This window comes from Hyla sarda, chromosome 1 (genome assembly GCF_029499605.1).
Source record: "Hyla sarda isolate aHylSar1 chromosome 1, aHylSar1.hap1, whole genome shotgun sequence".
NCBI classification, from domain to species: domain Eukaryota; kingdom Metazoa; phylum Chordata; class Amphibia; order Anura; family Hylidae; genus Hyla; species Hyla sarda.
Window position 1 is genome coordinate 432,661,285 of NC_079189.1, and position 121,896 is coordinate 432,783,180.

The 121,896-nt window shown below is 43.8% G+C and overlaps 2 protein-coding genes across 4 annotated transcripts; one reads left to right on the forward strand and one right to left on the reverse strand.

The window, feature by feature from the left end:
* The first annotated feature begins 45,918 nt into the window (after positions 1 to 45,918).
* HNF1A (HNF1 homeobox A) lies at positions 45,919 to 95,032 on the forward strand. Of its 2 annotated transcripts, none has more exons than XM_056530520.1 (9): positions 45,919 to 45,960; positions 75,872 to 76,071; positions 78,007 to 78,193; positions 78,813 to 79,021; positions 79,101 to 79,412; positions 90,178 to 90,366; positions 90,870 to 90,988; positions 91,171 to 91,303; positions 94,898 to 95,032. In XM_056530520.1, exons 1-9 carry the CDS (start codon positions 45,941 to 45,943, stop codon positions 95,023 to 95,025), a joined length of 1,497 nt encoding a protein of 498 aa, XP_056386495.1. In that variant the 5' UTR covers positions 45,919 to 45,940; the 3' UTR covers positions 95,026 to 95,032. The 2 variants fall into 2 exon arrangements, with proteins under 2 accessions (XP_056386495.1, XP_056386489.1); XM_056530514.1 differs by lacking the exon at positions 45,919 to 45,960 and adding an exon at positions 61,475 to 62,579.
* A 2-nt stretch (positions 95,033 to 95,034) lies between these two features.
* Positions 95,035 to 121,409, reverse strand: C1H12orf43 (chromosome 1 C12orf43 homolog). Of its 2 annotated transcripts, none has more exons than XM_056530584.1 (6): positions 120,620 to 120,831; positions 116,628 to 116,691; positions 116,454 to 116,552; positions 116,302 to 116,372; positions 114,583 to 114,673; positions 95,035 to 95,850 (listed from the first exon to the last, which is right to left on the reverse strand). In XM_056530584.1, exons 1-6 carry the CDS (start codon positions 120,717 to 120,719, stop codon positions 95,370 to 95,372), a joined length of 906 nt encoding a protein of 301 aa, XP_056386559.1. In that variant the 5' UTR covers positions 120,720 to 120,831; the 3' UTR covers positions 95,035 to 95,369. The 2 variants fall into 2 exon arrangements, with proteins under 2 accessions (XP_056386559.1, XP_056386550.1); XM_056530575.1 differs by lacking the exon at positions 120,620 to 120,831 and adding an exon at positions 120,892 to 121,409 and having other exon boundaries at positions 95,370 to 95,850.
* Positions 121,410 to 121,896: the final 487 nt, after the last annotated feature.

Here is a 121,896-nt window from a genome sequence, read left to right on the forward strand (position 1 = left end):
GGTGGGTACCTGGTAATAATTGGGGGTAAGCGCTAGCTCTTTTTGTGGCTAATCAAAAAACACAGAATTTATCCGTTCGGCACTGCGGCTATTCCCCTGCTGGGGATGTCGGGACCAGGGCTCTGTACTTTGGTTCTTGCTAGTGGTGTACTGGTGGTGCTCAGGCAATAGATATGTACAGCAGGTTCCCATTGATAAGTAAGAAGAACATTTAAAAGCCGGTCACTCACCAGTTAATTCTTACTTCAGGCTTTATTTCATGTCGGTAGTTATACTCACATACATGGGGGACACAAAGCCCTGGCTTAGTGATGGAACTTCATCTGTAAGACAGCTTCCTCTACTAAGCCTGTAAAGTAAGTTTTATTTAAAAAAAAACAACAACCCGTTAAAAAAAATAAAAAAAATAAAACACTCATCCACAAGCCCTCATTAGCCATTTTATTGCAAACAAAAAAAGGTCATCACTGTAGTCTAACAGATCCAAAGTAGTCCTCTGTATACACAAATTTGAAACGAGAAGAAAAGAAAAACACAAAAAATGAGTTAGTACATTTAGGGGGCGAACTCCCATCATAAAGCAGTGTGCTTCCAAACAGATAGTCTTCAGCTGTTGCTAAACTACAACCCCCATCATTCCCAAACAGCCTTGGGTTGTCTGGGAATGATGAGAGTTGTAGTTTAGCAACAGCGAGCCTTCAGTTTAGCCACAGCTGGAAGCTTGCTGGTGCTAAACTACAATCCCCATCATTCCCAGAATGCCTTTGGAGTTGTAGCTGAGTAACAGTGGGGGCTCACTAACAGCTAACTCTTTCCTTCTTGGGCTGGCACATTGCACTCAGCCCAGCAAGATTTTACTGGAAACCAGCGATCTATACAGATCCTTGGTTTACACAACTGCTGACATGTCAGTCAGACATGTCAAAAGTTGTTGATCGCATCAGGTCTTATTCTAGAGAAATGTTGCAATCGTAAGTTATATACTGGGGAAGCGGGCGGCATTGCACTCAGCTCCCTGGAACGCTGGCTTAAAGAAGGGAATATAAAAGCACAGCACTGTAACTTCATATTTCCTGCCGGGAGCTATGATTGGTATTCACCGACTGACCAATCATGGCTCCCAGCGGGGAATATAAAATCATGCTTTCCAAAGGCAGTTTTGTAAACCAGGTCTGGGTTGACGTAGATTTGCGGTGTTTTGGAGGGGCTTGCGACTTTTCGAGCGACATTCACACTTGATAAATTCGTAACTACTTCAAAGCAAAAACTAAAATTGCCTTTGAAAAGTTGGCACCAAAATGTAAACCAATAAAAGGGTCTAAATAGAATGATAGATCTCCCCCATAGTCTTTACCTTTAACATGCTTGGCTATCATTTTTTTCTAATCTCCTAAGACAACTCTCTTCTTGGCTTTCAGTGGTCCATGTTCAATGTGATACACACCATGATAACAAACAGCGCAGTAACTACTTTTCACTCTATAAATAGGCGACTGACTGATTACAAGTTTGGAGACACCTGTGATGCTTATTGCAGGACACACCTTAGTTTAACATGTCCATATTGTCGAAATATTTTCTACAGTACCGCACCATCATTTTTGTCTAGGCCAGTTTCAGTATTTTTTTTCTTCAAAATGGTTCTGTTGAACCACAGTTGAAAGCAATGACTGGTTTTTATCAGCAATATTTCAGTCAGTTTCAAGTTATTTCCAGGAGCATTGCTGGTTTTTCTGTTTTTAACCAAAGGGTACCAACAATTTTGTCCACGTCTGTCTACATATATATATATATATATATATATATATATATATATATATATTAGAGATGAGCGAACTTACAGTAAATTAGATTCGTCACAAACTTCTCGGCTCGGCAGTTGATGACTTATCCTGCATAAATGAGTTCAGCTTTCAGGTGCTCCGGTGGACTGGAAAAGGTGGATACATTCCTAGGAAAGAGTCTCCTAGGACTGTATCCACCTTTTCCAGCCCATGGGAGCACCTGAAAGCTGAATTCATTAATGCAGGAAAAGTCATCAACTGCCAAGCCGAGAAGTTTGTGACGAATCGAATTTACTGTAAGTTCGGTCATCTCTAATATAAGCCCTACCCCGAAAATAAAAAACCTAGACAAATCCAGCCTGCAAATATTAAAAAACAAACTTTAACTTACCTTCGTCCTCCGTTCCCCCGTTGCTAAGGAACCGGCCTCACTGTTCTCCGCTGCTCTTGCTGCTTCCTGGTTTTGGGACGTCTCAGAGCCTTCAGCCTATCACTGGCCGCAGCGATGTCCCGCCTCTGCCTATGATAGGCTGAGCCCACTGTCATGTAAGAAGCCGGCCTGCTCCTTACATGACAGTGGGCTCAGCCTATCATCGGCAGAGGTGGGACAGCTCTGCGGCCGGTGATAGGCTGAAGGCTCTGAGACGTCCCAACACCGGGAAGCAGCAAGAACAGCTGAGGGACCATGAGGCCGGTTCCTTAGCAACGGGGGAACGGAGGACGAAGGCAACTTAAAGTTTGTTTTTTAATATTTGCAGTCCGGGCACAGGAATACAAAGTACAGCGCAGTGGCTGATAATTATTTGGCAGGGGGGGGAGAGAAGCAGCGCTCGCGGGTGACATATGGTACGATTAGTCCCCCAATGTGGGGTGCAGCGCTGGGCTGATAAACCGGCGGGGGGGGGAGACGTTGGGGGGGGCAATGTATTTTGTTCAATGTACATACCGTAAAAAAAAAAAAAAGCCCTACCCCAAAAATAAGCCCTAGTGTGTTTTTTGTGACTAAAATTTATATAAGACCCGGTCTTATTTTCGGAGAAACACGGTATATATATATATATATATATATATATATATATATATATATATATATATATATATAGCAACAGAATGCAGCAGCACACTGCCAGCACAAGGATATAGGTGCAACATGAATATGCAGTTAAAACATGGAGAGCTATACAGCTATGGTGTAATAGATGCAAATGTGAAACTATGAAATAGTGAGGCACTTAGCTCGCAAATTTGTCTCCGCCGGCGGTCAAATAGCTTGGACCGTCCCACCGCGATAAGGTAGCCTCCTGGGACGGACCCTACACTGTGAATATGCCTCTGTGTGAACAGTTCAGTAAGCATGGCAGGATCTGGAACATCCAAGCCACCTTATATACACCTGATAGAGGTGGGTGGGGTGCAAGGCCAACATGGAGGTAGCCACTCCCCCGTATGTGCAATACAGACAAAGAATAAGTCAGCACCTATATCCTTGTGCTGGCAGTGTGCTGCTGCATTCTTCTGTTGCTGTATATCTAGCCTAGTAGCGTGCACCTGTAGGCCAGGTCCATATAATAGTTTGGTATCAACTAAAGTGCTGGCTGACTTATTCTTTGTCTGTATTGCACATACGGGGGAGTGGCTACCTCCATGTTGGCCTTGCACCCCACCCACCTCTATCAGGTGTATATAAGGTGGCTTGGATGTTCCAGATCCTGCCATGCTTACTGAACTGTTCACACAGAGGCATATTCACAGTGTAGGGTCCGTCCCAGGAGGCTACCTTATCGCGGTGGGACGGTCCAAGCTATTTGACCGCCGGCGGAGACAAATTTGCGAGCTAAGTGCCTCACTATTTCATAGTTTCACATTTGCATCTATTACACCATAGCTGTATAGCTCTCCATGTTTTAACTGCATATTCATGTTGCACCTATATCCTTGTGCTGGCAGTGTGCTGCTGCATTGTTCTGTTGCTGTATATCTAGCCTAGTAGCGTGCACCTGGTCAGGTCCATATAATAGTTTGGTATCAACTAAAGTGCTGGCTGACTTATTCTTTGTCTATATATATATATATATATATATATATATATATATATATATATATACACACACACTAAGAAAATACCCAGATAGAAATGTCAGATTGCTGCAAAGCCCATAACAAAATTACATTAACTAAAAAAAGATAATAATAATAATAATTATATATATATATATATATATATATATATATATATATATCAAGGCAATATAACTTAGCAGTAGATTATAATAGGAAATGACACTAACTGGCTACAGCATGAATATAGAGTGCACTTAAAGTCCAACAACATACCAGAGTCAGACGTCTGTGCTGCAAATAGATAACCACAACTTCCACCCCAAATCCCAACATGAGTTTCACCCCATGGCTCCTTCAACACACAATAGTCCCCAGGGCAATCCGGGATTTGATAATTTCATAAACACAATTACCCCAGAACACAATGTCAGGGGTACAGAACTCCCTTGTAGGAGATAGTCCTCAGGGGTCCAATGTCAGGTGTACAGAACTCCCTTTTAGGAGAGGGCTATCTCCTAAAAGGGATTTCTGTACCCCTGACATTGTGCTCTGGGGTAATTGTGTTAATGGCTCCTTCAAGGGACTTTTGCCTGCTTCAAAACTCAGCATGTAGTTATGTTTTTGGCAGATATGTAAATTAGTACAATGTGGTCAGATTAGACATCGGGTCTTGCCACAGAAGGGAATTAAACTGCTTCACTGGCTGCCCTTTAAAAAACTCTCAGTGGCTTCTTTGGGTAGTGTACCTCTTGGTGAGAGATTGTTGACCACTAGACATGTTTCTACGATGCATTCAACGAAATGTTACCCAGTTCACAGACATTGAGAGGGGGGCCTAATTAGAAGAGAAGTAGGATGGTTGATTTAATAAATTGTCCATCTAGACCAGTGGTTCTTAACCTTGTTGGAGGTACTGAACCCCACCAGTTTCATTTGCGCATTCACCGAACCCCTCTTAATTGGAAAAATAAAATATGATTTTTTCAAATTCAAAACATAGAAGGTATATATTTAAGCATATATTTATACATAGGTGCAAAAAATTAGCAAAACCATGAAAACATGATTTTCACACAAAAACATAATGAATATTTACTGCAAATCAGCGTGACTTCTGCTGTTGTCTTTCAGAGACCAGTTCAGAAATGCGTGGCTTTACGTTGACAAGTGCCACTCTCATGTCATTTTCGCAACAATGGCAGTGTTCCCCAACATTAGGCAGGCAGTGTTCCCCCACATTAGGCAGGCAGTGTTCCCCCACATTAGGCAGGCAGTGTTCCCCCACATTAGGCAGGCAGTGTTCCCCCACATTAGGCAGGCAGTGTTCCCCCACATTAGGCAGGCAGTGTTCCCCCACATTAGGCAGACAGTGTTCCCCCCACATTAGGCAGGCAGTGTTCCCCCCACATTAGGCAGGCAGTGTTCCCCCCACATTAGGCAGGCAGTGTTCCCCCCACATTAGGCAGGCAGTGTTCCCCCCACATTAGGCAGGCAGTGTTCCCCCCACATTAGGCAGGCAGTGTTCCCCCCACATAAGGCAGGCAGTGTTCCCCCCACATAAGGCAGGCAGTGTTCCCCCACATAAGGCAGGCAGTGTTCCCCCACATAAGGCAGGCAGTGTTCCCCCACATTAGGCAGGCAGTGTTCCCACACATTAGGCAGGCAGTGTTCCCCCACATTATGTAGGCCAGTGGTCTTCAACCTGTGGACCTCCAGATGTTGCAAAACTACAACTCCCAGCATGCTGGGTGTTGTAGTTTTGCAACATCTGGAGGTCCACAGTTTGAAGACCACTGATGTAGGCAGTGTTCCCCACAGACATACAGCCTCCAGCCATATACAGTGTATGGCTGGAGGGTGTATGCCTGTGTACTGGCCACTTCAGTGCTCCGACCACCGCTCCGGCTATAGCAGTAGGTCTCGAGACCGGTGGGCGGAGCACCGAAGATGACGTGCCGCTGGTCACTTACCAAGCTGCCCAGCGTGTGTCTTCCTCCTTTTCTATCCTCCGGTCCTCGGCGCCTTCGTTTCCATTGGCGCACGCACGGGACGTCAGTGACGTCCCGGCGTGCGCTATGTCCCGGCGGCCCTGCATTTTTAAACTTAATGCGGGGCCGCAGGGAGTTAATAGTGATGGGGGGAATTGCCCCGTCGCTACAGGACGGGCAAACACCAGCTCTGCTCGGGGCCCCGGGCCAGCTCGGGGCCATAAGCAATTGCTTGGTTTGCCTGTCCTGTTGCGACGTCCCCCGCTGAGCTCCCGGGACTGACTCACCGTACCCCTGGGGTTTGATCGAACCCAGGTTAAGAACCACTGATCTAGACCAAGCTGTTAGTAGAACCAGTGGGTACTCACATATGGTGAAATGGCCGAGCCAGACCACTAGTAGAGAGGATTATTTGATGAGCAAGTATGAGCAGCTCCAACAGTTCCTACACAGATGGCACCATCCATACACATCCATCTCTAGCCAAACCGTTTCCAGGTGCTTATCAGAAGGTGCCCATTACGTGCGCTGCCATCAGCCAGCCACTGTCACCTTTGTTTGTAGTGGTGTCATGAACAAAACCCTGAACTGCTGCAGACTTAAACCATGTCCTCTGTGGCAACAAATCCAGGTTGTGTTTGGCATCTGACCATGTTTGAATATGGTGCCCTTGTGGTTAGTGCTTTAATCCTGCCTCAACTGAGGGTGTGATCATTTGTTGGTCACCCTTAATAGTAAGGGAAATGAGGCATGCTAGTAGGTTAAGCATATGTGTAAGACATCCTGCAGCCAAATGTGTTGCCACTCATGGCAAAGTTTCCAACTATCAACTTTGATACATTGATCTATTGCTTCCCAGCACAGTTTTAAAGGAAAACGGTCACCAGTTCACCTGCACTATAACCCGATACAACGGGTTTTAGTGCGGATGAACAAGAGACCGATGCGGGGTCTCGGACTGCTATACCTACCTGCAGTCCGGAGCCCTGATCCCCCGAATGTCTCCCTCTTCCAGCACTGACTTGCGCTTTGGGGCAGGCCCGCTGGCTGGATTTAAATATTCATAAGTGCTGGTCACGTGAGCGCATGTGCCTACTGAGCGCTCACATGACCAGCGCTTATGTATAGTTAAATCCAGCCGGCGGGCCCACCCCAAAGCGCAAGTCAGCACTGGAAGAGGGGTACATTCGGGGGATCGGGGCTCCGGACTTCAGGTAGGTATAGCATTCTGAGACTCAGCATTGGTTTCATGTTCACTTGCACTATAACCTCGTGCATCGGGTTATAGTGCGGGTGAACTGGTGACCATTTCCCTTTAACAACTAACATCATGTAGTTAGCATACATTTTTATAAAACTGTATAAGCTCACTTTACACTTTTTCCCCTCCTGATTCATGTAGATCCCTAATTTAAATTTTACATATATCAAATGTTTACTGTTTGGATCCATAATTTTAGTAGTTGTTTTTTTTATTGTTAAAGCCGCTACATAGGAATGCTATCATGTTTTACTATACACAAAGTGTAAATAAAAACAAGTTAATCTTGCCATATTACATACCTATATTTAAAAGGGTTATCAAGGAATTGAAAAACAGAGCTTTTTTCTTTCACAAACCTCTCCCCGTCTGTCTCCAGTTTGGGTGTGGTTCTGCAGCTCAGTTCCATTGAAGTGAAAGGAGCCAAGTTGAAATACCACACCCAACCTGCAGATAGACAGGGAGCTGTTCTTGAAATAAATGAGCTCTGTTTCTTGATTCCTGGATAACTTTAAATCCCTTTAATTTATTTAGTACATTGTAAAAAGTTAAAATGGGCTCTTTTACATATTGGCCAAACGTTATTTTGTAATATATGTAAAATTTCTGACAAAATGTCTAATATCCAAACTTGGAAAAAAGTTTTTGCAAATACTTTATCACAAAGTTGTAACATCCTGTTAGGCTATATCTGTCAGTATGTAAAAAAAAAGCCTGGTCAGAAAGGGACTCTATGACATTGCATTTAGATTTGCTGTAGAAATTGTTAATCTTGTAAAGTAAACAACTTTGAGAAGAACAAAAAGTCTCTCTGGAAGGACATGGCACATAGGTGCAAGAATGTGTGGGCGGGATGTGACCAAGCTCAAAATGTTTGGGAGGTTATATCTGCATCAATCGATGCATCATTACTGTATTCTTGGATGTAGTAATTACCATAGATTGACAGTATTGCTCAGAATTCTATATTATAGAGTAACAAGTTTGAATAGGCTGGGTTCATAGTTTGCAAGATATTGTAGACATTTAATTGGTTACATTTTAATGCTTGCAAAATTAGCTACTGTATATCTATCATTTTATTTTAAGTGGCAGATACTTTCCTGTAAACATTTGTCTTAATAAAAGAATTGATTTATCAAATGAATATTTTTTTCTTCCCTTGTACTATTAATCAGGCCAATTTTCACTATAGGACCAGAGCGTTTTTTGTACATCTGACCACTTTCACTTTAAGCATTAATTACTCTGGGATGCTTTTACCTTTCATTCTGATTCCGAGATTGTTTTTTTTCGGGACATATTTTACTTTATGTTAGTGGTAACATTTTGTCGATACTTGCATCATTTCTTGGTGAAAAAATTCCAAAATTTGATGAAAAAATAGCATTTTTCTAACTTTGAAGCTCTCTGCTTGTAAGGAAAATAGACATTCCAAATAAATTATATTTTGATTCACAAATACAATATGTCTACTTTATGATTGCATCATAAAGTTGACATGTTTTTACTTTTGGAAGACATCAGAGGGCTTCAAAGTTCAGCAGCAATTTTCCAATTTTTCACAACATTTTCTAAATCGGAATTTTTCATGGACCAGTTCAGGTATGAAGTGGATTTGAAGGGCCTTCCTATTAGAAATACCCCACAAATTACCCCATTATAAAAACTGCATCCCTCAAAGTATTCAAAATGACATTCAGTAAGTGTGTTAACCCTTTAGGTGTTTCACAGAATTAACAGCAAAATAAAGGAGAAAATTCAAAATCTTCATTTTTACACTCGCATGTTCTTGTAGACCCAGTTTTTGAATTTTTACAAGAGGTACTACACCCCTAAAGGCATGTAACAAGGGGTCCAGTGAGCCTTAACACCCCACAGGTGTTTGATGACTTTTCGTTAAAGTCGGATGTGTAAATGAAAAAAAAAAAAATTTCACAAAAATGCTGTGTTTTCCCCAAATTTTACATTTTTACAAGGGGTAATAGCAGAAAATGACCACCAAAATTTGTAACCCCATTTCTTCTGAGTATGGAAATACCCCATGTGTGGACGTCAAGAAGAGGAGGAGCGCCATTGAGCTTTTGGAAAGGGAATTTGTTTGGAATGGAAGTCAGGGGCCCCCCCGTGGTGCCAGAACAGTGGACCCCCCCCCCCCCACATGTGACCCCATTTTGGAAACTACACGCCTCACAGAATTTAATAAGGAGTGCAGTGAGTATTTACACTCCCCTGGCGTTTGACAGATCTTTGGAACAGTGGGCTGAGCAAATGAAAAAAGGAGATTTTTATGCTTACCGTAAAATCTCTTTCTCGAAGGATCCATTGGGGGACACAGACTATGGGTATATGCTGCTGTCTCTAGGAGGTTCGACACTATGGCAACAAGAAAAGTCGGCTCCTCCCAGCAGGGTATACCCGGCCACAGGCACCTGAGGTAATCAGTTTTAGTCCCAGAGCAATAGTCCCCCAATGGATCCTTCGAGAAAGAGATTTTACGGTAAGCATAAAAATCTGCCTTTCTCTATCGGCTCCATTGGGGGACACAGACTATGGGACGTACCAAAGCCGTCCCTTGGGTGGGCAAGGAAATCAGTCAGGTGGACGGCTGGACCACCGCCGCTTGCAACACCTTACGGCCCAGACAAGCATCAGCTGATGCAAAGGTATGAATCTGGTAGAACCTTGCGAAAGTGTGCAAAGACGACCTGTGGCCGCTTTACAAATCTGCGAGGCCGAAGCCTTGTTGCGGAGGGCCCAGGATTCCCTGACAGAATGGGTGGAATGAGCCAAAACCCTGAGGGATGGGATCTCCCCCTGCAGCGTTAAGCTTCCGAAATAGCAGATTGGATCCATCGAGAAATGGTGGCCTTGGAAGCAGGTTGTCCTTTACGACAACCTTCCGGAAGAACAAAAAAGTAGTCACACTGCCGAAAGGAAGAAGTGACTGAGAGATAGGTCCGAACAGCCCTCACCACATCAAGTTTGTGGAGCAAACGCTCCCTGGGATGAGAAGGGGCTGGACAAAAGGACGGTAGGACGATGTCCTCATTGAGATTAAAGGCGGAAAGCACCTTAGGTAAGAAGGACGGATCTGGACGGAAAACAACTTGTCCTGGTGTACAAGAGAGCGGTAGGAGAGAGCTGCCAGCACTGACACCCTCCTAATAGAGGTAATAGCAATAAGGAAGCCACCTTCCAGGAAAGGAGGCAAAGGGGAATGTCCCTGAGAGGTTTAAAAGGAGCGCCTTCCAGGGCACCTAAGACCAAGTTAAAGTCCCAAGGGGGAGAAGGAGACCGATAAGGAGGGGTAGCGTGTGCCACTCCCTGAAGAAGGTCTGGACATGAGAATTGGACACCAGAGGACGTTGAAAAAGAATGGAAAGGGCCGAAACTTGACCCTTAAGGGAGCTGAGAGCCAACCCTTGTTCCAGCCCCGACTGCAAAGAGGAAAGGAGTCGGGGAAAGGAAAACACGACCGGAGAAAAAGGCAGAGTTTCACACCAACGAAAATAAAACCGCCAGGTACGGTGGTAAATTTTTCGCAGAGGAGGGCTTGCAAGCCCTGAGCATGGTGCGAATCACTTGGGAAGAGAAACCTCGGGTCCTTAGAACCGCAGTCTCAATGCTGTGCCGTCAAAAGCAGAGACGGTAAATTGGGGACGCACAGGGGACCTTGAGATAGGAGGTCTGGATGAGGGGGAAGGCGCAGCGGTACGTCATTCAGGAGCCTGACCGTGTCGACATACCACACCCTCCGGGGCCAGTCTGCTGTTCATTTCCTCAGGACCTTGGGAATGAGAGGAAGGAGAGGAAACAGATAAGGTAGGACAAAGCCCGACCTAGAGATCACCAGGGCGTCTATGACCAGAGCCAAGGGGTCCCGGTCTTGACACAAAAAGCGGAACTTTTTGGTTGTGGCGGGACGTGCAGAGGTCCACATCTGGAGTGCCCCAGAGGTTGCAGATCTCTGCAAACACCTCTGGATGCAGGGACCACTAGCCTGGGTCGGCTGAGGATGGCTGAGAAAGTCCACTTCCCAGTCGAGTACGCCCGGAATGAGAATCGCTGAGATGGCCGGAACCCTGAGTTCCGTCCAAAGGAGAATTTCCCAATGAAGCAAGCAAAGATAGAATTGCCCTAGTTCCAACATGTTGATGGGGAGAAGGGCTTCTCGGGGTGACCAAAGGCCCTTGACCGTCCGGTCCTTAAAAACACCTCCCTAGCCCGACAGACTGCCATCAGTCATGACGACCTGCCACTGCAGAGTCCCCCAAGTTCTAATAAATAAAGAGACCCCATTGCAATAAAAGGGAGGGAAAACAAGTCCCTCCTGCCAGGCCCCCAATACTCGTGTATAAAGAGTGGGCCAAAACTGGGGAACTCCAGAGGCTGAAAGTCCGCTACCTGTAAGAAAAGGAGGAATTATACTCACCTTCAGTCAGAAGAACTTACCTCATGGAGTCTTCAGTCATGAAGTCTTCAGTCAGCATTTTGTCACCTGCATCATGCCAGGCTTGAAAAGCGAGACAAGCAGGGAAAGATGGGGGACCCGGACCCATGAGGTACAACCCCAGACGCTGAGCGTTGGCGAGAGGGGGTTAACAGTACATCCAAGATGCCTTCCACCTCTCGCAATGGGTAAACAGTGAACGCTAAGTTCCTGAGTCTCCACCTGAAAACAGGAAAGAAAAAGGAATAAAAAAGCTAACACATTCCCTAACTAGGAAAATAAAAAATGTGAGACCTGGTCTGGAGAGAACTCCAGACTGTGTCTACCTCCTTAGACACTGTTACGCCTAGCGCTCCGGGTCCCCGCTCCTCCCCGGAGCGCTTACGGCGTCTCTCTCTCCGCAGCGCCCCGGTCGGTCCTGCTGACCGGGAGCGCTGCACTGTCATGGCCGTCGGGGATGCGATTCGCACAGCGGGACGCGCCCGCTCGCGAATCGCATCCCAGGTCACTTACCCGTTCCCGTCCCCTGCTGTCATGTGCTGGCGCGCGCGGCTCCGCTCTCTAGGGCGCGCGCGCGCCAGCTCCCTGAGACTTAAAGGGCCAGTGCACCAATGATTGGTGCCTGGCCCAATTAGCTTAATTGGCTTCCACCTGCTCCCAGACTATATCTGATCTCTGCCCCTGCACTCCCCTGCCGGATCTTGTTGCCTTAGAGCCTTGTGAAAGCGTTACTGTGTTTGTCCATACTGTGTACTTGACCTCCTGCTATTACCTTATTGACTACGATCCTTGCTGCCTGCCCCGACCTTCTGCTACGTCCGACCTTGCTTCTGTCTACTCCCTTGTACCGCGCCTATCTTCAGCAGTCAGAGAGGTTGAGCCGTTGCTAGTGGATACGACCTGGTCACTACCGCCGCAGCAAGACCATCCCGCTTTGCGGCGGGCTCTGGTGAACACCAGTAGTGACTTAGAACCGGTCCACTAGCACGGTCCACGCCAATCCCTCTCTGGCACAGAGGATCCACCTCCTGCCAGCCGGCATCGTGACAGTAGATCCGGCCATGGATCCCGCTGAGGTTCCCCTGCCTTATATCTCTGATCTCACCACGGTGGTCGCCCAGCAATCCCAACAGATCGCCCATCTAACCCACCAGCTGTCGGAAGTGTCCACCATGGTGCAGCAACTTCAGTCGCAACTTCTGCCTCTGCTACAGCAGCAACCATCTCCTCCGCCAGCTCCTGCACCCCTTCCGCAGCGAGTGGCCACTCCTAGCCTCCGCTTGTCCTTGCCGGACAAATTTAATGGGGACTCTAAGTTTTGCCGTGGCTTTCTTTCGCAATGTTCCCTGCACTTGGAGATGATGTCGGACCAGTTTCCTACTGAAAGGTCTAAGGTGGCTTTCGTAGTCAGCCTTCTGTCTGGAAAAGCCCTGTCATGGGCCACACCGCTCTGGGACCGCAATGACCCCGTCACTGCCTCTGTACACTCCTTCTTCTCGGAAATTCTAAGTGTCTTTGAGGAACCTGCCCGAGCCTCTTCTGCTGAGACTGCCCTGCTGAACCTGGTCCAGGGTAATTCTTTCGTTGGCGAGTACGCCATACAATTCCGTACTCTTGCTTCTGAACTATCCTGGAATAATGAGGCCCTCTGCGCGACCTTTAAAAAAGGCCTATCCAGCAACATTAAAGATGTTCTGGCCGCACGAGAAACTCCTGCTAACCTGCATGAACTCATTCATCTAGCCACTCGCATTGACATGCGTTTTTCTGAGAGGCATCAAGAGCTCCGCCAGGAAAAAGACTTAGATCTCTGGACACCTCTCCCACAGTCTCCATTGCAATCTGCGCCTAGGCCTCCCGCCGAGGAGGCCATGCAAGTGGATCGGTCTCGCCTGACCCTGGAAGAGAGGAATCGCCGTAGGGAAGAGAATCTTTGTCTGTACTGTGCCAGTACCGAACATTTTTTGGTGGATTGCCCTATCCGTCCTCCACGTCTGGGAAACGCACGTTCGCACCCAGCTCTCGTGGGTGTGGCGTCTCTTGATGCTAAGTCGGCTTCTCCACGTCTCACGGTGCCTGTACGGATTTCTCCTTCAGCCAACTCTTCCCTCTCAGCCGTGGCCTGCCTGGACTCTGGTGCCTCTGGGAATTTTATTCGGGAGTCCTTGGTGAATAAATTCCGCATCCCGGTGACCCGTCTCGTCAAGCCACTCCACATTTCCGCGGTCAACGGAGTCAGGTTGGATTGCACCGTGCGTTACCGCACGGAGCCCCTCCTAATGTGCATCGGACCTCATCACGAAAAAATTGAGTTTTTGGTCCTCTCCAATTGCACTTCCGAAATTCTCCTTGGACTACCCTGGCTTCAACACCATTCCCCAACCCTGGATTGGTCCACAGGGTAGATCAAGAGCTGGGGTACCTCTTGTTTCAAGGACTGCCTTAAACCGGTTCCCAGTACTCCCTGCCGTGACCCTGTGTGTTCCCCTGTATCCGGTCTCCCTAAAGTCTTTATGGACTCTGCCTGCCATAAGAAGTGCCTCTCCCCCCCTCCCAGTCCAGTCAGGCAAGCCTCGGTGCCTCCTTATGGTCCCCGTCCTGGTGTCACACTGCCCCGTGCCAGGCCTCGCCCTCTGCCCTCCCTCCCCATTCCCACTCCTGCTGTACTGCCTGCCGTTGAGGAATCCCTCCATTCTTTCCCGGTGTCCTCATCCCAGGGGAGGCAGTTACCGGACAAAGAGAAGGGGAGACCTAAGGGGGGGGGTACTGTTACGCCTAGCGCTCCGGGTCCCCGCTCCTCCCCGGAGCGCTTACGGCGTCTCTCTCTCCGCAGCGCCCCGGTCGGTCCTGCTGACCGGGAGCGCTGCACTGTCATGGCCGTCGGGGATGCGATTCGCACAGCGGGACGCGCCCGCTCGCGAATCGCATCCCAGGTCACTTACCCGTTCCCGTCCCCTGCTGTCATGTGCTGGCGCGCGCGGCTCCGCTCTCTAGGGCGCGCGCGCGCCAGCTCCCTGAGACTTAAAGGGCCAGTGCACCAATGATTGGTGCCTGGCCCAATTAGCTTAATTGGCTTCCACCTGCTCCCAGACTATATCTGATCTCTGCCCCTGCACTCCCCTGCCGGATCTTGTTGCCTTAGAGCCTTGTGAAAGCGTTACTGTGTTTGTCCATACTGTGTACTTGACCTCCTGCTATTACCTTATTGACTACGATCCTTGCTGCCTGCCCCGACCTTCTGCTTCGTCCGACCTTGCTTCTGTCTACTCCCTTGTACCGTGCCTATCTTCAGCAGTCAGAGAGGTTGAGCCGTTGCTAGTGGATACGACCTGGTCACTACCGCCGCAGCAAGACCATCCCGCTTTGCGGCGGGCTCTGGTGAACACCAGTAGTGACTTAGAACCGGTCCACTAGCACGGTCCACGCCAATCCCTCTCTGGCACAGAGGATCCACCTCCTGCCAGCCGGCATCGTGACAGACACTAAGCAAAAACTGATTACCTCAGGTGCCTGTGGGCAGGTATACCCTGCTGGGAGGAGCTGACTTTTCTTGTTGCCATAGTGTCGAACCTCCTAGAGACAGCAGCATATACCCATAGTCTGTGTCCCCCAATGGAGCCGATAGAGAAATTAAATTTTTCATTTTCATGGGCCACTGTTCCAAAAATCTGTCAGACACCTGTGGGGCGTAAATGCTCACTGTACCCCTTATTACATTACGTGAGGGGTGTAGTTTCCAAAATGGGGTCACATGTGGGAGGGGTCCATTGTTTTGGCACTATGGGGGCTTTGTAAACGCACGTGGCCTTTAACCCCTTAAGGACCAAGGACGTACCGGTACGTCCTTGGTCCTGCTCTTCTGATATAACGCGGGGTTACACAGTAACCCCGCGTCATATCACGGCGGGCCCGGCGTCATAGTGAAGCCGGGACCCGCCTCTAATAGCGCGCAGCGCCGATCACGGCGCCGCACGCTATTAATCCTTTAGCCGCGGGCTCAGAGCTGAGCCGCGCGGCTAAAAGTGAAAGTGAAAGTTCCCGGCTAGCTCAGTCGGGCTGTTCGGGATAGCCACGGCTAATCGCGGCATCCCGAACAGCTGACAGGACAGCGGGAGGGCCCCTTCCTGCCTCCTCGCTGTCCGATCGCCGAATGACTGCTCAGTGCCTGAGATCAAGGCATGAGCAGTCATGCGGCAGAATCGTCGATCACTGGTTTCCTATGAGAAACCAGTGATCAATGATGAAGATCAGTGTGTGCAGTGTTATAGGTCCCTATGGGACCTATAACACTGCACAAAAAAAGTGGAAAAAAAAAGTGAATAAAGATCATTTAACTCCTCCCCTATTAAAAGTTTGAATCACCCCCCTTTTCCAATAAAAAAAAAACAGTGTAAATAAAAATAGAAATAAACATATATGGTATCACCGCGTGCGGAAATGTCTGAATTATAAAAATATATCATTAATTAAACCGCTCGGTCAATGGCGTGCGCGCAAAAAAATTCCAAAGTCCAAAATAGTGCATTTTTGGTCACTTTTTATATCATTTAAAAATGAATAAAAAGCGATCAATAAGTCCTATCAATGCAAAAATGGTACTGTTAAAAACTTCAGATCACGGCACAAAAAATGAGCCCTCATACCGCCACATACACGGAAAAATAAAAAAGTTATAGGGGTCAGAAGATGACAATTTTAAACGTATTAATTTTCCTGCATGTAGTTATGATTTTTTCCAGAAGTCCGACAAAATCAAACCTGTAGGGTATTATTTTAATCGTATGGACCTACAGAATAGATATCAGGTGTCATTTTTACCGAAAAATGTACTACGTAGAAACTGAAGCCCCCAAAAGTTACAAAACAGCGTTTTTTTTTCAATTTTGTCGCACAATGATTTTTTTCCCCGCTTCACCGTAGATTTTTGGGCAAAATGACTGACGTCATTACAAAGTAGAATTGGTGGCGCAAAAAATAAGCCATCATATGGATTTTTAGGTGCAAATTTGAAAGAGTTATGATTTTTTAAAGGCAAAGAGCAAAAAACAAAAATGCAAAAACGAAAAAACCTCCGGTCCTTAAGGGGTTAATTCCGGACAAATTTTCTCTTCAAAATCCCAATGGCGCTCCTTCTCTTTGTAGTGTAGTGCGCCAGCAAAGCACTTTACATCCACATATGGGGTATGTTCTTACTCAGAAGAAATGGGGTTACAAATTTTGGTGGGCTTTTTTCCAATTTACCCATGTGAAAATGAAAAATTTATGGTAACACCAGCATTTTAGGGAAATTTTGTATTTTTTATTTTCCCATCCAACTTTAATGAAAATGTGTGAAACACCTGTGGGGTGTTATAGTTCACTATACCCCTTGTTACTTTCCATGAGGGGTGTAGTTTCCAAAATGGGGTCACATCTGGGTATTTATTTTTTGGCGTTTATTTCCGAACTGCTGTAAAATCAGCCACCCCTGTGCAAATCACTAATTTAGACCTCAAATTTATATGGTGCGCTCTGACTCCTGAGCCTTGTTATGCGCCCGCAGAGCATTTTACGCCCACATATGGGGTATTTCTGTATTCAGGGGAAATTGTGTTACAAATTTTGGGGGTCTTTTTTTCCTTTTACCTCTTGTGAAAATAAAAAGTAAAGGGCAACACCAGCATGTTAGTGTACATTTGTTTTTTACACTAACAGGCTGGTGTAGACCCCAACTTTTCCTTTTCATAAGGGGTAAAAAGGAGAAAAAGCCCCCCAAAATTTGTAGTGCAGTTTCTCCCGAGTACAGAAATACCCCATATGTGGCACTAAACTGTTTCCTTGAAACACGACAGGGCTCCGAAGTGAGAGAGCGCCAGGCGCATTTGAGGACTAAATTAGGGATTGCATAGGGGTGGACATAGGTGTATTCTACACCAGTGATTCCCAAACAGGGGGCCTCCAGCTGTTGCTAAACTCCCAGCATGCCTGGACAGTCAGTGGCTGTCCGGAAATGCTGGGAGTTGTTGTTTTGCAACAGCTGGAGGCTTCGTTTTGGAAACATTGCTGTACAATACGTTTTTCATTTTTATTAGGGGGGGGGCAGTGTAAGGGGTGTATATATAGTGTTTTACCCTTTATTATGTGTTAGTGTAGTGTAGTGCTTTTAGGGTACATTCACACTGGCGGAGGTTTACAGTGAGTTTACCGCTAGGAGTTTGCGCTGCGGTGAAAAATTTTCCGCAGCTCATACTTGAAGCAGGAAACTTACTGTAAACCTGCCCGTGTGAATGTACCCTGTACATTCACATGGGGGGGCAAACCTCCAGCTGTTTCAAAACTACAACTCCCAGCATGTACTGACAGACCGTGCATGCTGGGAGTTGTACTTTTGCAACAGCTGGAGGCACACTGGTTAGAAAACCTTCAGTTAGGTTCTGTTACCTAACTCAGTATTTTCCAACCAGTGTGCCTCCAGCTGTTGCAAAACTACAACTCCCAGCATGTACTGATCGCCGAAGTGCATGCTGGGAGATGTAGTTATGCAACAGCTGGAGGTATGCAACTACAACTCCCAGTATGGTGAGACAGCTGTTTGCTGTTTGGGCATGCTGGGATTTGCAGTTTTGCAACATCTGGAGGGCTACAGTTTAGAAACCACTGCACAGTGATCTTCAAACTGTGACCCTCCAGATGTTGCAAAACTACAAAGCCCAGCATGCCCAGACAGCAAACTGCTATGTGAGCATGCTGGCAGTTATCGTTTTGCAAGATTTAGAGGGCCACAGTTCACTGCACAGTGATATACAAACTGTAACCCTCCAGCTGTTGCAAAACTACAAATCCCAGCACGACAGCTTGTCTGGGCATGCTGGGAGTTGTAGTTTTGCAACATCTGGAGGGCAACAGTGTAGAGACCACTGTATAGTGGTCTCAGACTGTAGCCCTCTAGATGTTGCTTGGCAACTTACCGGCTTCCGTCGGATCCAGGGAGCCAGCTGCACGACATCGCCGCCCGCCGATCTCTGACACCGATCGTCACCCGCAGCCTCGCCCACAGGGTAAGTGGACTTCGGCGCCGGTCCTCTGTCATTTCCCGTTCTGCCCCTCCTATTGTGGGTGGGTGGACGTCGCTTCTACACGCCCAATAGCAGGGATAGGAGGGGTGGCACCCCTGCCACCTCACTCCTATCCCTTCAGGGGATCGTAGGTGTTTTAGACAAACGCGATCCCCCTTATATTCCGTGTCACCATAGACCTTAATGACCCGGAATTGCGCAAATGGCAAGTGTGAATTCACTTGCGATTTGCACCAATCGCCGACATGGGGTGGTCTGATGGGGGGGGGGGGGTACGCCCTTGGTCCTTAAGTACCAGAGAGCAAAGGTGTACCTGTATGCCCTTGGTCCTTAAGGGGTTAAAAACAAAAAATAGTAATATACTTAAAGCGTACCCGTCAGATCCAACAAAAAAACATTTTTTTTATATATCACTCAGTACCTAATCCTGACCATGTACATCAAATTTGTATGTATCTAGCACCTTTATTTATTTTTTACACTTTTAATTTAGCTCACTAGTCTGACTTCCTCTCAAAGGGAGGGGGCGTGGCCTCACTGTGCAGGTCTCTTCCCCCTCCCTCAGTATGCTGTCTGCTCACATCTCCCCTAGCATTAGCAAAACTACAACTCCCAGCATGTCCTCACTGACAGTAGCGGGACACAAGATGACAGTGGGCGGATTTTTCCTCTAGCTGTGAAACCTGCGCTCACAGCTGTCAATCAAGGAAGTGTGTCCATGACATAGGTGATGATGCATGGACACAGCAGGACTAGTTTTTGTCCAAGCAGGCAGGGGGGGCAGCTGTTTGACTGGCTTTTTCAGTATGAAATTCTGAAATTTTTTTTAAGAAAGCAATTGCAAAACCTATTGATTTTGCATGCTTTACAACATATCAAAAGTTTTTGCCCATTTAAACATGGTAATTCATTAACTACAGTGATGCTTTATAAAGGGACCCTGTCAGTATGGAGACAAACCCACTGATACAAGGGTTTGTTGGTTATGTGTGGCTATGGTGTTGTCTTTCGGAAAGAGTTTATTTTTTGCAGCATGATGTGAATTAATATAAACTACAAGTTTGGTGTTTTCATGAGCTGCATCCTCCCCCCACCCAGCAGATGACTGAAAGTCTTGACAATAGTTTATAAATAGAGGCAGAGCACCATTAGGGTATGTTCACACTGCGGAATCTCTGCTCGCGGAATTCCGCGAGCGGAGATTCCGTCATGCGACCGCCGCTGAAAATACTTAGACGGTAGGAGCACGGGGTACTGCGCCGTCACCACTGACGGCTATGCAGTACTCGCAGAATTCCGTGCAAAGAATGAACATGTTCTTTCTTTGCGCAGAACAATTACAGCAGCGGAATTGTCCGCCGCTGAAATTCTGCAGTGTGAACGGATTTCGCAGAAGACCCATTCACACTGATGGTACTGTTCACTGTTCGCGTACCCTAAGACATCAGGACACTTAATATATTTTATGTGGTTATCCCATCTGATGCCCCATAGGTCTAGCATAGTTGCTCTCCTATGTGGTTGATTAAAAAAAGGCTGCATGCCACCTTGTTTGAATGTGGCGCAGCCATGCCAGATAGCATCTATGCCAGAACATCAGACATTTGTAACCTAGTCTAATGTATTTTTAAAGGGTTGGAATAGTTCTTTTTTTTTTTTTTTTTTTTTACATAGCTTCATTTGAATACAAATAATATATTTATGGCTTCTTGCTGCCACCTCTCTGCAACAGAAATAATATTATCAAGGCTTCTTATTCAAACCTGTAAAGCCTTGATGGCAGGAGGACAGCAAGTCACATGCGCAAAGATGAAAAAAGTGTGTGATATATCTTAGGGTGCATTCACACCATGATTTTTCCAATACGGTTCCCGTATACGGTTTAAGAAAAAAAAAAAAAAAAAAAAAAGGTATTGAACCGTATGAAAAAACTCATGCATTCACTTTTAATTGTGAACCGTACGGTTTTCAAGGCATCTGGTTGTGTCCGTTTTGCATTCCTTATGGTTTTGCCAGGTTTTTTCCCTGGTCAAAAACCGTAGTTTACCACGTTTTTTTTTGTCCGGTTGAAAAACCGTATACAAACCGTATACGCTTTTTTTTAACATTGGGATCAATGGAAACCTTACAAAACCGTATGCGCATACGGTTCTGTCCGGTTATCGCAATCCGTTTTTTTTCTGCACATTCGCACCTTCTAGAATGTTCTATCTGGGAGTGCCCTGAGGACCCCACCCTCCTTCCTCCAGCACCAGGACCTAATTTCCCTCATGAACTGGAAGAGAAGACATCTTGCTGCTCTCCACACGGCCATATTGTGCCTCCAGGTCAGTAAATTTGTCAGCCATTTTAGAAAATCTTTAGATTATGTAAACCATAAAGGCTCCTTACATGTTTGCACATCATTTTTTACACATAATATTTTTTTTTAAGTTTTTAGGTCTTTTCTTATTTTTAATAGAGTATGCCCTTGCTGAACAACAAATCCCAGCATGTCTTGTCAGTCTTTCAGTCAGGGCATGCTGTGATGTGTAGTCCCTAGGGCTCTGTAGGTATTTAATTATGTTAAAATCTCTTTCAGCCAGCATGCTTCTCATCTAAAGTCTTTATGGGCATGTTGGGATTTGTAGTCTGTAGGGCATATGGCACTTAATTAATTTGTTATATTAAAATATTTACAACTAGCATGCTTTTCAAGGAAAGTCTGTATGGGCAGGCTGGGATTTGTAGTACATAGACCTCTGTATGTATGTAATGACTTTCTTTATTAAATCCAGCCTGTATGCTTTTCATGTAAAGTATATATGGGCATGCTGTGATTTGTAGTATTCAATGTCAGGAGGAAATATAATATTTTTCAAGTGTAAACGTAGGTTTTTATCATTTAAACACACCATGCTAGTGTTGTACCTTGATACCTTGATTGATAAATAGAATTTTTATTTATGTTTAAATATTTTATTTTATGATTTTTTTCACAAATCTCCCACATCTAATTTTTTTGAAAAATTATTTTAAGCTTGATATTTTCAATAAAAAAAAAAAATGTGCTAAATGTATTCTTTATTTTTTCATTATTAGAGATTGAAAAATGCTTTCACCATCATTTATAGATAGAGAAAAGAACCGATGGGCACCACCTCAATAAAGATAGGGTGCAATAGGCTGCAATGAACTATAAACCCGGAAAAAAAGAGAAAGCTAGCAGCCATATATACATTGCACACCACAAATAGTCAATATGTTCCAAAAAATATATAAATCTTTATTTCTCTCAAAACAGACAGATGAGTACATACAATTAAAAACAGTTAAAAACACATAATCCAAAAGCGGAGGAATATAATCCTACTACGCCCACCCTGCAGTGGGTACACATTACCCTAAGATGTGAACCAGTCCCGGACTAATAGAACACAACCAATATATGCAGCAAATTCTAGAGATTATACCAATAAGTAGCACCTGGCAAATATAAATATAATATGTAGAACGCCTAGCAGCCTGACCAATGTAAATATAATGAAAAATATGTATGTAAATCACAGTGCATATAAATCTGACCAGTATAAGGTGCAAAGAACTAAAACTCAGTGCATGTAATAAGTCTGCCCAATGTAAAGTGCAATACTACGACCTGAGAAAAAGTGCTATGTGTCCATCAAGTCTGGCTGTCAGGCTCAGTGCTAAAGTGCTGCTACCGGGACTCCTCACATCCAAAGCAGGGAGAAGCTGACCCCACGCGTTCCGCCTCCAGCTACGGAGGCTTCCTCAGGAGTGACGAAATACTCATCTTGGCCGTTCTTATGTATACAACCAAATCATTAAAATTACAATCACCTGGAGTAATACCTGTGGACCGCATGTTGACTCGCATTCATTATGGAATATCAGCGAAAGCGAGGCTTGGCGCGCCACAATGACTACCATAACATGGCCGAGACCAGGGATAGGAGCGAGGCTTGATAACTAATCAGTGTATGTGGAACCGAGGCTTGGCATGTGGTTCTATTAGCCCTCCATGGGATCGGGAACGAGGCTCGAAGCGCACGAGCGCCCGGAGCAAGGCACCGCCCACAGCACATATCCGAAACGAGGCCCTGCACGCACCGCGGACCAGAGCGAGGCCCAGACCGCAATGCAATACACGGTCGTGTATTGCATTGCGGTCTGGGCCTCGCTCTGGTCCGCGGTGCGTGCAGGGCCTCGTTTCGGATATGTGCTGTGGGCGGTGCCTTGCTCCGGGTGCTCGTGCGCTTCGAGCCTCGTTCCCGATCCCATGGAGGGCTAATAGAACCACATGCCAAGCCTCGGTTCCACATACACTGATTAGTTATCAAGCCTCGCTCCTATCCCTGGTCTCGGCCATGTTATGGTAGTCATTGTGGCGCGCCAAGCCTCGCTTTCGCTGATATTCCATAATGAATGCGAGTCAACATGCGGTCCACAGGTATTACTCCAGGTGATTGTAATTTTAATGATTTGGTTGTATACATAAGAACGGCCAAGATGAGTATTTCGTCACTCCTGAGGAAGCCTCCGTAGCTGGAGGCGGAACGCGTGGGGTCAGCTTCTCCCTGCTTTGGATGTGAGGAGTCCCGGTAGCAGCACTTTAGCACTGAGCCTGACAGCCAGACTTGATGGACACATAGCACTTTTTCTCAGGTCGTAGTATTGCACTTTACATTGGGCAGACTTATTACATGCACTGAGTTTTAGTTCTTTGCACCTTATACTGGTCAGATTTATATGCACTGTGATTTACATACATATTTTTCATTATATTTACATTGGTCAGGCTGCTAGGCGTTCTACATATTATATTTATATTTGCCAGGTGCTACTTATTGGTATAATCTCTAGAATTTGCTGCATATATTGGTTGTGTTCTATTAGTCCGGGACTGGTTCACATCTTAGGGTAATGTGTACCCACTGCAGGGTGGGCGTAGTAGGATTATATTCCTCCACTTTTGGATTATGTGTTTTTAACTGTTTTTAATTGTATGTACTCATCTGTCTGTTTTGAGAGAAATAAAGATTTATTTATTTTTTGGAACATATTGACTATTTGTGGTGTGCAATGTATATATGGCTGCTAGCTTTCTCTTTTTTTCCGGGTTCACCATCATTTAGTCAAGATTCAGATGGGGTATGTCTTTTTTTTGTGGTTTTTTAGTATTATTATTATTATTTTTTTATTATAGACTCCTAGTCCTGAAATGGTGCTTGAAAGCCCAGCAATATTTGTAAATATTTTAAATGTTAATTTTTATAATGTTGTGTGTGATTAAATAAAAAATTTATTGACATGGTTTTTCATAAATTTTTCTTCATTACGTTTAAATAGCCAACCATGCGTGTTAGCATGCCTTATGAGGTGGAGATAGTCGCCAAAACAAGCCAGGTACATGATCTACCGTATATACTCGAGTATAAGCCGAGTTTTTCAGCACGATTTTTCGTGCTGAAAACACCCCCCTCGGCTTATACTCGAGTGAACTCTCTGCCCTCAGTGGTCTTCAACCTGCGGACCTCCAGAGGTTTCAAAACTACAACTCCCAGCAAGCCCGGGCAGCCATCGGCTGTTCGGGCTTGCTGGGAGTTGTAGTTTTGAAACCTCTGGAGGTCCGCAGGTTGAAGACCACTGCGGCCTTCGACATCATCCAGCCCCCTCTCACCCCCTTTAGTTCTGTACTCACCTCCGCTCGGCGCTGGTCCGGTGCTGCAGTACTGTCCGGTGGGGAGGTCGTCCGGTGGGATAGTGGTTCCGGGCTGCCATCTTCACCGGGGAGGCCTCTTCTCCGCGCTTCGGGCCCGGCCCCAGAATAGTCACGTTGCCTTGACGACGACGCAGAAGTACGTTCATTACCAACGTCCTTCTGCGTCATCGTCAAGGCAACGCCTCTATTCCGGGCCCGCAGCGCGGAGAAGAGGCGCCCCCGGTGAAGATGGCAGCCCGGAACCACTATCCCACCGGATGACCTCCTCACCGGACAGTCCTGCAGCACCGGACCAGCGCCGAGCGGAGGCGAGTACTGTACAGAACTAAAGGGGGTGAGAGGGGGCTGTATGATGTCGAAGGCCGCAGTGGTCTTCAACCTGCGGACCTCCAGAGGTTTCAAAACTACAACTCCCAGCAAGCCCGGACAGCCGATGGCTGCCCGGGCTTGCTGGGAGTTGTAGTTTTGAAACCTCTGGAGGTCCGCAGGTTGAAGACCACTGAGGGCCGATAGTTCACAAGAGGATGATGACAAGGGGATGATGAAGGGGGGTGGGGATGATGAAAAGGGGATGATGAAGGGGGGTGGGGATGATGACAAGGGGATGATGAAGGGGGGGTGTGGGATGATGACAAGGGGATGATGAAGGGGGGTGGGGATGATGACAAGGGGATGATGAAGGGGGGGGGTGTGGGATGATGACAAGGGGATGATGAAGGGGGGGATGATGACAGGTGGTGATGATGAAAGGGGGATGATGACAGGGTGATGATGATGAGGGTCTGGATGATGACAGGGGGGGATGATGTATTTCCCACCCTAGGCTTATATTCGAGTCAATAACTTTTCCTGGGATTTTGGGGTGAAATTAGGGGCCTCGGCTTATATTCGGTCGGCTTATACTCGAGTATATACGGTATCCTATATAGCTTTAGGTGTAAACCCTTACATTTTTGATTTGTTTGATCACTGCTGCATATAGTAAAATATTATTAAAGGACATCTGTAGTCCTTTATAACTTATCCCCTATCCAAAGGATAGGGGATAAGTTATAGATCGCGTGGGGTCCGAGCGCTGGGGCCCCCTGCGATCTCCTGGGGCGTTCCGTCCCCACATGATGCTGCAGCCGGCACGCCCCTTCCATGAACCCCTTAGAGATACACGGAGGGGGCAGTCCTTCCAGCAGACTACCACGGCCTCATACAGGAGATCGCGGGTGGCCCCAGCGCTGCCCCCCCCCCCCCCGCCGCGATCTATAACTTATCCCCTATCCGAAGGATATAACTTATCCCCTATCCGAAGGATATAACTTATCCCCTATCCGAAGGATAAGGGATAAGTTATAACCAGTACAGAAGTCCTTTAAAAAAACAATTGTAATGATTTCATTATTGATTTCTCAGGCCTATTAGAAATCATATTGTTTACTAAGTTTTGGAAATACTGAAACTCAATAATTTATTCATTTTTTTAATAAAAAGTTTGTAGTATTTTAGATTATACTTAATGTTTTTGTTTATTCAAAAATAGATGCAGAGTCAAGATTTGGGAGAGAGCTCACAACCCAAGCGAACCTCCAAAAAACGAACTGCTCTGGAAAAAAATTACAGGAAAAGTAAGTAGGCCAATTAATCAACCTTTAATTAAATTAATAGTGGGAGAAATGTGTTCTATGCAAGATAGTTCAAAATTTCCTTGGGTATAGGCTAATTTACTTTATACAAAATAGTTTGATATAGCAACAATTGAATACCCCCTATTTTTTTGCACTATACTGTAGTCAACATTTTCCAAGGTTTTGTTAAAGGAGTACTCCAACGCAAAATAACTTATAGTCTATCCAAAGGATAGGGTATAAGTTTTAGATCACGGGGGGTCCGAGCACTGGGGTCCACCCGGGATCTCCTGGATGGGGCCGCGGCAGTCTGCAGGAAGTGAAGTTTCGTCCCCAGCAGACACGCCCCCTCCATGTATCTTTATGGGGGACGCCGTGTCATGCGGGGACGGAACGCCCCCTTTCCAGCATACTGCCGTGGCCCCGTCCAGGAGATCCCGGGGGCCCCAGCACTCGGACCCCCCGCGATCTATAACTTATTCTCTATCCTTTGGATAGGGGATAAGTTATATTGCACTACAGATCTCCTTTAATTAAATTTTACTGAATATATATAATTGGAAAACTTTTCTCCTTTCGGGTTGTTGCTGCAACATCACAGCAGGAGGCACAACTACAACTCCCAGTATGCACAAACAAAGGGCATGCTGGGAGTTGTAGTTGTGCCTCCACATGTTGCAAACCTACAACTTCCAGCATGCCCTTCTACTGTCAGTACATGCTGTGAGTTGACACACATGTTGCAAAACATTGGGTTATGGTTTGCCACTTCAGTGTTTCCACACTGGTGTACCTCTAGCTGTAGGAAAACTACAACTCCCAGCATGCACTGACAAACCGTGCATTTTGGGAGTTGTAGTTTTGCAACAGCTGGAGGTACACTGGTGCTGAAAATCTGAGGTAGTCAGTGTTTCCCAACCAGTGTGCCTCCAGCTGTTGCATAACTATAACTCACAATGCTGGACAGAAATTGTCTGTCTAGGCATGCTGGGAGTAATTCAACAGCTGTAGGCAACCAGTTTGTGGAACTCTGCCATAGACTATTTTGGTAGAGAAGGCCAACCTCACACTTGCACCCAGGTCTGTTCCTATGCAAATTTTTTAGGCCTGGCAGTGGACAGATTAGTAAAAAATGCTTTGGTCCTTAAAGGGTTAAAGGGATACTCTGGCGCTAAGACATCTTATGCCCTATCCAAAGGATAGGGGATAAGATGCCTGATTGTGGAGTTCCTGCCACTGGGGACCCCCGTGATCTTCCACGCAGCACCCCGTTACAATCAGTCCCCGGAGCGTATTCGCTCCAGGTCTGATTACTGGCGATCACAGGGCCGGAGCATTGTGACGTCACGGCCCTGCCCCCGTGTGACGTCACGCTCCGCCCCCTCAATGCAAGCCTATGGGAGGGGGCGTGACAGCGAACATGCTCCGGGGACTGATTGTAACGGGGTGCTGAAAGATCACAGGTGTCCCCAGCGGCGGGACCCCAGCGATCAGGCATCTTATCCCCTATCCTTTGGATAGGGGATAAGAAGTCTTAGCGCCGGAGTACCCCTTTAAGGTGAAAGTGAGCTTGGTCCGTAATGTGTTAATATTGAGAAAGTGCTACACAATTTTTAAAATATTTTTGTTTAAAATATATTGAGCATTTTTCACATTGAGCATTAATGTTTATTTTCCAGGCCAAAAAACAAAACACACAGAGGAGATAATTGACCCAACTGATTTTGAGATGGAGGAAGTTATTAATTTAGTGCAAGAAAGGCCGTCTCTATGGGACAAGAAAAATGCAAGACATTCTGACAATGTCTACAATAGAAGAAGATGGAATTAAATGTATCAAACTTTATTCCCTTATTACGAAAACTATGGAGATAATCTAAAAGAGGTCATAGGTAAGAATCTGATTGTAGCATTTGAAGTGTTATCAATAGGTTCAATTATGCTTCTTCATAATATATTATACATATTTTTTTTTTTATTTCAATTAAAGGTTAACTAGTCCAAAAGAGGCTCAGTACAGTACGGTTATTTTTAATATGTCAGGTATTCTCACCAACCTAGTTGTTACGTAGCCAAGAAGAGTAAATACAAACATGCAGTACACCTAACTTTTCTAGACAACAAGGTCCAAGAACTTAGACCGTAAGTTTGATTTTGCATTTATCATTTCGCACGGTGGTTACGGTAAGTATAATGTGTTGATTCCACCACCTCCAACAAAAAAAAAGATAATCATTTCATCCAAAATAAATGTATATCTCTATCAAAATACTTAAAGGGGTACTCCGGTAGAAAACCTTTTTTTTTTTTTTTTTTTTTTTTTTTTTTTTATAAACTGGTGCCAGAAAGTTAAACATATTTGTAAATTACTTCTATTAAAAATCTTAATTCTTCCAGTACTTATTAGCTGCTGAATACTACAGCGGAAATTATTTTCTTTTTGGAACACAGTGTTCTCTGCTGACATCACGAGCACAGTGCTCTCTGCTGACATCTCTGTCCATTTTAGGAACTGTCCAGAGCAGCATATGTTTGCTATGGGGATTTTCTCCTACTCTGGACAGTTCTTAAAATGGACAGAGATGTCAGCAGAGAGCACTGTGCTTGTGATTCAGCAGAGAGCTCTATGTTCCGAAAATAATTTCCTCTGTAGTATTCAGCAGCTAATAAGTACTGGAAGGATTAAGATTTTTTAACTTTCTGGCACCAGTTTTCCAAAAAAAAAAAAAAGTTTTCCACCGGAGTACCCCTTTAACCTTTACAGGTCCAGATTTCTCTATAATAGGTATTGATGAGTGCTCTTCCACTAATGTTATAATATTGACCAAAACACTTGGGGATGACAATACAACTTTGAGATGAACAATTTGTCCAATTTAATATTGCGTAAGGCATGAGTCAACATTGATCAGGGTGAAAAATCCTTTGTCCATGGTATTTTTCATATTTTCTAAAAAAAAATAAATCTTTTTTTTTTTTTTTACAGAACTACTTCTAATACAGCATCCTAAAATACAGAGCCAGTTGTGGAGGAAACTACTGAACAGACAGATGTTGAGGTGGAAAGACACCAACCAGAAACTATCACCTCAAGTCTACGCAGAAAAATTTACCAAAAGCACCCTTCTAGATGTAGTCATAGTAGCAATTGGCAGGAGGCCTTCCTCGAGGCTATACAAAGGATGGAGGACAGTTTCAATAATAAAATACTATAACTAGATCTCAGACTACTAAGAGCTGAGGGAATAGTATCTAGCAATTTATTTTCCTCTTTATAAATGAAAATAAAGACATATTTTGTTGATGTTTGTTAATTTTAACAAATAAAATTGTTTGGTTAAAAACTGTTTTCTGAATTTTTACTTGCAAAAACACACAAAATAACCAACAAACATTATTATATCCTTTTGGACAAGACGGGAGAGTGTCTTCTTCTCTTCAAGGTATCTAGGAAAAAACTAAAAGAATACTAAAACCTTTATATCACCACTGACTTTTCAATTTAATCATGTATACCAAAAAATTTTGATTTGACATTATATATTGGGTGTGATGACTTGCTCTTGCAAATAGGTGCGGTTGCAGTATAGAGGCAAGGAAGCAGTATTTTCCAAATCAAAGTTCAGTGTTTTATTCACACTTGGCACACATCAAACATTCTTTAAATGCAGAACAAAGGAAAACGTAACAAAAGTCCACCTGTAATCCTTAGGTGTTTGTTCACACCTGAGACCATGCCATGCAGCATCAAGCAAGTCTTTTCCAAGCCTCCAGGCAGACTGTTCACCAGATTCCAAACTTGGAGCAAACGCAGGGAAGAACTCCACTCTCAGCTCTCTCTGGCAGTGTGGGCTGCAACTAGCAAATCCCCCTCAGCTGGTGAAACAGGTTGCCTTTAAGGCCAACAAAAGGCAGCCTGGATTGTGAGGAATGACCTCCACCCTGCACTTGGTCATTCCCAGAAAGAGCCATTCCGTATTGGCCTTCCACACTACTAGCGGGAAACTCACCTCCGTGTGAATGTACCCTAAAAACACTACACTACACTAACACATAATAAAGGGTAAAACACTACATATATACCTCCAGCTGTTGCAAAACAACAAGTCCCAGCATTTCCGGACAGCCACTGACTGTCCAGACATGCTGGGAGTTTAGCAACAGCTGGAGGCACCCTGGCATAGAATACCCCTATGTCCACCCCTATGCAATCCCTAATTTAATCCCAAATGCGCTCTCACTTCGGAGCCCTGTCATATTTCAAGGAAACAATTTAGAGCCACATATGGGGTATTTCCGTACTCGGTAGCAATTGCGTAACAAATTTTGGGGGGCTTTTTCTCCTTTTACCCCTTATGAAAAGGAAAAATTGGGGTCTACACCAGCCTGTTAGTGTAAAAAAATAAAAAATTTACACTAACATGCTGGAGTTTCCCCATACTTTTTATTTTCACAAGAGGTAAAAGGAAAAAAAGACCCACAAAATTAGTAACACAATTCCTCATGAGTACGGAAATACCCCATATGTGGGTGTAAAATGCTCTGCGGGGGCACAACAAGGCTCAGGAGTGAGAGCACACTTTGTACATTTGAGGCCTAATTTGGTGATTTGCACAGGGGTGGCTGATTTTACAGCAGTTCTGACATAAACGCAAAAAAAATAAATACCCACGTGTGACCCCATTTTGAAAACTACACCCCTCACGGAGCATAACAAAGGGTATAATGAGCCTTAACACCCCATGGGTGTTTGATGAATTTTAAGGGGTACAGAGAGCATTTACGCCCCACAGGTGTCTGACAGATTTTTGGAACAGTGGTCCGTGAAAATGAAAAAATGTAATTTTTCATTTGCACAGCCCACTGTTCCAAAGATCTGTCAAACGCCAGTAGGGTGTAAATGCTCACTGCACCCCTTATTAAATTCTGTGAGGGGTGTAGTTTCCAAAGGGGGTCACATGTGGGCACCACGGGGGGCTTTGTAAACGCACAAGGCCCCGACTTCTATTCCAACCAAATTCTCTCTCCAAAGAGGTTACAAATTTTGGGGGGCATTTTCTCCTATTATCCCTTGTAAAAATGTAAAATTTTGGGGGAAAAAACTGCATTTTAGTGAAAAAATTTTTTTTTTTCATTTACACATCCGACTTTAACAAAAAGTCGTCAAACACCTGTGGGGCTCACTGTACCCCTTGTTACATTCCTTGAGGGGTGTAGTTTTCCAAAATAGTATGCCATGTGGTGTTTTTTCTTTTTTTTTTGCTGTTGTGGCACCATAGGGGCTTCCTAAATGCGACATGCCTCCCAAAAAACATTTCAGCAAAATTTGCTTTTCAAAATCCCATTGTCGCTCCTTCCCTTCTGCTTTTTCTCATATTACCCCTTGTAAAAATTCAAAAACTGGGTCTACAAGAAAATGTGAGGGTAAAAAATTAAGATTTAGAATTTTCTCCTTCACTTTGCTGCTATTCCCATGAAACACCTAAAGGGTTAACACACTTTCTGAATGTCATTTGGTATACTTTGAGGGGTGCAGTTTTTATAATGGGGTCGTTTATGGGGTATTTCTAATAAGAAGACCCCTCAAATCCACTTCAAAACTGAACTGGTCCCTGAAAAATTCAGATTCAGAAAATTTTGTGAAAAATTGGAAAATTGCTGGTATACTTTGAAGCCCTCTGATGTCTTCCAAAAGTAAAAACATGTCAACTTTATGATGCCAACATAATCAATATAAAATTTATTTGGAATGTCTTTTTTCCTAAAAAGCAGAGAGCTTCAAAGTTCGAAAAATACTAAATTGTCAAATTTTTCATGAAATTTGGGAATTTTTCACCAAGAAATGATGCAAGTATCGATGAAAATTTACCACTATGTTAGGCTGGGTTCACACTACGTTTTGTCCCATACGGGAGCGCATACGGCAGGGGGGAGCTAAAAGCTCGCGCTCCCGTATGTCACCGTATGCGCTCCCGTATGTCATTCATTTCAATGAGCCGACCGGAGTGAAACGTTCGGTCCGGTCGGCTCATTTTTGCGCCGTATGCGCTTTTACAACCGGACCTAAAACTGTGGTCAACCACGGTTTTAGGTCCGGTTGTAAAAGCGCATACGGCGCAAAAATGAGCCGACCGGACCGAACGTTTCACTCCGGTCGGCTCATTGAAATGAATGACATACGGGAGCGCATACGGTCACATACGGGAGCGCGAGCTTTTAGCTCCCCCCTGCCGTATGCGCTCCCGTATGGGACAAAACGTAGTGTGAACCCAGCCTTAAAATAGAATATGTCACGAAAAAACAATCTCGAAATCAAATTCATAAGTAAAAGCATTCCAGAGTTATTAATGTTTAAAGTGACAGTGGTCAGATGTGTAAAAAATGCCCTGGTTCTTAAAGAGTAGCTCCCACCATCTCATTATTGTTTTATTCTGTCCCTACCTATAGGTAATCTATCCCTAACCCCCTCCCTGCCTTTAAAAATTTTTTGGGGGACTTACATAGTCTTCATCTTCTGGTCTTCTTGCTTGCTGTGCGGTCTTGTCCCAGAAGCCGGCTTCCCCAGCAGGTGCGACGTCACTGACGCCTGCTGGTCGCCGATTTCCGCCCTCACTTCATCTATGCTGTGCTCCCGTTGGAAGCACGCATAGATGCTCAGTGAATCGCAGGGCAGGCTGCTCCGGGGTCTCCTCCTCCCTGTTTAGCAATACATGTGCTAACCAGGGAGGAGGAGTATAGGAGTAGCCTGCATAGAAAGAGACACCTGCCGAGACCCGGTGTAGTTAAAAAAAACTGTGTCTTGAAGGTTTCTCAACCAATCACAGTGTCTCAGCACTCAGAACAGTGACTCAACACTTTCATCAGCTGTTTGGGACACAGAACTGTTACGCCGAGCGCTCCGGGTCCCTGCTCCTCCCTGGAGCGTTCGCAGCGTTCTCCTCTCTGCAGCGCCCCGGTCAGACCCGCTGATCGGGAGCGCTGCACTGACATTCGCGATGGGGATGCGATTCGCATAGCAGGACGCGCCCGCTCGCGAATCGCGTCCCAAGCCACTTACCCGTCCCGGTCCCCGGCTGTCATGTTCTGGCGCGCACTGCTCTCTAAGATTTAAAGGGCCAGTGCACCAGTGATTGGTGCCTGGCCCAATCAGTCTGATTAGCTTCCACCTGCTCCCTGTCCATATTACCTCACTTCCCCTGCACTTCCTTGCCAGATCTTGTTGCCTTGTGCCAGAGAAAGCATTTAGTGTTGTCCAAAGCCTGTGTTCCAGATCTCCTGCTATCGTCATTAACTACGAACCTTGCCGCCTGCCCCGACCTTCTGCTATGTCTGACCTTGCCTCTGTCTAGTCCTTCTGTCCCACGCCTTCTCAGCAGTCAGCGAGGTTGAGCCGTTGCCGGTAGATACGACCTGGTTGCTACCGCCGCAGCAAGACCATCCCGCTTTGCGGCGGGCTCTGGTGAAAACCAGTAGCAACCCTAGAACCGGTCCACCGACAACACAGAGGATCCACATCCAGCTTGCCGAATCCTAACAGTAGATCCGGCCATGGATCCCGCTGAGGTGCCGCTGCCAAGTGACCTACCCACGGTGGTTGCCCAGCAATCGCAGCAAATTGCCCAACAAGGACAGCAGCTGTCGCAGTTGACCGCCATGTTACAGCAACTTCTGCCACTGCTACAGCAGCAACCATCTCCTCCGCCAGCTCCTGCACCTCCTCCGCAGCGAGTGGCCGCTCCTAGCCTCCGCTTGTCCCTGCTGGACAAATTTGATGGGGACTCTAGACTCTGCCGTGGCTTCCTGTCTCAATGTTCCCTACATATGGAGATGTTGTCGGACCAATTTCCTACACAACGGTCTAAGGTGGCGTTCGTAGTGAGTCTTCTGTCTGGAAAGGCCTTGTCTTAGGCCACACCGCTCTGGGACCGCAATGATCCTGCCACAGCCACAGTCCAGTCCTTCTTCGCTGAAGTCCGTAGTGTCTTCGAGGAACCAGCCCGAGCTTCTTCTGCCGAGACTGCTCTGCTGAACCTGGTCCAGGGTAATTCTTCAGTAGGCAATTTCGTACTCTCGCCTCCTTGGAATAACGAGGCCCTCTGCGCGACCTTTAAAAAAGGCCTATCCAGTAACATCAAGGATGTGCTGGCTGCACAAGAGATTCCTGCCAACCTGCAAGAACTTATCCATTTGGCCACCCGCATTGACATGCGTTTTTCTGAAAGACACCAGGAGCTCCGTCAGGAAAAAGACCTTTATCTCTGGGCACCTCTCTCACAGTATCCTTTGCAATCTACCCCTGTGCCTCCCGCCGAGGAGGCTATGCAAGTGGATCGGTCTCGCCTGACCCATGAAAAGAGGTCTCGCCGTAGGGATAAAAATTTATGTCTGTACTGCGCTAGTACCGAACATTTCTTGGTGGATTGCCCTATTCGTCCTCCACGTCTGGGAAACGCACGCACCCAGCTCACGTGGGTGTGGTGTCTCTTGGTACGAAGTCTGCTTCTCCACGTCTCACTGTGCCCGTGCGGATTTCTCCTTCTGCCAACTCCTCCATCTCAGCCGTGGCCTTCTTGGACTCTGGTTCTTCTGGAAATTTTATTTTATTCTGGCCTCTTTGGTGAATAGGTTCTGCATCCCGGTGACCCGTCTCGTCAAGCCGCACTACATTTCTTCGGTCAACTGAGTGAAGTTGGACTGCACTGTGCGTTACCCCACAGAGCCCTTGCTTATGAGCATTGGACTGCATCACGAGAAAATTGAATTTTTCGTCCTGCCCAACTGCACCTCTGAAGTCCTCCTCGGTCTGCCATGGCTCCAGCATCATTCTCCGACCCTTGACTGGACCACCGGGGAGATCAAGAATTGGGGTCCTGCTTGCCGTAAGAAATGCCTCACGTCTGCTCCCAGTCCCGTCTGTCGGGCCTCAGTGTCTCCTCCTGTGCCTGGTCTCCCCAAGGCCTATCAGGACTGTGCCGTGCCTCCTTCTTTTTCCAGAAGGAGACTCAAGAGGCGTCCCCCATGTTCTCGTCTCTTTTGAAGGGACAAGGAGACAAAAAGAGGGGGAGACCTAAGGGGGGGGGGGTACTGTTACGCCGAGCGCTCCGGGTCCCTGCTCCTCCCCGGAGCGCTCACGGCGTTCTCCTCTCTGCAGCGCCCCGGTCAGACCCGCTGACCGGGAGCGCTGCACTGACATTCGCGATGGGGATGTGATTCGCATAGCAGGACGCGCCCGCTCGCGAATCGCGTCCCAAGCCACTTACCCGTCCCGGTCCCCGGCTGTCATGTTCTGGCGCGCGCGGCACCGCTCTCTAGGGCGCGCGCGCCAGCTCTCTAAGATTTAAAGGGCCAGTGCACCAGTGATTGGTTCCTGGCCCAATCAGTCTGATTAGCTTCCACCTGCTCCCTGTCCATATTACCTCACTTCCCCTGCACTTCCTTGCCAGATCTTGTTGCCTTGTGCCAGAGAAAGCGTTTAGTGTTGTCCAAAGCCTGTGTTCCAGATCTCCTGCTATCGTCATTGACTACAAACCTTGCCGCCTGCCCTGACCTTCTGCTACGTCTGACCTTGCCTCTGTCTAGTCCTTCTGTCCCACGCCTTCTCAGCAGTCAGCGAAGTTTAGCCATTGCCGGTGGATACGACCTGGTTGCTACCGCCGCAGCAAGGCCATCCCGCTTTGCGGCGGGCTCTGGTGAAAACCAGTAGCAACCCTAGAACCGGTCCACCGACACGGTCCACGCCAATCCCTCGCTGACACAGAGGATCCACATCCAGCTAGGCGAATCCTAACAAGAACGCTTCAAGACACAGTTTTCTTCACTCCACTGGCTTGTAAATTTGCAGTGGAGCTTCAGCGCGGCACTGATAACCAGTGTGCGCGCGCTGTCTCCACTGCAGTTTACATGCCGGGGGGGAAGGATGGGCTGCGCGTGAATCTAATCTAAGTGTTTAATGCTGATTGACAGGCGGGGAGCGAGCACTGCCTAAATGAATTAGGACCGATTGCCCAGCCGGCATCGGTCCGAATTCAGCCTTGACGTCACGCCAGGCTGCAGCCAGCCACTAGGAGGGAGACCTCTAGTGGCCTGTTTTCAAACTTAAATTTCACTCTAATAATAATTTTAAAAAAAATTAAAATATATTAGAGATATGTTGTAGTAAATAAGTACTACAACATATAAAAAATAAAAAAAAGTTGGTGACAGTGCGGGGTCCTTAACCCCTTAAGGACCAGGCCATTTTACACCTTAAGGACCGGAGCGTTTTTTTGCAATTCTGACCACTGTCACTTTAAACATTAATAACTCTGGAATGCTTTTAGTTATCATTCTGATTCCGAGATTGTTTTTTCGTGACATATTCTAGTTTAACTTAGTGGTAAAATTTTATGGTAACTTGCATCCTTTCTTGGTGAAAAATCCCAAAATTTGATGAAAAAAATGAAAATTTTGCATTTTTCTAACTTTGAAGCTCTCTGCATGTAAGGAAAATGGATATTCAAAATATTTTTTTTCTGGGTTCACATATACAATATGTCTACTTTATGTTTGCATCATAAAATTTACGAGTTTTTACTTTTGGAAGACACCAGAGGGCTTCAAAGTTCAGCAGCAATTTTGAAATTTTTCACAAAATTTTCAAACTCACTATTTTTCAGGGACCAGTTCAGTTTTCAAGTGGATTTGAAGGGTCTTCATATTAGAAATACCCCATAAAAAACCCCATTATAAAAACTACACCCCCCAAAGTATTCAAAATGACATTCAGTAAGTGTATTAACCCTTTAGGTGTTTCACAGGAATAGCAGCAAAGTGAAGGAGAAAATTCAAAATCTTCATTTTTTACACTCGTATGTTCTTGTAGACCCAATTTTTTAATTTTTGCAAGGGGTAAAAAGGAGAAAATTTTTACTTGTATTTGAAACCCAATTTCTCTTGAGTAAGCACATACCTCATATGTCTATGTAAAGTGTTCAGCGGGCGCAGTAGAGGGCTCAGAAGGGAAGGAGCGACAAATGGTTTTTGGGGGGCATGCCGCATTTAGGAAGCCCCTATGGTGCCAGGACAGCAAAAAAAAACACATGGCATACCATTTTGGAAACTAGACCCCTCAGGGAACGTAACAAGGGGTAAAGTGAACCTTAATACCCTACAGGTGATTCACGACTTTTGCATATGTAAAAAAAATATATATATTTTTTACCTAAAATGCTTGGTTTCCCAAAAATTTTACATTTTTAAAAAGGGTAATAGCAGAAAATACCCCCCAAAATTTGAAGCCCAATTTCTCCCGATACAGAAAACACCTCGCATGGGGGTGAAAGTGCTCTGCTGGCGCACTACAGGTCTCAGAAGAGAAGGAGTCACATTTGGCTTTTTTGAAGGAAATTTTGCTCTGGGGGCATGCCGCATTTAGGAAGCCCCTATGGTGCCAGAACAGCAAAAAAAAAAAACACATGGCAAACCATTTTGGAAACTAGACCCCTCGGGGAACGTAACAAGGGGTAATGTGAACCTTAATGCCCTACAGGTGTTTCACGACTTTTGCATATGTAAAAAAAAAAATTTTTTTTTACCTAAAATGCTTGTTTTCCCAAAATGTTTACATTTTTAAAAAGGGTAATAGCGGAAAATACCCCCCAAAATTTGAAGCCCAATTTCTCCCGATTCAGAAAACACCCCATATGGGGGTGAAAAGTGCTCTGCTGGCGCACTACAGGTCTCAGAAGAGAAGTAGTCACATTTGGCTTTTTGAAAGCGAATTTTGCTCTGGGGGCATGCCGCATTTAGGAAGCCCCTATGGTGCCAGGACAGCAAAAAAAAAAAACACATGGCATACCATTTTGGAAACTAGACCCCTCAGGGAACGTAACAAGGGGTAAAGTGAACCTTAATACCCTACAGGTGATTCACGACTTTTGCATATGTAAAAAAAAAATATATATTTTTTACCTAAAATGCTTGGTTTCCCAAAAATTTTACATTTTTAAAAAGGGTAATAGCAGAAAATACCCCCCAAAATTTGAAGCCCAATTTCTCCCGATACAGAAAACACCTCGCATGGGGGTGAAAGTGCTCTGCTGGCGCACTACAGGTCTCAGAAGAGAAGGAGTCACATTTGGCTTTTTTGAAGGAAATTTTGCTCTGGGGGCATGCCGCATTTAGGAAGCCCCTATGGTGCCAGAACAGCAAAAAAAAAAACACATGGCATACCATTTTGGAAACTAGACCCCTCGGGGAACGTAACAAGGGGTAATGTGAACCTTAATGCCCTACAGGTGTTTCACGACTTTTGCATATGTAAAAAAAAAAAATTTTTTTTACCTAAAATGCTTGTTTTCCCAAAATGTTTACATTTTTAAAAAGGGTAATAGCGGAAAATACCCCCCAAAATTTGAAGCCCAATTTCTCCCGATTCAGAAAACACCCCATATGGGGGTGAAAAGTGCTCTGCTGGCGCACTACAGGTCTCAGAAGAGAAGTAGTCACATTTGGCTTTTTGAAAGCGAATTTTGCTCTGGGGGCATGCCGCATTTAGGAAGCCCCTATGGTGCCAGGACAGCAAAAAAAAAAAACACATGGCATACCATTTTGGAAACTAGACCCCTCGGGGAACGTAACAAGGGGTAATTTGAACCTTAATACCCTACAGGTGTTTCACGACTTTTGCATATGTAAAAAAATATATATTTTTTTTACCTAAAATGCTTGTTTTCCCAAAAATTTTACATTTTTAAAAAGGGTAATAGCAGAAAATACCCCCCAAAATTTGTTAGGCAATTTCTCCCGAGTATGGCGATACCCCATATGTGGCCCTAAACTGTTGCCTTGAAATACGACAGGGCTCCAAAGTAAGAGCGCCATGCGCATTTGAGGCCTAAATTAGGGACTTGCATAGGGGTGGACATAGGGGTATTCTACGCCAGTGATTCCCAAACAGGGTGTCTCCAGCTGTTGTAAAACTCCCAGCATGCCTAGACAGTCAACGGCTATCTGGCAATACTGGGAGTAGTTGTTTTGCAACAGCTGGAGGCTCCGTTTTGGAAACAGTGGCGTACCAGACGTTTTTCATTTTTATTGGGGAGGGGAGGGGGGTTGTATAGGGGCATATGTATATGTAGTGTTTTTTACTTTTTATTTTATTTTGTGTTAGTGTAGTGTAGTGTTTTTAGAGTACAGTCACACGGGTGGGGGTTCACAGTAGTTTCTCGCTGGCAGTTTGAGCTGCGGCAGAAAATTTGACGCAGCTCAAACTTGCAGCCGGATACTTACTGCAATCCTCCGCCCATGTGAGTGTACCCTGTACGTTCACATTGGGGGGGGGGGGGGGACATCCAGCTGTTGCAAAACTACAACTCCCAGCATGTACGGTCTATCAGTGCATGCTGGGAGTTGTAGTTTTGCAACCGCTGGAGGCTCCGTTTTGGAAACAGTGGCGTACCAGACGTTTTTCATTTTTATTGGGGAGGGGGGCTGTGTAGGGGTATGTGTATACGTAGTGTTTTTTACTTTTTATTTTATTGTGTGTTAGTGTAGTGTTTTTAGGGTACAGTCACATGGGCGGGGGTTCACAGTAGTTTCTCGCTGGCAGTTTGAGCTGCGGCAGAAATTTTGCTGCACCTCAAACTTGCAGCCGGATACTTACTGTAATCCTCCGCCCATGTGAGTGTACCCTGTACATTCACATTGGGGGGGGGAACATCCAGCTGTTGCAAAACTACAACTCCCAGCATGTACGGTCTATCAGTGCATGCTGGGAGTTGTAGTTTTGCAACAGCTGGAGGCACACTGGTTGTGAAACACTGAGTTTGGTAACAAACTCAGTGTTTTGCAACCAGTGTGCCTTCAGCTGTTGCAAAAGCTACAACCCCCAGCATGTACGGACAGCGGAAGGGCATGCTGGGTCTTGTAGTTATGCAACAGCTGGAGGCATACTACTTTCGCTGGGGATGCTGGGGATTGTAGTTATGCAACAGCTGGAGACACACTGGTTTGCTACTTAACTCAGTGTGCCTTCAGCTGTTGCAAAACTACAACTCTCAGCAGTCACCGACAGCCAATGGGCATGCTGGGAGTTGTAGTTAGGCAACCACCAAATGCACCACTACAACTCCCAGCATGCACTTTAGCTGATTGTGCAAGCTGGGAGTTGTAGTTATACAACAGCTTAAGGTACACTTTTCCATAGAAAGAATGTGCCTCCAGCTGTTGCAAAACTACAAGTCCCAGCATGCCCATAAGGGAATGCTGGGAGTTGTGGTGGTCTGCCTCCTGCTGTTGCATAACTACAGCTCCCAGCATGCCCTTTTTGCATGCTGGGAGCTGTTGCTAAGCAACAGCAGGAGGCTGTCACTCACCTCCAACGATCCTCGCCGCACAGGTCAGTCCCTCGTCGTCGCCGCCACCGCCGCTGCTCCTGGGGCCCCGATCCCAACAGGGGCACCAGGGATCGGGGTCCCCAGCACCCAGGGTGCACGTCCCGCACCCGCTCACGTCCTCCGGAAGAGAGGCGGAGCGGGTTGCGGGAGTGACACCCGCAGCAGGCGCCCTGATTGGTCGGCCGGTAATCCGGCCGACGAATCAGGGCGATCGTGAGGTGGCACCAGTGCCACCTCACCCCTGCTGGCTCAGGCTGTTCGGGGCCGTCTCTGACGTCTCTGATCAGCCAATAATTCCGGGTCACCGGGTCACTGGAGACCCGATTGACCCGGAATCCGCCGCAGATCGCTGGACTGAATTGTCCAGCGATCTGCGGCCATCGCCGACATGGGGGTCATCATGCCCCCCTGGGCGATATGCCCCGATGCCTGCTGAACGATTTCAGCAGGCATCGGGCACCGGCTCCGCTCCAGATGGTTGCGGGGGGCCGGTAAAACACATGACGTTCTCATACGTCATGTGTCCTTAAGGACTCGGAAATGGAGACGTATGAGAACGTCATGTGTCCTTAAGGGGTTAAGGGGTTAAACCCCGAGCTGCAAAGGGCTTCATCAAATTTTGGTGCTTTTGGAATGCCTCATCTGCAACTAAAACATGAGGAAGAGGAGGTCCATCAGAACCAGGTAGGAGTTTTGGACCAGGAATGTTAAATGTAGGGGAATATAATGGTTTTCCAAGGTTTGATTCTTTAAAAATCCGAGAGTCATTATTTTAGCCATATGCAGCGATATCTACGGCCAGGAATTTGTAGTTGGCGTCGGATATAGCCATTATAATAATTGAGAAAAATGGACCCACTGTGGGCAGGTTTGAGAATCCTTATGTGTTTCCCATCTAGGGCACCTATGCAATTAGGAATGTTTGCCTTTTATTAGGAATCCTTCAGCAGACTGGAGCCAGGTCATTTCTGTTGGCTGGGGCATATACATTGGCTGCAACACTTTCCAGAGAATCTCACATTGTGGATATGCCCATGCGGAATTGAAAATGCAATGAGGCATAAGACTCTCCAATTGCAAGGAATCTAAGGAATAATAAAATAAAAACATTAATTTCCAGGAATTAAAATCCTAACATACATTTTAGCAAAAACTTTAACAAAAACACCAGCAACAAATTAGTTGGAGTATATTTAACTTATTTATACAAAATTTATTTTTCAAAATTATCCTCATGAAATTTCAGGGGAAATTAATGTAAAAATGTGTAAAGCAAAAGTTGCTGAGTTGACCATAGCAAGTCATCAGACCACTTCTTTCAGTTTTGAGAAAGCGTTTGAAAAATTTAAGACGCAATCTGATTGGTTGCTTTGGGCAACACACCAACTTTTTCTCAGGACAGGTTTCGCTAAATGCCCCTCATATTGCATTTGATCGGTTCAATGCTATATCAATTTGTACATGATAGTATTGTCTCTGGGTGGATTTGAACCACCAACCTTTCAGGTTTTTCATCTGAATGTGCTAACCAATTGCACCACAGAGACTAGAACTATCAGGAAAAAAATGTATATATTTTAATTGATACCGTCAAAAACAAACATCATGGGGAACATTTCTGAAATGCAGGAGAACAGGGATCTTGGGGGAAAAGAAAAAAGGGAAAAGAGATTGTTTGCAGAGAATAATTAACCTCAATACATATGCTGAAAAATCCCTCCATTCAGGGTGTAAAGATCCAAACAGATATGCCTACCATATTTATTTTTCGCCCTATAGGATGCACCGGCATATAAGACGCACCCAATTTTAAAGGTGCAAAATCTAGAAAAAAAAGATTCTGAACCCAACAGTGATCTTCAACCTGCGGACCTCCAGATGTTGCAAAACTACAACTCCCAGCATGCCCGGACAGCCGTTGGCTGTCCGCGCATGCTGGGAGTTGTAGTTTTGCAACATCTGGAGGTCCGCAGGTTGAAGACCACTGGTATAGGAGGTAATACTCACGTGTCCCCGCCGCTCCGGACCGTCACCGCTCGTCACCACTGTCACTCCATCGCTGTCGCTGCATCCCCGTGGTGTCCCCTACGCTCTGGACGTCTTCTTCCTCTGGATCCACGCTCTCCATCACCATCATCACGTCGCTACACACGCCGCTCCTATTGGATGACGGGACGGCATGCGCGACGACGTTGAAGGAGAGCACCGACCATGCAGGGGATCCCAGCACGGAGCAGACACCAAGGAGGCAGGTAAGGTCCCTCCCGGTGTCCTTTAAGTTGTTCGGGACGCCGCGATTTCCCCACGGCGGTCCCGAACAGCCCGACTGAGCAGCTGGGTTAGTGTCACTTTCCCTTCAGACACGGCGGTCAGCTTTCATCACCGCGTCTGAAGGGTTAGTACAGGGCATCACCGCGATCAGTGATGTCCTGTATTAGCCGCGGGTCCCGGCCGTTGATGGCCGCAGGGACCACCGAGATAGGGGTGTGTATTCGCCGTATAAGACGCACCAACTTTTTCCCCCCAGTTTTGGGGAAGAAAAAGTGCGTCTTATACGCCGAAAAATACGGTATATGCTACATGGGAGGGTAATTTTTTACATGGGTTTTCATTGCACTTTGAGCATGCTTTTAGGGGTTAATTTACAGAATCTGCATGGCCATACAGCCTTTATTGCACTTTAGAAAGAGCTGGGGGCTCAAAATGGGAATAAACTAACACATTGAACAGCATTTGCATAAAATATATCAAAACTTACCTGAGGGTAACTATCAGACGTTGTTCCGGAGAAACTGCTCGACACCTCGTATCCGGAAATGTGATGTCCTCCGGAACTAGATCCAGAAGATGATCAAAGGTCCTAGGAGACATTCTTAGGTAGTCCTGAAATTTATCAGGATACCCTCATAGCTGAGCATACAAAACATGAAATGCTCCATGCTGTGGCCTGAAATCATTAACTGGGTGAACTCAGTAATGACAGGCCAAACGCCGTCTTTTACGTTCCCTCTCTCTCTCTCACGCAACTGATACAGCTGCAGGCGTAAAATTGGCATTACAAACATGATGAAAAAAAAGTACGAAATGTAAAACAAGGCACAAGGCCCAAAATCCCACTGGTCTCCTATCTCACTCCAACCTAGAAAGGCAAACTACATGGCAACACATACCCCTTTTATTGGAATTTCATTAAAATAAAATAAACTTTATTCAAAAATGTGTGTGGGGGGGGGGACAGTATACGTATGCAAACGGACATCATTTTTCAAACAATATACATTTGAAAACCGTATACTGTTACATACAATTTGATACTGTTTGATCCGTTTTTGTGGACTGCGTTTTTTATCAAAAAACGTATGCAGGAACCGCATTGAAAAATCGTGGTGTGAATGCTTATTATCCTATCTTCCTGTATTTGAGGGCAAGTGCCTTCAGCAAACTGACTATAGATAAGGCTGCATTTACACCTCGTAGAATTTTATGGAAAACAAGTAACCCTGGTTAACACCAAAACTCCTAATGATTTAGAATAGTCCAAAGGCATATTTCATTCTATTTCATTTAAATACATTCAGATACAAAATTCCAAATCCCCCGCTTTCATTGATAAACCTGCTTACCTGCAGTCACCACTAGGAGGCGCTCACTGCATAGGGTTTTCTGTCGCCTCCATTAAACTTTATAATGTCCACATGCACTGAGTTAAAATGAACATATTATTCAATCGGCACAGTAAACGCCATAAAAATTCCAATAAACAGTAGTGGAATTACTGTTTTTTCACTGTTTCCCAGCTGAAGAATGTTTCCCTTACAAAAAATAGAGACATTCTGAAAACCAGAAGAAGCAGTGTTCTAAGTTAATGTGTAGTCTTTTTATGGAAGAATAACTCTTCATAATATGTTGGTTCTAAAAAAGGGATTATAATTTTTGATAGCAATGGGAACAGATGCACAGTGTAATCTCATAGCAGATGTAGCTTAAAATACTGAAAAGCAATTTCCAAATGCAACTAAATGGGAATTATAAGACAGATTTATTATACTTAGGTAGTATTATAGTTAAAGGGGTTACCCCCCATAAGGTGATTTTAGTACGTACCTCGCAGGCTGTAATGGACATGATTAGGAAGGATCTGCACTTGTCTTGGGGCTAAATGGCTATGTTGTGAGATTACCATTACACTGTGGCTAGCTTTTTTGTGAACTGGTATTTCCTGTTTCACTTTTTTTGACTACAAATCCCACAATTCCATTTTTCTCCCTCCCACACATCAGCCACCCCACCCATTGAAACATAAATGAGCTGCATCCATTCCAAAGACCTGTGGTTTTCAATCAGGGTGCCTACAGCTGTCGCATTAGTTGCAGATTGATCTCTCTTCCACCAAGCGATCCCTCCACCCATTGAAGCAGACAGGCTCCCTGTCATCAGCTGACTAGTGAGTCAGGTCTCGGCCGCATTGCAACCTGGGAAAAATCTGAGTCATTTTGTATGCTGATAAAAATAAATATTGGAGTGAAAATCACAGAAGAATTGTGAGAAAACCAGTACAGACACTATATTATGAACCACACTAACTTTACAGCCCCTGTAGCATAGTCAAATAAAAAAAAATCCTGGAATACCCCTTTAAGGGAGTTGAAAAAAAATGTAAACTGGCTTTACTCACTGTTTCCGGTAAATACAAAAAAAAAACATATTTATTTCTTATTTTCACAAGTTTATTTACTGTTTGTCCTGTACTCAATAAGCTAAAGTAGGGAAGTAACCTGCTATGATAAAGGGCCCATGCACACTACATAATTCAGAGCACAATTCCCTTGCAGCAGAATCGCATTGATCTGCATGGGATTCTGCTGTTTGCTGCAAACCACAGATGCTCTGTAGCAGAACATGTTTACTCTTTGCACAGAATCTGCCTGGAAAATCTCATTAGTCAATGAGATTTATTTTCCTGTGCTTATTACGTGGTAACATTCTGCGCCGATTCAGGGTAGCGCTGATTCCGCAAGGACATTTTGAGAGGAAATCCCTTGCTGATTTACCATAAGGCGCATGGGCCCTAACACTATGAATGCTTCATTGTATAATGACATGGAAAAGGACTTAGGAGTTTTAGTCGACAGTAAAATTTTTCTGTAGCGACCAGCGTCAGTCAGCTGCTAACAAAAGCAAATCATAATCATGGGGTGCATCAAAAGGAGCATAGATACTCATGACAAAGAAATGATTCTAGCTGTGGGTTGCAGGCCGCACCAGGTGACACCCGCAAATGGGGTGACACCACCAAGTGGGAAGCAATCCCAAAATGGTGTCACCCCATCCACCCTTCACTGCATCAATGCAGGAGTGTTTACTAAGCAGGTTGCATCCAGCTGTTGCAAACTTACTGCTCCCAGCACACCCAGACAGCCAAAGGCCAAAGGCTGTCCAGACATGCTAAGAGTTGTAGTCTTGCGATGTCTGTTAGCGTTCTGCTTGGAAAACACTGCCATACACTTAGCGATCGCGACCTTCTGTTTAGCCCCGCCCCCTGCTGGTCATGTGATCACAGACTAGTACGGAGGCCTGCTGGGATCAGATGAAGGACCAGAGTGCAGGAGAACAGAGGATGATGGCATGGCTGGCAGGTTACACAGGTAACACTATAAATACTGAGCCCTGAACCCTGCAAACCCCGCCCCCCCCCCCCTCAATTGTGAATTCTATCTCTGTACTGTAATTGCATTTTATTCCTGTACTGTGACATCACTGTGTCTATTATCCCTGTACTGTGACATCACTGTGTGTATTATCCCTGTACTGTGACATCACTGTGTGTATTATCCCTGTACTGTGAAATCACTGTGTATTATCCATGTACTGTGATATCGCTGTGTGTATTATCCATGTACTGTGATATCGCTGTGTCTATTATCCCTGTACTGTGACATCACTGTGTGTATTATCCCTGTACTGTGACATCACTGTGTGTATTATCCCTGTACTGTGAAATCACTGTGTATTATCCATGTACTGTGATATCGCTGTGTGTATTATCCATGTACTGTGATATCGCTGTGTCTATTATCCCTGTACTGTGACATCACTGTGTGTATTATCCCTGTACTGGGACAATATTTGGATTATTATCCCTGTACAGTGGCATCATTTGGATTATTATCCCTGTACTGTGACATCACTGTGTGCTCAGAGGAGCCCTTGTAGTTTTATTTTCCCGTCCCTGCCTGTCACCTGCATCGATGTATGAAATAAAGAATCTTCGTCTGCTATGTCTACGTGCTACGTCTTCCACCATTTTTTCTTCGCACTGCATTTTTGGCTACTGTATATTCGGGACGTTGTTGCACCACTCACACTGCATATGACACGGGACCCCTCAGTGTGTATAGACTGTTATACCTCCTGCCACCTATTTACATAAAGCACTGGTGCTGAGCAGCTTATATCCTTGTTCCCATCCTGTACTGTGACATCACTGTATTATCTCTGTTCTGTGACATCACTGTGTGTATTATATCTGTACTGTGACATCACTAGGTATGTTATCCCTGTATTGTGACATCACTGGCTGTATTATCCCTATATTGTGACATCACTGGGCATTGTTATATTTTATATGTAGGGGGCACAGGACAGGGGCCATTTTTACTATATGTGAGGGACACAGTGTTTTGCATTTCAGAGGTATGGTGTATATTATAAGGAATTTCTAGGGTGGTACAGTTTTTATGCGCAACAATACGTTGGGGTATTGTATATAGAGTAGGGCTGCACGATATATCGCAAAAGCAATCGAATCGCGATACGATCGTGATACGGTCCCCCCAGAAAAACTTGCGATTATCTGCTCGGGCCGGCTCCCGTGTGCTGCTGCAGGCAAGGGGGATAATGTGACAGGGGGGGAGAATGTGGCATTATTATATCGCATCGCATATCGAAATCGCAATATTTAGGCCCATAATCGCAATTGAACATTTTCCCCATATCGTGCAGCCCTAATTTAGAGGGTGCACCGTATGGCAAGGTTATATTCAGAGGCGCAATGTGGAATAGTATTATATTCAGAGAGCACAGTGTGTGGGGGTATTATATACAGGGGATACATTGTGTGGCAGTATTATATTCAGAGGGTACAGTGTGTGGTAGTATTATATTCAGAGGGTACAGTGTGTGGTAGTATTATATTCAGAGGGTACAGTGTGTGGTAGTATTATATTCAAAGAGCGCAGTGTGTCATAGCATTATATTCAGCGATTACAGTGTGGTAGTATTATATTGAGATGGTACAGTGTCTGGCAGGTTTATATTAATTATTGTTTTCATATAGAGGATCAGAATGCACTGACAAAGTGAGGAGCCAATGCTGGCTGAGCGTCAAGTTCTGCAGAGTCTGAGAGAAGATTTAGTTGGAGCAAGTAATGGCGGTATGTACCAGCTGAATTAGGAAAAACTATAGAGAAGACGTCACCTGTAGTCACTGATATCATTGTGTATTCTCCTCACTATAGAGAAGATGTCACCTGTAGTCACTGATATCATTGTGTATTCTCCTCACTATAGAGAAGATGTCACCTGTAGTCACTGATACCACTGTGTATTCTCCTCACTATAGAGAAGACGTCACCTGTAGTCACTGATATTGTGTATTCTCCTCACTATGTCCCATCAATGCTGTAGTCACTTGTAAGTTCTGCAGTTATGATGGATGAAACAACAACTCCCAACATAACCTTATACTACTGCTTAGATCATACTGGAAGCTGTAATTTTACATGGTAAAAACATCTTTAGCACTTTCTCATTGCGTGGCAATTGGCATATTTGCTTATTATACTTTAAATAATTTTTCACAACACGCTACACCATTGACATCCATCACAACAGGCTATAAAATTACTTTGGGAGGGTTGTATGGGGTGACACCATTTTCTACCGCATTGGGTAACACCAACCCTAGCAACACCACTGATTTTAGCATTCTACATATCACTAGTAAGATCACGCATGGACTGCTGTGTAACATTTTAAAGACCAGTGTACAAGAAAGCTGGAGAGGGTTCAAAGACAGGCAGGGTCGGACTGGCCTACAGGGATATCGGGAAAATTCCCAGTAGGCCGCCCAGCCTGTGCTTCGTTGCCCAATGCGGAAAGCAGCACAGATTGCCTGCCTCACTCGAGCATACAAGGTCCTTACACTGGTATCAGGACCTTGTATGCAGCGGTCAGGGGTGGACTGACCAGCCAGTTCGTTTGGACGTGGTCGTCCCGGATGCCCAGGCAGACAACGCTGCTTTCTGCATGGCTCAAGCACATGCAGCAGAAAGGCTCCTCTCTGTGTGAGCTACATCTGTGGCCTACACAGAGAGGAGACGTGACCTCCACCCCCATGCAGTGCAGACGCCGATGACGTCACTCATCAGCGCTTGCACTGTGGAGGATGGAAGACGCGTGCCCCTGCTGTGGAGGAGATCGCTACTTGGAACATAATCAGGTGAGCAAATATTTTTTTCTATCCTGGGGAGAGGAGGGAATGGGGTGTTGGGGCTGGAGGGGGAGGACTCTGCTGTCTACACCTACTGTGGGGGAACTCTGCTGCCTACATCTGCTGTGGGGGAACTCTACTGCCTACACCTACTGTGGGGGAACTCTGCTGCCTACACCTAATGTTGGGGATTATCTACTATGTTCCTGCCTAGCTAATATGGGGACAAACTACCAAACTAATTGGTGTGTGTATGTATATATATATATATATATATATATATATTTATTTCTGTTGTCATGACTGTATATATATATATATATATATATATATATATATACAGTCATGACAACAGAAAGAGGAGAAGAGAACTGTCTGAGGACTTTAGAACCAAAATTGTGGAAAAATATCAACAATCTCAAGGTTAAAAGTCCATCTCCAGAGATCTAGATTTGCCTTTGTCCACAGTGCGCAACATTATCAAGAAGTTTGCAACCCATGGCACTGTAGCTAATCTCCCTAGGCATGGACGGAAGAGAAAAATTGATGAAAGGTATCAACCCAGGATAGTCCGGATGGTGGATAAGCAGCCCCAAACAAGTTCCAAAGATATTCAAGCTGTCCTGCAGGATAAGGGAGCATCAGTGTCAGCTCAAACTATCCGTCAACATTTAAATGAAATGAAACGCTATGGCAGGAGACCCAGAAGGACCCCAATGCTGACACAGAGACATAAAAAGCAAGACTATATTTTGCCAAAATTAACTTGAGTAAGCCAAAATCCTTCTGAGAAAACGTCTTGTGGACAAATCAGACCAAGATAGAGCTTTTTGGTAAAGCACATGATTCTACTGTTTACCAAAAATGGAATGAGGCCTACAAAGAAAAGAACACAGTACCTACAGTGAAATATGGTGGAGGTTCAATGATGTTTTGGGGTTGTTTTGCTGCCTCTGGCACTGGGTGCCTTGAATGTGTGCAAGGCATCATGAAATCTGAGGATTATCAATGATTTTGGGTCGCACTGTACAGCCCAGTGTCAGAAAGCTGGGTTTGCGTCCAAGATCTTGGGTCTTCCAGCAGGACAATGACCCCCAAAAAATGTCAAAAAGCACCCAGAAATGGATGGCAACAAAGCGCTGGAGAGTTCTGAAGTGGCCAGCAATGAGTCCAGATCTAAATCCCATTGAACACCTGTAGAGAGATCTTAAAATTGCTGTTGGGAATAAGAGAGACCTGGAGCATTTTGTAAAGGAAGAGTGGTCCAACATTCCGGCTAAGAGGTGTAAGAAGCTTATTGATGGTTATAGGAAGTGAATGATTTCAGTTAGTTTTTACAAAGGGTGTGCAACCAAATGTTAAGTTAAGGGTTCCAACAATTTTGTCCAGACCATTTTTGGAGTTTGGTGTGACATTATGTCCAATTTTCTTTTTTTTTCCTCCAGTATCCACAAAGATTATTAAAATTTGAGTTTAGTTTCAAAAAAGGACCTGAGGATCGACTATTCAAAAGTATTCACTCTCATGTCGCTAGGAGGTGAGAGTCTTCCGGCACTTGAGCTCTGCTCTCCTCTCCCCTACGTTAACGGATGATAAGAAACAGATACTGCTACATGCTACAGCATTATCTGTTTCCCATTGACTTCCATAATGAATTTAAAAACAAAAACAAAAGTGAATTGCTTACATTGCATACAACGCATTTTTTTTTTCTGTACACAATAGCGTAGTTGACAATATTTAGAGCAAAATTGAATGTACTGTAAAGGAACCAGCTAAATGGAAACAAAAATGCAGTTTAAAGGTGTTATCAACTGGCTCCAGAAAGTTAAACAGATTTGTAAATTACTTCTATTAAAAAAATCTTAATCCTTTCAGTACTTATGAGCTTCTGAAGTTGAGTTGTTCTTTTCTGTCTAAGGCTAGGTTTCCACTTGGTTTTTTTTCTACCAGTTTTTGGAAAACTGCCACTGCAGTTTTTGAGCCAAAGCCAGAAATGTATTCAAAAGGAATAGGACATATAAAGGAAGGACTTACACGTCTCCTCCCTTATGGATCCACTTCTGACTTTGGCTCAAAAATTGCAGTGGCAGTTTTCCAAAAACTGCCAGAAAAAAAAAACAAGTGGAAACCTAGCCTTAGTGCTCTCTGATGACACGTGTCTCGGGAACCGCCCAGTTTAGAAGAGGTTTGCTATGAGGATTTTCTTCTAAACTGGGCGGTTCCCGAGACACGTGTCATCAGAGAGCACCTAGACAGAAAAGAACAACTCAACTTCAGAAGCTCATAAGTACTGAAAGGATTAAGATTTTTTTAATAGAAATAATTTACAAATCTGTTTAACTTTCTGGAGCCAGTTGATATATATAAAAAAAGTTTTTTCTTGGATAACCCCTTTAACCCCTTAACGACGCAGGATGTATATTTACGTCCTGCACCGGCTCCCACGATATGAAGCGGGGTCGCAGCACATCGTGTCGGTCCCGGCGCTCATCAACTGCCGGGACCCGCGGCTAATACCACACATCGCCGATTGCGGCAATGTGCGGTTTTAACCCTTTAGAAGCGGCGGTCAAAGCTGACCACCGCTGCGAAAGTGAAAGTATCCCGGCTAGTCAGTCGGGCTGTTCGGCGGTGAAATCGCGGCGTCCCGAACAGCTTGCAGGACACCGGGAGGGCCCTTACCTGCCTCCTCAGTGTCCGATCTAGAATGACTGCTCCGTGCCTGAGATCCAGGCAGGAGCAGTCAAGCGCCGATAACACTGATCACAGGCGTGTTAATACACGCCAGTGATCTGTGTAAAAGATCAGTGTGTGCAGTGTTATAGGTCCCTATGGGACCTATAACACTGCAAAAAAAAAAGTAAAAAAAAAAGTGATAATAAAGGTCATTTAACCCCTTCCCTAATAAAAGTTTGAATCACCCCCCTTTTCCCATAAAAAAATTAAACAGTGTAAATAAAAAAAATAAAAAAACATATGTGGTATCGCCGCGTGCGTAAATGTCCGAACTATAAAAATATATAATTAATTAAACCGCATGGTCAATGGCGTACGCGCAAAAAAATTCCAGAGTCCAAAAAAAGCGTATTTTGGTCACTTTTTATACCATTAAAAAATGAATAAAAAGTGATCAAAAAGTCCGATCAAAACAAATAACATATAGTTAAAAACATCAGATCATGGCGCAAAAAATGAGCCCTCATACCACCCTGTACGTGGAAAAATAAAAAGTTATATGGGTCAGAAGATGACATTTTTAAACGTATACATTTTCCTGCATGTAGTTATGATTTTTTTCAGAAGTGCGACAAAATCAAACCTATATAAGTAGGGTATCATTTTAACCGTATGGACCTACAGAATAATAATAAGGTGTCATTTTTACCGAAATATGCACTGCGTAGAAACGGAAGCCCCCAAAAGTTACAAAATGGCGTTTTTTCTTCAATTTTGTCGCACAATGATTTTTTTTCCGTTTCGCCGTGAATTTTTGGGTAAAATGACTAATGTCACTGGAAATTAGAATTGGTGACGCAAAAAATAAGCCATAATATGGATTTTTAGGTGGAAAATTGAGAGGGTTATGATTTTTAAAAGGTAAGGAGGAAAAAACGAAAGTGCAAAAATGGAAAAACCCTGAGTACTTAAGGGGTTAAACCCAGCCAAACTAAATGTTTTTCTCTCTGCCTGAGACTGATACCTTTTAAGTGCTTCATTTATTTAACCCTACATAAAAATCATAAATCATGATTACGTAACCAACACAAAATTTCCTAGGCACAATCTTAATAACATTTCAATTAGTTTTATATGTAGTTCCATTTAAATAGACATATACAATCCTTAGATTTGCTCCACAAAATTGCTTTAACATGGTAACAGTGATGATCTACTTGAAAAACATTAGAACCATTTTGTGGGCCAAAGTGGGGGCTCATACTTTATAAACAGCCCAGAGCCCATGGTACCCTTAATCCTCCCCTAGGTAAATTTTTTCTTTTTGTTTTGCATGTTTTTTTTTAGGCCAGATTAGGCCAGATGTTAGCTGTAAATCAAAGAGAAATTACTAAATTATTTTTCCACTTGGCGTTTTTCAGTTTGGCGTTTTTTTAAATCCTTTTGGTGTTTTTTCACTCTTTTTTTACGTTTTTCAGCTCCTTGGCGGTTTTGCAAAATCGCAGCATGTTGAGCCTATGGCGTCTTTTTTCCTGAAATCGTGGCGTTTTTCTCCCATAGAAGGCTATGGGAGTAAAAAAATGCCAAAAGAAAAGCCATGTGGGTTTCAACTTTGGCGTTTTTGCAGGCGGTTTTTATTCTTTTTTGGATCCAAAATTAGCAATCCAAAATTGCAATTTTTTTTGGTACCCAAAATTTGTTGGGTACCAAAAAAAATTTAAAAAAAAGGATGTAGGAGTGATGGAAAAAAATTTATAACAAAATTTTAATAAATTTTTAATAGAGTGTGTGTGTTTCACTTTTTTTTCTCTATTATTTTTTATTTTTAGGTAGTACTAATACTCCCAGCATGGAACAGACTGTTCCATGATGGGAGTAGTAGTACCCGTACTAATAGACATATCGCCCCAGGTGTTAGTCCTGACACCCGATGCAATCGTCGATTTATATAGCAGAGATGCGGCTCTATACAGCGCTCGCATCTCTGCACCATACTCCGGCCAGTGATGTGATATTCACCTCACTCATTCATATTTTACGCCGACAGTGGTGATGGGAGTAGTAGTACCTGTACTAATTGACAGATCGCCCACGGGTTCCGTTGTGATCCTTCTGTACAATTTATAGATGTGGTCGGCCGCTCTTCTATGGTCCCCTGCACTGACGTATATATACACCTATTCATATTTCCCACAGAGTTGTGATTGGCTGGAACCATCTGGCCAATCAGCTCTCTGCGGAAAATATGAATAGGTGAGCGGCCGCCCTCATCTATACATAACAGTATACAGAAGGATCAAAGCGGGTGTCAGGAGTGACATTCGCTGTGATCTTTCCCTAATGGCAGGTACTACTGCACCAAACATGGAGCAGAGCGTGTTCCATGATGGGAGTAGTAATACCTGCAGTTAAGAACAGATCACAGCGGGTATCACTCCTGACATCCGCTGTGATCGTCCTATATATTGCAGAGATGCAGAGCGTCTTTCTCCTGCGCTCTGCATCTCTGCTCTGTACTCCGGCCAGTGATGTGAATAGAACATCACTCATTCTTATTTCCCTCAGAGCGGTGATTGGCTGCAACCATCTGGCCAATCACCACTGTCGGCGGAAAATATGAATGAGTGAGGGGAATATCCATCACATCACTGGCCAGTGTATAGTGCAGAGATGCGAGCGCTGTATAGAGCCTTTCCGCATCTCTGCTATATTATGGACGATCGCATCGGGTGTCACGACTGGCATGTCGTTGTCTATTAGTACAGGTACTACTACTCCAAGCATGGAACAAGTCTGTTCCATGCTGGGAGTAGTAGTACTACCTAAAAAAATGAAAAAAATTGAGAAAAAAAGGAAAACACACACACTTTATTAAAAATGTATTACAATTATGTTATAAAATATATAAATTTAGTGAAATAAAAATTTTTGAATCACTACTGCATCCTTTTTTTTTTTTTTGATACCCAGCAAATTTTGGGTACCAAAAAAAACTGCCAAGATGCAATTTCCAAACAAACTAAAAAACGCCAGAAAAAACACCAGAAAAAACGCCAGACTCAGGAATTTGCACTGCCGTATTTTCAGGCGGTTTTTCTTGCGTTTTTTTCAAACCAAAAAACGCAGGACAAAAAAACAAGTAGAAACTTGGCCTAACAGACGAATGGGACCACAGATTGGGGTAGATAAGTATTGTTATAATCAGTGTCACCCAGACTACTTGCCTGTACCAACAGATTAGTGCAGGTGACACTGATGACAGTTTCCCTTTAAAAGTTAATAGCCATTAAGCTAGCAGCATCTATGCAGATTGATGCACCCGCCCTAGGATACCCCAATGAGCCAAACAAAATAAGCTATTACGTTTTAGACTCGGAACAGCTGTGGAGCTAAAATAATTCATACTTAAAGGGGACCTGTCATCTGATTTTACCATATATAACATGTGGCAATATCGTCTTCTTTACCATGCCCAGGAGACATTCCTTTCTGGCAGCAATGGTGAAGATATAAAAGGTGTCCTGCACTGGCCCGTAAGTAGTGTCCTGGGTTGAGAGCCATTCGTTTCTAGTTCCGTCTGCTTCGGCTGTATTTATGGCCACTCACCGTGATTTACAGCTCACGTCACCACTCTAATCACTAAGCAGACGGAGCAGAGCAATGACGTGGGCCATGCCTGTCAATCATGCTGAGTGGCCATGAAAAACAGAATTAACTTCTTCCAAAAACTGCACCACCCCTGTCCTCAGATTGTGTGTGGTACTCAGTTACATTAAAGTGAATGGAGTCAAGTTGTTTTACCTCACCCAATCTGAGGACAGGTGTGCGTTTTTTGTTAGCTGTGTTTTTTTTTTATTCCTTGATAACTCCTTTAAGCCCTGCACCTTTCCCCAAATTTCTAGTTTGATAATGAGCCCATGCCTATGCAAATAGAGAAATATCAGCCTGTCCCCAGATGAAGATATTATGAAAGAGGTATTTCTTAGCCTGGAAGATTTCGGCTAAAAGGTTTACTATAGCTGCTTGCCGGAAACCTTGCAGACATACGTATAGATAAACTCTGCTGCACATGCAGTAGCAGATTTTAAAGAGTACCTCTCCCCAAACTAAACTTTTAATATATTGTTCCTTATGTAATTATAAGACACTTTGCTATTTACTTTCTGTTAAAATTCTCAACCTTTATATGTTTTTAATGTCATTGAAAAAACACCCACCAGGTGGCTCTGTTCTGTTCCCTGCTGCAAGTAAAACAGTTAGTTTGGTCTCCTCCTGGCCTGGCAGGAGACCAAACTCAGGAAATGCATGCGGGACATGGGGCGGCACAGCTCTCGCAGGCTTCAGTGGCATCGTGCCTGCTGGGGAACGCCCACTTTCTCCTGCCAGGAGTTCACACAATGTGAGCAAGGAGAAAGGTATGATACAGAGCTTTTTAAAGCTCAGAAAATATTTTAAGGGCAGGAGGGGTGTTGGGAGTAGTTAGGGAACATAATTTGAGAAGTTTAGAAAATATGGTTTGATGACAGGTACTCTTTAAGGAGGGCAATCTGGGCTAGAGCCCAGGGCCAGAAAGCAATTACCCCCATTATAATCCTTTTAACTGTATGCACACATGTGTACTACCTATGTACATGCCTGCCTACTGTGGAGAGTGGAAACTAGGCACCTAAAGAAATACCTGGCTTCTGGGGGGGGGGGGGGGAGATGCTAAGATGTTTGTCCAGCAGATTCTGAAAACATGACTTGTCACTCCATCTGGCGTTATGAGCCGGATGGAGAAGAAAAAGATACTGGACAAATCACTTATGAGCCACTGGATGTAACTGTAATCACTTATATGGCCTACAGAGCCAGAGTCTGTGTACAGCTGGTATCTACCACTATATGGCCACTCAATGGTAGGAAAAAAATAGTTGTGACTAGTTAATGGCTCCAATTAATCCAATTTGCATTTTCAAAGTTTATATTTGAGAAGTCTCAAAAAAAAATTTTTCATCCAAAGCAAAATCATGCAACTCCTCAACACTTGGTATGGGATAATTCATAAATCCAATAATTCAGTAAATTCTTTAGAGAATGTTTCAGTCGCCAGCCTATGATGGCACTGATCACATATACTGGGCTGGCTATTGTGAATATGGCGGATTTATTTTCTTCATTGATTGTATTTCATTTTCAGATTCACTGAATTATTGGATTTATGAATTATTCCATGCCAAGTACTGAGGAATAAGTGGTATTATCCAGTCACTCTCTGGTGGTAAAACATACATCTGAATGCTGTTAGCAGCTCAGACAAGATGGCTACCCCCCACAATTATGTGCAGAAAATAGAATAAAAAGCCTTCAATCAGAAACCAAAAACAGATTACAAAACTAAAACACTACTAAGTGGCTAATATAATCCTCCATATGGCAACATAATTTGATAATCCTTTGGGGGGAAAAATTGCTACAAATGTAACCAAACCAATTAAAGTGTACCTGTAAAGTTGGATGAAAAATGATTACAGTGCTGCACTGTGCAGAAACCTTTTTTTTAAATGACTTTCGTTTTTTGTTCAGCCTGTAAATCGCCTGTTCTTCTAGCTGCTCATAACTATGCATTAATAGAGGAAGCATCCTGATTGTAGCCAATGAGAGACCAGTCTCCATTGAATATATTGTGATTCTACGGTGATGGGTCTCTCTGACTACTGGTGCTATGGTGACAAAAAGCACACTTTTTCTCCTAGTGTGTAATTAGGAATGGCTGGGAGCACAGACCATGGCTGCTCAGTACAGCCATTTACAGGCTAAATTGAAAACAAAAGTAATTTAGAAAAATTATTGTGCACAGTGCTGCACTATAATCATTTTTCATGTAACCTTACAGGTACACTTTAGAGTAACAGGGCCAATAAGTTGACAACTTGAGCTTTATGTATATTGGAGTTCCATATAAATTTAGGCAAAAAAATTGGGGGGAAATATATTTCACTTTATTTCTTATTGTTTTTCCCCGTAATTTCCTCCGTAATTTTGCTTATCCTGTTCACAATTTTAGCTAATTTCCCAAAAAGTGGGCGTGGTTTAACATTTTTTACAATCTAAGTGAAATTGTTTACCAGGTTTTTGGTGCCTTTTCAGGCTGTGGTTTTTCATTTTTAACAGAGAGGTTAAATAAATGGAAACCACCAAAGTTTCATGACATGTATAAACACATTTTTGCAGAAGGGGGAAAAATGAATAAATTTTTTTTTTTTAAATCACAATGTTAAGGGGAAAAAAAAGGGGGAAACATAGTACAAAGCACTATACCATTATAAATTAATGTGAAAACCGAGCGCCAAGTGTAAAGTATGATTAACCGTACTCCCTTTAAATTTCTTTTCTGTCTGACCTCAGTGCTCTCTGCTGCCACCACTGTCTGTCTCAGGAACTGTCAATACCAGGAACAAATCCCCATAGAAAACCTATCCTGCTCTTGATAGTCTTCAGACAGACAGAGGTGTCAGCAGAGAGCACTGTGGTCATACAGAAAATACATTTTAAAAGAAAAGAAGTACCTGTGGAGCATACAGCAGTTAATAAGTACTGGAAGGATTAAGATTTTTAAATAGAAGTAATTTACAAATCTGTTTAACATTCGGGCAACAAAAAAATAGTTTTTCACCGGACTAGCCCTTTAACATCATCCGAAACTGTCAATTTTAGCAGGATTCCTAATACATCTGATATGCATGATGCTTCCTGACTCTCCATCTATGGCAGATATTATGGAGAGAAGGGACATACAATTAAATGTGAACATGCCTGATCCTTTTGTTCCTGCGAGTAATTAACCTGTCAACTGCCATTTAGAATGCATATGTGCATGGCCAAGCCAGTAGTGTGCATGTTTATGTGGGGTTTGTGAAAGACAGCTGTCTACGGAACAAGTTTTTGGCTGATAACTGAATCTAAACTGTATGGCAGCTTTATTGTTCACCTTTACAAATTTTAGGCTGTGTTGACTTGTAGTATTGCGCCAAACAGCTAATTATAGCGCTGCAAAACAACACTTTTTACTATAATTTGCTTTGGTTTTGCCACGTAAATATAAGCTGCACTTTTAGTTTAGAATATTTATGTAAAAAATCCACAGCCAATTGCTGCATTGCAAAACCATGACAATTTGTGGCAAAATGCATGTGTTTTTGGCCACACCTCATGGTACCATACATGAAGCCAGCCTTAAAGGGGTACTCTGGTGGAAAACATTTTTTTTTTTAAATCAACTGGTACCAGAAAGTTAAAAAGATTTGTAAATTACTTCTATTAAAAAATCTTTACCCTTTCAGTACTTAGTAGCAGCTATATGCTACAGAGGAAATTCTATTCTTTTTGAAAAAAAAAATTCTGTCTTGTCCACAGTGCTCTCTGCCGACACCTGATGCCCGTATCAGAAACTGTCCAGAGAAGGAGAAAATCCCCATAGCAAACCTATGCTGCTCTGGACAGTTCCTGACACGGACATAGGTGTCAGCAGAGAGCACTGTGGACAAGACAAAAAAGAAATTAAAAAAGAATAGAATTTCCTCTGCAGCATACAGCTGCTAATAAGTACTGGAAAGGTAGAGATTTTTTTAAATAAAAGTTAGCAAATCTGTTTAACTTTCTGGCTCAAGTTTATTTTAAAAAAAGTTTTCCACCAAGGTACCCCCTTAATTGGATTCTCTTTAAAGGGGTACTCCCGTGGAAAACTTTTTTTTTTAAATCAACTGGTGCCAGAAAGTTTAACAGATTTGTAAATTACTTCTATTAAAAAATCTTACTCCTTCCAGTGCTTTTTAGGGGCTGTATACTACAGAGGAAATGCTTTACTTTTTAGATTTCTCTGATGTCATGACCACAGTGCTCTCTGCTGACCTCTGCTGTCCATTTTAGGAACTGTACAGAGCAGCATATGTTTGCTATGGGGATTTTCTCCTGCTCTGGACAGTTCCTAAAATGGACAACAGAGGTCAGCAGAGAGCACTGTGGTCATGACATCAGAGAAATCTAAAAAAGATAAGCATTTCCTCTGTAGTATATAGCCCCTAAAAAGTACTGGAAGGATTAAGATTTTTTAATAGAAGTAATTTTGAAATCTGTTTAACTTTCTGGCACCAGTTGATTTAAAAAAAAAGTTTTCCACGGGAGTACCCCTTTAAGGGTGCTCTTACATGAAGAGTTGCAGCTGCGGCTAGTGGTTTACTGGTAATTGCCGGGCTGCACACAAATGCTAGCCATGGCCACAGCCATGAGGAATGGTAATGTCAGTCTACACACGCATGAGACCAATTTTTTTTGACGACTTATCTTTGGTAGTTGAGTTGGAATGTTTATGATATATGGGTGTGATGTTCTGAGTGACCATAAAATAATCTGTACATAATTAAATTGCATGTCCTCTTTTACAACAATGGTTACATTTATGGCCAGCTTTAGTCCACATTTCACTCTTTTATGTTACGGATCACAATATTTTTTGCTCTAAACGTGTAAGCAATAATACATTTCTTCTGAGGAGACAACTTGTAAAGCTGGTGCTTGACTAAAATCTAGATTCTTCTTAGGTTGGTATCTGCAGCTTATGTTTATGGTTCTATTGACCTTGCTGGTGCATTTTAATGAAGTCTGTGAACCTGGTAACAGGAACTGCCTCACATTGCACCATGGAGGCCTCTGACACCTGTGCTGAGTTAACCCCTAAATGACCAGAGTGATCTACTAAGTTCTGCGAATTAGTCACCTATAAATGGAAGCACAGAGTTACATAGTTACATAGTTAGTATGGTCGAAAAAAAAAGACATCCATCAAGTCCGACCAAGGAATAGTTATTATAAATCTTAACAATAACCCTTATTTATTTTGAGCCAACATAAGTCACATCACGTTACAGTTGATGCAAGTAGTATAGGTACAGAGTGACAACTAAGGAATACTGAACACCATCAAACAATGAGACAAAAGAGAAACCTGCAAAATCTAACATTTTACATAATAGTGATTATCTATGTAATGTAGTTTGGACTAATAGTAGCTCTGCTAAGAATAATACAACTGCTCGTGCTCTATTAGGATTGTGTCCCAAAAGCATTAAAGGGATACTCCGCCCCTAGACATCTTATACCCTATCCAAAGGATAGGGGATAAGATGTCTGATCACGAGGGTCCCGCTGCTGGGAATCCCACGATCTCTGTACAGCTCCCAGGGTTCATTTAGAACGCTGGGTGCAGGCGGCTGGGGTTGTGACGCCATGGCCACGCCCCTTCATGATGTCACGGCCACACACCCTCAATGCAAGTCTATGGGAGGGGGCGTGATGAATGCCACGCCCCCTCCCATAGACTTGCATTGAGGGTGCGTGGCCTTGACGTCACGCCCCCCACCGTGATGTTCTGAACGCTGGGGCAGTGGAATACTCCTTTAATAAGGGTTTATTTATTTTTTTATTAAAGGGGTTATCCAGGAAAAAAATAAAAATTGTATATCAACTGGCTCCAGAAACAGATTTGTAAATTACTTCTATTAAAAAAATCTTAATCCTTTCAGTACATATGAGCTCCTGAAGTTGAGTTGTTCTTTTCTGTCTAAGTGCTCTCTGATGACACCTGTCTCGGGAACCGCCCAGTTTAGAAGCAAATCCCCATAGCAAACCTCTACTCTGTGCAGTTCCCGAGACAAGCAGAGATGTCAGCAGAGAGCACTGTTACCAGACAGAAAACAACAACTCAACTTCAGCAGCTGATAATTATTGAAATGATTAAGATTTTATAATAGAAGTAATTTACAAATCTATTTAACTTTCTGGAGCCAAAATAAAATAGCTTCTTTTATACTTATCCTTTATTTAGAATCCCTTAAGCCTTATACAGAGGGAAGAAAAAAACCTTACCAAATCTTCACTATGTGACCAAAACCCTTATGCTGATCATAAATGACAGTTTTCTCTATTTCTCACGTCCATTTTTATAAATGTTACATCTTTTCTTGTTTTTAAAAGTGAAAATAAAACGTGATCCATTAATGGCTAAAATCACGATATGAACTGGATATAATAAAAAAATGTGACAACTAACTAGGTGCCATGCTGTAAAGGGCCAAAGATTCCAACCTGTGGTAATAGTTACTTGGGGTACAAACCAGCTGTTTCTGGGGTACTTGTACTTTCCTCATGCTGTGCTTTAGATTAACAGGCCAGATTTTGGGGTACGTTGATGCAATATATTTCAGTAAGGGGTATGTGACAAACAAGAGTTTAAGGTATAGATGCCACTATCTAAATCATCAGCTAATAATTGAATTACTAATCACTCCCACCACAACCTTGTACTAGCTATACGTAATCCCTATAACCCTATGTTCTCCCTTCTACTATGTCTTCTGTTTTATTCTTTGATTTCTAGTCTTTCCAACTCTCATTTCATTATTTCCTCTTACTTGCTCTTCCCTTTCTCTCCCCCCTCTCTTACACATGCACTTTGTGCAGAGTTGGGGTCCAAAGTTCAGTAACTTGTGAAGCGCAGGGATAAATATGAACCTTGGAGGATTTACACTGCTCTGATGTAAACAGAGAGTGACAAGGGTCCCTTATCTGCTATGTCTCAGTGAAGACAGTCCGGGGGGTGACCACTTGCTGGTTGTGGCCGCAGAGCAAGTATTTTTGGGGGGGAGGAGGAGACAGAAGGTGGGTAGAGCATGGGCTCCCGCCTGCTGATCCATATTGCAACCGCAGGATGGTGAGATGTTAGCAGGTAACATTGAGGATGGCGTCTCAGCTTACTTACTTGCAGCAGGAGCTACTAAAGGCATTGTTGGAATCAGGTGTCACTAAAGAGACTATTACGAAAGCTCTAACCGATGGCAACAATTATCAATATCCCAGGGATCCCCTGGACGATATGAGTAGTTTGGAAGATGGGGACCACTGTGTACAACTTCCCAACGGGCTAGGGGAGCCTCATGTGTCAGAAGACGAAAGTTCCGAGGATGGGGGTGATTTCACTCCTCCAGTTATTAAGGATTTAGAGAGACTGAGCCCAGAGGAGGCTGCTCATCAGAAGGCCGTGGTGGAACGTCTGCTCCAGTAAGATCTTTGTACACTGTACTCTACATTAACTGTCTTTCACCACTTGATGCCTCTTATTCTTCATACTTTTGTTCACAGATTCTTTTTCCTATTTTATCCACCTTCTTTTTTGCACTTGTCTATTAATAAGTATATAAAAACCCCTTGCTGGAGATTGAAACTGTTAGAATTATGGCAACATGAACACAGTCACTTGTATGTAGAAAATGGTTTATCCTCAGTAAGTACACAGGAAAGCACAACTTAATGCAAGGCACGCAGGCTGTCACTTGATTATATGCTTTGATACGGAAGACATGTATAAACCACGTTCTCTTTTGGTCCTGACCCATAATCTCCCACAGTAGGTTTGTAAGTCTTGTAATTTTTCCCAGGAAGGATGATAGAAAAAATTGCTAAGAAATATCTTCTTATGGCTCAGACTTCCAATTTCACTTTTTAGGACACCAAGGTTCCAGGTGTTAATATTCTGTCCTAAAGTCCGGAATTTAATGTAAAATCCCTCCATTTTCCTAATACAATATTGTCTCTTTTTTTTTTTTTTGCTGATGCAGATTTTTCTTACCCCCTTAGTTGAGGTGCTACTCCTTCTGCCTATGGTGCGCTGGGTCCTGCTCTGAATCTCCTCAGGGTACTGTGGGTTCTCCTACTCAAGGGGGCCTGAGCTGGTTACTAATTATCTAGGCCCTCCATAATTTGTACACTTATAAACCAAATGGCCTCTGCCTTTTGTGATGATTAACTCTGATGATTAACCACCTAATGCTACTTTGTACTGAGATTGGAGCGATAGTGCTGCTACAGACGACACAATAATAATGTTCTGCTTGACTGCCTGTATCGGGCAAACTATTCAACTGGGCAGATACAGTTGACTAAATTCCATTCCTAATTTGGTTTCTGAAGGTTACAGGTTTCCAAACATCTAATGTTAATGGAAAACCTTTCCTGAATGTTGAGTTGAGAAATCCCCTCTATCCAGGAGCAGTATTTGTTGAGGTGCCGAATTAATCTTACCTCCGACCTTGTCCACATTGAAATGCCAGGTTCAGTCCAGTTCTAGAATATCATCTGCTCTTTGGTTAGCTTAGCAGCAAGGTATTGTGCTTCAGACCCATGCAACCTACAGAATGAACTGAGAGACAGTGTCTACCTGTTTTGGGTCTACTGAGATAGAAATCTCTTCATATGAACTTTCCATTTAAATTGGTTAAGGTGCTATAAATTATCAACCAGCCTCTTGTTTCCTCTGAGTTGATAACTAACTAACTGGGTTACTTATTGTTCACGGAACAAAAGGGAGGTGAATACGCCCTTAGAAATGACCTTTAAGGCTTTAATATAGGCCTGAGGGGCATCATCTGTACCCAGAGAGGCATTTGTATATTTCTATGTCGCATTCAGCACCAACCCCTTCTAACACTGTAATTGTACTGCACAAGATGGCTATTCCCGAAGATCACAAGGTAGATCAATACTGTAAAGGGACTGAGAATAAGAGAAATTTCGCCTGATGGTTAATGATTACGACTGTCCATAATAATGTAAAGGTTAACCACATCATTAGTCTTATTTGGTGCTAGACATACAGTATCTCACATTTGTAAATATTTTATGATATATTTTCATTTGACGACACTGAGGAAATGACCCTCTGCTACAATGTAAAGTAGTGAGTGCACAGCCTGTATAACAGTGTTTCATGTTGTGTTCCCTCAAAATAACTCTGGGCCGGCACCCAGGCATTCTGAACATTTGTGTCCAGAATGCCGGGTTCGTGTGGCCGTGGTTGCTCGTCATGCTCCGTCCCATAGACATGAATGGAGGGGGTGTGACATGACATCACAACCACAGCCGCCCAAACTCAGCATTTTGTACACAAATGTTTAAAAAAAGCTGGGGTGCTCCCAGAAATCGCGGGGGTTCCCAGTGGCTGGACCCCCCACGATCAGACATTTTATCTTATCGTTGGATAGGGTATAAGATATCCAGGGGCGGGGTACCCCTTTAACCCCTTAAGGACGCAGGACGTAAATGTACGTCCTGGTGAGGTGGTACTTAACGCACCAGGACGTACATTTACGTCCTGTGCATAACCGCGGGCATCGGAGCGATGCCCGTGTCATGCGCGGCTGATCCCGGCTGCTGATCGCAGCCAGGGACCCGCCGGCAATGGCCGTCACCCGCGATCTCGCGGGCGTCCGCCATTAACCCCTCAGGTGCCGGGATCAATACAGATCCCGGCATCTGCGGCAGTTCGCGATTTAAATGAACGATCGGATTGCCCGCAGCGCTGCTGCGGGGATCCGATCATTCAGAACGCCGGACGGAGGTCCCCTCTCCTTCCTCCGTCCGGCTCCCGGCGTCTCCTGCTCTGGTCTGTGATCGAGCAGACCAGAGCAGGAGATGACCGATAATACTGATCTGTTCAATGTCCTATACATAGAACAGATCAGTATTAGCAATCATGGTATTGCTATGAATAGTCCCCTATGGGGACTATTCAAGTGTAAAAAAAAATGTAAAAAAATGTAAAAGTAAAAGTAAAAAAAAAGTGAAAAATCCCCTCCCCCAATAAAAAATAAAATGTCCGTTTTTTCCTATTTTACCCCCAAAAAGCGTAAAAAACATTTTTTATAGACATATTTGGTATCGCCGCGTGCGTAAATGTCCGAACTATTAAAATAAAATGTTAATGATCCCGTACGGTGAACGGCGTGAACGAAAAAAAAAAAAAAAGTCCCAAATTCCTACTTTTTTAATACATTTTCTTTAAAAAAAATTATAAAAAATGTATTAAAAGTTTTTTATATGCAAATGTGGTATCAAAAAAAAGGACAGATCATGGCGCAAAAAATTAGCCCCCATACCGCCACTTATACGGAAAAATAAAAAAGTTAGAGGTCATCAAAATAAAGGGATTATAAACGTACTAATTTGGTTAAAAAGTTTGTGATTTTTTTTAAGCGCAACAATAATATAAAAGTATATAATAATTGGTATCATTTTAATCGTATTGACCCTCAGAATAAAGAACACATGTCATTTTTACCATAAATTGTACGGCGTGAAAACAAAACCTTCCAAAATTAGCAAAATTGCATTTTTCGTTTTAATTTCCCCACAAAAATAGTGTTTTTTGGTTGCGCCATACATTTTATGATATAATGAGTGATGTCATTACAAAGGACAACTGGTCGCGCAAAAAACAAGCCCTCATACTAGTCTGTGGATGAAAATATAAAAGAGTTATGATTTTTAGAAGGCGAGGAGGAAAAAATGAAAACGTAAAAATTCAATTGTCTGAGTCCTTAAGGCCAAAATGGGCTGAGTCCTTAAGGGGTTAATGTCTATACCTTGGCAACAAAAGTGAGTACACCTTGAAGTGGAAATGTCCAAATTGAGCCCAAAGTGTCAATATTCACCAGAGTCTTACTCAGTTGGTTCAGATGGTGTGAAGCATGTGTGGTAGCAACCAGGTGAGGAGTACAAACACAAGTGTGTGTTGCCTACAGTCAAGCATGGTGGTGGGAGTGTCATGGTCTAGGCCTGTATGAGTGCTGCTGGCACTGGGGAGCTACAGTTCATTGAGGGAACCATAAATGCCAACATGTACTGTGACATACTGAAGTAGAGCTTGATCCCCATCCCAACAACACTGTGCCATAAGGGCATTATTACCCTCTAACCCCTGATCCATTTAAACATAGCTTTTATTAATGCTGTTAAAATTGAAATTACTAAACGTGGATATAAAGATTAAAATCACAATCCAGTGTGCAATGCAATACTAAGTGGGGAGTAATTGGGAATGTTATCCTATGAGGAGTGCATATAACAAGGAGCATCCAAGTGCTTTCTAACAACTGAACAACGTTTTATGGGCACTTGGTAGAATTGCCTCAACTTGGTGAACAGAACTAAGCTGATTTCAGCCCTCATAAAGTAAATGTTATACAGACCTCAAAAAAAGCCAGGGCATCTGCAGTATGCACGGCTACACTCTCCTCCCTAACTGATGTATGGTTTATTGTACAGCATTATTAACACACTGGATATGCCAACTAAAATCAGGAACGCTGCTACTTCCTATCCATAGACTATTTCTGGTTGGTTGATCCCCATCCCAATGGCAACCTATGAAGCTTTGGTGAACTCTATGCCCATGAGGCTTAAAGGGGTACTCCGCCCCTAGACATCTTATCCCGCCGCTGGGGACCCACGCAATCTCCCTGCTGCAGCCTGCGTTCGTTTAGAGCATTGGGTGCAGCACCGGAGGCTCGTGAAATCACACCCCCTCAATGGAAGTCTATGGGAGGAGGAGTGACGGGCGTCGTGCCTTTTCCCATAGACTTGCATTGAGGAGGCATGGCCGCGACATCACAAGAGGGGTGTGAATGTGACGTAACGAGCCTCGGCCCCGTTTCGCCAGTCATCTGTCAGGGAGGGAAATTCGCTCCGTGCACCGGATGTCTGGGGTGCTGCAGCCAAGATCACGTGGGGTCCCTAGCGGCGGGACCCCCACGATCAGACAACTTATCCCCTACCAAAGGATAGGGGATAAGATGTCTAGGAGTGGAGTACCCCTTTAAGGTAGTGCTGGAAAATAATAGTGGTCACACAAAATATTGACACCTTGGGCCCAACTTGGACATTTCAACTTAGGGGTGTACTCACTTTTGTTGATAAGGTTTAGACATTAATCGCTGTGTGTTGAGTTATTTTGAGGGGGCACTAAATTAAACACTTATACAGGCTGTGCACTACCTTACATTGTAACAGATAGCCATTTCTTCAGTGTTGTTACATGAAAAGATCTACTCACTTATATGAGATACTGTACATACGCTTGCTTTGCAAAAGACCCTATGGAACACAGGTGGCCTGTGGTTTAAGTGCAGCTCCCTGTCCCTCGTACATTGCAGTTATTGTTTACCATCAGGTTGGACTTTGCGCTTAGATAAGCTGGTATCAGTAGCTAAGAGAAGCACCATTTGGCGCTGGGGGAGGGTTTGCTTTGTATAGACAGGTGTGTATGGACACACTTTCAGCACATAATGCAATTTAGAAAAATGTTAAATTCTGTGGTAATATGAATCTATTCACACAACGAAATATCATCTGTAGACCAAGTTTCCTTCAGCTGTACATTGCAATTTTTACATTATTTAGTGTGCATTTACACGTAAACTGTAAGCTATGTCATGTTTAAGCGATGAGGCTGTGTTGTTATGGTTTTGCCTAGTCTCGCCTTCCAACCATATAAAATCTGTTTCAGAGGATCTCTATGTAAAGAACTTGTTATGGGGAACATTGACTGAGCAAGTGTTTACATACTAAATATGCCCTATTATTGCATTTTGACAATTATGTTCAACAACAGAATGTTCATATGTGTTATATTTGCTACTTATTCCATGCATGTAAGTACACATTGCCGTTGTGCTCCGTCCCGTTAAGGGCTCATTCAGCTCTTTTTTTTTTGCACCGAATGGCTCCAAAAAGGGGTCAGAGCACAACGGACTCCGCTGGGTCACCATTGGGTCCTGACAGATCCCACTGACTTGAATGGGGTCCGTTGGGGGAACCGGTGATTTACCGTAGTATAGTAGAGAAAAAAACTAGTGCACTAGTGGACTTGCTGCAATGCTGCATATAATGGAGCACAAAGGCAATGTGAACCAGCCCTAAGTCAATTATAACATCTGCAGCATTAAATCTGCCACAAATATACCCTAAGGGTGCAGCCACACTTGCGTATTTTTGCTGCTGATCTGCTGCAGTTATGCTGCAGCAGATTATTCTGCCCGTTGACTTCAATAGGTAGCAAAATCTGCTGAAGCAAATCTGCAGCAGATCTGAAGCAGTACCTTAGGGTACATTCACAAGTACTATATTCACATGCTCCTTACTTGCTGTGGCTTTCACGCACAAAAATACACAGGTAATTTTATAGCATCAGTGTTTCAAAACCAGGGTTTCTCCAGGTGTTGCATGCTGGTAGTCATCGTTTTGCAAAAGCTGGAGTCACCCTCCTTGGGAAAAACTGGCCTAAGCTGTAGATTTCAGGCATAAAAACTTGCTGATTAAATGCCACAAGATTATCTGCGTATTTTCGTGCATAAAAAGTGCATGTGAACATTTATATGTATAATGTTTGCCTTTAAAGCGTACTTGAGAAAGGGAGGAAGGCGCCTCATGTGCGGGATCAGTAGATCTTGCAGGTGGGGATAGGGGACGGTAATTCCCAAGCCGCTTACCAAAGTTGGTTGTGCGCCCACACACAACAAGGTTAAGAGCAGAAGAAATATAGAAGAAGGTCCACTGCAGCCCTCCTGGGTAAGTGTAAAATCAAAAATGAATGACCAGGGAGTCAGGAGTTTGTCTGGCGCAGAGAGGAACCATCATGATGGTTCCTCTCTGCGCCAGACAAACTCCTGACTCCCTGGTCATTCGTTTTTGATTTTAAAGCGTACTTGTCATAACACTAAAAAATATTGGTTATATATGTTACTCACTAGGTCGTCCAGATTATTTACGTCTTTTTTATGTGTCTAGCTTCTGTATTTACCTCACAATTCTGCAGCTCACTCATTATGACATCCACTACTCAGGGGTGTGCTCAAGGCAAGCACTGAGTCCGCCCTCACTCACCATGCACTCACTTCCTCCCTGAGTTTGCTGTGCTGGGTCTCTTCATCCAATCAATGCAGGCTGCTCTTTGTAACCCCATCCTTTCTGTTCTCAGACAGGAGTCTGATAGACAGGACAGGAGTGAGCATAGAGGAGTGCTAGTCCCACCTTCACTTCCTGTACTTTGTCCTAGCTTGTACTTCAGCTGGGACAAAGATGATGCTGCAGCTGGACAGTAATATGTTCTGGGTGGTAAAGGGACAACTAGTGGTCTTTTTTTATTTTTTATAAACCATGATTTCTATATAAAGGAGATTAAAAAATGATGAAGTATATTAGAAAGGTTAATGTTTTTCCAAGAAGTTCAACATATAAAAAGTTTTAGATTCTGACAGGGCCTATTTAGATTTGCTGAAATTGGATTCTAATGAATACCTTGTGTCACAATAGTTTAAATAGTTACAGAGGGATACAGTAGCACAGTAATGGCTCTGAAATTAAAATATGAGAAGAGCAAGCTAAAGACATATTTAATTGTTGCCTGTAGTATTATGAAAAAGTATTTGCCTCTTTCCTGATTTCTTATTTTTATGCACATTGGTCAGACTTGTTTTAAATCAAACAAACTTTAACCCCTAAACGACACTGTCATGAAGCATCACATATGCTTCATATAAGCGTCATGTAGGACAGGGAAGAGCGAGCCCTAAGCTGACCTTAAACCTCTTTCCCTGCCAACTTTAATAGTCGCCCTAAAACAGCGACTCTACAACTGGGTGACAATCCATACTCTAACTAAAGTGCAGGGGCATCATGGTCAAAACCATAAACGGAACCGTACAAGGCCAGGGACACACAAGTCAGGAAAACAGAATACAGATTTTTTTGCTGGAATGCAAGGTAGTACAAACAGGTATCAGGGAAACATGGCAACAGGTATTGAGCATACTGACAAGAACCAAAAAAGCAAGATAAATGGCAAGTATGATAATAAGGACTAGACAAGATAACTAGAAATATATCACAGCAAGACTAGACCAGAAATGCAGGGAGTGAACAAGGTTAAGCTGAAGTCGGACACTATATAGCTTAAAGATATACAAATACTGGATAACAAGAACAGACACAAAAACGCTCAAAGACCACTACACGTCTGATTACGGACCAAGATCCTAAACAAATAACATAGAAATAACACGGCAAGATGGGAGCACTCAGACATACAGTTCAGGAACCAATACAAATAAATGTCAGATATAAAATGATGAGAGTACTCAGACATACAGTTCAGGAACCAATACAAATAAATGTCAGATATAAAATGATGAGAGTACTCAGACATACAGTTCAGGAACCAATACAAATAAATGTCAGATATAAAATGATGAGAGTACTCAGACATACAGTTCAGGAACCAATACAAATAAATGTCAGATATAAAATGATGAGAGTACTCAGACATACAGTTCAGGAACCAATACAAATAAATGTCAGATATAAAATGATGAGAGTACTCAGACATACAGTTCAGGAACCAATACAAATAAATGTCAGATATAAAACGATGAGAGTACTCAGACATACAGTTCAGGAACCAATACAAATAAATGTCAGATATAAAACGATGAGAGTACTCAGACATACAGTTCAGGAACCAATACAAATAAATGTCAGATATAAAATGATGAGAGTACTCAGACATACAGTTCAGGAACCAATACAAATAAATGTCAGATATAAAATGATGAGAGCACTCAGACATACAGTTCAGGAACCAATACAAATAAATGTCAGATATAAAATGATGAGAGTACTCAGACATACAGTTCAGGAACCAATACAAATAAATGTCAGATATAAAATGATGAGAGTACTCAGACATACAGTTCAGGAACCAATACAAATAAATTTCAGATATAAAATGATGAGAGTACTCAGACATACAGTTCAGGAACCAATACAAATAAATGTCAGATATAAAATGATGAGAGTACTCAAACATACAGTTCAGGAACCAATACAAATAAATGTCAGATATAAAATGATGAGAGCACTCAGACATACAGTTCAGGAACCAATACAAATAAATGTCAGATATAAAATGATGAGAGTACTCAGACATACAGTTCAGGAACCAATACAAATAAATGTCAGATATAAAATGATGAGAGTACTCAGACATACAGTTCAGGAACCAATACAAATAAATGTCAGATATAAAATGATGAGAGTACTCAGACATACAGTTCAGGAACCAATACAAATAAATGTCAGATATAAAATGATGACCAGGAAGTAACCAAGAGATACAACGGCAAGAATATCGAGGAATGACAGGAATGAACAGAATAACTGAGGTCAGAGCACTAATAATAGTGCTAAATTTACACTCAACAGGACACAGGAACACTACACAAAATATGATGGATGTAGACCTTCTAAGTATAGCTAAAAAGATTGAATATCAGGCGATATGGCTATTTAGAATTCAATTATTTAAAACATATGATATTAAAACTGACCAACTAACATCATAGCAGGGCCCATGCGTCCGATGAAGTGGTTAAATAGTACAGTATAAATAAAATATACAATTTTGGTTAATATACCAACTAAAAAATAGGGATATAGAATAAGGTATGTAGTATATGCTGTTTGGCCTGGAATATCCCTTGGAGGTACAGTCTACAGACCCATTTTAGAGGTGGACTCGCTAGTGTGTCTGGATCATTGTCCTGCTCTAGAAGTGAGCTTTAGCTTGAAGTCTTTAATTGACAGCTGGACATTTTCCTTCAGGATTTTTTGGTACAGAGCAGAATTCATAATGTTCTTTTACCGAAATGCTGCATTACTTTAACACCAGATGTAACGAAGTGCACACCTTCCAAAAAGTTTTTTTCTCTTCAGTCCACAGAATAGTTTCCCAAAAGTCTTGGGGATCATCAAGATGTTTTGTTTGCAAAAGTGAGATGAGCCTTTATATTCTATTTGGTCAGCAGTGGTTTTCGTTGTGGAACTCTGACATGGATGCCATTTTTGCCCAGTACCTTTGTCTGATAGTTGGGTCATGGACAGTAACCTTAATGGAAGCAGTTCTTTAGATGATGTTGTGAGTTCTTTTGTGACCTCTTGGATGGGTCTTCACTGCGTTCTTGAGGTGATTTCGGTAGGCCTGCTACTTCTGGGAATGTTCACCAATGTTCCACTTTTTTTCCATTTAAGGATAATGACTCTCACCATGGTTCACTGGAGTCCCAAAGCTTTAGACTGATAGATGTCAATGACTTTGTTTCTCAATTGTTGCTGAATTTCTTTGGATCACTTGATGAGATCTCGCTATTTTCAGATCTTTGGGCATTCTTCATTTTGTCAGACAGGTTCTATTTAACCATAGAGGTTTGGATAGCTTTTAACCCTCAACAAATGAAATCAGGAAGAGGCATATACTTTTTTACAGCACTGTATTTGTAACTAATAACATGTTATGGTTGAAAAAAAAATAAAAAAATAGAAAGCCCCTCTAGTTGAGCTTATACTGTGCTGTACTGTTGTTTCAGTGGAAGGCAAAACAACTACTACAGACAGTAAACCTCTTTCCTAGGGTCTTTTTTACACAGGCAGATTATTAGGCAAATGAGCGTTCATTGAAATCATTGTAAAAGTGCCAGCAACCGACTGACGAATGAGAAAATGCTTATTTGTCTGCTGATCGCATGTTTTGTGGGGCAACTAAAACATGGTTATTGGCCACACATATTGCTCTATGGATTCTTTTCTCTTAGTTTAGTGGATGACTCCTAAGTATGTAAAATTCAGTTTGTGTATTTTAAAAATGACTAACATTACACACAGCAGAAAAGTGAACCGACATTGTCACGTGTTAAAAAAATAATTATAACAAGCAAATATTTCAAGTCAATGTGCAGTGTAACTACATGCCGCCACTAAACCTTCAGCAAGAATTTGTTTGCCAACGATCAAGTCTTTTGCGATGGCATAAACATTACCACTTGTTGACGTTATATCCCCTTGGAGAATGCTAGTCATTAAAATAGGGACAGGAGGAAATACAAGGAATCTCCAAATTACATATCAAGATTATTGTTACATATAAATGCATGTCTTTTGAATATATATATTTTAATCTATCATTACATGTTTAAAGAACCTTAGGCACATAATTTGTTAAACCTAGCTCTGAATCCAAAGGATGCCCTACCCTCTCCTTTCCTTTTATTGTCATGTGTTTCTTGATAACTCTTCACCCTTGCAGAACCACATAAAGATAATAAATACCAGGACTACCATTAAATAAAACACATACACAATAATACCAACAGCAGAAGTGTGTTTGCGTGTGTGTGTGTGTCTCTCTTATGCTTTTCCTAGAATTTTTTTTTTATAAAGAAATAGTATACACACGCACACATCAGGCAGGCTAGCTTACATTAAAAAATAAATTTAAAAAAACTCCTTTACCCATCTTATCAATTTCCCATCACTGTTATTCTGCTGTTTCCTGGACCGATCTGCGGATCCTGGTCCGAACTTACATGGACATTGTCATTTCATTTGCAACAGCATTTTATATAATATAGATAATAACATTACATGTATATTCATAATATACATCAGTTAAAAAAAAATCTGGATATTTTGGGGTAAAAAATGTTGTCTTGTCCCTGCAACTATTGTCTGTGTGTCTCAGAGACAAAATACAGGAAATGTGGCATGCCCCAGGCTCACGGAGCAGACTAATTGATGAGCCAGGAGCCTGCACAGAGCCCTGCTTGTCCCATCTACACTTCCTGTATTTTATCTGTGCATAGAGACACACAAGCAACCTGCAGGGACAAGCCATTAACCCTTTGAGGACAGAGCCATTTTTCATTTTTTGCACTTTTGTTTTTTCCTTCTCACCTTCTAAAAATCATAACACTTAAAAATGTCCACCTACTGACCCCTATGAGGGGTAATTTGTAATGACATCAATCATTTCACCACAAAATCTATTAACCAGAAAAAAATATTTGTGAGGCAAAACTGAAAAAAAATGTGCCATTTTGTACATTTTGGGGGCTTTTGTTTCTATGCAGTGCACTTTTTTGGTAAAAATGACACCTTATATTAATTCTGTAGGTTTATACGATTAAGGGTACGTTCCCACACGGCGTATTTGCTGCCTATTTGCTGCTGCGTATTTTATTTTCCCTGTTGAAGTCAATGGGTAGGAAAATACGCAGCACCAAATACGCAGCAAAATACGCCATGTGGGAACGCACCCTAAAATGATACCCAACTTATGTAGGTTTGATTTTGTTTTACTGGTTTTAAAAATGATAACTTTTTGTACGAAAATTTGAATGTTTAAAATTGTCCTCTTCTGATCCCTATAACTTTATATTTTCCCGTATACAGGGCTATATGAGAGCTCATTTTTTGCACCTTGGTCTGAAGTTTTTATCGGTACCATTTTTTATTTTTATGGGACTTTTAGATTGCTTTTTATAATTTTTTTTAGAGCATGCAAAGTGACCAAAAATATGCAATTTTGGACTTTGGAATTTTTTCGTGTGTACGTTTTTTTCATGACCGTACAGTTTAATTAACATTATATTTTTATAGTTCAGACGTTTACAGACGCAGCGATACCACATATGCTTATGTTTATTTTTTGTTTACATATTTATTTATTTTTTATTGGAAAAGGGGGGTGATTCAAACTTGTATTATGGAAGGGGTTAAATTACATTTATTAACTTTTAACACAATTTTTAGCCCCCATAGGAGACTATTACATGCAATACACTGTTGAATGCCATAACATAGTATTGATCAGTGTTATGGGCGCTCTGCTGCTCCAGGCCCCCCCCCTCCCCCCCTGTCCTCTCAGCTGTTCGGGGCGCAGCGATCTCTCCATAGTGGTCCCGAACAGCCTGACTGAGCAGCCGGGATACTTTTACTTTTCATATAGATGCGGCGATCAACTTTGATCGGCGCGTCTAAGGTGTTAATGCGGAACATCACTGCGATTGGTGATGTCCGGTATTAGACACAGGTGCCAGTGGCAGATAGCTGCAGAGACCGACCTGCTATGACCCACGCTCAGCTCCTGAATGTTCCTCATAGAAGGGGGCGGGACAAGGGCATAACTCCGTCCCCATCAGGTTAAAAATAAATAAAAAATACTGTGTATATATATATTTTTTTTTATAAAAAATAAATATATAATGCACATTTTGTAATGTTATTATCTACATTACATAAAAGCGTTTTTTGCAATTGACAGGTATGCTTTAACACAAAGGAAAATAATTTCCTGTGTGTTAAGCTGTGTCCAAGTGGAGATCAGCAGGAACACAGTAATTGGAAAAAATGGTAGCAGATCTGTGAGGTTGGCAAAGAATGGCTTAAAAAAATATTTGGAGAATTGAAACTTTTGGATGCCTTGTTTATATAAGTGGTGGGTGACAGTCATATAGTGCAACCTCTCTTGCAGACCAACTTATATGACAAATGCCAACCCTGTGTGAAGCAGCATCTTATGGCCATCTCGTCTGCTGTGCTGCCAGTTAAAGTTGCTTTTACAAGACAATGATCAGTTTGTGGTCATATATAGTTAAAATGCAGTAAATTGTGTGACTTTTCTCTTATAGGGAAGACCCATGGCATGTGGCCAAACTGGTCAAATCTTACTTACAGCAGCACAATATTCCTCAACGGGAAGTGGTGGACACCACTGGGCTAAACCAGTCACATTTATCCCAGCACCTCAACAAGGGTACACCTATGAAAACTCAAAAGCGGGCAGCCCTGTACACCTGGTATGTCGGTAAACAGCGAGAGATTGCAAGGCGTGAGTATTACTAAATGTGTAAGGGAACTGGTTTGTGAGAAAGACATATAGGGTCCTCATACGTGTCTCCTAAAGGGAATGGATCACATGATCATTTACCGATTTGAGCAAGATACTGAAATGTTTGTTTTTTTGTAATGTGTTTATTTATTTTTTTATTGTAAATGTTATTATTTTTATTTTTTGTGTACATTATTATTTATTTTTTTGACCGCCATGTTGCCTGAGCTTTCAGCACAGCATTTAGAAATATTCTTTATAGCAGCTCCATGGACACAGGAAACAAACTGAAACTAAACAATTTACTTTTATGGGAGAATTTTATAGGGAAGCTCTGTGACTTGTGCAAAGGTCATTGTGTAATGAGGAGAACTGTGACATCATCCATTGTGACCCATCTTTTACCTACCGTGTTTCTCCGAAAATAAGACTGGATCTTATATTAATTTTAGTCACAAAAAACACACTAGGGCTTATTTTCAGGGTAGGGCTTATTTATTTACGGTATGGAGGGGCTGCAGCAGTGTGGAGGATGGGAGGCTGCAGGAGTGTGGAGGATGGGGGGCTGCAGGAGTGTGGAGGATGGGGGGCTGCAGGAGTGTGGAGGATGGGGGGCTGCAGGAGTGTGGAGGATGGGGGGCTGCAGGAGTGTGGAGGATGGGGGGCTGCAGGAGTGTGAAGGATGGGGGGCTGCAGGAGTGTGAAGGATGGGGGGCTGCCGGAGTGTGAAGGATGGGGGGCTGCAGGAGTGTGGAGAATGGGGGGCTGCAGGAGTGTGGAGAATGGGGGGCTGCAGGAGTGTGGAGGATGGGGGGCTGCAGGAGTGTGGAGGATGGGGGGCTGCAGGAGTGTCAAGGATGGGGGGCTGCAGGAGTGTGGAGGATAGGGGACATCCTGCACACTCCTGTAGCCCCCATACTCCTTCAGCCCCCCATCCTCCCCTTCCCCTGTCGTCCTCCACACTCCTACCGTACCCTATAGCAGTTTTCCCAACCAATGTCCTCCAGCTGTTCCAAACTACAACTCCCAGCATGCCTGGACAGCCTTTGGCTGTCCAGGCATGCTGGGAGTTGTAGTTTTGCAACAGCTGGGGGCACACTGGTTGGGAAACACTGCCCTACAGTGCCCCCCACCCCTCTGCCATAATAAACTTGGGTACCGGTACTCATTTCACTTTCTTACCATACGGTACCCTCCTGCGAGATCTTCTCCTGTTGCTTAGCAGCCGGGGGCAGGGACACGTCCGTGACGTCGGCCGTGCATACGCGCCGACGTTTTAGAACGTCAGCGTCCCTGCCCCGGCTGAATTACGGTAAGCTAACTTGCTGCGGGTGCTGCGGGACCAGCCAAAGGAGGCAGGGGGCTGGCCGAGGGGGGCTGTGGGGTCGGCGGGCATTATTGGGGTGATCGGGGGGATGTGGAATCTGCGGGCATTACCGCTCTGTGGTGGCCGGGCGCGGTGTCGGATCTGCCGGCATTACTGTGGCGGCCGGGGGGAGGTGTGTGGAGTCTGCAGGCATTACTGTGGTGGCCATGTGGGGTCTGCAGGCATTACTGGCGGCCGCGATCCGGATCTGGACCACGGTCCTCCAGCAGATTACCCCTGAACTAGGTCTTATTTTCGGGATAGGGCTTATATTGCAGCCCTACCCCATAATCCTGCTAGGGCTTACTTTCGGGGTAGGGTTTATTTTCGGGGAAACATGGTATATACTGTGACTCCTTTCACTGTAATCCTTCCTGCAATGATAAAAAAGGAGACTGCTGAAGAGTTTTCTCTACAGAAATGGAAGAGTCAGCATAGTATTACGCTTAATGGCCAGACTGAAAACTGCACAAATTTAGGATCATTTTAAAAATAAATAATTCATATATTAACTTTTACATAGATAAACAGTAGACCATTTTCTAATGACACATTCCCTTCAATGACAGAGTTTACACATGCAGGCCAAACCATGATGTTAGATGATATGTCTTGTGATGAAGTACCAACTAAGAAAATGAGAAGGAACAGATTCAAGTGGGGTCCAGCTTCACAACATATTCTGTTCCAAGCCTATGAACGACAGAAGAATCCCAGTAAAGAGGAGCGTGAAGCACTTGTTGAGGAATGTAACAGGTAAAGAACAGAAGTAAAAGTAAAGTAAAGTGACACTAAACTTTATTGCTTAGTGCATGATTTCCAGAAGTTATGTTTTCAAATGTTATGTTTACACTTTTGCCGCTTTTCTCCAGGTATTACACGTTTCTAAGTGCATTTCTTGCAATACTAAATGTCTAAATATGTAGATCACTTTACATGGTTAAAGGGGTACTCTGCTGCCCCAGTGTTCGGAACATTTTGTTCCAAATGCTTGGAGCAGGCGGGCGGGGGTCGTGACGTTACTGCCACGCCCCTTGTTATATCATGTCATGCCCCCTCAATGCAAGTCTATGGGAGGGGGCGTGGTAGCTGCCACACCCCTCCCATAGACTTGCATTGAGGGAGCGTTGCGTGACGCCACGAGGGGGGTGACAGTGACTTCATGACCCCCGCCGCCTGCTCCAAGCGTTCTAAACTAATTTCGGGTTTACAGAGATCGCGGGGGTCCCAGCGGTGGACCCCCACGATCAGACATCTTATCCCCTATCCTTTGGATAGGGGATAAGATGTCTAGTGACGGAGTACCCCTTGAAGGCAATGTTTATGTACATCAACAAAACATCCTTTTTAATCAGTTATCTTATGTCAACTCAAGGGCAGAGTGTCTACAGAGAGGGGTGTCCCCATCACAAGCCCAAGGCCTGGGATCTAATTTGGTGACAGAAGTGCGAGTGTACAACTGGTTTGCAAACAGGCGCAAAGAAGAAGCATTTCGACACAAGCTTGCAATGGACACATACAATGGTCAACAAAGCTCTGCACCTGCTCTACCAACCCACGATCTTCCTACATCCAAAGCAACAGGTAACAAGAACATCTGTGTCCCCAAAAAAATTCTGTTGAGTTAGTACATTCAGCAACTATAGTGTTCTTCTTTAAACAGGCATTCGTTATTCCCAAGACTCTGGCAATGAGAGAGGAACCTCAATGGTGACCAGCCAAAGCAACCTCTCTCCGTCTGGTATAGAGCAAAGCCACAGTCTCATGAGCAGTGACAAGTTGCTTTCAACATCAGGGGGCTCCCTTCCACCTGTCAGCACTCTGACGGCGCTGCATAGCCTGGATCATGGACAGCACACTTTCAGCCAAGCACAAAATCTCATTATGGCTTCTCTCCCCAGTGTCATGACAATTGGTGCAGATGCGACACTTGGACCAGCATTTAGCAATTCTGGCCCTTCAACTTTAGTCATAGGTAAGAAAACCATATTAAATCCTAAACAAATATGTTATTTAGTCCATATACCAAACCCATTGTATCTGCAAAGATCTACTGCAAATTTTTTGCGCAAATAAGTTTTCTTTAATGCAAAAATACACCACCAAAAAGGACACGGAAAGTGTACTACAGAGACAGCTGGGGGGTGCAGGAGCCGTCTCTCAACACTGCTAAACTACAACTACTCCCACCATGGGACAGAGTCTGTCCCATGATGGGAGTAGTTGAAGTACCGCAGCGCTGAGAGACGGCACTTGCACATTCCTCACCCCCCGGCTGTGGGACTATTTTGGGGCAGTTAGGACTACTACTCCCATCATGGACAGACTCTGCCCATGATGGGAGTTATAGTCCAGGGGCTGAGGGGCAGATTGCACCGGGTCATTCTCCAGAGACCCGCTGCGATCCATAGTTATTAACTGTAAACGCCGTTGGCACATGCGGCTACAATACGCTGCCTACCGGCTCCTGTATGCAGCTCTCACATATCATAATCCCCGCCCGAGATGGGAGCTCTGATTGGCCGGTAGCAACAGACCCATGGCGCTCCTGGGCCTAGGCGGTAACAGGCTGGCATTGTTTAGGCTGGGGAGGGCCAGTAACAATGGTCGTCGCCCACCCTGGTAATGTCAGGCTGTTGCTGCTTGGTTGGTATCTGGCTGATACTGAAAATAGGGGGAACCCTGTGTATTTTTTTTAATAAATAAATAAAAAAAAGTGTAGGGTTCCCCCATTTTTTCATTATCAGCCAGATACCAACCAAGCAGCAACAGCCTGACGTTACCAGGGTGGGCCATTGTTACTGGCCCTTCCCAGCCTAAATAATGTCAGCCTGTTACCACCTAGGCTCAGGAGCTCCAGGCCTATTGGTACCAGCTCTTCCCTGCATCCCTGTGGCGGTGGGTACCAGGGAGCAATAATTGGGGTTTAGCGCTAACTGATTTTGGAGCTAACGCTAAGCCCCAGCTTAGTAATGGATTCTGTCTACAAGACTGCTTCCACTACTAAGCCTGAAAATTCAGTTATAAAAAAACACAACACATTGAAAAATGTTTTATTTAAAAAAAAAAAATAAACACTCCCCCACAGCCCTCGTCAACCCTTTTATTGACATTTAATAAAACGCTGTTCATCATCGCAATCCACTGAATCTGATGTAGTCCTCTGCATTCATCTAAAATGAGAAGAAAACCAAAAACAAGAAAACTACAACCATTTCTGTGATTTCTACACTATCAAAAATCTGGTGTGAAATTTTTGATGTAAACTGGACTCTCACCCCTTTGAAAATATCATGTAAAGCAGACAATATACGTGAATACACCCACTTTTTACAAAACTGTCTGAACAGTGTAAACCGCGGCACAAAGCTCTTTGAAAATGTGGTCGATACTTTTCATGCCAAATTTTTTTTAAATTTTTTTTTGGTGCAATATTCTTTGAGAATCTCCCCCTCTGTGTACTTTATAAAGATTTATATTTTTACTATTGTGCAGTTTTGTTCGGCACACACTGCTTCTCCAGCACTTCTAGCTATGTGAGCAGTGAACCGCAGGAAAATGCCACAGCTCTATGAGGGAAAGAAGGAGTGCACGGTAGTGCGAGGGGGGGGAGGGGGCTTTCTATATTTGCACAAAATTTATCAAAGGAGTGCACAACTTTTGTAAATCTTGAGCAAGAGTGTAAATTAGACAAGCAGTGTAAAGGGGTAGATCTGTCTACAATAGACACATAATGATAAATGTCCCCCATAGTTCATGGTTTAGGTTGAAAAAAAAGAGTCCATTAAGTTCAACCTATATTCCTAATGAGTCCCTACTGAGTTGATCCAGAGGAAGGCAAAAAAACCTTATCCTAGAGGTAAAAATTCCTTCCTGACTCCAAATATGGCAGTCAGAATAAATCCCTGGATCAACGGTCTGTCTCTATAAATCTAGAATCAATAACCTGTAATGTTATTATTCTCCAAAAATGCATCCAGACCCCTTTTGAACTCTTTTAAAGAGTTCACCATGACCACCTCCTCTGGGAGAGCATTCCATATTCTCACTGCACTTACAGTAAAGAACCCCCGTCTGTGCTGGTGTAGAAACCTTCTTTCCCCAAGATGTAGGGGATGCCCGTTTGTTATGAATACAGTCCTGGGTATAAATAGATCATGGGAGAGATCTCTGTACTGTCCCCTGATATAATCATACATAGTTATTAGGTTGCCCCTAAGCCTTCTTTTTTCTAATTCTGATAATCTTTCTGGGTACTGTAGTCCTCCGATTCCCCATATTACCCTGGTTGCCCGTCTTTGAACCCTCTCCAGCTCCACTATATCTTTCTTGTACACTGGTGCCCAGTACTGTACACAGTATTCCATGTGTGGTCTGACCAGTGATTTGTACTGCGGTAGAATTATTTCCTTGTCGTGGGCCCCTATGCCCCTATTGATGAACCCCATGATTTCTATTTGCCTTGGCAGCAGCTGCCCGACACTGGTCACTACAGCTAAATTTACTGTTAACTAAGACTCCCAAGTCCTTTTCCATGTCAGTCATCCCAAGTGTGCTCCCATTTAATACATAATCCCAGCCCGGATTTTACCTCCCCGTGTGCATTACCTTACATTTATCAGTGTTCAACCTCATCTGCCACTTCCCAGCCCAAACCTCCAACCTATCCAGATCCATTTTTAACAGTGCACTGTCCTCTATAGTGTTTACCGCTTTACAGAGTTTAGTATCATCTGCAAAGATTGCTACTTTACTATTTAACCCCTCTACAAGGTCATTAATGAATATATTAAATAGAACAGGACCCAAGACTGACTCCTGTGGTACCCCACTAGTAACAGTCACCCAATCAGAATAAGTACCATTAATAGCCACCCTCTGTTTCCTATCACTGAGCCAGTTACTTACCCACTTCCACACATTCTCCCCCAGCCCAATCCTTCTCATTTTATGCACCAATCTTTTATGTGGCACCGTATCAAATGCTTTGGAAAAATCCAGATATACGACATCCAGCAATTGCCCCTGGTCCAGTCTGGAGCTCACCTCCTCATAAAAGCTGATCAGGTTAGATTGACAGGACCGATCCCTCATAAATCCATGCTGATATAGGGTCATACATTTATTTTTATCAAGATACTCCAAAATAGCATCCCTTAGAAAACCCTCAAACTATTTAGATATAACAGAAGTTAAACTAACAGGTCTATAATTTCTGGGGTCACCTTTTGATCCCTTTTAAAATATTGGCACAACATTTTCTATGCGCCAGTCCTGGGGAACCTTCCCTGTCACTATAGAGTCCTTGAATATAAAAAAAATAGGTGTCTGTCTATTACATTACTTAAAGCGTACCTGTCAGATCCAACTAAAAAACATATTTTTTAAATATATCACTCAGTACCTAATCCGGACCATGTATGTCTAGCACCTTTATTATTATTTTTTTATTACACTTTTAATTTAGGTCACTAGTCTGAATTCATCTCAAAGGGAGGGGGTGTGGCCTCACTGTGCAGGTCTCCGCCCCCTCCCTCAGTATGCTGTCTGCTCACATCTGCCCTAGCATTAGCAAAACTACAACTCCCAGCTTGTCCTCACTGACAGTAGCGGGACACAAGCTGACAGTGGGAGGATTTTTCCTCCAGCTCTGAGCCCTGCACTCACAGCTGTCAATCAAGGAAGAGTGTCCATGACATAGGTGATGACGCATGGACACAGCAGGACTAGTATGTGTCCAAGCAGTCAGGGGGGCAGTTGTTTGACTGTTTTTTTCAGTATGAAATACTGAAAATTTTCTAATGAAAGCAATTGCAAAACCTATTGGTTATACATGCTTTACAACATATCAAAAGTTTTTATATCAGACAGTGCCCATTTAATTCCTTTAGAATATGGGTGTGAATGCCATCTGGACCTGCTGATTTGTCTATTTTTTTGTAGAAGGCACTGTACTTCTTCCTGGGTTAGACAGGTGACCTGTACTGTGGAGTTTACCTTATATTGCTGTATTTCACCTGGCATTTCATTTTCCTCGGTGAATACAGTGGAGAAGAATGTGTTTAATATATTTGCTTTTTCCTGATCCCCGTCTATAATTTTTTCCTCATCATTTTTAAAGGGCTTACACTTAAATGTTTTACCTTTTTGCTGTTTATATAGTTAAAGAAAATTTGGGGGGTAAGTTTTACTCTCTTTGGCAATGAGTCTTTCGGTCTCTATTTTTGAGGCTTTAATCTGTTTTTTTACATAATTTACATTTTTCTCTACAGCTCTTTAATGCTTCTTCACTGCCGTCCTGTTTTAGTAGTTTAAATGCTTAATTTTTGTCATTTATTGCCCCTTAACATTTTTATTCATCCACATTGGTTTTCTTTTATTACTGACCCTTTTATTCCCATAAGGTACAGTGAGAATTTTAAATATTCTTAAAAGTCTCCCATTTAGTGTCAGTATTCTTGTTTTTGAGGACATTATCCCATTTTATATTGTTAAAGAGTAGCTCCCACCATATATTTTTTTTCTATTCCTACCTATTGGTCATCTCTACCTAAACCACTCTTTAAAAAAAAAAAAAAATTTCCTACCTTCTAAAGTCTTTTTTTCTGCCTCTCACGCTGCTTACTCTCGCTAAGCAGGAAGCAGACTTCCCCACCAGGCAAGATGTTACTGAAACCTGCTGGGTGCCGGCTTCCGCCCTAACTCATCTATGCTGCGCACCTCACGGGAGCGCGCATAGATGAGCGGCCAAAAGCACGGCAGGCTGCTTCTGGGTCTCCTCCTCCCTGTTTCTCACTGCATGTGCTATGGAGGGAGGAGGAGTATAGGAGCTTCGCCAAACCTGCCGTGCAAAATTTTACCAGTGCGCGTGCTGCCTGCCACCAGTCTGTACATGCCGGGCGTACATGCCCCGGCGTTCACAGCGATCGCTCCCACGTGTCTGATTGACAGGCAGGAAGTGAGCGCTAGTTGAGAGAATTCGGACTGATGCCCAGCCTGGGACCAGTCCGAATTCAGCGGTGACATCAGCCGCTCTTCAGCCAGCCACTAGGAGGGAGACCCCTAATGACCCGCTTTTCAAGGGCAAAAATAAGCTATTTAGACACACAAATTTTTTTTTAAGTGTATTAGGAATATGTTGTACTACATTAGTAATACAACATATAAAAAAAATAAAGATGATGACAATGCCTATTTAAGTTCCTAAAGTTCCTTGTTTTTGTAGCCCCTTGAGAGATTCCCTTATTGTAGAACTAGTTATAATGTATTATATTATGATCACTATTTCCTTAGTGTCCTTCTACATGCACATTAGTTACTCTGTCAGGTCTGTTGGTTAATATTAAGTCTAGTAGGGCGCCCCCTCTGGTCGGGCTCTGCACCATTTGGGACAGATAATTGTCTTTAGCTATAGTCAGAAACCTGTTTCCTTCATGAGATTCACAGGTCCCAGTCTCCCAGTTTATATCAGGATAGTTAAAGTCCCCATTATTATCACCTCATTTTGATTTGCTGCCTTGTTTATTTGCCTCAGTAATTGATCTTCTGCCTCTTCCATTATGTTTGGTGGCTTATAGAAAAACCCCTATCAGAATTTTTTTTATTTTTATCTCCATATATTTCTGCCCATAATGACTCCACATTATCGTTTCCCTCCCGTATATCCTCCCGCAGTGCGGCCTTCAGACTGGACTTTACATAAAGACAAACTCCTCCCCCTTTCAGTTTTGTCCAATCCTTCCTGAATAGACTATATCCCTGTATGTTGACCGCCCAGTACAACCTATCGTACAACCAAGTCTCTCTTATACCCACTATGTCATAATCCTCCTCAGACATTATCAACTCCAGTTCATCAGTTTTATTGGTCAGACTTCTGGCATTAGTCATCATGCAATTCAATGGTGTATGCTTTTTTTTTTTTTCCCTATGAGGCCTATCCCTATTAACTTTTCACCCCAGGTACAATAATATCTCCACCCCTAGTTTAACTGGTTAACGACCATGGACGTGTATATTCGTCCATGTGCCGTTAACAGGGCACCGACTCGAGCCCGCGTCATACTGGCCGGCCCTCAACTGATTCTTGTAGCTGAGGTCCGGCTATTAACCCTTTAGATCTCCACTGTCAAAGTTGACAGCGGCGTCTAAAGAACCCTGTAAACGCTCCTTTGTGGTCCTGTGGGGTGGATGACCCCCCGCAGCGCGATTGCGGGGGGGGGGGGGGGGTTGCGATCCACTGTGGAGGTAGCCGGGGGGCTTACCTCTCCTTCCGTGCAGGTCCTGGCTCTCACATTGATAAAGCCTGGCAGGACCAGGCTTTATCAATCGAGTGCAGATCACACCACATTGATCTGTATGAGGAATCTAATGATTCCTCCTTAATAAAGTGTAAAAAAAAAAGTTTAAGTAAAAATAAAAATAAAAAAATAAAAAACATTAACCCCTTTTCCCAAATTCCATATAAAAAACATAATAAAAAAAACATGTGGTATCGCCGCGTGCATAAATGTCCGAACTATAAAAATATATCATTAATTAAACTGTATGTCAACGGCGTACGCGCAAAAAAAATTCAAAATCCAAAATAGCGTATTTTTGGTCACTTTTTATACCATAATTTTTTTAAAATAAAAAGCGATCAAAGAGTCCGATCTAAACAAATATGGTAATGATTAAAACTTCAGATCACAGCGCAAAATATGAGCCCTCATATAGCCCTGTATGCAGAAAAATAAAAAAAGTTCTAGGGGTTAGAAAAGGACATTTTTAATTTTCGTGCATGTAGTTATGATTTTTTCCAAAAGAATGACAAAATCAAACCTATATAAGTAGGGTATCATATTAATCGTATGGACCTACAGAATAAAGAGAAAGTGTCATTTTTACTGTAAAATTTACTGCGTAGAAACGGAATCCCACAAAATGTACAAAAATGTGTTTTTTGTTCAATTTTGTCGCACAATGATTTTTTTTCCCGTTTTGCCGTAGATTTTTGGGTAAAATTACTGATGTCATTAGAAATTAGAATTGGTGGCCCAAAAAATAAGCCATCATATAGATTTTTAGGTGCAAAATTGAAAGGGTTATGATTTTTTAAATGTAAGGAGGAAAAGCAGAAGAATGCTTGGTCCTTAAAGGAGTACTCTGGTGCAGAGTACTCCTGCTCCGTCCTGAAAAAAAAAAAAATGAAAATAAACCATCTCTCACCTTCCTGGGTTCCCACGGAGCGCCACTACAGCTGATCGGTCCTCTGGTCCATCTTCTTCATACTTCCGTGTGTAACGAAGCGTCACATGGCGCTCAGCCTATCGCCGGCCGCCGCAATGTTCTGCCTCGGCCCATAATAGGCTGAGCGCCATGTGACGCTTCGTTCACACGGAAGTATGAAGAAGATGGACCGGAGGACCGATCAGCTGTAGTGACGCTCCGCGGGAACCCAGGAAGGGGAGAGGTTTTTTTTTTCTTTTTTTTTGCAGCCCGGGCAGGACGGAGCATGAGTACTCTGCACAAGAGTACTCCTTTAAGGGGTTAAACACTCCTCCACCCTTCTAGCCATCTTCTCCCCAAGCACAGCTGCACCCTCCCCATTGAGGTGCAGTCCCTCCGTATGGTAGAGCCGATATCCGACAGAGAAGTCATCCCAGTTCTCCATGAACCCAAACCCCTCCTTCCTACACCAGCTTCTGATCCACTTGTTTACCTTCTTTGATTTCCCGCTGCCTCTCTGGTGTGGCTCGTGGTACAGGTAATATTTAAATATTACCATGGAGGTCCTTGCCTTTTAAGGACACTCCACCTACCTCTTACTTTGTCATTGATGCCGATATGTACCATGACCGCTGGGTCCTCTCCAGCCCCAGCCAGCAACCTGTCAACCCGATCCGCAATGTGCCAAACTCGAGCACCTGGTAGACAATACACTGTTCAGCGATCCCGGTCTTTGTGACAGATCACCCCGTCTGTCCCCCTAATAACAGAGTCCCCCAATTCCAGAACCTGCCCTGCACTCCTCCTTCCCTCCTTTCTGGAGCAGACACCCCCTGGTGGTCAGAGGCAGTATCTTGCTGCAGTACTGCTAGCTCTGAAATGGCATCCCCCTCATCTGCCAACTGGGCAAACTTGTTGGGGTGTGCCAGTTCAGGACTAGTGTTAGGCGCGAATATTCGCATTTCAAATTTTTTCAAATTCTCGAATATTGCGAATATATTCGCTATATATTCGAAATTGCGAATATTCTTTTTTTCCGCATATGCGCATATTTGCATGTGCGTATATTCGCATATGTGAATATTTGCATGTGCGTATATTCCTTCTTTTCACTTGTGGCCCAATTAGAATGATGCATATACACTTGTCAGAGGTTATCAACAACATCCCTAGCAACCAATAGTAAAGTTGCCCACCCCTCACTGTTTTCTTTCTAGAATATGCGAATATAACGAATACGCGAAATTCGTGAATATAGGATGAATATTCGTCTATATATTTGCGAAATATCGTGAATTCGAATATGGGCAATGCTGCTCATCACTATTCAGGACTAGCTCCCTGACACTTTTCCCTCTACCCCGTTTTCTAACTGTAACCCAGCCAGCTGCCTGACTGTCCTGCACCTCCGTCCCACTATCCTCCCCCACCTCTACCCCAGAGAGTACTTGCTCAGTGAGTAGGAGACTCCTCTCCAAGTTGTCAATGCGTCTCAGTGTTGCCAGTTGCTCCTCTAGATCCAGGATCTAAGCTTCCAAATGAACAACTTGCACACATCTCGCACAACAATATGCACCCTCAATATGCACTGCTGTTCAAGGACTGCATACATCCTTGTACATCCTTGCAAGATGTACACCGGACTGCATTTTCCAACATGGAGGCCATGTAGTTATGGGGATTTCACAGATTAACAGCCAAAAACAAACAGCAACTATCACAATTAAATTCTCAGTAGACCTTGTGAGTTTAAAGTCCCTACAGAGTAAGGATAGTAACACTCACAGCAATCTCAAACTCCTGCTTTCAAACTCCAGTTTTACAACTCTCTTTCAGCTGCCTCTCTTCCAAAACAACACTTAAACCGAGCACGCTCAGCAACTGAGTCCCAGACTAAGATTTAAAGGGGTACTCCGCACCCCTAGACATCTTATCCTCTATCCAAAGGATAGGGGATAAGATGTCAGATCGCCGGGATCCTGCTGCTGGGGACCCCCGTGATCGCCGCTGCAGCACCCACCTGTACGGCTTCCACCTCACACCGGCAATGCTGGAGGCCTCGGATCCCCACCACAATGGCGGAAGAGCGTGACATCACGACTCCGCCCCATGTGGCGTCAAACCCCGCCCCCTCAATGCAAGTCTATGGGAGGTCCGCCACGCCCCCTTCCTTTGACTTGCATTGAGGGGCGGGGCGTGACGTAACACAGGGCGGAGTCGTGATGTCACGCCCTTCCGTTATTGTGCTCGGGATCCGAACCCTCCAGCTTTGCGGTGTGAGGTGGAAGCCGTACAGGTGGGTGCTGCAGCCGAGATCCCGGGGGTCCCCAGGGGATAAGATGTCTAGGGGTGTGGAGTACCCCTTTAACCACCTGTGACCAATCTACCCCTCCCCCTAGAGGCAGAGTAGAGAAAAAAAAAGTGAAAAGGCTGTTTAAAATTCTATCAGTGATCCCTCTATGTGCAAATGTAAGTACTCACACAAGTCACTCCAGCTCCACAGATTCACTCCACATGTATAATGTTACAATATCTCAAATTAGTAAGTCCATCGTTCAAATTTTTTTAAAATATTGTATGATCTTTTCACGTGACAACACTGAAGAAATGTCACTCTGCTACAATGTAAAGTAGTAAATATACAGCCTGTATAAGGCTGCATTCACATTATGTTTTCTTCTTACGGCTGCCAGGTATTTGAAAACCTGGCTTCCCATATCCCACCCGGACCTGCGCAGCTTCTCATTCACTTAGATAGTGACTCCGGTTGGCTCATTTTTTTTTCCTCGTATTCAGTTTTGTGACCGCACTTAAATCCGGGGTATACAAAGGCTTTAAGTCTGGTCACAAAACCTGATACGGGGCAAAAATTTGCCGACCAGAGCTTCTCATTCACTTTAATGAGCCGACCAGAGTAAGATAGAATCCAGCAGCTGTAGGAAGCAAATGTAATGTGAATACAGCCTAAGAGTGTTTAATGTTGTGTCCCCTCAAACTAACTCGACTCACAGCCATTCATGTCTAAATCCTGGCAACAAGTGTCAATATTTTGTGTGCCCACTATTTTGCGTGGTCCTAACTGACAACAGGACAGTAATCCATGTTTCTTCCTGGTCTTCAGCAAACTGTTTACAGGCTTTCTTATGCATTATCTTTAGAAGAGGCTTCCAACTGGTACAACAGGCATGCAGACCAATCTGAATCTGAGCACTGACAGGCTGACCACCCTCCCCCACCCCTTCAACCTCTGCAGCAATGCAGGCAGCACTCCTACATCCATTTTACAAAGACAACCTCTTGATATGATGCTTTGGACATTTGCCAAGACATTATTGGCTGTGTGAAGTTATTTTTTTTTGGGGGGGGGGGGACACTTACTATATAATAAAATATTTTCAAAAATGTGAGAAACTATCAACTGTTTTAGATACTCATGAAGATATAAAATACTGTACCATTGTATTTTCTTGATTTACATTTTATTTTACTACTGACTAGTAAGTTTTCATTGTATTTAATCTTTATTTCAGGTCTTACATCTCAGTCTCAGAGTGTTCCTGTGATAAACAGTGTAGGCAGCAGTCTAACCACCTTACAACCTGTTCAGTTCTCTCAGCAAATCCATCATTCCCATCAACAGCCAATAGTACAACAGGTCCAGGGACACATGGCACAGAACCCATTCATGGCCACAATGGCTCAGCTCCAATCTCCACATGGTAAGATAAGGTTATTTAGGTTTAAAGAGTACCTGTCACCAAACTAAACTTTTAATATATTTTTCCTTATGTAATTATAAGACACTTTGAGAATTTTAACAGCAAGTAAATAGCAACCATTATTTTTAATTCATAAAATGGCCACTAGGTGGCTCTGTTCTGTTCCCTGACGCAAGTCAAACAGTTAGTTTGGTCTCCTCCCAGCCTGGCAGGAGACCAAACTCAGAAATTATGCGAGGCACAGCTCTCACAGGCATCAGTAACATCACGCCTGCTGGGGAATGCCCACTTTCTCCTGCCGGAAGCTCACACAATGGGAGCAAGGGAAAGGTATGATACACAGCTTTTCAAAGCTTGTAAAAAAAAATTAAGGCTGGGAGGGGTGTTAGGAGTAGTTAGGGAATACAATCTGAGTTAGTTTAGAAAATGTGGTTTGATGACAGGTACTCTAAGTCAAAGTTGGATATTTGTAGATTTTCTCAAATATGGTTTTATTTCTTTAGCTTTGTATGGCCATAAACCTGATGTTGCACAGTATGCATCTGCTAGCTTCTTTCCACAAACAATGGTCATTACGGACACGTCTAACCTGGGAACATTAACAAGCCTGACCCACAAACAGGTAACTGTCTTTAAGCTACACTTATCTTCTCATCTAACATACAAAAGAGGGACTGCATAAACATCAGTTCCCGAGAAAAAATATCTTTTGTCTAAATTGCTCCTGTTGGAAATAATGTGACAAGCACAGGGCATTCTTGAACATCTCATTTTAAATCTACATAAATGTTCTTCTTTCTACAGGTGCATTCTCTGCATTCTAGTTCACAGGGAGATTCTCAGGGTTCCCATCTTCAAAATCAGGACTCGAACATCCTACATCTCGCGCCAAGCCACCGTCTCTCCCCAACTCCAACCAGTAAGGAGCAAGCCATGAGTAAGAAACAGTTTGAAGTATATCTATAAAAGAAAAAGTTTCCTAAATAGCAAGAACCCAAATTGTATCAATTGGGTACTGGCCTATAGGCTGTGTTCACACTTCACGATTCTTAATTGGAATTACTGAACACAAAGACAGAAATGGATTGAAATAGATAAGTCTCAGTCTTTCCATTATATGTGCTCTTGGTTTCTAAACCATTCTTGGCTTTGCATTTAATAACGGCAATTAAAAACTTGAACATGGATGAACAAAAAATTAGTGTGTAAATATACACAATTTGAAGGAGGAGCCATTTTTTTTTATACTGAATAAAGAAGAGTAAGCCAAGCCCATAAAACCCAGTTTCACTATAAACTTTGCCTAAAATGCTCTTTAGCGAACATAAAAACTTTGGCAGCCTCGGTTCAAGCAAGCTTGGCAACAGTGCTATTAACCCCTTAAGGACCAAGCCCATTTTCACCTTAAGAACCAGAGCGTTTTTTGCACATCTGACCACTGTCACATTAAGCATTAATAACTCTGGGATGCTTTTACTTATGAATTTGATTCCAAGAGTTTTTTCGTGACATATTCTACTTTAACATAGTAGTAAATTTTCGCCGATACTTGCATAATTTCTTGGTGAAAAATGCAAAAATGTCATGAAAAATGTGAAAATTTAGCATTTTTCTAACTCAGAAACTCTCTGCTTGTAAGGAAAATAGACATTAAATAAATTATATATTAATTCACATATACAATATGTCTACTTTATGTTTGCATCATAAAGTTGACATGTTTTTACTTTTGGAAGACATCAGAGGGCTTCAAAGTTCAGCAGCAATTTTCCAATTTTTCACAACATTTTTAAAATCTGAATTTTCCAGGGACCAGATCAGGTTTGAAGTGGATTTGAAGGGCCTTAATATTAGAAATACCCCATAAATGACCCCATTATAAAATCTGAACCCTTCAAAGTATTCAAGATGACATTCAGAAAGTTTGTTAACCCTTTAGGTCTTTCACAGGAATAGAAGCAAAGTGAAAGAAAATGCTAAATCTTCATTTTTTTACACTCGCATGTTCTTGTAGACCCAGTTTTTGAATAAAAGGGTAAAAGGAGATAAATCCACCCTAAATTTGTAACCCAATTTCACTCTAGTAAGGAAATACCTCATATGTGTATTTTGCAGTGGAGGGCTCAGAAGGGAAGGAGCGACAAGGGGATTTTAGAGAGTATGTTTTTTTTAAATTGTTTTTGGGGGGGCATGTCACATTTAGGAAGCTCCTGTGGTGCCAGAACAGCAAAAGAAAAAAAAAAAAAAAAAAAACATGGCATACTATTTTGGAAACTACACCCCTCAATGAAGGTAACAAGGGGTACAGCGAGAGCCTTAACACCCTACAGGTGTTTGATAAATGTTCATAATTTTTTTTTTTTTTTTTATGAGAGTTTTTTGGGCAATTTAGTGGTTTTATGGGGTTAAAATTTGGAATGTACTCTGGACTTGGTACATTGGGGTCACATTATGGGAAATTAAAATGAATAGGGAAAATGTAGTACTCCATTGAAGTGTGATACTCCCTGAAGCAGTTTTTAATGCAGAGGCCCGGATGATCAGGGCAAGTGTCACATTGAGTGGTGGTGTCCTTCCGAATCCCCCTCCTGTTACACACTCTGCATTTTTGCTGGGATCGTCCCTTCTTTCCAGTGTGGGGGACCTCACCTGGAAAGTTCTGGCCTGGGACGATCCTGGCACCTATAACTTCAGTTCCTTGGGAACTCCGGCCTGCTCTTTCCCGGTCGCCAAAGATCAGGGCCTTTAGGACTTCATCTTGGAACTGAAGGTATGTCCCTGTGTTGCCAGTGTGCAAAAGAGTTGTACATGGCAACCTGTACCAAGTAGACCGCAACTTTTTTGTACCATACCCGTGTTTTGCGCATGGCGATGTACGGCTTGAGGACTTGATCAGAAAAATGAACTCCCCCCATATACTGATTGTAGCCCAGAATACAATCAGGCTTGAGGACCGGTGTTGTGGTACCCCCCACAGGGACAGGTGAGCTGCTGTTACCATGAATTGTGGTCAGCATAAGGACATCCCTCTTATCCTTATACCTGACCAGCAACAGGTTTTCATGGGTAAGGGCATGGGATATTTTTTTTTTTTTTTTTTTAACTCCTACCTGTCCCTGCAGACAAAACTCACCCTGAACAACTGGATACATGTGGACAGTTCTTCAGCCCTGAGGGGCACAGATCTTGGCAGAGGGGGTTGTCGCGGGTAGCCTGCTGTATGATTTCAGCAGGCATCCCGGTCCGGTCCCTGCCCAGTGCGCCGCGGGGACCGAAATTCCCCCTTGGTCCTTAAGTGTCAGGGCATAGCTGTATGCCTGTGGTCCCTAAGTGGTTAAACAAGCTGTTCCAAATTTTTTGGAAAAGTTCTGTGAGCCCGGCTAACCAAACTTTTCAAAAGCTCGCTCAACCCTAATACTGAGATACCTTACACTTATCAGGATCCTCTCCTCTTCCTACCTCATTCCTAAACTATTGTGTTATATCTCATTTCAGAGATTGATTCACACCTTCCACTACTTAGTACTGCTTTACTATGTCCTTCATGAGGCTCCTTTTTAGAGTGTGTATAAAGACACAGGAGTACTGACTCCCTTTTTGTGCATGCGCAGTGTATAGAAGACAAAGCAGTTTGTTTTAACAAGTCTTAAGTGATACTGATAAATGTAAACATTTATCTCCTATGTAACCCCGGTATTTACACACATATTTAACAAATAATTTACTTCTTTAAAACTACTAAATGTACATTTTAGTTAAGAGGCAAGACCAAAATGTTGTGTTAGAATCCAATATGAATACTGCAACACTGTAAAACCGTTTTTACAGAGAAATGTTGCATTACAAGGTAAAATGCATAAAATCACCTTGGATAAGTGCTGCATTGTTTCCTGCAGATAGCGACTAGACATGAGCGAACTTACAGCAAATTCAATTCGTCACGAACTTCTCGGCTCGGCAGTTGATGACTTATCCTGCATAAATTAGTTCAGCTTTCAGGTGCTCCGGTGGGCTGGAAAAGGTGGACACAGTCCTAGAAAAGAGTCTCCTAGGACTGTATCCACCTTTTCCAGCCCACGGGAGCACCTGAAAGCTGAACTAATTTAAGCAGGATAAGTCATCAACTGCCGAGCCCAGAAGTTTGTGACGAATCGAATTTACTGTAAATTCGCTCATCTCTAATAGCGACATTTGAGTTTTGCTTGCACAACATGCAGTATCACTATAGTGCTGTGCCTATTTTATTTTTTACATAATTTGACACAACAAAAAACATAAGTTTTTAGTTTATCACAAAGATAATAAAAAAAAAAGTTTTAAACATAAATGCTGTTAGGTATAAAAAAAGTTCACTTTATGTTAACAGATGTGACAATGCAAACAGACAGGCTGACTACTGCTCTCTAATGACTACTATAGCTTTAGACATCTTTGTTTTTTAATTTTATAATAAAAATGACTTACAAAATGTAACTGTTATTGAAACAAAACAAAAAAACACTTAATGAACAATGCTTTTCCCTTGGTACAGTGTCTTCAGCAAGCTTGGTACACTACCAGAATTCCAGTACCCCAGAGAGCCACAGCCACCTCCTATCCCCTTCACACAATACCATAGACAATTACATGTCCTCACAGATGGCATCTTCCTCACAGTAAAAGATTTGGAACCATAGCTCTACCTGCCAAAATATTCCCTTGCCTCATGATAAAGGACGTGCAACAGCTTAATAGTCACCATCAAACACAAGCTGCAAGAACACAGTTCATGAAGACTATCATCCTCTTCCTATGGAGATATAATGGTACCATGCTGTACAAAATAGATGCAATGTCCATATTCTGGCAAACGTGTGGACGGGGAACTTTAGTAACAGCTGAAACCACTGTGTACTCTACCACTTTTGATAAACTTGTCTTAATATAAAATTAGATTTGTGTTTCTCAAACACACCAAATTTGCCTGGATGAGGCAATGACAATCCACCTAAAACGGGTACGTGTCAGTCATGTTCATTACAATTTTCCACAACCAACTTTTTCTTTTTTTTGGTTCCACTTTTTCCACATGGACTTATGTTCGGATCTGATGCAGTCTCGCATAATCCCATTTTCTTCTTCTTAGACTCATCTTTTACAGTTTCTATCCTACTGTGACACTCTGATTCACTCTTTTTAGACCTTTTATCAGTTTCCGAATTAACTGTCTGGTCATCAGTTTCTGTCTTGTCATTTGCCCTTTCTTTTTTCTTCTTCTTCTTCTTCTTAAACCCATCCATTTTACCTTCTGGCTCTGCGTTCTGGTCAACTGTCTCCGCTTCATCACTTGGTCTTTTTTTCTTTGCCTTCTTTTTCTGTTGGTTATTACTGCTTCTATCCATAATATCCACAGTGGTTGTCTGCAATGCACTGTGGTTAAGAATGTCCAAGCCGGACACAGCTGCTTCACGAAACCTTCTCAGTTTCTCCTCTTCACTATCCTCACTGCCAGACAAAGATGAAGAAATAGTGAGCACTTGTAATTATTTACTAGACAATCAGACAACTAAAAAAGAATTTAATCTATAATGGAAAATAAAAACCACAGGATGAATCTTTACTACAGCATGAGACTCCCTCAGCAAACTGCTCATGGAACCAATACACTGGACCACCGCCTTCCTGCACCACCTGAAAAAAATGTACCCTCCTAGAAGAAATTTTATAGAAAAAAAAAAAAAAATCTAAAAAAAAAAGACCATGAAAAAGCATGGATGCAGACTGCATGCATATACCCTGTTTCCCCCTACCCCGAAATACACCCTACCCCGAAAATAAGCCCTAGCTGTATTATCGGGGCGGGCTGCAATATAAGCCCTACCCCGAAAATAAGACCTAGGCCAGTGGTCTTCAACCTGCGGACCTCCAGATGTTGCAAAACTACACCTCCCAGCATGCCCGGACAGCCAACGGCTGTCCCGGTATGCTGGGAGTTGTAGTTTTGCAACATCTGGAGGTCCGCAGGTTGAAGACCACTGACCTAGGCAATGCCCGGGCTGAAAATATTAAAAAACAAACTTTAACTTACCTTTGTCCTCCGTTCCCCCGTTGCTAAGGAACCGGCCTCACTGTTCTCCGCTGCTCTTGCTGCTTCCTGGTGTTGTGATGTCTCAGAGCCTTCAGCCTATCACCGGCCGCAGCAATGTCCCGCCTCTGCAATGTCCCGCCTCTGCCGCAGCAAGAACAGCGGAGGGACCATGAGGCCGGTTCCTTAGCAACGCGGGAACGGAGGACGAAGGTAAGTTAAAGTTTGTTTTTTTAAATATTTGCAGCCCGGGCACAGGAATACAAAGTACAGCGCAGCGGCTGATAATTATTTGGCAGGGGGGAGAGAAGCAGCGCTCGCTGGTGACATACGATTAGTCCCCCGATGTGGGGTGCAGCGCTGGGCTGATAAACCGGCAGGGGGGGGGGGGATATTGGGGGGCAGAGCTGCGCCCATCACATGATAATGATTGGGGGGGGGCGGGGAAGAGTAAATACCGTTAAATGTTGTTCAATGTACATACGGTACCATAATTAAATAAGCCCTACCCTGAAAATAAGCCCTAGTGTGTTTTTGGTGACTAAAATTAATATAAGACTCGGTCTTATTTTCAGAGAAACACGGTATAAATGTTTTGTATGGGATTACTCATTGTACAGTACACAGCATATACAATAATTCCAAAATTCTAACAGCTCTCATTTTCTTGGACTGTGATACAATCCCTTACTAAACAAGACCTTCTATACAGAGGTCTGTAAGTAAATCTCCCGGGCACAAATCACTTAACTGTGGAAGATGATATGATGTATATACATTACTATTTATATAAAGTTACACAATGTATGCTGCACTTTATACGATGTAACAAACCGAACAATAAAGAAAATAATAAAACTTGTTCCAAAGATTTTTTTTATAGCAGGTATTAATGTTCATTAGCTTATGGAGAAAAATAGTGGTGTCCTAGTTATTAGTGGATTTTATAATGTTATACTTCGTGTATACAAACTGGATCATTGATTTCTACAAGAACGGAACACTAGAATTGTAAACATTTTTAAGAAAGACCAAGTAAATACTAATAATTTAGCCATCCAGGCCTCCCTTGAACTTGTCTATTGAGTCAGACATCACAACATCATGTGGCAGAGAGTTCCACCGTCTCACTGCTCTTACAGTAAAGAATCTCTGTCTGGAATGATGGTGAAACCTTCTTTCCTTTAGATGTAGAGGATGCCCCCTTGTCATGGTTAAAGCCTAGGTATAAAAAATTTACTAGAAATCTATTTGTACTGTCCATTCATGTATCTGTACATTGTGATCATCTGCAGTGCCCCAATAATCTCCTCTTTATTAATATAGATTTTGTAACAAATATATTGTATATACTAGTGCGGCACGATATATAACAAAAACAATCGAATCGCGATTTTTGCTTTTTGCGATATGGCGATACGGCCCCCCGGAGTTTCATCTCTTCTTAGTACAGGGTGTAGGGCCTTTCCCTTTTCAGCTAATCACTGGCCGCAGTGGTATCATGTGTTAAGCCAGTGATTGGCTGTTGGGGAAAGGTCTTGTACTGCAGTAATAAACTAGGATCCCGCAGAAGATTTGAAATCCGCCCGGGAAACCCAGTGTATTACTGCAGTACAAGAATACAAGAATGTGCCAAGGGGGAGGGGGAATGTGACAAGGGGGAAGGAGAATGTGACAAGGGGGAGGGAGAATGTGACAAGGGGGAGGGAGAATGTGACAAGGGGGGGAGAAGAATGTGACACGGGGGGGGAGAAGAATGTGACACGGGGGGGTTGAAGAATGTGACACGGGGGGGTTGAAGAATGTGACACGGGGGGAGAAGAATGTGACACGGGGGGAGAAGAATGTGACACGGGGGGAGAAGAATGTGACACGGGGGGGGAGAAGAATGTGACACGGGGGGGGAGAAGAATGTGACACGGGGGGCGGAGAATGTGACACGGGGGGCGGAGAATGTGACACGGGGGGGCGGAGAATGTGACACGGGGGGGCGGAGAATGTGACACGGGGGGGGGCGGAGAATGTGACACGGGGGGGCGGAGAATGTGACACGGGGGGGCGGAGAATGTGACACGGGGGGGCGGAGAATGTGACACGGGGGGGGCGGAGAATGTGACACGGGGGGGGGCGGAGAATGTGACACGGGGGGCGGAGAATGTGACACGGGGGGAGGAGAATGTGACACGGGGGGAGGAGAATGTGACACGGGGGGAGGAGAATGCGACACGGGGGAGGAGAATGCGACAAGGGGGGAGGAGAATGCGACAAGGGGGGAGGAGAATGCGACAAGGGGGGAGGAGAATGCGACAAGGGGGAGATATGAAATAGGCGGTGGGCATAAAATGGGTATGTAGATGTGAAAATATTTAGGCCCAAAATTGCAATCGCACATTTTTACCATATCGTGCAGCCCTATTATATACTACTACAGAATAGTTCGAACACAATGTATAACTACCTACATTCCTTCTAAAACAAAGGTAAGGTCCAGCCACTCCGCTCTCAGGAACAGTATGCTTTAATAACTTATAAAATCGCAGGTACAGGTCAGACAGGTAACTAGTTTTGGCCTGTGTCTCAGGCCTTACTCATACACAACTAAAGTCTGGACAAAGCTCAGGTTTTGTAGGGAGAAAGGGGGGAGGTCTCGAAAATCTGTCCCCCTGATTATCACAGGTGGGTTAATTGTCTACACCACCTTTCTCCTACATTCACATAAGAAGTGATACATTTTTACAAGGCATTTAAAATGATTCACATATTATAAAAGAGTGATATTATGACCATAATTGCCAACATAGAGAAATTTCATATATTAATATAAGTAACTATATATGGCTCACATAACACGTTTTACTGTCAGTGGTAACCCTGGGCAACCGCAATGGTAACCCCTGGTAACCACAAAACAGGTAAAGTAAATTTTTATCTGCTGAAAACCATGGTATAGGTCACTCAAGCCATGTAAAAAAGAACAACATTTTGAGAGCGGGGTTGACAAGTAGACATATATATAAAACTACATAATTGACTAAAGAATATTTAGCCTGTCAGCAGCGCTGTCAAAAGCATTGCAATGTAAACTATTATACAATACATAAAATATATATAGTTCAAGGATGAGGCAAAGGTAAAATCCGGTTATTATATAATTTTGGATATTAGTATTTTCGATATTTTATAATCAAGGAAGAGAATGTTATAATTTTATTGTTTTTTTTATGTGATTTTAATATTTATCTCAGAATAAATTATTGTTTTTAATTCAGTGTAATTTTAACATTTATCTCAGAACGGATGCAAAGTGGGATAGAGGTTATGAGTCCCCGTCAATGTAACAAAGTAGTTGGCAAATTAATAATGTAACATTACATCCTGTCGTTTATTCAAACCTCCTGGATGGCGAGTATTCAGACGTATGATCCAATATATCTCGCGATCTAGGAGTTTTTGTTTATGATCTCCACCCCGAACCAGTGCGGTTACTCGCTCGATGCCTTGGACTACCATAGTGGAATATGATCCTCCATGGAATTCAGCACAATGTGCCGATACCATGGATGTATTCCTAGAATTGAAATGGGGGATATCTGACAGATGTTTGCGCACACGGATTTTAAGGGGATTACTGCTACAGCCTACATACTCTACCCTACAATCAACACAGGAGAACAAATAAATTAAAAATTTTGTATTACAATTGATATATAGTTTTACTTTAAATTCTTCTCGTGTTGTGCAGGATACAAATGTGGCTGTATTGTGCATAACCTTGCAGCATGTGAAAATCTTGTGTCCACATCTATAAGAGCCTGTGGTACTGAGCCAAGTTGGTTTAATGTCTGTCTCTGTAGAAAAAAAGACTCGGAGATAGTCTTTAGCCCAGTGTAGGAGCTTTTTTGGCCACACATTTTATGCCACCCGGTAATACCTCAGTAAACGCAGGGTCAGCCAAAATAATTGGCCTGTATTTATGGATAATTTTACTAACCTCCTCAAATTGTTGGCTATATTGTGTGGAAAAAACTACAGGCTTATGATCCAATGTATGATCTGGTTTACATTTTGGAGTTAGCAAATCCTGCCTATCTTTTCTTCTGGCTATTTTCCGTGCACGCTGCATAGACCGTTGGGAATATCCCCTGGCAACTAGCCGTGCGGCTACATTGTCAGCTTCGATCTCGAAGTCTTCCAGTCTGATACAATTGCGGCGTGGGGTGGTTGGAACGATGTTGCATTAAGAATGGAGTTAGTAGACATTTCCTTTCTAAATGTAGTTGTAATTACCTTCTCCAATTCACCATCTCCCCGCAGATGTAAATCCAAAAAATGGATGAATTGATTATGATGGGATACAGTAAATTTTAAGTTTTTATCATTGGTATTGAGATAGATGTTAAAATCATGTATGGCCGCTACATTGGACTCCCATATAAATAGGAGATCGTCGATGTAGCGGCCATACCACCGGATGGCACTCAAAGGGATTTTGGGGGCAAAATAAAGTCTCCCTCTCCCACCAACACATATATATGTTGGCGAGGGAGGGTGAGAATTTCGCCCCCATCCAAGCTTCCATGACCTGCAGGAAAAACCTCTCACCGAACATAAAGAAATTATCTGACAGATGTTTGCGCACACGGATTTTAAGGGGATTACTGGTACAGCCTACATACTGTACCCTACAATCAACACAGGAGAACAAATAAATTACAAATTTTATATTACAATTGATATATAGTTTAACTTTAAATTCTTCTCGTGTTGTGCAGGATACAAATGTGGCTGTATTGTGCATAACCTTGCAGCATGTGCAAATCTTGTGTCCACATCTATAAGAGCCTGTGGTACTGAGCCAAGTTGGTTTAATGTCTGTCTCTGTAGAAAAAAGACTAGGAGATAGTCTTTGGCCCAGTGTAGGAGCTTTTTTGGCTACACATTTTATGCCACCCGGTAATACCTCAGTAAACGCAGGGTCAGCCAAAATAATTGGCATGTATTTATGGATAATTTTGTGTTCGGACCTGCTACGTGCTTCCCTGAACCTTCGGCGCCTATATGCAATTATGGCTATGAATAATGGATGTCTGAAATCCGTGGAGGATCGCCAAGCTAGAACGGAACGTATGAAAACCTTATTTAACGTCACACAAGGTGAAATGCAGGATGCAGTTGATTTACGTATTGCAATGCAGCAATTGGAAGACGCACTAACCTCTAAACTGAAAGTTTGGTGGGACCTTTCAACTTTGCAAAAGTATACAGAAAATATGATGGTCCCCAGAGGTCTGCGTATCCAAAAGTTTGCAACAACTATTTATAATGAAAAATTCAAGGAAGAGTGGGAACTCTTACTAACAGACTCTTCTCTTCGTTTTATGAAATTAATTATGCAATATGAAGAGGATGCTTTGAAAGAGATAAATGCCAAAATCAATCTACTCCAAGCAAAGGTTACACAATTTGAACAACATACTCTGTTCATAGATCTGGACACTAAAATAATGAACAATATCGCTAAGTTGGAGTCTACAATTATGGAAGTGAAACAAACCAAATACATGAGAGACTTACAGGATTACAAGACCAATTCTGTTTATCAATGGTCGGATAAAGACAACCGAGGATCCACACCAAAGTCCATCTTATTAAAGAGATATAAAAATCGACCCTGGGGCGATAAATCCAAGAAGGAACTTAAATTCAGTTTCAATTCACTGAAACACTGGATTCGGCATCTGAGAATGAAGATCATGTGGATAAGAGCAATGTATCCAGACCTAGTGCAGCGTCCTCGCCTAAACCTACTAGACCGGGCAGTATTCACACGAGCAGCAGCAAAAAACGCAGAGCGGGGCGAAAACATCGGAGCCCCCACAAAAGGTATGAAGAAATACAACAAGAGAAGGTAGATTCTTTGCCTGTCTTTAATCTGTCCGGGAAATGTATTTCACGGGACCAATTGACTATGCTGTCTAAAGGGTTATCTTTTTCACCATCTTGTGGACTGAATCTGTTTGGGACTCTAATGGATGTAAATAGATTTGTTAGAAACCTAACGGTACGGCAACATTTTGCTATGATAAAAAATGATGATAATGAAAGTAATTTAAACGAATTGCAAGCATAATGGTTTCTGATAGAGTCCCTATATCACATTTTTCCTTCACAGATTTAATGGCCATTTCTAATCTACAGGATTTGGGTACTACAACTGTACAGGAATCTATTAAGCAATATAATATACCTAATCCAGATTTTTACCCAGTAAATTCTCGTACTCAGACCCTGGACATGTTCCAGGAGTCGGTAGAACGAGAAATTGCAGCCTTATCCTGTAAACCCCCCAAAACCAGATCCAACCTTTCGTCTAAACAGAAGAAAGCAATTATACAAATGGAGAAGGGTATGGACCTGGTAGTCCGACAAGCGGACAAGGGGGGGGGGGGCAGTTGTCTTGTTAGATGCTGGTCTGTATTACAAGTTAAATATGGATATATTAATAGATAGGACTACATACAGACCACTATCCAACAATCCAACTGACCTGTTTCAAAAACATCTCAAGGATATTGTGCACTTGGGCATGGAAAAGGGGTATTTTACCCAAAAGATGGGGGGAATATTTTGTAGTAGAACATCCCGTCACCCCCATATTTCATTCCTTGCCCAAAGTGCACATACCAGGTTTTCCACCTCAGATGCGGCCTATAGTTGCAGGCATACAGTCTATGAATGAAAGACTGTGTGCCTGGCTCGATTTCATGCTCCCACCATATATTCCACACATACCTGGATATATCAAAGATTCACAATATGTATTGGCTGCAGTTGATTAAATCAAGTGGCAACAGAATTTTATCTGGTTGACAGCGGATGTCTCTGCATTGTACTCAGTCATCCCCCACGATTTGGCAATTGTTGCGTTGCGTTGGTTTTTGTGCACATTTTCGGAGTACTCCCCTGACCTGCAGGAATTCCTCATTGAAGTGACAATTTATTTACTGTCACATAATTTCTTTATGTTCGATGAGAGGTTTTTCCTGCAGGTCACGGGAGCTTCGATGGGGGTGAAATTCTCACCCTCCCTCGCCAACATATATATGTGTTGGTGGGAGAGGGAGACTTTATTTTGCCCCCAAAATCCCTTTAAGAGTGCCATCTGGTGGTATGGCCGCTACATCGACAATCTCCCATTTATATGGGGGTCCGATGTAGCGGCCATACATGATTTTAACATCTACCTCAATACCAATGATAAAAACTTAAAATTTACTGTATCCCATCATAATCAATTCATCCATTTTTTGGATTTACATCTGCGGGGAGATGGTGAATTGGAGAAGGTAATTACAACTACATTTAGAAAGGAAATGTCTACTAACTCCATTCTCCATGCAACATCGTGCCACCCACCCCATGTGATAAGGAACTTACCTGTTGGAGAAATGATCCGTGCACGCCGCAATTGTACCAGACTGGAAGACTTCGAGATCAAAGCTGACAATGTAGCCGCACGGCTAGTTGCCAGGGGATATTCCCAACGGTCTATGCAGCATGCACGGAAAATAGCCAGAACAAAAGATAGGCAGGATTTGCTAACTCCAAAATGTAAACCAGATCATACATTGGATCATAAGCCTGTAGTTTTTTCCACACAGTATAGCCAACAATTTGAGGATGTTCGTAAAATTATCCATAAATACATGCCAATTATTTTGGCTGACCCTGCGTTTACTGAGGTATTACCGGGTGGCATAAAATGTGTGGCCAAAAAAGCTCCTACACTGGGCCAAAGACTATCTCCTAGTCTTTTTTCTACAGAGACAGACATTAAACCAACTTGGCTCAGTACCACAGGCTCTTATAGATGTGGACACAAGATTTGCACATGCTGCAAGGTTATGAACAATACAGCCACATTTGTATCCTGCACAACACGGGAAGAATTTTAAGTAAAACTATATATCAATTGTAATACAAAATTTGTAATTTATTTGTTCTCCTGTGTTGATTGTAGGGTAGAGTATGTAGGCTGTAGCAGTAATCCCCTTAAAATCCGTGTGCGCAAAAATCTGTCAGATATCCCCCATTTCAATTCTAGGAATACATCCATGGTATCGGCACATTGTGCTGAATTCTATGGAGGATCATATTCCACTATGGTAGTCCAAGGCATCGAGCGAGTAACCGCACTGGTTCGGGGTGGAGATCATAAACAAAAACTCCTAGATCGCGAGATATATTGGATCATACGTCTGAATACTCGCCATCCAGGAGGTTTGAATAAACGACAGGATGTAATGTTACATTATTAATTTGCCAACTACTTTGTTACATTGACGGGGACTCATAACATCTATCCCACTTTGCATCCGTTCTGAGATAAATGTTAAAATTACACTGTAAATTAAAAATAGTAATAAAAAGATTTTTATTCTGAGATAAATATTAAAATCACATCAAAAACCAAAAAACAATAAAATTATCTTCCTTGATTATTAAATAATATCAAAAATACCAATATCCAAAATTATATAATAACCGGATTTTACCTTTGCCTCATCCTTGAACTATATATATTTTATGTATTGTATAATAGTTTACATTGCAATGCTTTTGACAGTGCGGCTGACAGGCTAAATATTCTTTAGTCAAATATGTAGTTTTATATATATGTCTACCTGTCAACCCCGCTCTCAAAATGTTGTTCTTTTTTAATTTACTTTACCTGTTTTGTGGTTACCAGGGGTTACCATTGCGGTTGCCCAGGGTTACCACTGACATAAAAAAAAAATTCCAACATGTTTTACTATCAGTGTTATGTGAGCCATATATAGTTACTTATATTAATATATGAAATTACTCTATGTTGGCAATTATGGTCATAATATCACTCTTTTATAATATGTGAATCATTTTAAATGCCTTGTAAAAATGTATCACTTCTTGTGTGAATGTAGGAGAGAGGTGGTGTAGACAATTAACCCACCTGTGATAATCAGGGGGACAGATTTTCGAGACCTCCCCCCTTTCTCCCTCCATAACCTGAGCTTTGTCCAGACTTTAGTTGTGTATGAGTAAGGCCTGAGGCACAGGCCGAAACTAGTTACCTGTCTGACCTGTACCTGCGATTTTATAAATGATTAAAGCATACTGTTCCTGAGAGCGGAGTGGCTGGACCTTACCTTTGTTTTAGAATTCACGTTCCGGTGTGGTCCGCGCCCTCCAGGCATTTGGGGTGAGCTGAGCAACACTTCTATACTGTACCTACATTCCTTGATATATTTGTCTACAAGTATTTTATTAAATAAATGGTACCTTTTATGAAAGATTAGTTTAATCTCAGACATGTTATGAAGTATAACTGGTGGCACCAACATTGCTTGGATGACAGGAAGGTATGGGTAAGTCTATTTGTAGACAGCCTCAAGGTGGCAATAAATAATAGCATTAAAGGGGTACTCCGGTGGAAACATTTATTTTAGGTATTTTTAAGTCAACTGGCTCTAGAAAGTTAAACATTTGTAAATTACTTTACATTTTTTAAACCTTTCAGTACATATTAGCAGCTGTATATTACACAGGAAATTATTTTCTAATTTCTTTTCTGTCACAACCACAGTGCTCTCTGCTGACACCTCTGTCCATGTCAGGAACTGTCCAGAGCAGAAGAAAGTCCCCATAGCAAACATATGCTGCTCTGGACAATTCCTGACACGGACAGAGGTGTCAGCAGAGAGCACATCCTGTGAAACACAGCTGTTCAGTGTGAGAAGTGTGCGGGTGTGTCCCTGTTTGAGCTCTCCAGGACTTCCAAGAACTACAGAGGCAGGTGTTCTAACTGCTTTTCCCAGGAGGGTGGCAGACTCCTGGGGAGAGCCTCCCCTGCATGGAGCCCCGGAAATCTCGAGCCTCCACTCCCCGTTCTTCCAGGCTGGCGGGGGGTGGAGAGAAAACTGCAACAGCCATTGTTCCGGCCGGAGGAAGAAAATCTGGCAGAGTCTGCAGCAATGCAGGCTCTGCTTCCACGGCGACGGGTGCCAACCAGAGATCTGGAGGAAGCAAGGCGAGGAGGAAAAAAGTGGAGATGTGGGCAGAGAGAGGGCCCAAGGAGTCGAGCGATACATACTGCTCCCGCATGGCCGCACGCTTTGCAGAATATGACCAGTGCGGTAAGGAGCTGAGGATGGCCAGGGAGGATCTACGTGTGGCTCAGAATCTGGTGAGCACGGGGTCCAAAAAGAACAGGCCAGAGCTAAGAAAGAGGATCACAGCGCTGAAAAGCGAGATTGTGAAGCTGGAGGAGAGGAGAGACGAGATCCTGGAGGGAAGCGGTCTTTTCCAGGAAAAGCTGATTAATGAAGACCGGTTTGCCGCCACGAAATCCCCAGGTAAGGTGGAGGTGGATGATGGGGAGAGTAGTGGCGGTGAAGAAAGTGAGGATGGTGGTGATGAGGAAAAGGATGAGAATGTGGAGGAAGACGCTGTGCCTGTGGCTGCTCCCTGTGACACCCAGGCCACCCAGGACAGCTATATTGAACCGGCCCAGGTGGCTCTTCCTTCAAGTGAGAGCGAGGAGGATGATGTGGAGAGTGAGGCTGGGGGATTGCTAAGGGCGATAGTCATGCAGGAGTCCCCAGCCCACCTCCAGCATTTCACCTTTGGTGATGATCTCTGTGATGATGTGGCAGTGAAGAGGAAAAAGCAAAAGACACAAGAATCAGTGAAGTACGTGTTTGTTCCTTTCCAGCAGTCTGGGCCAGCTGCAAAGCTGGTTCAGGCTGCTGGGCCCCCCAGACTGCCAGACTCCGTTTCTGTGGTGGAACGGAGCCAGCATGGGGGGTACAGCATGGCGTCAGTAAAAGCTGCAGACGCAATAGATGTGAAGCCCACCCATCCTGCCGGTAGGGAGGGGCAGGATGGGCTCATGGTGGGCAGCGCGAGTTATGCCCCTGTGTGCTCGGGGGGCGGTTCCCCGAGTACTGTGGGCATTACCGGCACTGCGGGGCACTCCCCTGTGAGGGGGGGGGAGTGTCCGGGCGCCGGGATTATCCACAGAGCCTGTAAAGTTGGGTGAAGCAGGTGCTGGCGCTGTGGGAGGAGCTGGGGTGCGCCCGGTGGGGCAGCCCCAGAATCAAGATATGATATCAGCCATGAAGGAGAAACCATCGGCGTCGACCCCAGCAGCGGCTAAGCCAGCACAAAGGACTTTACTAAAGCCAGCCATACTACAAGTCCCAGCCAGCCCAGAATTTGTTAATCAGGACAAGAATGTAGGATGTGATATTGATGGGTGTAGTAGTGTTCTGGGTGAGAGGAGTGTATGTGGGAGTGTCAGTGGATTGAATGTTGATGGGAGTGGTAGTAGTATGGCTGGAAATAAAGAGGTTGAGAGTTGTGGTGTGAATGGTGTTGTAAGTGGTTCTGGCTCTGGGTCTGGTCCGGCTGCCCCCCCGGCAGTGACTGCTCCTAGGAGCTATGCTAATGTCGCTGCCGGGGGTTCAGGGGGGTCCCCGTCTCCGTCCGACCCTGGGGGCCATTTGCAACAGCGCCTCCTGGAGGCTCTACGCAGGGGCGACAGGTCGATCCAGGTAGAGGGAAGGGGTGAGGTCGACCTGTCTTTCTGGATAGAGAGGCACGGTTTGGGGGCTTTCCGAGAGCGGAATGGGGAGGTGGTCTGGTCCCTCCCGACAACCGGGCAGGACAATAACCGTAGGAATGTGGTCCGTCTGATTTGGAGGGGCGAGGATGCGTGCCCACCTCGCGCTAAAGTGGTTGAGCTCCTCCTTCAGATGGAATTCAGGGCGAGTGACATCTTTGCCCTGATTCACCCCTACGGATCGTCTGAGTTTGACGTCAGTTTCGTTCGGCCAGAGGGTCTCGAACTCTTCTGGTCGAATTACGAAGTGGCAAAAAACTAGCCCGGCTGGCGGGATTTCGGCGTAAAGGCGATTTCCCGTCAGAATGCTGTCAAGAAGGTGACCGTTTTGACCCGTAACGAGTCACTTTCTTGTTATGACATCATGACCTGGCTCGGACGGTATGGGGATGTGACGGACATGCCCAAGAAAAACTTGGATGAGCACGGGATCTGGTCCGGGGCCTGGACGTTTTCCGTCAAACTCAAGCGTTCAGGGAGTACGGTTGCCCACATTCCGTCAGCCGCCTTCCTTGGACGTGATAGGATCCAGGTCTTCTACCAGGGGCAGCCTAAGGTCTGTCACAGGTGTGGCAGCCCCACCCACTTTAGCGCAGCCTGTACTGTACAGGTCTGCGCTTTGTGTGGTGGGGTGGGACATCTGGCCGCATCCTGTAGGCAGATCCGGTGCCACCTGTGTGGTGTCCTTGGGCACCCATTTAGCCGTTGTCCTAGCGCCTTCGCCCGTGCAGCGGCCTCCGGCTGAGGAGAGCTGTGAAGTTGCCTCGGCCGGGGAGGGTATGGGCAGGGATGGGGGTGCAACAGGGCTCGTGAGGAGGAAAAAGGGCCCCGCCAAACTAAGGCGGGAGGAAAATCGTAGAAGGAGTAGGGAGCTGGAGAGTGCCCAGGTGACGGGGGTAGCTCCGGCCTCTGCTCCTGAAGCTGGCCCTGTAACCGCTGAAGCCCTAGAGGAGGATGTGCTGGATGGGGAGATCAGGAGGCTTCACAGAAAGGAAGGCAATATGGCCGACCCTTCCGATTCCTCCCACTATGAAAGTGTGGATGAGGAGAGTGGGGAGAGGCCTAAAAAGAAAGACAAGGGCAAAAGGAAAGGGAGAAAGAAGAGGTCAGAGCCCTCTGTTCCTTGTACTACGGGCCAGGTTCAAAATGGAAGCCTGACTGCCCCCCCTCTGGTTGACCTGTCAAACCGGTACCTCGTCCTCGATACCATCTCCTCCCCCTCCTTGGCTGGGGAGGGTGAGGGCGAGGTGCCTAGGGAGAAAGAGCCTCTGGGAGGAACTGGGCCCTGTCCTATTGAGGCACCTTCCTCAGAGGGCAGGGCTAGACCGGGGCCGGACGGAGACGGGGATAATATGGATCTATCTGAATCGAAAAAAAGATCCAAGAGTGGTCCTGCCCTCTCGTCTTCTTCGGGGGATGAGGGGGCAAAAAAGAAGGGAAAACAAAAGTAAAGGGTGTGGCCGTCTAATTTAATCACCCTGTATGGCGGCACTCACCCCATTGACGCTGGCATCTATTAATTGTGCCAGCATAAAGTCGGATACGGCTAGATTCGCAGCCTTTGATTTTCTCGGCCGCGTTGAAGCCGACATTTTCTTTTTACAGGAGACCAGGTTGTCAGATCTAGCCTCTCTGGTAAAAGCCAGAAGAGAGTGGAGGCGTGGTCCCTCCCACTGGTCTCTTGCGGCTGAGCCGTATAGTGGGGTGGCGGTCCTTTTTACCGCTCCTGTTGAATGCCGACGGGTTATTGAATTAGAAATGGGGAGGTGCCTGATCTTAGATGTCTTCATGAAGGGACAAGAGCTCCGGCTCATTAACATCTACGCCCCGCAAAGTAAGCGGGGCCGTAAAGATCTCTTTATGAGGATTAAGCCCTTTCTTTTTACGAGTCGGCAGGTGATCTTTGGAGGGGACTTCAATAATGTCACGAGGTCCCAAGATAGGAGAGGCTCCAATAGTCCGCTGACTTGCGATAGTGTGGCGCTGATTAGCATAGCTAGAGAAGCTCGCCTAGAGGATGCCCACATCCGGAGCCCCTCGGGCCACGCGGGTTTCACCTATCATCAAGGTAGTCGCAGGTCTAGGATAGATAGGTTTTATTTAAAGGAGGAAGCCGTCTCTTCTGCAGTGTCCGTGGTTGAGGTGGAGTTCTCCGATCACTGTATGATTTTGTTTTCCCTGAATGTTTCAGAAACCCCCCGGATGGGAAAAGGTTATTGGAAGCTGAATTCGTCCCTCCTGGAGGAAGCGGAGATAAGACAGTCCTTTGAGGATTTTCTTCAGAGTCAGGTACCTTTACTGGGCCTATGTAGTAGTAAGTCAGAGTGGTGGGAGATATTCAAGAAGGGGGTTGCGGGGTTCTTCCGCCAGCTCTCGAGCCTCAGGTCCCTGAACAGGTATCGCCTGTATCATGGTCTGAGGAGGAAACTCGAGCTTCTTGTCTCGACTGGTGGTAGCCAAGAGGATATCTCCAGAGTGAAGTCCTTGCTGATGAGGTGTCAGTACGATAGGCACGCATCTTTGGTTTTTGAGAGGGATTTCGGGAAGTACCGCTCGCCCGACCCTTACAGAAACTGTAAGATGTCAGTGAGTAGTAAAGTCATTTCAGGACTGATTGATAGTACAGGATCTCTGAATCGGTCCAGATCAGGGATCTTGGAGATCGTCAGATCCTTCTACTCTCACCTCTTGGGAAGGAAGGATCTGGATCGGGATGTGATGTCGGGTTTCCTGGCTGAAACCATTCCTGAGCCAGGGGTAGACCCCTCTCTTGGCGTTTTGGCAGAAGAGATCAGGGAAGAGGAAGTGAGACTGGCGATCGAGGGGCTTGCCCCCAAGAAGTCGCCAGGTCCGGATGGCTTAACATCTGAGTGGTACAGGACCTTTAAGGAGTCTTTAGCTCCCCTCTTGACTGAGGTATTCAATGAGTGTCTCTCCTCGGGCACTCTGCCGAAGTCAATGAGGAGGTCAGCCCTGATTCTTCTCTCAAAGGGTAAAGATCCCAGCCGTATTGAGAATTGGAGACCCATAGCTCTTCTCAATACGGACAGGAAGCTTCTGGCCAAGATACTGTTTAATCGGCTGGTGAAGTTTGCACCCCGGCTCCTTTCGGAGGCCCAGCACTGCACTGTTCCAGGCCGAAGCACCTTAAGTGCTGTCCTTAGTGTCAGGGAGGCAGTGGAGCGGAGTAGTGCAGGTTTCTGGAAGGGGTACTTGCTGTCCTTGGATCAGGCAAAAGCATTTGATCGGGTGAACCACGAGTACCTCTGGTCCGTCCTCCTGAGATATGGCTTACCGAGTACTTTTGTTAATTGGCTTAAGATCTTGTATGCAGGGGCAGAGAGTTTCCCACTGGTGAACGGGTGGTCTGGCCACTCTTTTGGAGTGGGGTCTGGAGTCCGTCAGGGTTGTCCTTTGAGCCCGCTGTTATATGTGTTCGCGATCGATCCCTTCCTTAGGAGGGTGAGTTGCGGACCGTTGGCGGGAGTCGGGATGAGTTTGGCGGAGCCGGGGGCCATCCAGGGGGTAGTGGCATACGCCGACGATGTCACTATTTTCGTCTCCTCAAGAGAGGGGGTTGATGTGGTGATGTCGGAGGTGGAACGCTACTCGGAGGCATCCGGGTCTAAGATCAACCGGGATAAGTGTGAGAGTCTCTGGCTGGGAGGGGGGGATCCCACGTTTGATCTCCCGGACACCCTTCCAGGGCCCCAACAATCAGCAAAAGTCTTAGGCATCACATTTGGCCAGGATGATTATCCCACCAAAAACTGGGATGGTAAGCTCCAGGATGCCACTCAGAAGGTGGACCAGTGGAAGGGTTGGTCTTTGACCCTCAGGGAAAGGGTACACCTGATCAAATCGTACCTGCTCCCCTTGTTTATCTATCTGGGCAGCGTATGTATCTTGCCAGAGGCTTACTACACTAGGATCTACAGCCTGTTTTTTCAACTGTTATGGGGGAACAGGATGAACCTAGTCAAGAGGGAGGTTACGTACCGCACGAGGAGACTAGGTGGTTTATCTATGGTAAACCCTGTGGTGTTCTTAACAAACACCTTTTTAAAAGCTAACATCTCAAACCTCTGGTCAGAGAGGGCTCCTCCGTGGGTACTCTCCTGCAGGGAATGGTTTCGGCCTTTCTTCCAGTAATGGGAGACAGGAGGGCAAGTGAAGGACCTCCGTACGCCCCATGGATATCTTCCGGCTTACGCTATCCCGACTCTGAAGGCGGTACGTCGGTGGGGTCTGGGAGTGTGGGAGATCAGGACCCAGTCAAGGCAGTTCCTTGACAAACGGGTTCTGTTGACCCACTTCCAGAAGCCTCTGGCGCTCAGGGACTGCCCAGGTCGGGATCTGAGGGTGGGGTTGTACCTTTTAAACATGAAAAGGATCCCCCAGAAGTTTTGGGACTTGGCCTGGCGCTGCTTTCAGGGGAAGCTATATGTAAGGGACAACCTGAAGTGCAGGAACTGATGACCGGGGATGTCCCCGAGAAGAGTGTGGGGACACGCTGGAAAGCATGGACCACTTCCTGCTTCATTGTCCCTTTAATATAGGGGTTTACAACCGGGTGGGCGCTTCCATCGGCTGGAGTCAACTTGCCGGCCTTACCTATCCGGAGTGGGCTTATGGGGCATTCAGGACACTGGGTGGCCGAGACCGGGGCACTTTATTCTTAGTTAGTTTAGTGGTTAGGTACTACACGTGGAATGCACGGTGTTTAGTGTCGACCCAGCAGAAAATCCTCTCCGAGGTGGAGGTCTGTAGGAATATCACCGGTGACCTCGGGAAGATCAGGTCTTTGGAGTATGACAGTCTTGGTACCAGTAGGGCTTCTCTCCTGTGGAGAGGGTTTTCTTTTGATGTGCCCTAGGTACTAGATCTTTTGGGTAGAGTACCTTTATTTTGGATAGGGGAAGTGTGATAGGGATAGAGATAGGGTGAGAGTAGGGTTAGCTTTAATGGAGGGATAGAATTAGGGAGAATTGTAGGGGGAGTTAGGAAAAGAGTTAAAAATTATTTTGGTGTATCAAGTCTGCCATCCTTCTTTCTGGTGGTGGGCTAATGCATGTGCACGCTAGCTTTTTTGTTTTGTTTTAAGCTGATATGGCATGAAGGGCTTACAGGCGACCAAACTTGGGCCTAAAGTGGGTTGTGGTTCAGTGTCTGTTAGTTAGTATGTATAAGTTTGTGTATAAGGTGGTTGGGTGGAGTGCTAGGTGGGGAGGGTGTATTTGTGGGTGGTGGTGTGTTTTCGTGTTTTTGGGGGACCTGACATGGGTCAGTTAAGGACAGAACTTTGTAAACTGTAGAGGAACGGTATGGACTCTGACCCATGTGCAGGAGGGGTGGTGTGGGTGAGGGCACAGTTCTAGTGTAGGGATTTCCTGTTATTTTTTTTTTTTTTTTTTGGAGGTTTCAGTAAATAGGGTGCATATATTTATGTTTATATACTATATTTTATTAATTTCTATTAGTGATTTTGTATCTATTTGGTTTTGTATCTACATTGTTTTATATTGTCTCATATTATAGTTATGGCAGTCGGACCAGTTGTTGTGTTATGTGTTTTTGTTTATTTATTTATATTTTTAATTTTTATATTTTTAATTCATTTATTTTCCCCTTTTGTTTTGTTTCCCGAGTATGGATGGTTTTGAGTCACAGCCGGGTAGTGCTAATTTTATGTTTATGTTTAAGCCAAGTTGTGCTGTTTATTTTTATTAATTTATTTTTATAATTATTATTATAATTATTATTATTTTTTTTTTTTTTACCCCCCCCCCCCCCCCGAGTATGGATGGTTTGAGTTACAGCCAAGTAGTGCTAATTTTATGTTTAAGCCAAGTTGTGCTGTTTTTATGTTCATTTTTGGTATGTGTGTCAGTGTGTTTTTGTTTGTTTGTTTTCTTTTTGCTTTGTAAAGCGGGGCTGGCCGGTTAGGCAGGGTTTTGTTTTTGATGTATATTATAGCTGGTTAAGCTTGTTTTTTGTTGTATTAGATAAGTTTTGTATTTTTATAATAAAAAGAGTGTCAGCAGAGAGCACTGTGAACAGACAAAAATGGAATTAAAAAAGAAAAGAACTTCCTCCTGTAGTATACAGCAGCTGATAAGTACTGGGAGGATTAAGAATTTTTTTTATAGAATTTACAAGTCTGTTTAACTTTCTGCCACCAGTTCATTTAAGAAAAAATGTTTTCCACCGGAATACCCCTTTAAGCCCTATTTTGACTCAGGAACTAGATAGATTTACAGCTTTCTAAGGCCCACTATCTGACTACAGGCTGCCATTTATTGCTAGTTATATAGATAGTATTTGGTGAGAGATAAGTAGGAATTTTGAAACCTTCTACTAGTTCAGTACTGTCATACAGCAGCATTTCTAAAGTCAATTGGTAAATGCACTCTCGAAGGATTACATAAGGATAAAAAATGCAATTTATACAGTTTTCTCCTATGCCACTATTGTAGTGAAGGTGTCTTACCTGGTAGAAGAAGCCACCCTGCGTTTCAACGTTGGGGAAGGTATTATTTTCCCAGGATCCCCGGGAACGGATGTAGTTAAAAGCCGAAAACCTTAAATATAAAAAAAAGGGATAATGGGCATGCACAAACACTTCATTTCCTTTATACTATTCAAGCACACAATTTGGCCTTTGGACAGAATGCAATATAAGGAATCATTTTATACCCACCAGCCATTAGGCTGTGACAGCATATTTACATGTTTGTTAGTTCCTTTAGAATTGTTCAGGGTGTTGTAACCTTTTATATGTCCCTCCTGAAGGAAATATGTGTTTGTGTGTCTGGCCAGAAGGTTTCACAAGCGCTGCAGAGTGCAGCAAGAAAGCTGGGCAGACTAGACCGCGCTGTACTGCACAAGTGCATGCAGGGGAATGTTAATCAAGCCAAGCGGAGTGCGGGCAGAAGACAGTACTGTGTGTCACTTCTTGATAGGAGAACTTAATATGCCATAATAAATATGTTCAAAATAGAATTTTAGAAATGTTTTAATTTGCTAATTTATGAAAAATGAAAAGAAAAACTTATTGCATATAAAATAAGTATTCAGAACCTTTGATATGACACCTTAAATTTAGCTCTGGCACCTCCCATTTCTCTTTATCATCTCTGGGATGTTTCTACTCCCTGTGGTAAATTCAGTTGACATTATTTGGAAATACACACCCCTGTCTTTATCAGGTCTCACATTTGACATTGTGCATATTAGAGAAAAAAAAAGTCATGAAGTGGAAAGAACTGCCTGTAAAGCTCAGAGACAGGATTTATGGCAGGACAGATCTGGAGAGGGGTACCAAAAATTTTTGCAGAGGAGCACAGTGACCTCCATAATTCTTAAATAGAAAAAGTTTGAAACAACCAGGACTCCTCCTAGTGCTGACCGCCCAATCAAACTATGTATCCAGGGGAGAGTGGTAAGGACAAGGGTCTGGAGGAAAAGCACTGCTCATCGCCTGCTCAATACCAGCCTACAGTAAAGCATGGTGGGTTAAACATCATGCTGTGGGTGTTTTTTTTATTCACAACTGGTACAGAGAAACTAATCAGGGTAGCGGGATAGCGGAAAGGAGCAAAGACAAAGATATTCCAAATAAAAACCTAATCCAGAGTGCTCTGGACCTCAGACTGGGCCAAAGGTTCACCTTTCAACAAGACCGTCATCCTAAGCACACAGACAAGACAACACGGGTGGCTTAGGGACAACTCTGTGAATGTCCTTAAGTGGCCAAGCCAGAGCCCTGATTTGACACAATGGATCATCTTTGGATAGATCACAAAATGGCTTGTACCAACAGTCCTCAAAGTCTAAAAACTTTTCTGATGCACTGTAGATGCTATTTACACAGATGTGGGGAGATTTATTAAAACCTGTGCAGAGGAAAAGGCAAAGAGTTGCCCACAGCAATTTTTAAAGAAGCCTCTGAAAAATGAAAGAAGCGATCTAAATGGTTGCTGTGGGCAATTGCACCAATCTTCCTCTACACGGGTTTTGATAAATCTCCACCATGAGTTGATAATCATATAATGCGGGATATGTTAGGGAGGAGTAATTCTACATCTGCTGGATTTTGCCTCTCTTTTCTCGTAGGTCTCCTTTCATGTGTAACAACTAAATGTGAAAGTACTAATAAGTGACTTATATCAGAATTCTGATATGGCTATTGTGTCATTCTGTTAGTTACCTTCATCTTCAGATTCTGATGCTGTAGACTCCTGATTGAAGCTGTTACTTCCTGGAATTTCTTTAATGCAGCTATAAAACACAGACAAATTATCTATCCTGTTACAATGCAGGAATTATACAGAACCCATGTTTAAAGTGCTTTTTTCTTACTTGTCTAACATGGTGGCAAGCTTTTTGGCAACATGAGTGCGGAATTCAGGGGTAGTTTGTAGTTCATTTCCATCATGCTCATGGCTGTCAGGTCGAACCCTACAAGACACTGAAATGTTTAAAATGACTTCAGCAATTATATAAAATATAATTATGATAATTTACTATACATACCGTAAACTTGGAATAACAGGAGAAGCAGAATTCTCTGGAAATTGTACAGTTTTTTTCGCTGAACCTGTAATTTAAAAGAATGTAACAATGGAAATCTCCATATAGTGAGAACATTTTAAATTAACAAAAATAAAAAATAAGCATCTCAGATTAAGTAAGGATCCATGGAATTATATCAGAGGTGAAATGGTGAACTAATTGACCCCTTGCTGCCACAAAGATTTTTGTTTTACATTTTTTCCCCTCTTCAACTTCTAAGCACTCCGGCCCCACCTTCAAAGACGAGCAGAAGTGACAGCCTGCTTAGTTAATCACTAGATGAAACGTGACTGGTTGAGCGGCCCGTTAAGCTTGCTTGTTTGAGGGTAGGGCACCATTTTGTCTCCGACGATGTTTGAGCCACCATTTTGGGGTACATATGAATTGTATGATTTTATATGATCTTTAATTCACTTTGGTAATTTTGGCAACTTAGACATTTTTTTAAGATATTCACCATTTAGTATAAATGACGTAGTAATTTTATTCTGCAGGTCAGTACAGCTATGGCAGTTACACAAGGAAAGATATGAGGTCGGCACTGCTTGCTTACTGTCTCTGCACTTTTTCATGTGACTTGTCCAAGAACTCCAGCCAAATGACAAACAGCAACAAAGGTGCTCAGTCGTACAGGGTAGAAAGCACAACGGCACTCATGTACTGTGTTTAAAAATCCAGAACTTCTTTATTGTGAATAAATCAAGCTGTCACTTCTACTGGGGACCATATTTCTATTTCTGGATAACCCCTTTATAGGAAAACTCCAGGATAGGGAGGCTTTTAAGCACATTGAACATTCTGCCAGGCATTAAAAAACAACATTTACTTACCTCCCGCTGCTCCCTCTGATGTTCCACTGCGGTTCTGGATGCTTTCTCTTTGGGGTTTCCTGTGGTTAACGCTCCATGCTGTGGCTCGGCAATCATTGGCAGCAGTAATGTCCCATCTGGGCCAGTGATTACTGGGTTGCAACCTGAAGTATTATGCTGGGGCTTAAGACATCAGATTGCAGCCAAGAATCACTGTCCGAGGCAGGACATTGCTGCCGCCAGCGGGTACCGCAGCAGGACAACTGAGGCATCAGGGAAGAGGCAGGAGGTAAGCACGTTTTTTTTAATTATTTATGCCTGAACATTAAATTTAAAAGGAGTACACCAGGATGTATTTTTCTTCTTTCTGCAGCCTTTGAGCCCATGATGCCTTTTATATTACTGTGTAATATACTACTAACTCTTTGTGCTGCTTTGTCCCGTTTTTCATGCACAGGATCCACATCCAGAATGTAGTGCAATTCTTTCTATTTTACTGTTGTCCCTGACCTTTTTTAGCATTCCATGCAGCCAGACACAATCTATAGGATTTATCAAAATCTTTGTAGAGGAAGAGTGGTGCAGTTGCCCATAGCAACCAGACTGCTTCTTTTATTTTTAAAAGAAATATGTCATCAGTGTCACCAGCACTTACCGGTACAGACAGGTAGGGCAGGTGACACTAATGACAATGGTATTTACTAGGGATGTCCTGATACAGTTTTTTTAAGAACGAGTATGAGTACCGATACTTTAATTCTAGTACTCGCCGATACCAAGTACGAGTACTTATATTTTAAAGGGACTCTGACACCTGGGTGACCCGGTTTCTGGCGCTGTTTACCATATGATATGTGGGTCCTTGTTGTGTACAATGGAGGCGGCTGCTGTAGTATGAGCCAAGATTTCTCTCTTCTCCATAGGGCAGAACAGGGTGGTGAGACCGATGACCACATGGTGAGCAGCGGTAGAAACCGGGTCACCTGCACTATCTACCTATAAATTCAAGTTAGTGCAGGAGACTCTGCTGTAAGATTGCCTTTAATAGTAGGTAGTATCCCCTTGCAGACATTAGCAGCCCCGCCAGGCAGTCATTAGTAGCAGCCCCCCTTGTAGACAGCAGCCCCCCTGTAGACATAAGTAGCAGCCCCCCTTTAGACAGTGGGCCCCCATTTAAACGACAGCATGGCCCCCTTTAGACAGCAGCAGGACCCCCCCCCCCTTTAGACAGCAGCAGGGCCACCCCTTTAGACAGCAGCAGCAACCCCCCCCCCCCCCCCCCCCGTTTAGAGAGCAGCAGGGCCCCCCGCTTAGACATTAGTAGCAGCCCCCTCCTTGCAGGCAGCTCACCTCCTCGGGTCGGGTGCTGCCCCGTTCTCCCATCCGCATCGTGTCGTCCTATGGAGGAGCATGTGACATATACGTCACTCTGCTTCCTGCGTGGCGTTACGCTGGGCGCAGGGGAGGAGGCGGAGTGACGTGTGTGTGTCACATGCTCCTCCATGGAACACTATGATGCGGATGGGAGAACGGGGCAGCAGAGCGGCACCAGGTATCGGGCATGGTATCGGGGACATTAAAGGAGATGTCCGGTGCTTACTTTTCTTATTTGATCCATTCCGGGCTGAAAAGTAAAAGAAAACACATTTTCTCTTACCTGCATACGCTCCCCCGGTGCTTCAGTACAGGTGTTCGGTCCCTGGGCTGTATTCTTCTTACTTACTGTTAACCTGGCATGTCACACAGAGCTTCAACCTATCACCGGCCGCAGCGATGTCCCGCCTCGGCCAGTGATAGGTTGAAGCTCCATGTGAGGTGCCGGGCTAACAGGAAGAAGAATACAGCCCGGGGACCGAACAGCTGTACCGGAGCACCGGGGGAGCGTATGCAGGTAAGAGAAAGCATATTTCCTTTTTTCTGCAGCCCGGAGCAGATACAATATGAAAACTAAGCACAGGACATGTCCTTTAAACGAGTCCCCGATACCGATACCAGTATCTGGACATCCCTAGCATTTACATTGTCTTGTTCCGTGCTGTGGTTCTCCGACAATCCTCTTCAGTATCTTCAGCTCCGGGTCCGACTTGGAACATAGACGGAGCTTAGTGACGTCACTACTGTTGTTTGCTAGCAGTGGGACCCAGCAGAGAACAGCAGCAGTGATGTTGTTGGGTCTATAATATTCTGATATATTGATCGCTATATCTATCATGTGGAAGGATGGAAATATCTCAAGCTAGAGGCCTTGCAACATAAGTGACTTATGATACGTCACACTCAAATGACCAATCAGCATATAAAACGATGATTTGATGCATAGTTTTACCCTCCGCTTTTTGTCAGATTGTAAAAACTAATGTGATTTCTGGATAATAAACAGAACTCCCTGGAGTCAGTACCGAGGAGGGAATTCATACCAACATTGTCTGGTGTGAATTTGCTGAAGTCGACACTCAGCAAAATAGCACAGCGGTAGTCACTCAAAGTTTAAGGCCTCGCATTAACCCTTCCTTAACAATGTCACTAAGCTCCGCCCATGCTCGAAGTCGGGCCGGATCTGAAGATACAGAAGAAGATTGACAGAGAACTACAGCACAGATCAGGACAGGACAAGGTGAGTACTGTTGTCATCAGATTAGTGCAGGTGACACTGATGAAATATTTCCTTTTAATAAGGCCTCTGAAACATGAAAGAAGCAATCTGATTGGTCCCCTGATTGGCTATGCTGCAGCGGATGGGTGGATAACATTACTTTATTAAATTCCTTCCACCCAACCGCTGCAGCATAGCCGCACTCCCTGAAGACCATGTGACTTATGACATATTGTCTCTGGCTGCTTGGAATGCTGGGAAGTCTCAGTAAAGTAAAAAGACTTGCACTACAGCACTTCTGAGTGTGGGTCATGTGCATGAAAACCGGATATGAAGGAAATAGAAGTAAATTCCACACAGTATTATAACTCGGGCTCCCATGCCCTTTAATGACCCCCTCCAGGCTAAACACATTTAGCTAGTCTGTCTGGTACCATATGCTACAATGTCAGCTATAGGCAAGAAATCAGGAGCAGACCCTCAGTGACTGTGTCTACTATACACTACATATGACCGTATTCTATCAGTATTTATTGGCTGGGCTCCCTCACCAGGAGGCTCCCATGCCGCTTCTCGGAACCGCTCCAGATCCTCAGCGCTACTACTGCTGTCAGAATCAGCCTCCTGCGAGGTTTTCCTGGGCGCCGCCATCTTGGATCACGTGTCCGGCGCAGAGCACCCGTGCAGTTGTAGTTTCTCGCAGTGTTTGGTGAGCGGCAGTGACGTAGAAGGGGCGGTCTTCCTCTGACGCTTGGTGATGGTGGATCTCGGCTTATCGGAGGTGAGACTTCCTTCTCCCACTTATTTCTCCGAACAGACTGACCTGTAGACGTGACGGACAGCCTGCCCGGGCCTCTTGTCACCAGTGGGCACTGTGTCCTCGTCCCTCCTGTCACCAGTGGGCACTGTGTCCTCGTCCCTCCTGTCACCAGTGGGCACTGTGTCCTCGTCCCTCCTGTCACCAGTGGGCACTGTGTCCTCGTCCCTCCTGTCACCAGTGGGCACTGTGTCCTCGTCCCTCCTGTCACCAGTGGGCACTGTGTCCTCGTCCCTCCTGTCACCAGTGGGCACTGTGTCCTCGTCCCTCCTGTCACCAGTGGGCACTGTGTCCTCGTCCCTCTTGTCACCAGTTGGCAGTTGGCACTGTGTCCTCGTCCCTTTCCCATATGCTGGAGAAGCTTAGAGTCTGGGCTAATCTACTTACCTGGGTCCGTAGGTTATGATTCAACCAGTGTGTCATCCGGTGCTGCCCTTTACCGTCTGTATAACTACAAGGCTCAGCATGCAGTGCAGTCTACAGGAGAGCCCCATAATGTTACAGTGATTTCCTTCCCTCCCGTACAAGGTGGGTGACATTATGTAAGAGTTTTATTGACTTTTATGGAGACTGGTTGTTACATTATTGTCATATGTATAACATGTGATCTGGATGTGCTGATCTCCCATGTGCCCTGGCACATCCTGAATTACTGTCTGACACAGGGGAGCCCCCCACTAAAGATGTTCCAGACATGACTTCATTGCAGGGGATGCATGTATGTACTAAAAGAGACACCCACAGAGAGTATACAGGTCCTCTTAATTGGGCACTGTCAGATACAAAAACTTTTTATATGTTGTACATCTTGGCAAAACATTAACCTTTCTAATATACTTCATAAGAAAGTGTTATTTCCTGTTTATAGAAATCATGGCTTATAAAATCATGGCTTTGTCCAAGCTGAAGTACAGACATGGACAAAGCTCAGTAAGTGAGGGTGGGCTAGCACTCCTGTGTCTGATAGTACCCCCCTGTGTCTGATAGGACAGGAAAGAGCGCAGAGGAGTG

What these genes read in the sequence shown, in the direction of transcription:
- HNF1A (XM_056530514.1), top strand. Translation starts at nt 62,260, where the DNA reads ATGGCGTCTCAGCTTACTTACTTGCAGCAGGAGCTACTAAAGGCATTG. An exon ending in ACAGCGAGAGATTGCAAGGC is followed by an intron (nt 76,072 to 78,006) that starts GTGAGTATTACT and finishes CTTCAATGACAG; the next exon opens with AGTTTACACATGCAGGCCAA. An exon ending in CCCTTCAACTTTAGTCATAG is followed by an intron (nt 79,413 to 90,177) that starts GTAAGAAAACCA and finishes TCTTTATTTCAG; the next exon opens with GTCTTACATCTCAGTCTCAG.
- C1H12orf43 (XM_056530575.1), bottom strand. Translation starts at nt 121,234, where the DNA reads ATGGGAAAGGGACGAGGACACAGTGCCAACTGCCAACTGGTGACAAGA. An exon ending in ATCAGAATCTGAAGATGAAG is followed by an intron (nt 114,674 to 116,301) that starts GTAACTAACAGA and finishes TTTATATTTAAG; the next exon opens with GTTTTCGGCTTTTAACTACA. An exon ending in AGGGTGGCTTCTTCTACCAG is followed by an intron (nt 95,851 to 114,582) that starts GTAAGACACCTT and finishes TTTGTCTGGCAG; the next exon opens with TGAGGATAGTGAAGAGGAGA.